Genomic DNA, 144,179 nt, shown 5'->3' on the forward strand with positions numbered 1-144,179 from the left:
ATTTTTCAGTTTTCTTACTAAATTCTAAGAATGGTCTTTTCGCATTTTCTTCTCCACTGAACATTCAAGTTTGTTCTAAGTAAGAAAGGTAGCAGTCACACGGAACCAATGACGGCACGGTTCCTGCGTCACGTCCCCCAACATTTACCCTACCCCTATTAGGTCATAGTGTCCGAACAGTGACATCATCAGTATGGAATGCTTGGAATCTCCCGGGGAACAGCTGACAGTAACGAAACGTTTCCGCTGTCACTTCCCCACCATTTACCCTACCCCTATTTGGTCACTATCGCCACCCCTACTAGTAATATTATGTTTTCTTAGTTATTCCTTTGCGCTGTATAACATCACGCGGCTCTTACTGTTTATATCTAAAAAAGAGTGATTCAGCGCCAGGTAGAATGTATATACCTCATTACTTATTCATCAATATTTATTGATACTCTCATTGAGATAAAACTGTCTGCTATTTTAGTTCTGTTTTTTCCACTAGAAAACAATTAACGATAACTTATGTGGATATAAACATGATGAACTTCATAAAATAGTTTTCAAATATTATTAAGCAATAGAAAATACATCAATCATTCCCTGGCCTCGTGTTTATCCCTGTTCACACCATCAGCTATACTGGGTGGATATGCAAGAGAACTGATCTCCTAATTGAATCACTTGACAGGATAATGATGCATGAAGCTTCTGATTATATTATTGCCTTTTTAATGTTAGCTTTCATTAAGATGATTTACTAATAATCAACTGTTGAATTAAGATGACGCCACTGTAATTGGCATTTTAACAAGGATGGGTTGCACTTTTTATCATATGTGCTAATGTCTCTCCTCGAAAACACAAGCTAATAAACACATTTCGATATTCTATCGGCAACATGATTTATTGCGGTTACCGGATTATATTAAATGCGGGAAGCATAATGTAATAATAGGCTCGAAGAAATTTGCAAATTACAGAAGTGTGTCCTTTACTTTTCTAGAAAAAAATACTCCATTGGATATTCTCAGTTAACTCACTGTTCTTTTATGAACAGAATTAATAACTTAAGTAATTTTGTATCATACCACTTGAATTGAGCCAATTTGTTATATATACTGAGTAATCTTAGAGATATTTACTGTTATCTGAGCGTTGTAACATGTAAGGGTATTATATATTATTTCTGAATTAAAGTTCACTAATAACTAACATATTTAGCTTTTGTGTCAAGACATACTTCGAAACGGAATATTGCGACAAAAATCAAGATGACAAAAGGAAGATGTACTTTCTAGTTAAAAAAAAAAAAAAAAAAAAAAAAAAAAAAAACACGTTTTAAATATATACCTATTTATCCATTCACTAGCTATGTAATCTTGTCTGAAACAAACTAATAAAACAGTTTCCGCCCTCATTCACCGAGCGGACAGAGTTGCTAATAACCAACAGAGATTCAAATCTCGTTGCGAGAATGGATGTTCTTAATCAAATAGTGTCTTTGCACCTCCCTGGAACCATGGCATTATAGTGCTACCGGTTTCAGAGAATCAAACATTCAAACTTCGTACGGAGTAATAAACCAGCTGGGTCAAATTGATTAAATTTCACATCAAATTAGAGAGAAACTGAATACCTCGAATTTCAGAATTTAGTGGTTATCGTCTATAAAAAGCTATTCGCCTGTGTGTTTATAACCTTATTCATTTATTTATAACGTGTTTTTTCTTACTACAGTAAAGAGAACGTTTGATATTCGTCTACTGTAGTAATTGGACAATATATATAATATACAATAATCATTACTTCATCCCAACCGGTGATCGTACCAAAAAACTTGGGGGTGGGGGAACGTTAATTTTTCCTTTACCAGTAGAAGAATACTAAACTTTGTTGAAAGGTCTGTCACATTTTCTAACATGGAATTCGGTCACATCTGTAAGTTTTAAGGAATACAATTTTATACTAGATTTTGTTAGTCAGATTAGTCTAGCAACGCATTATCAAAGAAATTCAAAGTATATTACAGTGTATTACAGGTGGCCATTTTGTCCACTTTGATTTTTAAAAACCGCACGCAAATAAGCTTTGTATATTTGAAAAATTTTCTTGCTAGGATGAGTGACTTTATTCGCCATTCCACTCAAAATCCACGATCCTCATACAATCCTTGGTTTTCGAACAAATGTTGAAAAGTAGTTCAAGTTAAACATGCATTCAATAACTAAGCTAAAGACCATCTTACGCTACAGCCCGTGACAACTGCAAAGAATAATTGAAAAAAATTCTGTGCCAGGTACATAATGTGTTCTGCCGCATACTTTGAAAACTTCTAAGTTAACTAAAATAAAAGAGCCAAAAAGCATCACTTCGGCGATGCGAAATTGTACAAATTAAGTGGATATAAAATCCAAAATCATTTCAACCAAATACAGAAACTATAAAAGTTTCGTGCAAAAATTGATCAGAGCTTTATTAGCCGCCATACTACAAGTTGCCCTAACCAATTTTCGCACGAAACTTTTATAGTTTCTGTATTTGGCTTTGAAAGAATGTTGAATTTAATATCCACTTAATTTATAAGATTTTGCATCGCCGAAGTGAAGCCTTTTGGCTCCTTTATTTTAGTAAATATTTTACGAGCCGACCGAGAGTTCGCTTACGGAAAATACACCTCTCCGACGCTTCGAGTTCCTTAGTACGAGAGTTTTTGCTCTCTTAGGTTTCTTCCGGAATTTCGCTCCCGGTGAGGGGGGCGGGCCTTAGATTTCGGGGGATTTGCCTTGAGAGAGCAATTTGAGTCTCCGGGGAATTTTCCGGCATGGCCCGTGTGGGGCCTTGTCGGTGAATGCTTTTCCCTGGAATATGAATGGTTCTGCTCAGAGGTAGGGTGATCCTGTCACTGAGTGGAACCAACGTTGAGTTGGACGATCTTTCGGTCACTCGTAGGGAGTGACCTAAAGATCTAAAAATTAGGCGACCGGGGATCTCTAATTTTTAGAGAGGCCTTTACTTATACTTGTATAGTCTCTCTGACGAAAACCAATGAGTTTGAAACATCTGTCAGACCAGTGAAACCTACCTTATCAAAATGGCTATAAGGTTCAGCTAGGGCAACTCGTAGTATGGCGGAGAGTGTATTCCTATTCCTGCAAGCTCCCTGGTCAATTTTCGTATGAAACTTTGAAATGGTGTTGGATTTAATATCCACTTACTTTATATAACTTCTAAGTTGATTTTTGATAGAGGAAGGCGTTAACACATATTTACTATAAGCAATATGATGCAAAATTACTTCATTATTTTCTTTTATTCATTATGAATACATTATGGCTACAGAAATTATTCATTTGTGATTGCTTAAGTAAGATACATAATTTCTCACACTAAACGGAACTGAACTCAGCATTAAGTAGTAGTTCTATTACGTTCGGCATTTATTTAAGTTTCTAATGTTATATCCAAGTTAAAGACAAGATGACTTCCACAAATGTGCACAATTCTTTTCCGACTTCAGAATGAATTCGATTGGTTATTGAAATCGCTAGCAAGAACAACTGGTCTCGTTGGCGAGACCAATTGTTCTTGCTGGCGATTGCTGTGCTTGCATCCACACTCTCTCTCTCTCATACAACTTCTCTCCCTAAAGTCAGTTCTCATTCATAAATTTGCTGTTGACAGAATACTATTCCTCTTCGTCATTCACAGAACTTTTAACGCTACCAAAACATAATCCTGCCTTATTTCTAGAAAGAAAGACCGTATTTTACTCTCCTTCACTTTTGATAACACTCCGCAAATCAACCAAGATCAGTTTTTTTGGGCTGACTTTCATATCTAGCCTGTCTTAAGATAAATAAATCACTTCCATAACCTTTTCATCGTCCACAGTTCGGTACTCGTTTTCATCCAAAACATTCTTCCCTTAGAATGGCAAAATGTATCTTAATAGATGACCCTTTCCTCGCTGATCCACAACCAATCGTTTACCCATAATTCAAAAATAGAGCATGTTTTTCATTTCTGTAGGTATTTTCCGCGAACGCAACTCCACTTCCCTCTAATCATGTACGAACACGACTAGTGTGCATTTATATCCTTCACTTCCAGACTTTTTCCCCTATTCCTTCGAAACAGTCATCTCCTCATACAGTTTTTCCCAATTACATAAAACGCCTAGTATCTATTCTGCGGCAAAAGCTCACTGAAAGCCGTTAAATTAATTGGATGTATGCATGAAGAGACAACAATAAATGGCTTGTGCTGAAACCAACATCCGTTGGTTTCAGCACAAGCCATTTATTAACCAACAAAAACTAAAAGAAAAAATTCTGGCTTTTCCACTTTGCGGTGAATTACAGAAACCAGACAGAAATAAATACCCCATAGTAATAACCAGACTAGATATTCATTTAAAACTTTCTGCATCTTTCCAATTGCGATACTTAATACGTGAAGCTAATCATACATGAGACAGTTTTAAGGAACACATTATCCTTTTTGCCATTAATATTACTCTAAACATATATGTGTTACTTGATATGAGAGATAGGGTCTAAATTAATACGAAGCTAAGTTTCTTAGTGATTAACAATGCTGCGCTGGTCGAAATAGCCATTCACCGTAAATGATGTTCTGATGGATTTATAATTAATCAAGAGAGAACAGTTTAATTAAAGCGCACACACACCGTTCGTAAAATAGTGGACAAGTAGCTGTTGTAAGCTTAATTAACTATCAAATATCTATTTTAAATGTGCTCTATTTGTTGATGTGAATAAAAATGTCCGATCGTAAAAAGAGAATCTTGTCGATATTATTAAGCGATGAGAAGATATACTGAATTACAATATTTATAAACACCAGAATATCATTTTTGAGTGTTGCTTCTTAATATGATCTATTCATTACCACTTGGTGACTTTTTTAGTGACTGTTATAATGTCGCTTATTCAATTATTATGTTTCTCATCTTGAACAGTAATAAGAAGCAGTGATATTTATATTATACTGTGGATAGTCCTCCATTTCCACATGTCATTACTGGAAGTAAACAGCTGTCGAATATTTTAAAGACAGTTTTTGTTTCAGATTATTTCACCGGATTTTCCAAGGGCAACCAAAGCCATGCTGAATCCTTCGTATAACTTCTTGTAATCTTTTGTCCTAGGTAAACGAAGGAAGTTATTATAACCATATCTACGATTTTTATTATTTTTGTTTTCTGTTTATATTTACTCCATTCTCTTCCACTTTCTTGCATTCAATTCATTGAGATTTCTGCTGAGTTTCTTAAAAGAACAATGTCATCAGCATCTTTTTCCATATTAGAGTAAGAATTAGTTTTTTCTTTATTCAAGCTGTAGTATACAAGTTAGATAGCATTCACTTCCCTCTACCCTGCATTTTTAAAAACTTTAGGCAAGCAATTATACTTTGTATAAGCTATTATGCTAATTGGATGAATCCATAAAGATATAATTCGTTTATTCAGTATTTTCATACTATAACTAGTGTCCATTGCATTGACACCATCCCTCTGTTATTACATAAGCGGTTATTATTAGTTCCATTCCATCAGAATCGACAGATTCTTGTAATTTCACGCTGATTTGTATTCGTCACTTAAAACCATTGGATATATTGCATTCATAATTAGTATTGAATGCAGTTTACCGCCGTATTCAATTCTCGACACCAACAGCTTGCGAGTACTGTATATTTTTACCATTCGAACTACAATACAAGCCATTTTTGAGTGTTACTTCTTAATATGATTAAGAAGTAACATTGTTATCAGTAAGAAGTGTTCATTGCCAATCGGATCTTTTAGTGACTGTTATTCTACTCATGCATTAATTTTAGGCCTAAAGGAACAGAGTATCTAGGAATTATCTTATTGGAACCCTTACTCAAAATATTTTGAGTGAGAGTTTCTAAATAGAATATATTTAACAACAGAAATTCTCTTTTTTAGAAAAATAATATTTTCTTAGTGTTTACATTTTTTGACAAAATATAACCATATTAGGAACTTTAATTACTTAATGCCAACAATGGGAAGCGAGTCATGCCTCGATACTTTGAATGATTTATTTTAATGTCAAAATGCAGCCACGCTTATTACGCCTCTAGAAAATACTTGAAGAATTAAGTAGGAAACGATGGCGTTGTTTCGAATTTATTATTTAATAACTTTCGTCCGAAATAATTTCATTAATTCACGTGGAACTGCATGACTGCGAGTGATAATCACTTTTGCCTTGTTAAAATACCAATTACACTGGCGTCTTCCTAATCCGACACCCTCTAATTAGTGCATCAGTTCATTCAAATGTAACTAGGAATAATATAATCAATGAGTACGTGTATCATCATAATGGCAAGGAATTGAATTAGGAGAATTTTACTGCGCAAGTGGACATGCAGGATCAAAATCATTGTCATTTTAAAAAAATTGCTATGTCTTTCTTTAGAACCATACTACAAGACAATTATTCACAGAGTAGGGAAAATATATTAATTTATAAATCTGGTGGAATTGCGAGGTAAGATTTATATTACGCAACATTCAATCAGAAGACAAGTGAAAACGAATCTTAAATCTTTTCAATTAGAAGTTTATCTTACAGAATCACTCGACTTTTGTAAGAAAATCAGAAACTTCATTAATTAATATTTGACACGTTATTATAAAGCCACGTATTCAAGACAAGTTACATTTTCCTTCCTAAACTTGTTAGTACCCCCGTTGCAAATAATCGGCGATTTTAAAACGAGCACATTTACGTTAGTAAAGGACACCACAGAAAGTTATTCGTTAGGTCATCTAATGGGGGTAACACTCCTACTTTAAAATATTTTTGGTTGAAATGAATGGTAAATGCATCAGAGTGACGATAAAAATAGTAAAGTGGGCGGGTGACTTCGTATTATAAAGTTTGGCGTGCAGTTAAATGAATCAGAAAAGCAAGTTCGCTGGAACGGACGCATTAAAAGTACGGTAATTGGGTTAACTGACTGTGTGATGCTGCTCACTGAACTGAACAAAAGGCGTTTTGATAGTTTTCCGACTCGTCTCATATGTATAGAGAAGTATTTACCATTTGATTTTCTGCAAATCTAAACTGGTGACTTCCTATATTTGAGTTTACTGTTATATATATATATATTTATTCTCAAGTTATAAAGTCTTAATGTCTCTCACAAAAAAAGTTTGTAAGGTTGTAACATGTGATACCTCAGTACTCTAAATTGTGGTAAGAATTTTTATTATTATTTAATTTATTTTTACATGGTCCAGCAACTCTCTCCTAAACAATCGCAACATGTAACTTTTCCTGGCCTCCAATAAGCGGGATGGTGGTCTCACAGTGAACAGTGAAATTAATCTCCAACTTAAAGACAATAGCAAACATCCATGGCAGCACTTGAGCAACCAGACCCGGAAAAACTTGAAAGAGAAAAAAAAATTACAAAACCATTCTTTTGAGTAGGAGTTGGAATATAAAATTTTTAACGGCAACCAAGAAATGGAATTATATAAGCTTTTAAGTAATCCCTTTATGACACATCCTTCGAGTGGTTTGGAAATACTAATGGATATATATAAGTTCGGAGTTTAGAAAGAGCCTTAACTATAGAGATGTTGACTTCTTTATCGCTGTCTGAATATAAGTTCGTCAGTCAATTTGAGTGCGCCCTTCGTAGAATAAATCGAAGATGATTAACAAGGCGATCAAATATCTTAAGAAAATAAAGGCTTATAGTAATAGAACATCTTCGCATATAGTTCTGATGATCTTGAATATAATCTTATAATAAGCAATATTTGAGATCAATAGTATCATTCACTTGACATATTTTCATTAATGAAATAGTTTAAAAGAAAGAAAAAAAAACTCTAGTAGCTCCTATTCAACATAATGATATTATGTAGAAAACGATGTACCGTTACATGATGGGGGTATACAGTTTAATGATTGCTTGATGCAGAATATAGTTTCTACCACCGAATAACGTTGTTATTTGGATATTCATGTTTTCAGAATAATTTTCTATAACGTTTTGTCAACCCTAATGTCATTTTCACGAGTATGTAGAAAGTTTTGTAAAGTGGTTAACTTTCGCCAACTGCTTCACAGAATTAACAGCGCAAGTGCTTGGATTGGATGAATTTCGATACGGAGTAGTAACCACTCCAGTTATACAGCAGTGTATTATGTACGTTAATTGAGCATGTTCTAATGGTCGGTTTGTCTGTTTTGCGGTGGAAAAACTCCTCCAAATTTCAGGGCTTTTCAATCAACGGTTAACTCACCTTTGATTGTAATACGCTGATAAAGGTTGGTAGCGTCCTAGATGGGTTTCCAACGCGTTTGGCTTCGAAGGCGTATGTAGTAAGCAACCAAATGTGTAAATAACACCGCAATAAGTTTAATGTATTATACGTTTTCAGAATATTTGATTTTCTTTTACTGATTAGCAATAACTTTATAAGTTATCACTGTCATTTTAAATACTTCGTAAATCCTAACCTTGAAGATAAATGCATCTATTTTGAGCTCTCCTTAGCGGGATGATAAGTATAAAGTATTCTCGCGTGAGTTCATGAGATTCTTAGGTGTTTGAGCACCTGCTTAGTAAGAAACTCCTGACTAAGCTGAGTATACAGTCTTCCATTAACCAAAGAGATTCGTCTGAAATTTTATGGACAATACGTATTAGAGTTGCTCAGCAAAGTAGAAATTAAAACCAAATCATGAGATTAAATTGAAAAAAAAAATCGCAAATGAGAACATTAAATTCTTGTCTTAAGCAGTAAAACTGAAGGCAGAACGAAAAGGTTTAACATGATTTGGAGACACCAGCAGCAACTGGAGTAAACCGTTGAATCAGAAAATTCAAAGAAAGAATCTTAAGTGCTAATGCCAAATCATTTTATTCGCTTAAGAAATTCCGTGTATGCAATTTCGTTATCCTAAAGAGACATTAAAGTAAGTGGTGTATTTGCCCTTCTCTCAACTATGAAGAAAACGTAGAACAAATTCGTGTTTCATGTACTCAGAACGGATATAGTTGTTCGCAAGATGTACATTATTATTTTCAAAAGGAAGAGATGAAAAAAAAAAAAACTAATTATCCTGTGACTAACCTCAGAGAATAATAATAAAAAACAGTATTTACAATGTATTTATTAAATTTTCCTTTAAAACAATGAATATCTAACCAGCATCATTGTCCTCTTTATTCTGAATAATATTACACATAATTTTTTAATTGGCAACAGACTACGTATGTAACATAACTATCATCTTTTGAAAGATCACTTTGCCAATGACTAAGAAGTGAAAGAAGTATACGAACACTGATGCTCTACAGCACTGAGATGCAATCCACAAAAGCAAGGTTGAAATTATGAGAACAGTACTGAGGACCCTGTAGAAAATCAGCTATAATTCGTCTAAAATTTCTGAAATCAGTATTTAAAAGAAAGATAATCAACCATGAGGAATTAACCCTCTGAAAATCAACACTTGCAGAATTTTCCACTGCAATCGCCAAGTACGCTGGTCTTAAAGATTGTATAAACACTCATTCTAGACCAGAGTACCTATGCAGTTATCAGCCGTTCTAAACTTATTTTGTTCAATAGATTGCTTATTATTCAAACTCACTGAGTGGCATTAATTCACTCAACAGATTACCGAGTCAAGCATGCTGATAACAATGCAGTTCAGTCAACAGAAAACTACGACGAAACTGTTTCAATAAGCATAGTAATTAGCTAAATATGCTTGTTTATAAATATTTTTTTTTTTGTAATATCTTTGCAGAGTAAACACATGATTAGTGCAATAATGTTCTTAAAAAGACGCGAATTATATATTTTTAAAAAATGCATTAAAAACTAATGGCATTGGTAGTTCGAATACCACTGGTGAGCATACAAAATTATTATATTGTCCTTTGAAGAAGATAATCATTATTTTTCATTTTTTAGTGTCTATAATCTTTTTCCCGCATATAGACGGGAGATGTCCTTCTACCTCCTTCAGTTTTAACTACTGAATTAAACTGAAGTGTGTTGACCACGTATTTCTCGATATAAAGTGTTCCGTTTTTATACTATACAATTGTTTGAACCAGTGGCGGCCGGTGAAAATTTTAAGTGTGTGTGTGTGGGGGGGGGGGGGGGTGCTGCATATACAAATTAAGAAAAATAATTAATTTTTTCCTAATCAGTAACCGATTTATCAATAAGTAAATTTTCATATTAAAAATTGCTTTATTAAAAATATTTCACCCTCACCATGAACACACACAAAATAAAAGTTTCATACACAATAACGCGCGCAAGCATACAATTTATCTGTGGCGACACTGGTCAAACGAGCAGTGTCGGTTTCGACATTGCGTAGATCGCAGTGCGTTTGTTTTGTGTAACGATAATTGAGGAAAAATAATTCTTCTCATATTTTCAACAGTGACACTGTTTCATAATTCAGCCTTGTATCTATAATAAATAAATGTTATTTTAACAGAATAAAATAAGATTTATTAAAAATATTTCATTCTCACTAAGAACACACACCAATAATAAAAGTTTCGTATTGCACAGAAATAACATGTGCATACACTCATACGGATTCACTTGTTACGTGTAGTGACAAGTGCAAACGAATATCGGTGAGTCTAGCTGCAACTGACCGAATGTGATAATTCCGACACTGCGTTAGATCCGTGCATTTGTTTCGTAATCTAAAGCGTTAATCGAACAATTCCAATTATTAACTATTCAATCACTGTCGAAACATAAGCTGTAACCTTTAACATGTATTGCATGTTGTAAGCATCGTTATTATTTATAAACACAAATTTTTAATTTAATTTTTTCGTTTTTTCCTTTGGGGTGTGCTGCAGTGTCGCAGTACTTATGTACAAGCCGCCACTGGTTTGAACAACCTTTTATTTCGGCTTTTTGTAATGCGCCTTTTTCAGATCTATAAAACCCAAACACAGAATTTTTTCTTAGCCTTAATTATATTTAAAAAAATCTGATGTAGGGAATTCTTCGATATTGCTCACAGTGCTGTATTACTCTTTTTATGAATGGTACTATGAGATCCACCCTCTAACCAGGCCTTCTGACTCATGCACTTCTGATCGAATGTCATCTATTTCATCTATCGTTCGTATTTCAGGAACAAAGCAATGCACTCATGATTGTGCATTCATTTTGAATATTTTCTATCACTTGTTCATTAGCAGTCTTTCAGAGTACCTACTTTAGACATCTAAAATGTCTATCTGCAGTTTTCATGTCACCTTTATCATTTCTAATCCCTTTTTTCGGTTCTCTTTCCTCCATTTCTAATCTTTTTCAACAGCCTCTGGAACATCTTTTCACCTTTCTGATATTTATTTTGTATATTCTTACCAAACGTTCCCCTTCACTTTTGTTTAGCTACATTTATGTCTTTTTTTTTCTATCATGGAGGTGAATATTTTATCCTTGCATACATGTTTATCCATGTTTTCTTCAGTGTATCTACTAACCATTCTCCAAGGTTTGTTTCTTGTTTTTAAACTTTCGTTTTTTTTCATCAATAATGTTTGTGTATTTAAGTCTATAATTTTCACCTCCATTTGCTAGATTGATTCTTTTTGAAACTTTCTTACACAATTTTCTTTTCAATAGAATACTGAATTTTTTTCCGATTCAGCACTAATGGTGTTCAATTTCTATTTGAAATTTCCTATATTCTTTTGAGTCCTGAATCATCGTGAAGATATCAATATTAACAATAACAGTCAATAAGAACTTTTTTGTCTTTTTTTCATGTGCAAAAATAAACATATTTATGATCACTTTTGATGTGGTCTAGTCATTACTAATATCATGTCCTGAACAGAAATCTAAAGGTATTCATCTTGCTCTTCTTTTCTCCAAATTTCCACAAAATATTCCTTTATGTTGTCTTCATTTCCTATTCTCTTATTACGATGAATGACCGAAGTTTTCTTTGTCATCAGCCTTCTCTAATGACTCGAAAAATGTATCTTCTTTTTCTTCATACTTTTTGTGTGACCAAAGGCACAAATAAGTCTCATTGTCCAACTTTTCGTTTTGATATTTGCCTGCATTACTCCACTTGATATTACCTGCCATTCATTCAAGAAGACTTCAATCTTCCATGAATGCGAAATTAAACTGGCAGGTGAATCCGCTGAAATACCATGTTGATGTAAACTACAAGAATATTCTTATTTCTCTGCCAGAAGTAATTATAGTCTCTGCACTACGCCAAATATCAGTAGACATGTACCGAAAGCGATTATTCTATTGTAAACTGTCTGTTGAAATTTAAACTGGTTCAAAAGAGTAAACCGAAAGCATTATTTCTTTCCAGAATTTAGAATTTCGTGAATCTTGCACGTTAGAGCTGATTGTTTTTGTCAAAAACCTGATATTGCAGGCGTTAAATTAAACAGGGGACGAGGGCGATATGTTGGGAATGATTTGGGCAGAAGAGAAATTACGATGTTTTAATATTCCCTTTCAGGTAGTCAGATTAAAAAGATTTCCGAGCGAAAATATCCAATTAATTATTTGTAATGAAAATGAACGCAGCAGTTAAGAAGCCTGATTTGAACGATGTACAACATCGACTTAAAACAAAAATGGCAAGAAAAGAAGAAAAAAAAATGGTTGAAGCTTGAGCTGATGAAATTCGTAATCTAACAAAAAGAAGAATAAATCTAATAAAAAACTTGATTGTGTTAGATTGTCATAGCAACCTATACTCTTCAACGCTGCATGTTATGAATTTACTAAAATGGAAGTTAAAAGTGCATCTAATTAAGCCTACAACAATTTCTCAAAGATTTTTTCCATTGCACTTATCGTAGGATGAATAAATTAAACACATACCAGCTCTGAGTCGAATGCAACACTATATTGGAATATCTCCCGCAAGAATTGAACAGCATTAAATAGGAGAGACGCAAAGAAAGCACCCGCATAATAATGAACAGGAAAAACTAGCAGCAAAAGAAAAAGTTAAAGAGATGGATCATTCATCAAAAATACTTTTTGAAAAGTTCTCTTATGATAAAATATCCATGCTTCTAATTAAGAAGTCTGTAACTGCAGCGTATTTTTCCATTACACTACTGATATAATATTAAAATAAAACCGCACATGTTCCTCTTTACGGAAGTAAAACGGAAGAAGACTTACTTAACAAAATCAGTAGATAGTGCTTATAACGGTATCAGTACGTCCGTAACAGATGCATTTATTGCATTGCTGAGCAGAATAGCAGTTGAGGGAAATGGACTACTGATAGATAGATATAAGAGAAAGAATAAGAAAGGGGAAAATATTAATTAGTAGATGCAATCCATATGAAAGTATCGCAAGGTAATCAAAGATAGACTATGATAAAACGCTTATCAGAAAGAAAAAATGGATTAACTACAAAACATTTATTTCGTAGTTTATATTCTTCAATAAAGTAATTAGCGAGGTAAGGAAAATTAAACAAGAATACTGGAGAATAATGCAAGCTCAAACGAAGGTATAAAACTAATAATTATAGGATTGGATAAATGGAAATATTGTGTTCTGTGTATAGATCTTGAAAATAAATATGATACAAAGTAATTATGTTTAGGAAGAGGATAACATACCTTTTGAAATAGCAGGAAACGATACTGAGAAACCCTGAAATAACTGAAAATATACAGAATTAAGTATTAAATTGTGAACGGGGAAAAACAAGTAGGAAAATCAAAGAATTAGGTGATATTCTAATACAAAATATTCAAAGAGCTAAAGAGGAATAAACTTGGATTTAGAAAAATAAACAGTAGATGCAATTATATTAAAGCAAATATAAGAGAAACCATTAGAATATAATTAACCTATTTGCATGAGTTTTAACTTAAGCGTTTGATGGAATAAAGTTAAAGGATATAACTGGATTAACAATAAAGTACCAAAAATAAATTACAGAAATAATTAAGAATATACACACACAAGTTCGCTAATGAATACAGAAAGATTGAAAAAGTTAAAATAAGCAAACATTCAATACAACAACAAAAAGAGAAAAATCTAAAATCATGACACTTGTTTCCAATCAAAGGAAAATTAAACCGAGTAAGTTAATAATTTGCAGGACTTAAAATTTGTTACTGATTAAATTGAATGTTTCTTTATTTATGGCTGCATTTATCACATAAATTTATGAAAGAGAAACTGGGGCAGACAATAAGTCCTGAAAACAATGATATTACAACAACTTAGCTAACTAGTGAAATGAGGAGAAGAAATAATTCGACACAGCAGTCTTAACTTATTTGTGACGTTCCCTAATTGAATGTTAGTGTGGTATTCATTTTGGAAATATTTCAGGGGAAAGTATCCTTTCCCTACATGTTTTTGAGCTTCTTGTCCTCTTCTTAGGTAGGAGGAGGTTAAATGTTGCTTGTTGGAAGACCACCGTTCAGACAACAAAACATAGTCCGAACATCTTTTGAAAATCCCAGGATTTTTCAAAGGGTAGAAATTCCCGTTTTTATTAAATGGGCGCTGCAGATACGATCATCCTAGTCATATAATCCCAAGGTTTAACCACCATGTATCGATTTATTTACAGAAATAAATCTTTGGAGACCAAATGAATAGATGAAATCTTAAGCAGACTACAGCAGATGTGCTCTTATAAATTTCCGGTTGTTTTATGCCTTTCCTACAGGCGAACGATTGGCATCTAAGAGCATAATACAGTATGAGCCCACTGAAGATATTGAATATTATTTTTTTATTTTCTTTCTTCGAGCAGATATTACTGCCACTGATTTACCTCACTTCCCAATTATAAAAAAAATTACATTAATGGAAGCTCTTCCTAAATGGAAACAGTAAGCATATGAATTATATCTAAGTGCATTCTAAATAAATCAATCGTAAATATATGTTTTTCCATTTAGTGCTTTGTTGATGGCTGTTGGAAAGTTCTCTAAATCGTTTGGTTGGAGCGGTTAGCACCTGCAGCTGAGTAGACTGAAGTTCAAGTACAACAGCTGTGACCTTTCGGTATGCGATGCCATTTCAGCTGAACAAATGTAGAAAAACTCCTTTCGGAACAGTTGATAGCTAAGAAACAACTAAAAGGTCTAAGCGCTTTATCGATTGGCACGTGCTAACGGTGCCAAATGACGTTTACTTTCTTCAGTGAGGAACTGGGTTATGGTAACGGAATAGCGCCATTAGTCCATTATCGTTTGCACTGCAGTTTCCAGCCGGGGAGCTCATTCCTTGTAATTTTAGTAAGGTCGAGCAAAGCTCCATAATTCGATATCATGAACATCCTTATAGGTTCGTGCATAGAAAAAGTATCAATTTACCAAAAAAATGTTCATAGATATATGAGGACAGTAATTTGTATTTCGAGTTGAAGTCTCAAAAAGAATGCACTCTATCCAATGGAAACAATCTCAGAAAAACCAGTAGTTTTTCTAAACGTACTGAAACTACGGTATACGGGGGTGCAGCAATAAGGTCTTCAATCCGAAGCCGTAACGAACTTGCTGAATATACAACTTCTGTTTTTCATATCATGAAGTTCGGATTGTTGACCCAAAACAAACCCATTTAACCCCATGATACTAGCAAGCTCTGAGGTTTTCGGTTATGAGAGCGTATACTTCAGCATCACACTAATAAAATATTCTAACCAAATAAATGCATTAAATCCTGATCTTCATTTATTTACTGGCCATATAATATAGAAATGTGTTAGAAGTTGACGCTAATGTCAGACGGTTATAGTTCTATATGTGAAATACTGAATGGTGTGTGAAGCAATTAATATATAAAACGGTTTTGCTTGAAATAAATATGAAATTTTCCATTATCATCTAATCTAATTTTACAAACGAAGGTTGTGTAGTGTATGCTAATTAATTAATATTAGTCAATATATAGATTTTTGGAACAAGAATTCATCTTTTATTAGTGTAATGCCGAAGGTTATAATTTCCCATTTAAAACTTGATAGCAAGTTCTTTGACAAACTAAATTTACCTAATTGATTTGGACAATAAAGATTTTATGTGCTGTTTTTATTTAAATAAATCAATAAAATAAATATATATAGACATTTCATAGCCGAGTTGACAAGTGTTATCATCATGCGTATCAAGGATTTAGGCCTAGCATGGCCTGTTCCTGCCTTAGAAGTCATCGTTGAATCGTTTAAGAGGACGTCCTGGTTTTCTTTTTCCTAATGGCTTGTACTTTAAGGCTTGTTTTGGTAATCTTTCTGTTTTCATTCTTTGAACGTGTTCCATCCATTTATGTTTATATTTTTTAATTTTTTCTATTACTGGTTCTTGGTTTAATTCTTTCATAATTTCTTCGTTTCTTTTGTGATCAAATAGGGTATACTTTGCAGTTTTTCTCATGAACTTCATTTCTGCTGTTGTTAATTTTTGTTTATCTCTTTTGTTTTATTGTCCAGATTTCGCTTCCATACATTAAGACTGGTAGGGTTAATGTATTGTATACTTTACAAATGACAAGTGTTATGATATTCATTATATTTAGCTATTGAAGTAATTAAAATACAATACCATTCATGCATAGTCCGTCTATATACTTATACATTAACTTAGCAGTTTATCCCCGAACGTTAGGTAGATAGATTTTATTAGTTTTATTATCTGAATTATGTGAAGTGATATGCTAAAATATTAACCCTATCTGATGACTTAGATGAGTTCAGCGTTTTCGGTTTTAATTGTAAGATCATAAATACGAAATCTAGTAAAAATCTATCCGGCCATTGCGGTACTATTATATGCTCACTTTAAACGGGAGGGTGCTCATATTGTTATAAATGCAACTAAAATCGATGTTAATCTGAAGATCTGAATATTTTATCTACTACGAATTAAGTTTACAAGATGCATAAGGTGTGAATCTATTACAAAAGCAAAAAGTTTGTCCGGGATAGTGATAAAGGCTCATTTCATTTTAATGATACAATTAGAACTGTTAATATATTATAGCGGTTTACCACATATATTTCTTTAAGACGTTTTATAACTTTAACTATAGGAAAGCGCTTGCTCAATTTGGTCAAACTCTTTATTATTAATTGAAATATATTCCCTTCTATTTAAATCCTTCAAATATTTTAAAATCAAAACATAATAAAAATTATCTGAAAATTCTTGACAGTTTGGAGAAAATACATTTACATTATGTTGCTGGACCCTTCATTTCTTTCTGTATAAAAGGAAAAACGGAAAAGAGAGTGAGCGAGAGAGAAATCATAAGTCACACTATCGAAGTCATTAAGCTCGTCCATCAAAGTGGGGAAAAAACTGCGCCGTGACATGTGTCATGGGAACTTACTGTTAACAGTTTCTGCAGTCGGTTCGGAAATACATGAAACCATTCATTGAAAAGGGTGGAGGAAGCTTGTTAAGGCGGGGTAGATTTCCCTTGTGTACAGTCCAAGACAATACGGAACACCACAAAGATGGAGTTCGTGTTTTACCGATTTCCCGTTTGTCATGTATTCATCACACTTTAAAAGATAAATGATACACATCCGCCCTCCCTCCCTTTTAAAACCGTATTCGCATTACAACGATTAAAGCAAAACAAAAGGGTGGAAAACAGTCGCATTTATTACTCTCTTGAAATGTGATTATAACACACAGACACACCCTCTGCGCGGTAACTGCTATCACACAGCCACACCTGGAATGTAGTAACGTGGGAGAATAAATCAGCTTGACTCAGGCAGAGGCCCGATAAGTAAATAAAAAGGAATGGCTTTTATTTATTAGCTAATTTATTTAAGGAGACAAAGCTCTCGTTATGAGTAACTTCACAATAATGATGTTCATAAGTGGTAGCAGTTGCTTTGTAATCGATAAAAGTAGAAAAAACAACTTTTTATTTTTGGTGTCCTCCTGCAGTCTTGATGTTTCCTTCCAGATCGTGTTGTTCAAGGAGATCACCAGTAACTATACGGTGTGCCAAATTTGGGAAAAGAACACTATACATTTACTGCACAATACAATTAAATATGATAAAATCTATATAATTAATTCAGTTTGTTCGAAATTCCGTGTGACGTCAAACGTGACGCTTATATTAATGCAAACGAGATGTTAAGAGACTATCATCCAGTTGCAATATGACGCGAGTCAAATCAAAATTTCTCTGCGACCAACTTGGGTGCAGTAACCGATGAGTATGACATAAGGAAATGGTTACTATATAAAAGCAGTGCCAAACAAGATCGAGTTGGAATTATAAATACAGCCGATGGATAACAGCTGTGACTTCTTTATAATGCCTTTTTAATTGCATATTTGCTTGTTTTATGGAAAGAAAAATCCAGCTTTCTCCTTATGATAAAAACCAATTCATCTCAGCTGAAAAGCCCTTATAAAATTTCCTGTCTCCTAGACATCAGCTCATCATAAGGCTCTCCCAAAGGAAAGGGGTTCGGCAAAATATCGTCCAATTTTGCGATAATTGTTTTAATTAAAGCAATTATCTGCATATCTGGTTTTCATTCTGCTTCATTTAAAAAGGTTAGTGATCTAGAAATTCTGAAAGCGTATCATAAATACTGCACGAGTTTAATGAATGTAAAGTAATTCAAATATAAAAACTCTTTGAATTTCCGAATTATAAATGATACTGCTTTTGAAAGGATGTTTTTTTACCACAAATCTCCTTAAATGGTGTCTTACCATTATGGCAGTTTAAAAAGAAGGTCCATCAGAAGGTTCGTCCCTGCAATGATCATTAACAATTCACAAGGAGAAATATGTTGGAAAACTTCAATATTCATCTTATTTTTCCTCCATGAGGGAAAATATAATGCTATGTAATCTGCTCGAAGATTCTATACAATCGTGTAAAAAATACATTGATGTTTCACTAGAGTACCGCTTCATTTTTTTTTTAAAACAGACTACTCAAAAGTTATATTTTAAATTTTGAAATCGAGTTAATTGTAAGCTAAACTCGGGAAAATTGTGCTCACTTCGTTATAACTAAGATATAGAACTGGAAGGAAAATAAACACAAGATACGGTAATTCTGCATTTTTCTCAAAATCAGAATTTAAAAAAATCTGATATATTTATAATACACTTCACGTGTTATGGTTGACACGTAATGGATAACAAAACCAATGAGAAATTATTTTTTTATTGTTGTTAGAAAACGGACCTGCCAATGATTTTGTGCCTATTATAAAACTGAGATAGTGTTACCTTCTATATTACAAATTCATACTTAACTGAATGGGGTCGTTTTTCTAGTCTGGGAACAGAAAATCCTAAACGGAAACTTTAGAAGGGCGGGAAAAGGCTGTGCAATTAAACCGGTTACTAAATAATTCGTTTTGTACTTAGCAACGGAGGAAATTGCAACCAAGTGCTCCTCTGTTAAATCATTATGAGAATCTTCTCCGCGAAACAATTAAGTAAACACTAAAGTTTGTTCAACAAATGCTGTTAAATCTCGTTGTAAATTGCAGTTGTAAATCTGAAGGAAAGTTAATTTGTCCCAACTGTAGCCCACTATTTAAACCATCTATCTTGGCTGACCTTATGCTGTCTGTTTCCGAGGAGAATAAGAGAAGATTCGCTTTGTGTACCGCTGGCTTGATTTATATGGGAATTAGCGAGGGTATCACCTTCCCTCCCACACAACGTTCACTCTTTCCGGTTTATGGTTTCTGTGAGATACTTTTGTGCATTGAAGTAATATGCGAGACATGTGATTCTCTCTCTTCTCCAGCATATTTGCACATGCAGAAAATATGTGCGGCGTTTCCATAGAGACAGTCTTATTGAGTCAAGGATAAATGTCCACAAGTGCAGAACTCGAGGAGGTGGTTTCTAAATAAAACATTGACTTGTATTGCGAACATTAGTGTATGAAGTATGGTTGCTACAAGGTCAATGAACTTCAGGAGAAACTCCTTGCTTATTTTTGAACAAAACTGACCGTGAGTAATACTATTAGCCGTTTAATAAAGATGGGTATTGATTAGAACCACCACAGAAGCAGCTAAGGGTCAGTATATCACGCCTCTTTATCTGCCAGTTTGTCTATTTCACAAGATGAAAATTTGAGGAAGAAAGATGAAAAAATGCAGTATAGTACAATGTTTCGTACGAACGGTTCAAAAAATTAGATATTTTAAATCAATATACGATAATTTTTTTAATCATCATTCTAAGATTCTATAGAGTCGGATTTAATATTATTATTCCAATAAGGATATGTTAAAGAGAAGTTACCGTGCAGTGTCATGTTTCGGCCTTTTAATATTTTTTTGGCAAAAAACCCATTTGGCGTCTAAAACGCAATCCGTTTAAATATATTTACATGTCGCATTTGATGTAATATAAACCAAAGCTTCTAGTCGCCTTATATCCATAGCTGCTTGTGTTTTTGTTTTTTTTTGCTAGTAACAGGTTTTCTAAAGAAAACAGCAAGCATACGAATGATGTCGCTACCAGATCACTGGTAGCGACATCATGCTGTAATATTATCTGCTAAAATTTTTTAGCAGATATTATTACAGAAGGATTAATAAAATCCTTCGAATGCTTAGTCATGTTTCAGCGCTAAGTCAATTTCTTGTTTGCTTACACACCGACATGAAACACGAAGCCTAAAAGTTTAAGTCTTTCCCAAATTCTGGAAAACTCTGCCGAACATGTTTCGAATTATTCGACTCGCATGTTCAGCGGCAACAACAACACTATTTCCATCGTAAATTTCATAGTCACATATCGTATGATTATATAAAAACAATGAAGACGTACTGAATCTATCTGCAAAATATCAATTGCATGCTGTGAAATACAACAATAAAGTGCAGTGGCTAATACATTGAGTAATCATTTTTTTATTTTATTCTTGTACCCCACAACCTTGAAATATACTGCACTGTGTAACGAGATCTAGGGTGGGGCTTGCGAGAAACTATTGTAAATTCTTGAATAAAAATATAGATATGTCTGCTCATTTTTACTGAAAAAAAATTCTCATAATATGTACTCTGTGTAAAGAGTGTAAAGGATACTACGATAGTTGAAGTTATCTGTCATCCAACGAAAAGGTCCCTCCTGGTTCAAATCCCTTCTTTCACATGAGTTTCTTGAGCGTCTTTAGGGGAAAGATGAATTTCATCGCCTTGCTTATTGAAAACGATCCATGTTTGGTCTCTACAGTCTGTAAAAAATAACTCAAGAAACTTTAGTCGATGTACCATGGATTCCTGTCCTTTCGTGTGCTAGTCGCATAAGAAGGCGTTTCTTTATCAGCCATTTTCTTCTAAATGAATACTGCAGTTCCTGTGGTCTAAGACCCTCCCCGAATTTTTTTCTGTCTCAAACTTTTCTAGCATTTTCTCTCCATTTACGTTACCGTGGCACCTTAGATTGCATGTGCTTATATTAATACCAATACACTTTATAATATGAATATGCTATTAGCATATTTTACTTCCCTAATTTTCATCTCATATATGTGATTGCTAGCCGTCGGCTTAATTGTTGTACCCAAATTTCAGGTTCATAACTGGTTTGAATACTGTTTATTAATTTTATCTTATTCCACGTATTGTATCTTATTCATGTAAATTTACTCATATGGCTGCCTACCATATCATATTTGCTGTCTATACGCCACGCATAAAATATAAGGGTTCCGTGAAAGATAAAATAAAATTTCTTTGCTGATGATGCATATTCCTTGCCCTAACCCCCTTTCCCAAATAGAAATTTTGGAGTCTCCAGAACACTCGCATCGAATTGATATATATAAAAAAACTTTTCTCATCTGCAGTAACATTAATTGTGCACCTTACATAATGGATAAAAAAACATAACCCGTATGATATGAAGATATTTTAGGAAATAAACAAACTTCCTTACCTTAACCGATTTCCCAAAGTTATAAAGTCTTCCAAATGGCTGTATATACATAGCATGTGCATACTTTCTTTTTGAGAAAGTAAATTGTAGCAAAGTGGCTTTTGTTTGAATTCATTAATGTAAAAGATGCACGAAACACTCTGTGCCGAGTTTAGTTTATAGAGCACTTTGTCTCCATAAGTGACCGTTAACATAATGGGCGACATTACATTATTTAGTTCTGTGCCCTACTTTACCCACTCGTTATGTCTGTTTTTACAACCTTAACTCTTAGAAATTATTTACAAGCTCGAGAATATACAGAATATGGTTTTCTACGAACCAGTTTTTTACATCAAATTTGTGTTTCCCGGAGAATGAGGTTAAAAGCCATTTTCCAGGAAACAGACAAGGAAAAGAAAATACAACAAACAAAGAGTTAAATTAGTTTACGGCGAAATATAAAGAAATGTTCATAATTTTACGAGTTTGAAACTGTTATCAAAGTAAAAGTAACTTCTGATAAGTTAGATTTCTCAATGTGATATGCAAGATATAATACCCTTGCATTTCCACAGCGCGAATACGGAGGTTCTTGTTTTCACAAATTCGGATTAAGAAAATGAGTTCAAGACATAAGTATTCGTTACTGAGGTAATACGAAGCAATTATAATAATCAATATACAGTGATTAACCTGTAATTAATTGTAATCAAATTGTAAAATTGTACAATATAGTACAATATCTCGCACAAATAAATGCAAGTCACTGAATAGTACCAAATTCATTAACCATGAGATTTAGTAATCTGTAACGAAACGCCCAAGCAAGGCGGGAGAACCTCATTTACAGGGCTACTACTACACCTGCTGCTTTAGACGTGAAGTGCGCAATGGTTATGGTAAACACATTCATGAAAGGTGGGAATTAGTATTCCTACAATATTATTCTATAGAATAAATAGTCCTTTGCTGAATCTAATAAGATTCAGCAAATTGCTTATTAGAGTGCGATGAAAAATCATTTATCTTTTTGTAAAAGTAATTGAAAAGCAATGCTCCATTCACAAATAGCCGTGCCACAGTGGGGTATGAATTCCTGTTTTAATCAATAGACAAGTAGAGACAGTTTATGAAACGATGTTTTATTTAGTTCGTTACTTAAAGCACACGTTTAAGCCTAAATTGACAGGAATCGAGCAGTGACATCAAAGATAGGAATGGAGCATTACTAACAGGAAATCAAAAACAGATGGAAAGAATGCTGTGAGGAACTGTACAGCAGAGTGGATAAAGAAAATGTGGAGCCCTCTCCCCAGGAAAAATTTTGATTTGGAACCTCCTCCACTTAGGCATGAAGTTGAAAGAGCACTCAAGCAGCTTAACAGCAATAAGGCACCAGGTGCAGATGAAATCCCAGCAGAGTTAATTAAGGTCACAGGGTCGGAGGGATAAGAGTGTTTCATAGATTGATTACAAGGATATGGGAGACAGGATCATGGCCTAGATGCTGGAGGAAGTCGGTTTTCATACCACTACATAAGAAAGGTGATATGAAGGCGTGCAAGAATTATAGAAAACTATTGGTTTAATATTTCATGCAAACAAAATTTTATTGAAGAACATGCTAAATAGAATTGAGGCCAAAGTTGAGGCAGAGATGCCAGAGGAACAAGCAGGTTTTAGGAAAGGTAAGGACATTAGAGATCAGATCCTTTGCTTTAGACAGATCATGGAAAAATATAAAAAATTCAGACTTCCTCTGGTAATGTGTTTCTTAGACTACTCTAAAGTTTTTGACTGTTGAGCATGTGAAACTGTGGGAAGTAATGACAAGAATGGATTTTCCTCAACACACTATCTGGTTGATAGCCAACTTGTATAGGAAACAAGAAGCCACGGTAAGAACATGTGTTCGCTTGACTGACTCGCTTCATGTTAGAAAAGGAGTAAGACAAGGTTGTTTACTTTCTCCTCACTTGTTTAGTATATAGCGGAGGACATCATGAGTGAAGCATTGGATGAGCTCAGGACAGAAATTAGGAGGTATATTAATCAGTAATCTGAGGTATGCTGATGACACTGTACTCCTTTGTAATGATATGGAAGAACTAGGACTAGTTCTTGACAAAGGTAACAAGATCAGTAATAACAGAGGACTTCAACTCAATCCTAGCAAGACAAAGATTATGGTTCTCAAAGGAAATACAAACAGAGAAGCTCTTGAGAAACAGTGTACCTTAACGGAGAAAGAATTGAGGAAGTCAGCAAGTTTGAGCACCTGGGATCCATTATTAATGTGAAGAATTGCTGTTCAGAAGATGTCAGAAAAAGGTTGGGAATGGCTAAAACAACAGTCAGAGACCTGTCTAAAATCTATCTGGAAGGATGGATCTATCTCCATGGGAACAAAGTTGAGGATTTTAGATGCAGTTGTTTTTCCAACAGCGACTTATGTATGTGAGACTAGGAACCTGAAGAAGTCAGATAAGATAATGATATCTGCTTTTGAGATGTTGTGCTACAGAAGGCTATTGAGGATATCATATACTGAAAGGCGTACAAATGAATGGATGTTAGAAAAGATCAGCAGAACTTTAAGGCTCTTGACAGAAGAAAGTTGACATATTTTGTACACATAAAAAGGATGGAAGGGGGACTTCTCAGAACAGTAATAGAAGGCAAAGTTCCTGGAAAAAGAGGAAGGGGTAGACCATCAATGAGATGAATGGATGGTGTGTGTGGAGTGACTGATCTTCAAAGAGTTGAGGCCACCAGAAAAGCAAACAGGACTACATGGCGAGGCCTGGTGTGGAACATCACCGAGCATCGGAGTGACCATACGGCATCTGTAGCTGCTGAATGAACATAGAGAGTTCCCCCCTTTCTAAAAAAAAAACTCTTCTGCCTAGAATATTTACTACCATTTGTCTTCAAAGTGATTCAAACATTAACAGTTGCCAGACTCGAATCATCCACTGGTATGGAGCAAAAGCGTTTATGCAATAGAGGGGGTTTCTTCTTCGGTGCAATACTGAGGCATTCTATCTCACTGAATAAGCATTCACAACAATGCATCAGCCATGAGATTTTACAATCGCTCCCCTTTGAGGATTCTTAAAATGTATCCTCAAAGGGGAGTACAGGATACAATGGTAGTGCTAGATGAAAAGTTTATATTATTACAAACTCCCTTAGGACAAATTTTCTCACAATTATTATTCTGTAATCTGCTTTGCTTTCGCTCCTAGTCTGTTAAAGTGATTACATAACATGAAATTAGCTGTGGTCAGATATTTCTGAATGCTAATCATGTCATCTCATCATTTTAATATGACTACCACCTGCCTGTTCCACTAATATTTCTCAGAACTTTCATATCTACAGCCTTTGTCTTTGGACCAACTGTTTTGTTACTAACCCAGCTCTCAGATTCCTAATTCAAAATTAGTTTGAACACAGTCTTGTATAAGTAAATTTCATGTTTTGACTAATTTCTCTCTTATTTCTTAAATTTATAAATACACTTATAAATAAATTTATTCAATACACTTATCAAAATATCAGCACTGCTTACTCTTTTGTCTCCTTCCATATGTAATTTCCCACTTTTACTAAAGTGTGCATGAATAGCTGAAATTTCACACTTCTTCAAGTATTATTATTCAAGAAGTGGCTGCCTATTTTCATGCCAAATTTGTTACACTAGTTATTCAAATTTAGTCAGGAAATTTTGAAGACCAGATTTCTAGATTTATTTACATAAATCTAGTAGTCTCCAATTTCTTTCATAATGTGATCTTAAGCCCTGCTTTACACCAAACCATCTTTCCTCTGCTTCCTTCGATTTTACTGCCGGCATACACCTTAAATATAGGCTATTGCTATATATTATGTTCCGTCAATAATTGTAGCTATTTGAACAGAAAAAAGTAAAACACAACCTGAATATATTTCCATTAACTCTTACTTATCTTAAAGTAAAACTATGATCTGAGTCCAGCTTGCCCTTCAAATTTCTTAGCCACTTCTCAAGAATGCTTGCATAAATCTTACCTGAAACAATCAGTAGTAGGAAAATTCCTCTCATTTTTGCATTCGTTTTATATCCTTTTTTTATAGAAAGGTACTTCAGTCGGCAGAAATTCTACCTTTTGAATTATGTAATGCAGGCACTGAAAATCCCTCCATATCTGAGCATTTCTTTATGGCTTTTTTTTAATACCTCAAGTATTGATATACATTCTTCTTGAATATTTTCTAGTACCCTTTTTGCCACTTATTTCACTTGATGTTTCAAAATAATTATTCCAGACATTGGGAATCTATTTTCACGTCCGCTTTATTATCTCAGATTCCTTTTACAGTACTCTTATCGTCTACATTTTTCTTCTTTTCCAGGACTGTCTCTAACTTCGTTCTCCTGGAGTTCCGATTTTTCTATATATTCAACTGAAACTATTTGCAAGGATAAAAAATAATGGAATAAATCAAGTTTTCTCCCAGAATTTGCTACTGAGTCTCCAAAGTTTTCATATAATTTATTTAATATTCGCATCTGAAGTTTGCCTCTGAAATCTGCTCGACAGATTGTTTTTAAAAATAATATGGAAATCATTTTGCTCAAAATTAAATATCGGTAATTTCTCATTCCAAATCCCTTTATATTCTTTTGTCTTGAACCAACACGTAAATGGAAAATATTAACCACACAGATAATCGGCTAAATACGAAGACAATCGTTCGCTGAATAAATAAACAGCTTAATTAAAATTAGTTAATATAGCTCAATTCAGTGTTGTTGATCGCATGCAAATTCAGATCAAAGAACCCTGGTACAGTCATTTGCTTTTGCCTTTTCAGTTTATTTGATAAAATAGCATTACTGAGTTTGCGTGCTGACAACATAAAAATAAACTGAACAGAAAGCTAGTTTGAAGGCGCAAGTGGAAAACAGCAGTCCGTGATCCTCACAGAAATAAACATCGAGTGAACGATTTGCATAATTGCTGTGCGTTCAAAAGGTAGGTTGATTATTTAATCTTAAATGGAATTTAACTTCTCAACTCTACTAACTGTATGAAAACTAAAAGTAGGTCCACTACTAACAAACAGCTCCAGGACAACGGGGTTTTTTCAAAGAAAATATGCCTTCCAATACTTGGTAGGGATCTACGCAGTTCACTACGAAGTTATGCAAATGTTAACAGTTTCTTTGAAGAAAAGAACTTACGTATTCCGTGCTGATCCTGAACACGCAAAAAAGTAGATTTATTATACATGCCATTACTAGCAAAGGACTTCCTCTATGCCTTCAGAGGGCAATTGAACGACACCATAAAGAAAGAAAAGCAAAAGGCGCTTCTCTAATGCACTATCTGCTCAGTACGTTATCTGCGAAAAGAAAGAGAAATATGACTTCGGCAGGTGAAATAATTTCACGAATCATCCTAGCATACTGAATAAAACAATACGCTTCTGTACTCAGCAATGCTACAATAATGTTCATAATTTTTCACTGTGCTTCAATAAGATATCAATAGACATGCATTTGAAAATATTTTGGTTTCAGAACCGGGAGTTTCCACGTTCTTCACTGATTACAATATTTAAAGTTTTCAAAATATTCAAATAAAATTCCATCTTCGCTCTTTAAGTATGTACCTACTTAATTCTACAACGCATAAACGCAACAACTGTACAATTTATGAAGGCAAACTCTTGCTCTACTAAATATTAGCTAACCACTTCGTAACAATATTACAAACGGTATGAATCAATAATTCATTTAGCTAAGCAGTTCTCAACATCTGTATGTAATTTCTCGTAGTTTTCCGTGAAATGAGCGAAAATTATCTCTGTAACTGGAATAAACAAATACGCATCGTTGTTGAAATCAGTTTTGAAAATATTCTCAATGGTATAAATCACTATTTCAACTAAGTACATATAACGATTCAATTGGATTCATTCCCGACTAGTAGCTAAAATGAATGATAATCTTTCTACACAAGAAAAATCTGAATCAGATAACTATAGACGAATCAGTCTTATTTTGCACAAGAACAATTTGTTTATTAGTTACACGATAAAGGGAATATCTGGCAAGCTAGAAGAAAACAGGATTTAGGGGTGGAAGACATTGCTGTTATCCACTATAATAAAGTATATTACACCACAGCTGATGCTGTTCTTCTAGATACACCTTTTGGAACAAGGTGCAATGCTAAATGAATCAAACTAATCCAACCTATTTACATAAAAAGAAAAGTTTATTTCCCAAAAAATTACATGGGGATGATCACCTAAAATTCGTTTCTTGACTAAATAAGAATTTTTTAAGATTAACTTGTCAGATAGCATCAACGTTGTGTAAGTTCCAGAATGTGTTTAACCTTCAATAATAGACGACACATGAACATCCGTTATTGAGTTAATAATGCATGGAATAATTACTGAAGATTGGGTTCAGATGACGATGAAGGCTTATTTTACTATCTCTCTTAAAACGGAAATTTTTGGATTCCATTATATTGTCTACATTGATACCATACGCAAAATTGCTCATTGACAAAGAAACTTAGTGTGCCAATAAACAATGAATAGAAATATTTTGGGAATTAAAATAGTACATAATATATTCATACAATTGAGGCTTGTGACAAAAATTGGAAATGTTATTAAAAAACAAACCACAACAACATAAAAACAGAGGAATATAGCAACCATATAACAAGGATGAATGACGGACAATCCTTAATACATATTGGGGTTTTCAGAGAGAGAGAGAATATTTTGTTTCCAATTCTGTTTTCAGCGCCTTTACCTGGAAATTATAGACAAATTTCGATGCATTTTTAGGAATTATTACAACTTACTCAAATGTAGGCGAAATGAATATTTTTAATTAACAATAAGCGAGTGCTGAGTATCTACAGATACGAAAAACAAGTACGACAGAGTAAAGGCCTTGCAAGCGGCTATGGATCGCAACTTTTATGCTGCTTTGTTCCAAAGGCTTAAAAATAATCTTAAGAACATATACCTACTTCCTAAGCGTGCCATATACGTTGGTAAGGTTTTACGACAGCATTTATCTAGAAGGATGTCAGTAATCCGATTAACACTGCGCCAAAGAAGATGGAGAGATCCTTGTTTTTTATTGTAGTTACGACTAACGGTGGATGACTCGAAGGAATCATCAAGGGTAACGGGCTAAAGAAAAGAAACACAGTTAAGATAAAAAAAAAAGATGCAGTCTTCTTTGGAAGTTATTCCCAAATGAATGCAATACCTCCTTTAATCTTGTCATATTTCGAAAATCTTACTCCGTAGTTTTACTATCTAAAGATAAGTCTAAAACACCAGTCAAGCTTAGTAAAAGGTTTATTTTTTATTTTTTTTTTTGTGCAATATGATATCGAGTTATACACTGCTACACTAATGAGAAACAAATCAATGGATCCTAAACTAATCAAAATTACAAACTATTTTCTCTGCGTGGCAATATTTTGAAAAACATCTGGCGAAAAGAAATGTAAATATGTGGATAAACTTCATAAAAACAACGTAATATATTACAATAAGAAGTTTATCCACATTTATACAAACATTCCAAATTAAAATATTTTTTTAAATTATAATTTTGAATGTGCAGAAGAGTTCGAGCTGCATTCTTCATTTCAGTAGTATACTGTAAGAATCTCAGAATTAGACTTTAAGATGACAAGTTTTGAAAGAGTTGCACTTTTATAGTTACCAGAAAGAGCGCACACAGTTTTTCTTAAAATGCTAAGAGAATGAAAAAAATTCATTATTACAATTTTGTAATCCATTAACAGATTTAGAGCACATTTGTGTATTCTTTTCATGTTTCCGCACCTCTAAAAGCATTTTGCAGAAAAAGATAAAAATAAATTACGAGTTTCAAAATGAAACAATATTTTAACGTACATTACCGATAATAAACACATGCACTGCTTCGGAAATCCTAATAAAGAGAAAAGAATGATTGAAAAATCTTTGTCTTCATTATCTCGCCATGACATTAAAACGCATGCATTAACAGTGGCACACAAATGTTCTCTTAACATCGATCGAATAAGAGTGAAATTAATTTTAGTAAGAAATCAACGTAGAACAAAAAAAAAAAAAAGAACAGTAATTACTTTTAAGGGTGGGAAGAGAACTATTCGTCTAGTGCGTGTATACACACCAGATGAATTATTAATTACTTCGAATCACGTTTACTAAAATATATTCAGATGATTATATTCCACAAAGACGACAATAATAAATAAAAAGCAGCGAATCTTCAACATATGTGAAATGACATTTCCAATCAAATGTATAAATGATCCCATTTATTTTCAAATGTTCATATATGTTGAGTACCTGAATTCCCCAAATTCCCATCTTCATATCAGAAGAATTAGCTGATCATCTCCACACAAAATTTTCAATGAAAAGAATAATACCGAATGCGAACCGTAAAACATTGACTATCATTATTCACAAATATGACTGAGGATAAGCGATACAATAAGTTATTTCTTGTTATCTTGATTGATATTCAATAACACCCTCGTTTAGAATAACTCAGTTGGCATAAAGATTGTTGATTTATCGCCTTCATTCCTGCATGCAGGTCGGCATACATCATTGAAGACATTTGGATTTACTTCATCTCTGCGTGCATATCAAAATCGCAGCCGATGTCTCAGAACGTATTTATTTGCTCATTTGTGTATCATAAGAGTACGTTGTCGCAAATTTATTTCTTTCCATATCAACTTTTCTTTTCTATCGATTTATGTACCACTAAACACAATGAGGTATTCTGATCTACAGCTGATTAGTTTCTTAAGTCAATACTAACAACTGTTTGCTTACGCTTGCAATTTTTATACTCTTATTCGAAAATCTAATTAGATAAGGGCATTAGGGATATACCTAAACAATAGAGGGCACCGAATTTCCGGTTTTGTTTCAGAAAAATATTAAACTATATGACATGACTTTCCAGTCCTTACCATGCCATTAGTTGCACCAAGAAGTGTTAAGAAATTAAGCCTTCCTGATAGACAACTCGCATTTCCCCGAAAGCTATAATTTCAAAGAGAAGCCATGGAGAGAGAAAAGCTATTATTACAAGCGATCACAATGCTTTAGTTTCCGTACACAAGAAATATTGCAGGCTTAGTTCTCTGTCCAGGCATAAGCCCCTCTCTGACAAATTACTCTGCAAAGAGCTGTTGGTAGCCTCGTACAGAAGCCACATCATATCTCGATAAATTGATTTCTCTTTTTATCGTTTTCCGTAAATGACGACAACAGCCAGGGATTTTATTGTAAATTAAAGTATCCTATTACGAAAGAGTGAACGAAATTGAGAATGTTTTTGATCATTCGGAGGGGGGAGGGATGATTTGAAAAATAGGATTTTACAAATATTCAAATAAAAAAACATTAAATGGGATCCCTGCACTGATCAATATAATTTAAGGTGAGCGTATCCGTTTGATTAATTCTTTGTCTGAGAGAGTTATTTGTCTTTACAGTAAATATGAATTTGATAGGCATTAAAACCCTCTTTCAAAAATAAAACCATTAAGTTCAGTATTCATTTCCCTACAGAAATACGCCCGAAAACATTAGATATATTTCTAAGAAACACATTTTATTACTACATTTCATCTGAAATTGGATGCAAACAGAATATGTACATAAAAACACTGTATACAAAGTGATGTGAACAAAGAAAATACCGAGTATAATTTATCATCTTATTTACTTCGAATGGATTCGTGTTAATTTAAGCTTGCGAGCATATTTTTTTCATTGGATGAAGAATGCTTCGCCAGGATATCTACACACATGTAGTCTTTAGCAAAACCGTGATAACATAACATTGTTCTTCTATACATAAAATATTTCTACCATTTTATGATAATGAAATAAACATCTCCTTGCACACTCGCTCTCGCTCTTTTTAACCGAAAATCCTGGATTAATCCAAAGGATTCTTTAAGCATCGATTCAATCCGTATCGCGTTTAGGGGAATATTAATATGTTTTTGTTGGGAAACGGGTTTTCCATCGTTATCCAGGCAACAGTCCATCCAGTATTGCACTGGCCCCCTCTAACAATCGAAAACTATAGTGACTCACTAAAACAGAAGGTATTCTTAGCCCTTGGCATGTAAAAATGACGGTGGTAATAATTTTAAACTATTTTGAAGTCTGTGAATGGTGTTACTGTGGTGGGGTAGTATTATTTGCGTACGATACTAATACTTTCTGGTAAATAAATTTCTCCTGCTATGGTGGCTGAATTCTTGAAAAAACGTCTAAGTTTGGGGCAAAATGGAAGGATTTAATTTGGGACTGAGTCTTCAGTTAAGAGGAAAATCCAGAATGGTCTTCCTTTTTCAAGAGGTGAGATGTGTTGTACGTTAGGTATTATACAAGCAGTGAATGCAGTTGTTTCAGTAGTAAGTCAAATGTTCTGAAACATTTTAGACTTATGTTTTAGGAAATACTATATTTAAATTTAATAGAACAAAAAATAAAGACAGCGGTGAGGCTTTAGACAGATAAGTACAAGTCACGTGTGTTGAAATGTCACTGTGTTTGGTGGTCTTAGAAAAACTGACATTACAAAATATTTGATTTGCACTTTCTAATTCCAGAAGACCCCAATAGTCTACCCTTTTATTTTTAGGAAAAAGCAGAGCATTCCAAAAAAAAAAAAAAAATAGATATTCTAAAATTTAGAAACAATACAAAATTGCACCAATTGGTGTAAGTCAGCGAAAACATTGCTTACTATTTGATGATGGCCACAGAAACTAAGAGACGGATTGCAGTTGCCAGTCCAGATGGTGTATTCCCTTTGCTGTCAACAAGCTAGAGGATTTGAGAATCCCGAAGCAGCATAGCTATTGCGAAGGTCATTTAGGCGGTAGATGATGTTCATCGGCTTATTTATGAAGACTTAAAATGACAGGAATAAAAGCCATAAGTGACCTCTAGATTACTGTTTCAATCAATATAGTGACAAGTCAAGTCTGTGCTGTAGGTTTTCAGCATTCCGTGGGTAACGTTCAGTTAATTATAGCTATTAAAATTCAATAGCTTATCGGAATCTTCAAATAGAGACTGTTGTTGTTTCATGCATAAAAAGAATCAGCTTCTGTGAATCCACCCTTAAATATGTACTTTACATGGGATTCTATTTAGTAAAGGGGCGCGAGTAATATTGTGGCCTGTTGTGGGTGTGTAACTAGAAATTCAAGCAATAGGTGAATAACAGCAAAAACATTTTCACATTTTAATTAATTTCAGTCATACATGAAAAAAGATTAGGTCATATTACGGAATACTTAACGGTCACAGAGATTTAGTAAGCATTAATAAAATACGTTTTGTCTCTGATAGCGACACCACAGTGTTAACTCAATTCCCAAATATCTAAGGCAGTTCAACTTTTTTTTTTTTTTTTTGAGGCTGGTAAACCCCTTGTAAAAAGTTTCATTACAAATTGTTGGAAAGGGATTGCGACAATGAACCTTCACCTGAAAAATATGTTATTTCTAAAACAGTCACTTTATTATTACAAATAATTAGATTTTTATTATATTGACTTAATTTCTCTATTTATTTCATTCAGTCAATAGAATTTATTATTTTGATTTATAAATTTAATTTTACAGTGCACTCCAAAGACTAGTTAAACCTTTCGCGAATCCAAATAAGAAATAAATTTTATTCTACAATGAAAAATAAAATGTGATTTTGTAACAGCGCAGATGGTTTTTATTTTATTCAATAATTCTCTAGAACAAGAATCAAAACACCTTGTATAGCAGTCCTTTGTCCAATAATTTAGTAATTTTCTAGTCTAAAAAAAAATGCATTTATTTTATACTTCAACGCATTGAGTGATTGCAACTTATGTTTGAATTATCACGCAATGGTATAGCTCTAAGTGTTAAATGTCTTCTAAACATTACTTTAATAAGTCCTCTTACCATAGAGTAACCTAAGAAATAGCTATTCAAACGTTATTTCCTTCCTTATATATATATATATATATATATATATATATATATATAAGGAAGGAATTATTGAATATATATATATATATATATTCAATAATTTTCTATCAGGAATATTTGACCTACATTAGTCGTTTAAGCAGAGATAGGATGAAAGTGATTTTGATGCGTTATTATTATTATTATTATTTGTCTATATGAAAATTTCCCATTTAAGCTGTTAAATTACCGGTTTGGTTCGCTGCAATGTATCTGGGTGCCAATAACAAGTTACGAATTCGAATCCACCATGTTTAGTTTGTAGGTCTGGGTATCCAGATTATGTAAACAATATTTAAAAAAATAAAAATGAATAGCCCATCCGCAGAATAAATGTGCTATGGGTTTAAAACCTATAGTCATAAAGAATTACTGGCTTTAGCCTGGTTCTTTTAGAGATAACGCACAGCTTCTCCAAAAATCAAACATGCACCGAAAGTAATCCATGAGGATTTATTTTTCGTTTTACACCTTTATATGGCTATCGTCATAGGATATACAATTTCATGCAGCACAATACACCAAATTAAATAAAGTTATATATCCGCTTTGCTTTCTGATATATTCCTAGTAAAATTTAAATTAATATATAGAAACAGATCGATTTTTTCCCCTCTCCTTATGAGATGACTTGAAACGTTATGAATTTTCATATTGTTCGTCTCTTATATAAATGTAATCTTCCTTTCTATAATAAGTATCTTTCAAACAATTTTCTGAATGAGGTAACTATGGCGGGGATGCTGAGTAGAATATAAGTATAATATTTTGGTTTTATATATAAGTATTATATTCTGGTTAATTAATTCTTAGAAAGCATCTAAGTTTAGGACTTGATATGTGTTTGTGTCTTGTCCTCTTATTAATTCCTGATGATGAAAACATCGCCTACAATTTTATGATGGACACAAACTAAGACGGATTATCGTATTATCGTTGCCAATATAGGTTACGTATTCTGTGTGATGTCAAGAGGATTCGAAAATCTCACAGTAGTCATTGGGTGCTGTGAAAGTCATTACTCCTTAATAACAGATAATACATAAGCCAATGAAAATTGAAGCCTAAAATGTTTCATATTTTAGACATATTCATTTCACTCGTGGACCTACCCGTGCTATAGATTTTCGACATTTGGTGGATGGGATTGTTACAAATATAATTCTGGAACTGATGGACATCGGTTCCAGAATTATACCTTTTTAACGATGAAGAACTATGAGAAGTAGATAAGACGTTATGGGCATGCAGGATCTGAATAGATGTGAATGGGCAAATGAGTCGAGCTATTTGATGTGCCAAAGTGCAAGGGTCTTGAAGTTTGGTAGCAAGGTTGGGATGAAAAACAATTAATGGAGAAATTTTGGAGGTTTAGGAGATGGGCGATCTGGGAGCGACGGTGGACATAAACCTGAAGTTTAGAGGTCACATGGCTAAAATTGTAAAAACATCCCAATGGATTATGACAATATTTAAGAGGATATTGACATGCAGAAGCGAAGAGCTTATGGTACCCCTGTATAATGCTTTGATCAAGCTACACATGGACTACTATGCACAGATTTGTTTGCCTGGGTTTCAGGGAGAATGTACTGGAGGTGCAGAGAAGGTTTACTAAATTAGTGTCAGTTCTATGGAATGCCAAATATGAGGATAAATTCAAGGAATGCAACTTATTGAGCATTGTGAATAAAAGGAGAAGGGCTATGATTGAGACATAAGAGTGAGAGGTTGTTACCAGACTAATGTGTAGGAGATATTTCACAGTAGAGAGAAAGAGGCAAGGGCAGAACTAGAGGTCATCCCTGGAGGGGAATGAGAAGCAGGTTCTTTGCATGGAGAGTGATTTGTGAGTGGAATGCATTATCTAAAAGTGTGGTGAGGGTAGAAACTGTGAAGGGTTTAAGATGTGGTTCGATGATATTTTTTGCAATAATAATAATAAACTGATATGGAATGACTAGTGGATATGTACGGTAAGGTTCATTCTAATTTGCATCCTTCGTATCCTCGATTTTCGCCCTGATTACCTTTACTATAAAAGCTGTCTTCATTCATATCGAAGTGAATAAAGGAAATATGGCCAAAACGTAGAGAACATCATTCATATGTTCCTTAGCATTCTATCTCGCCAAAAATATTACAATGGCGAAAAGATGCAAAACGCATGCCTTATGTGAGAAGACTATTCATATTTGTTTGGGTTAAAAAAAAGTGCCTCTAATGGACTGACGAGCTCTGAGCACTGATAAGAATTTGTGTTTCAAGGAATCATGCCAATAAGGATAACATCACTAGGAGAGCTCAAGAATCCTTCGTTCTGTCAGAAGTAGTGAAACCAGAATGATAGCAAAAACATATTCCTACTACATTTTCGCTCTGATAATTCCACTGAATAGGCATTGAGGGGGGGGGGGGACGTTTACCAATTTACTTCGGGTAGAAATTACCTTAGTATCTGATGGATTCTGTAATGATAAAAAATCGAGTAACTTAACATTGGTTCAAAAGACTGATAACACTAAATTAAAAAAAAAATAACGGTATTAGTTATTACTTATACGGAAGAGGAGCTGAAAAGGTCTTAAATCTTTAAATATCTTATATAGTTCTTAAACCTTTTAAATATTTAATACAATCTTAAACCATTTAACCCCTATGCTTCATCAAATTATAATAATTTGCTCTGTTTCTTTTAGGATATATAAGAAGACATGTCAGACAATATCAATTATGCTTGTATCTGACGGATAACTTTAAATATTTTAAGCAGCCCGATTTATTTGGATGTTTTTCAAATCTTCGCGACACAATAACAGAATGTTTTAGAAAATAAAGAAAAAAAACATTAATGTATTACAAATAATTGAAAAAGAATGTACTTGATTTCGTGAAAGTAACGAAATAATGAAAATTTTAATTTATAAATGTTGATCCCACTTCACAGTAACATGAATATTATATAAGCAAAAATTAACATATGGCAATGGGATTATGACTGCATTTCAAACAACTAATTAAATTAATGCTTTCGCGAAATATGAATAAGAATTTGAATATGTATTAGAAGTAAATTTGATTCAACACACAAATATCAGCTGCAGCTTAAAATACAATTTTTGTTCGAAGCAGACAATGATTCTTCTTCTAGAGAATTACTGATACAATAAAACAAACAATAGCTTTGATTCTTGTTCTAACAGCTTGCATAACAGTCCGTCACTCGTCAAATAATTTAGTTTCATGTCTACAGAATATTTTAGCGATTCTACTCCAAAGCATTTAGTGGTTGCTAACTTTTTTTTTTGTTGCTAGCAAGAAAGAACAGTAAAATTTAACTTTCAGAAGCTTAAAGAAATTGAAGTTAAAAGCTACTAACAGAATAAAATTAAAGAAAAAAAAACAGAGGGTGAAAATGTAGATAGAAAGAAGTTGGGCATACATTAAACAATGAATTCTGCATGGTGCAGAAGAAACTCTGAGATACGTAAATAAACAAAAGAAAAAAGGATCGGTTTAATAATGAATCTGCTCAAGCAGTAATAAAATGAACGCATACAAAGAATTTACTGCAAGACATTAAGATTAAACAAGGAAAATGAAAAAGAACCGAGACAAGAGGCAGATAAAATCTGTCGAAGGAAGAAAAGACAAGTCTTCAATGAAATGATATGCATAATGGAACAAGAAATGAAAAACAAATGCAATCCTAGATAAGCTTATAATAAAATTTACAATTAAACAAATTAAAGGAAGATAAGCTGGAATTAGATATTTGCACAGATGGACAAGAAAACATGTTAACAAACAAACAAACAAACAAAAAAGTGCAATAAATAAATCGAGAGAATATTTCCACAAGAATAGTACATCTGCAACTCAAAATATATACCAACTGCTATTAAAGAAATTGATTCTGTAAACCGACATTTAAGGCAAGAGTTAAAGAGATAATACATTCACACAGGAACAGATAAAATCTTGCAGAGTTACTGAAAGCAGGAAGGAAAGATAATGAAAGACAAAATATATTAACTGATTTTCTATGAGGAATAAAAAAGAAAATCCCAAAAGAACTGAGAAAGAGTCAGATCTACCGACTCTTTCTCTGTCGGGTAGATCAGACAGAGAAATATGTAGAAGATAATTGGTGTCTACCAAGGAGGTTTCAGGAAAGGCAAATTCACACAGTTGGTCAGACAGTTTTTAGGACTTTTATATGAATATTCATCAGACTGTTGTTGATTTCCAACAAACACATGACTTCATTAATCAAGAAATATTACATGACACTATGATGCACTTTGGAATACCAGATAAGCCAGTAAAGACTTACCACTTTATTCTAATGATAAATGCATGGTTAACAATGCAAAATTCAGAAGCACAGGTTAAAATACAAAATTACTCAACAGATCCCTTTCTAGTAAATAACTCAAGAATTAAAACAAGGTCATAGTGTAGGTTCAATATTTTTAAAATTAGCTTTGGAATACATTATTTGATCACTGTGAATATATACTAAAGACATTCTAATAAATTCTAGGGCTGAAATTACATATAAAAAAAATCATTGATATCAAGAAGAATCAAGTTAACTTATGAAAATTGGGTTGGGAACCTTGAAATAGAAAAAAAGTGGAACGATTTAAATATTTAGGAGTAACGAGATGGTAGAAGTGCAGATAAGAAGTTAATCCGGCTTCTGTTCGCTCTCATATCATATGTACTCAGTTCAAAAGATATTCATTGGAAGACTATAAATCGATAATTGTCCAGTTGTTACCTACAGATATGAAACCTGGATATTTAAGGCAAGGGTGGAGAATTAATTTCAGCTTTTGAAAGCAAAATCCTTAGAAAAATATTTAGCTCTGTGAATGAAATATTTTAAAATCTCAGATGATAATGAACTACGTAAATGAGAATTACATTTCTTAAATGTACAAAAGCGGATCTCATTATCGGGCTGGTGTCAAATAAGGCTCATTAAATTGGGTTTCTCGTTTAAGGTATCAGTCAAATTGTTAAACCATGTCTCTTGCTATTGTTATAAATGCATACAAAGAATACTTATGAATGTATCGAATCATGTATAACTGTTGTTGGAAATTAATCTCCCAGCTATCAATGTGACATTTTGTATATGACTTAACGGTTACTGATCAATATCACATCATTTGATACTTGCAAGAGTGCCTAAAAGAAAATCTTAATATCATTATCTGTTGAACTGAAATATTTACTATGCATGAAGACGGTACTTATTTCTTTACAGAAATTTCATTGCTGATTAAAGTGTATTTACAATGAGTGTAATTTACATTAATTCAATAAATGCAAGGATAAAAAAGTGTTGTGTTCCGAGTACTTTAAGAACTGTGCTATTCAAATGTTCTTTTTTTATTCTTTATATATTCAATAAGTTCCTAACAACAATATTCTACTTACGTTAGACGTTTAATATACAAGAGATATTAAACTGGTGAAATCAGCAGAATCAGTTTCAAGGGCACCGAAATTGTTACTTCTGACAACTTCAGGGCAAAAGTATGGTTTATTAACTGGGTCTTAGTTACGTGCCACACTCAAGCTACTGATGGTTTATAGCTATTCGTAGAGGACTCACATTAAACTTGTTGCAATTATCCGACGAAAACCGAATTCTAGTAAGAACACCACCACAAATGGTAATTATGATGATGATTTTGTGTCAAGTGATAATTGAACTGTGGACTAACTGGTTTCATCTCTCTCTGAGAAGGACACATAAGCGTTAAAAAAACATATTTTCTAGAAACCTGTAAAATGCAAAAATTTCTCCATTATTGACAGAAAATTTAGTTCAAAGCGTGTGCTAGTAAGTATTTTGTCTATGGTTTAATAAAATTTTATTTAGAACGAGGTTTGCGATTCAAAATTATTACTTCGCACCCCCCCCCAACTCACTTTTTTTTCTCCCTACGAATTGCAAAACGTACTTAATACCACAATAAGCAATAACAATAAACATTACATACTTTTATGGACCACTTTATTTTAATGAAGTTTTCGTTACTGTACTATAGTTTTAAACATTTCCTTACTCTTTACTTAATGTTTTATTTCATTAATTAAAAAATAAAGCCTCATTCCATGCGATACCATGGCAATCGTAATGTGTCTCATTATGTGTCTCAAAACATCTTTGTAACTGGTATAAATACGGACAAGGAAAAGTAAAGTAATTATGCATTATTTTCACATTTTGTGTCTTGTAACCCTGACCTTTCAACACTTAACTTTACTTACAGTGAAATGGCAGTTTGGAAAAGGCCAAAAAATCGAGTCATATTTCATAAACGATATAAATGCGTGTATTTTTAAATGCAAGCACTCAGAGTAAAAGCTAAGAATGCTTGTTATAATTCGCTACGGCTATTATACAAATATAATGTACATTCCTCCATATGGAAGGAACAAGAGAAGTTAAGCTAAGTTAATATCGGTTAAGGAATGACTGCTTGTGTAAGTATAACATATTTCATTGGTTATAAAAGTGTAACAAATAAACTCAGTTAATTAGGTGAATAAAACGGACTGGGTGGTGACAGAATAGTCTAACCGCCAGGAACTAGTAATAAGCAGCAGACTGTAGCAAACATTACAGAATAAAAGCAAATGGTGTTTTTAACATTATTTTTACAGTTGTTACCGAAATGCAAAGACGTTAACTTTCTAGTATATCAACCAATGCATATACTACAGCTATATTATTTTACAAAATGTATGTTTGATTATTAATTATGTTTATTGAAAAGATAATTATTTTGACGGGAGAACTATATTTCGAAAAGTGAGCTTCAGGAATGGGTTTGCCTGTCCAGAGAGAGAGAGAGGATCGCATTCCAATAGGCGCAACTGTGATCTCTGGTCAAAAACCAGTTTGGATACTCAGTTGCAATTTATAATTAGGGTAAAATAATTCTTACTGTATATCGCTAAGATATTCCAGTTATTACATTGCAACTATATGCTATGGCAGTTCTAATAGTGTGATTATTAAATCATACGAATAAATACGAACTCCAATAATTTAGCAACAGCAAAGCGGATTTCGCTTTTGTTTTTAAAAATAAATATGTATCAGTGCTCTAAACCTTAGCTGACGACTGTCTTAAAAGAATTCGCAAAGTTTCTTTATAGTACACCTAATCCTTACAAAGAGCAAAGAAATGTTGTCGTTGTGTATTAAGGACTCCAAACCCTTCCCATTATCGAATAGCAATTGAGAAAGGTCGCGCTTATCTCCGTCTATCTGAGCAGCAGCGGTACCAATCTAATACGGTCTAGTACACGACATAGAAACTTCTAAATTCCCATCCGTTTCAATTAGTGAGAAAGAAATTGCATTTGTCTTCCAGTGCTGACGCTCTGGCTATAGCCGTGTGTCCAATCTACGGAGTGAACTGTGTGAATGGACCACACACAAAAAAGATAAACATGACTCTCTAAACTGGTTTTGTACGAATGCATTGACTACACCTTTGCTGTTTTCTTTTTATTCGCCGTTCAGGAAACAAACGACGGACTCTATTAACCGAAGCAGAAAAAGGAATGATCTTGGAAAAAGTGAAAGGTGGAAAGATAGTATTTGGTAATAGCTACCCTTAGTAAATGATCAATCCTAAAAGATTTTAGAATGCTAAATCGGAAGATAATGAGCCATATGTTCAAAATAGTCTGCATTCACCCGAAATAGGTTGGAAATAACAAAAAGTCTAACATAAAATTATAACAAATATCTTAGTTCGTTACTTTGCAGCATTATAATGGCTATGCATAAAATAATTAGTTAATTATTAGAGCACGCACATCTGAAATCATTCAAATAAAATTGCGCGAGTATTTGGTAATATCTACTGTGAAATTACCCGCACGTGCTGCATACCTAATCACGCTTATGAAGCTTCTACGTCAACAATCAAAACTCATCGTCACTTTTTAACTGTCTGTTGTCACTTAAAAGCCATTATGTTATTAAGCTATCTTTCTCTGTTCTGCTTATAAATTTTGCATTTGACACAAACATCTCTCGTTTAATTAAACTCATGGCTGCAGAATACCTTCTCCAGTCAAGCATTTTGGTATGCGACTGGTGACATTATGATTTTTTTTTCTCATATTTGTAAATCATTTCGGTCATGTTACTTCAACTCCCGTTCTGCTTTTATAATTTTGTTGTCACATAAATGCTTAAAATTTGTTCCGATATGGGTATAAAGATCACGTTTTCATTAACTTGTACAGCTAATAATGAAGAATGACGACAATGAAATGCGAAAACGGAGGTTCGTTAATTAAACGGGGAGGTGCACGACCGAAAAACAAAATGCCAGCGAGGATTACTAATAATCTACCTGTCCCTTAAAGTGCGCTATAAAAGAGATTTGTTTAACTGAGAATATGCCAAAATGCCAGGCAAGTTTCTTTAAATATACCTTGAAATGAGCTTCCGGAATAGATAATGAATACCTAAGTCAGTGTGATAAGTTAGTGTAAAATTATATCGCTCACGTGATGAAGGAAATATAGTTGTGGAAATTCCATAAAGTATCTCCCCCATCCTCCCTCATAGCTGTCTTGGATTAAGCGGTTAATTTTAGAGGGATGCTAAAATCGTACAAGAGTGTATTTCCATTATGCCAGTCACCATACACTAAGAAACCAAAGATTTTTTTCTTAAGAGAGCAATCAGTGATCTTCTGTTATTATCGTTAAGTTTCATATTTCCTATTAAACCTTTCGATAACTTTTCTTCGCCTATTTTCAGTTGCTTGGAAATAATTATTCCTTAACTGCATGCAATAATTAAATTACATGCATATAGATTTACTCTTTGCATTTATTCATCCTGAATTATAAAATTATTTCGGTTACATCTGTGTTTGTTATAACAGAGTTGGGTCTAACTTCTCGTTTTTTATTCGCTAAACTTAACTAAATATCTCTGCACGCAATAATACGAAATATAAAATTCCAGTTCCTCTTTACATAGTACTCCGATAATGATGACTTTTCAAAATATTTACTGATGTTCGCGATATATCGTATATAAGAATTCTTTCTTTCAGCAAAAAATCGTGCATGTGATCCCAGTAGTATCGGGGTGAGATGGAAATGCACACACTGAAAATAAATAACTATTCAGCTTTCAAAGAAGCAGCAGTAGCTAGACATTCAAGAATGGATTGATCAATGGGAATGTCAACAGTAAAACAGGAAGGCCGTATGTCACTGTTGTCTGTCAACTCAGTTTTGCCACTGAATTCTCTATCCGAATAAAAACAATTTATTATACCATCCACAGATCACTAAAAAGAGGAAGAACTGACTCCTTCCAATTTTCTTTTATATACCATTCGAATAAAGTATCCGACGACCAATAATTTAGGAACACATAAACGTATTTGTCATGCGGGATCCAATTTAAAATCGCAGCACTGAATGCCTATCACTCCATATATCTTATTCATATAACTGTGACAACCTCCGGTGATATCCTCATAAAATATAGAGTAATATCTTTCTCGAAGACTTGAATTCCTTTGGTTATTTAAGAAGATGTAAATAGAAATGCCAAAGTTTGAATAATGATAAAAATATCGAAAAGACGTCTTCTTATTAAATAAAATAGACAATTTTTATTCACAGCTCAGCGACTATTTTTTTAATTTTATGATAAATCTGTAATAAAGCAAGAGATTTTTTAATTTCTTATATTAGCATATAGAGTACCTTTCACTTTCCATGAACAACAGAAAAGTCATAATTTAATGTTTTTGCTTTAAACTAGAAGGCTATCAATTCATAGCAGTTTGACAATTCTCATGAGGCGAGTTGTAGACTAAATTAATTAATTACCTAAATTAACAATCTACTCGTGGAAGCTTAGGCACGTTATTAATGTGTGTTTCATCTGGCAATACAAATCACCTAGAAAGGGATTCTAATCTATAATGATTTTCCAATAGAGAGAGACAAATGCGTTGTCCATGTTAAATAATGTTTTGTCAGAGTATTAACGATAGCATTATAACGTTTTTATATACAATAGAAGAGACCAAACTTGTAAACAATACAAAGTTACAACTTATTAAAATGCTTTATTATGTTTATTTATGCATAGAACCATTTAGGCTGGTTGTAGATAATATTATAAGCATTCATCGACATTTGTAAAATTGAAACGGCTCAACAAATTTCAATAAAGATGATTAGCAGAGCTAAAGGTGTCAGTCACTCCAAGAAAAAAAAAATCTTATATTGACTGGGGATTAGAGTGAATATTATCAAAAGTGTGTGTGTTGGATGGAATAAAGTAGGATCTTTCTTAGGAGAGATAAGACAGGACTAGGTCTTCTGACAGCACTGGATTTCATTAGCATATTCTCATTCAATGGAAAGGCGATCACTGTTTAAGATATTAGTTAGTGAAGATTTTGGAGATGAAATTACAAGGTCGCAAAGAGAATTCTGGCTTATCTCTGGCTAGCTCAACTTCATCCTTATAAATTATTCGCTCGTACCAGAGGGGATTTGATTCTGTCTTTCCAACCAAATGTTGGTGTCGTTACCACTCCTTTATCGAAGCTGTTGACGCGCCGTCAACAGCTTCGATAAAGGACTAGTGATAGTAGGTAATATGGTCCGATTGCTACTGTTCCATAATGAAAGTAAGACAATCGTGAAAATTTATATTTTCTGCATATATGGTAGAGAAAATATAAAAAATTGCATAAGGGTATTTCATAAATGCAGAAAGAATGCAATACATCGTTTGAAGAATTAGTGTTGAATATTTGAAGAGCGTCTTGTTTCTTGCCTGATCATGACATGATCAGGCAAGAAACACAAGACGCTCTTCAAGTATTCAACACTAATTCCTCAACCGAAGAAACACATACAGAACACTCACCGCACCTGTTCATGATGATATGCTGATGTACAAAGCAAACTCAATGTCAGCTGAACATTCCTCTTTTTGCAACCAGCGATTTCCATTTTTTCCTTTCCACCATCTGACCACGATACGCACCACCCTGTCAATTCTTAGTTAAAGATACGGCGATTTCTTCTACTCGTTGGTTCTACGATGGTTCCTGCATATACATTTATTTATTTATCGTATGGCTTGTATACATGGTTAAAAGACAATAAGATATAATACACATGAGTATAGATAAGATACACATATATGATTAAAAAAAAAAGTCTACATTCAGGCAAATACAAATATGAAATTTATGACAACCATAAGAAAGAAGATTAGTCATACTTTAACATTTAGGTTTCTGATCCAGTTGATCGCCTCTGGGGGATAGCTCAAAGATATCCTTAAAATCACCTGGATATGCTGTCAGCTCGCATTCCTGTACTATATGGTAAATGGTTTGGGTCTCGGCTCCACAGGGACAGTGGGGATTTGGTATCTTACCCCACTTTGAAAGTAAGTCTCCACATACACCATGGCCTGTACGAATCCTGTTAGCCGTCATCCATATATTCCTGGGTAGGTCAAATCCAGATAGTTTTTGGAAGATGTTTATGTGATTGCGAACCTCAGGTGATACTGCTTGGGACCACAATACATCCCACCTACTCACCATACTGTCATTCTGGCTAAGATTACGGTTTTTATGGCAGGTCTTCTGGATTTTAGTCTATTGGATAAAGCATCTGGAATAAATTCATGTATCAGGAAATTTTGGTTATTTAAAAATCTTTAATATTCATGAAGCAAGGCTTCCTGTCATCGCAGTTCCGGAGGAGCAATATGGCTCAAAGTGGGGAGCCATTGCAAGGGTGTACTCCTAATGCAACTTGTTATTAAACGCAGAGTAGAGTTCAGTTGAGTATCTAGTTTATTGACATGGTAACTGTTGAGCCAGACAGGAGCACCGTACTCTGCTGCACTGTACTGTCAAGTGCCACAACTCTGCACCATACTCTGTGCAGAGTTGTGGCACTTGAGTCCCATATAGTACCACAAAGCTTCTGAACTATATTATTTCTGGTGCGAATTTCAGCAGCGATATTAATCATATGCTGTTTATATGCCAGAGTTCTATCCAAAGTTATTCCCAGATATTTAGATATCGGATTGAACGAAATTAATATTCCATCAGCATATATCTCTGGTTTTTGATTTACAAGGCTATTGTTCAGGTGAAAGCAAGAACATTCGGTTTTTACCAGAATTTGGTGTTAATCTCCATTTTTTATAGAACTGCCATAAAGCCGACAGATCATTTGTCAATATTTCTTCAGTTGCATAGAAATATTTGGTAACCATACAATTGACCTGTGTTTCTTAAAAACATCTATAGCAGAACAAAGTGCAGGTTACAGTATTTCTTTGTTTTGAAACAAACGCTTAATAATGAAAGCAAATTACTGCGAAAAAGTGAGATTTGGAATCACAATCTACTCTTGGAAGCTGTTCGAAAGTGTAGGACTGAATTTCAGGATATGTTAGGAATCACAGATCTTAATGATATATAAAATTCTTTTTGCTTATGTGGTAACTCAATTGAAATTGAATCAGAAATGATCCCGAAGTGAAACTTTCCGAGTAGTTAACCGATGATTAAATTCATGTCAACGCTTTCAAGTTATGCGTTCAACTTGACGTTTTTTATATTAACAATTAAAAACTTTTTTATTATATTACTGCTTTATTCTATGCTTTCTGTACGTGATTGTTTTTTTTTTCCTCTGACGTTTACCATTTTATAATAGCATCCCAAGCGTATTAGTGTTGTATAGATTACCTTAAAGGACAAAGGAAGAGAAGATATCGTTTTAGGCTATACTCAACACTGCCAAATGTAATGGATCCATCAGAAAAGAAAGAGGTGTCTCTTGAGGCCATGCTTCCAAAATTTCTTCAAAAGGCACATTAGTTGGTGGAAAACTTCCATTAGGAATTATTCTTTTGATTCATTATGGTAGTGGCTTCTACGTTTTTAAAGAGACGCCCCTTTTTGTAAAAGAATTCTTGTGACCATATACTTTTCATAATACAATGTTGACCTAATTCCCTTTAGCAAGATGTTCTTACAGTATTTTGACAGCACACGATTATACTGCAAATCACACGAAATGTAAAACATCCCACATTTTAAAAAATTACGACTTTAAATTTCTATCCTATGATATTAAGGGCAAGTGCTTTAATATTGAAATAAGTGGATGGAAAATCGAGCAAGTGTGAAGGTTGTGATCGAAAATAGACAACATTAATCATTACTTTGTGCCCACAGTTCGAAATCAATTGCATTTAGGAAATGGTTCATTTCTGCACAATGAACAGCTAAGGAAATGATTGCAGATAATTCATAGGAAAGTAGGTTTTGTAGCACCGTTTGTCATCATTAGAATATAACATAACGCCCTTTTAGCGAATATATATATTGTAAATATAATTTTGCTGTTTGAAATGACAAATTTTAATATTGATTCTGAATATCAAGGAAGGGTGGAATAATTATTTTACATTTTATCATTTCCGATAGTTTCAAAAAAAAAAAAAAAAACTAACGGAATTATATAGGAAGGAAGTGTTCATCATTGAATCTTGACTTGTGACGATTTAAGGAATTCACTGTGTAGAATTCACTGTGTTTTTGCAGCCTCTTTTTTATCGTTTTCATAAACAGCGTGGAATTGTTTAGTATTTTTCTTTGTCTAAATTAAGTTGATTTCCTCAAGGACTATCAATGTTATAAGAAACAGCTGAACGACACTTGGAAAAAGAAGGTAGTAGCTGAAAGTCAGATTTCAAAGAAATAGTCCGGTTTTAGAAGCACCTACTTCAAAACACAACACTATTCTATTATTTATTTTCTCTAAAAAAATAAAATTAAGTAATAATTTAGAATTAACTCTATGAAAACTTTCAAACCCGTAGAAAATGAAGCAAATAGTAGTTATTTATTATTCAGTTCCTGAAGCAGGGAAGGAACGAAACTGAGAGTCTTCCAAATAAGCATCAATTTTCATTAAAAGCTCTAGAAATGTCTGTCACTTGAAAGTAACGACTTTGGGACTTATTAGAACTTATTAGAATTAACAGGACCTAATAAGAAGTTAAACGTCACTGGGACAGTCCTTTAAGAACTGTCCCAGTAACATTTAATCCCAACTCGTTTTTAACTAATAACAGAAGATAATATACGGGGTCTTAAATTAAGTGACCGAAAACAGCTCCATATTTGTTTTTGAGACAAAGCTTTTTCATAACATTTTCCATAATTCGGTCCAAATGCACCTCTACAAAGTTCCACATAGAGTTCGAGGTCCTGTTTTCAATTAGATAATATCCCTATTAAAAACATGAAGTTGGGTGCGGCTGTTAATTCGGCCACACAAGAGAACACTGCCTTTCTCTGATGTCGGAGGGGTGGTACCGCATTCCCTCCAGAACAAACAACTTTGAGAATCCTTATAGCTCGTTTGTTAGGTATTTAAGTCCTTACATGGCACCATTTTTGAGGATCTCTGCAGTGGTTTGTGCTTAACGGGATACAAACTACTGGTTTCCTTTCACAGAAACCTTGAATTAAGCCTCCTTTACAGAGTGCGTTTGGAAATGTTTTCATCTGTGGATGTAGCAATCTCAAAATACAGTTAACGACACGACATGGCAGAGTTCCCGCTTACTGTTAGAGCCATACAGTGGTCTGTTCTGGTGGACGTAGTCCTCGAGAGAGATATTGGCCAACTCTTCTTGTAAGGGTTCCTGAAACTGCATCTAAAATGATGACACTTCAAGACACATTAAGAAACGAGCCACCTTCGTCTGACAGCCTTGAAATTGTCCTTCAGCTCGCCATCTCAAGTTATCATCTAAATGGTGACTTGTTATCCTGAGGTTACTGAAGATGTGGCTGCTACACTTATTTTTATAGGTATGAGTGATTTGCAGACCTGTTAGGATACTCAGAATTTGCATGTTGCAATGCCTATTATAACAAAATTGCGGCGCCACTGTAAAAACCTCACCATTTGTTTGTTTACAGTTATTCCCATAATACGCACAGATGACTCTTTCTGCTCACCTTCAGGAAGAAAAGTATGTTTAACCTGTGTGCTTTACAATCAAAGAAACCTATGAAACAATTCTTTACACTCTGAAGAAGTGGAATTCCGGGGTTTTTTTTTCATTATTTTACCTATTTCGATATCAGGATGCCACTTTTTCTAGATTGTCGGCGAGTTACACTATCAGAAAACAAAAAATTTCAAAAAATTCGACCACTTGAATTTTTTCAGTAAAAAATGCTGTGTAGCATAGAATGAGTGCAACATTGGCGAATGAATTTAAGGAGAAGTACGATCGGCATTATTTGAGGGTAATGGATGATCCCTAAAGGTTAATCAAAAACAACAGGAAATGTGAATAAGCTGATGCTATGTCGAGTGGACTTCTCGCGATGACTTACTCTATAGAGGCGCTAACGTAAAAATAATTATCTCTTATTTAGTAAACCTGTTCTGGCTCCATGAACAATATATACCCATGCCATTAATAAAAGCATTCTTTCTTGATTGCATTATTGGATATATGATACATGCACATATAAAAGAAATCAAATTTTCAACAAAACGATCTGGAGGTCGGAAATTAAGTTTATCCTGAAAATGCCAGAAAGGGAAGTTTTAAATAACGAATTTTATTAAAAATTTCAAAGCGCCTTAAAAGGTGCTTAAATCCCAATGCATGAAAGTCTTAAGGTTGTAGATGATCCTAATTGCTCCTTGTAGAAGTAAATATTGACATTACAATAAGGAATAAAACTTTCCTGATCATTTTATTGTAAGTATTGATTTCGAAAAGTTTTCCAACTATCCGGATAAAGTGTTTTCAGAAATAAATTAGTACACCAAACTTGCAGCGCTGTTTTGTTTCAGTTCGCCAACTGAAAGTGTTTAATTACGTATCTCTGATATAAGTAACATAAAGGCACCACTTCCACTTATCAGAGAACGCAGTTAGGATTTCTTTTGATAAAAAGAATGCGCACGTCCTTGTCTAAGGTAAGTCCTTAAACTAATTAATTAAACTGTGTGTAACGGACATAAAACTTTCCAGGTACCTGCTTGTAATGAAAGCCCAGCCGAGATGGAACTGTTAATGAGGATAGATGTTTGGCGTCTATTGAGAAACTGATACAGCGTCATCATCGTAGATGTACCCTATTAGTGAGGTTCATGTTAGTCTCTATCGAGTTGTCAATGTCTCAGCTTAATGAAAAGTACACACTCTTCATGTTTTCGGGTAATTCTTTAAAAGTCTAACTCTTCCCATCAGCACAGATTCAAGACACGAAACTTCCCAGCAGTCATTCGTTTTCATTATGAAGATAAATACGATGCTGCCCTTGTTGTTGTCGAACTTTTTTCTCCGACAAGAACGATAATGTCAGAATCGAGTAGGTTTTATATCAGTTCTAGAGGCGATTACAGTCCGTTCGTTATCCTTTCCAATATATGTTTTAACCATTAAAGGTTATAGAATAGCTATACGGTGAGTTCATTAGGGCAAGTGTATCATAAGTTATAAATGGGTATGTTTGTAATACTTTAGTTTTCAAATCCATAATTTAATTTTGATTATAAATGAATTTTTCTAGTTATGATTACTGGCAAATCATTTTTTTAAAGAATTTTTAGTAACAAGCAACAAAAATGTATCATTAAACAGTCGCGGGTTATTTGTTGAAGAAAAGCAAGTAATTTTGGGAAGTTCTTCATTAAAGATGTTGTACCGGGAGTTCTTGGTGAAGGGGTTAATTTCAGAAGTACCTTCAGATGTGAAAAAAGAAAAACCGATAATGAGATGCATCCAATCCTCTCTAGTGCGTTCGTTTGGCTGGAAATATCTGTTGCAAATCCCTTTAGAATGAGAAACACAATTCACCACAATACCTAAGGGACATATCTACTCATTCTTCTCTTCTTTCTGTATCTCAGTTAGCGTAACCGCTGCAAATCATATGTACTGATTTGCTGAGAACACCGTGCACTCCTTATAAAGCACAAACGAATAAGACCCCCAAGAATATGTCTGAGAACTCCTTCAATACCTAATCAATTCCCGCCTCAACTTCATTGCTCACAAAAAAAGAATTCATGTCACTTGACCATACCTGAGAATTCAGACACTCTCTGAATTTCTTTTAACAACCTTTTAAAAACCCATCAGTATTCAAAAGGATGCTCTTGCGTTTTCACTTCTCAAAAACTCCTTAAAATACAGCCAATACTCATCAGAAATAAAGAAATTAGCTGGGATTATTCTAAGTTGTCTCACAAAAGGAAGTAAAACTAAAAAAATAAATAAAAAATACAAATGATCTCCTTAGACTTAATTGAAAAAGAATGGTTAAAGTCAGTTAATTTGCGACTGTTTAATCATTGCTTTCAGACCAACTGAAAACACAAGCTGTCACTGTTTTAAAAATACTTTAAAAAAAAGATTTAAGAGAATCATAGTGATAATATTGTTTCCACGTTGGCTACATTCCTTCTGTAATCATTTTCATCATTAAACCAGTTACTAAATTAAGATTTAAAAAAATAATAATTTTTATATTTTCTGAGCGTTTTTATTTTACTGGCTTTCTTTTATCAGCTTTACTAACACTTTTTCCCCATTAACTCTTCTTAAAAACATACCTACATTACGGACTCGTTGTCTAAATTCCAGTTCGTTATCTCGCTGTCGCCCGTCTAATATAAGCACATTTGCACGCACAATGGTTTTTATCCAATTGTTCACAGTTAATTAATTGGATCACTCTGAATAGTGTGAAGCGATTATTTTAATTGGCTTCCTGCATGACGACTATCATTAGGGAATTTACGGTATATAATATCGCTTTCAGAATTTTATTTCTTGCAGCTGACTTCATTAGCATCAAATGTTTAAACGGTTTCTATTTAGGTACAAAAGTTAAGGTAAGCCGGGAGGCCATTTAGCCCAACACGTAAGGGGAAATTAAGGTAATCATTTAACTTCTATCTTTTAAAATAAAATTAAAGATAACAGAATTGAAACTCCAGTCAGTATGTGCTGTGTGTACTTTATTTTCTAGGATTTTTAACATCAAATTATAATAATGTACGGCATCTGATTTGTTTGAATTTTTCATCACACAAACACACACATTATTTAAAATGAATGATGCAGCTTTGGCGTAAATGCAGCATTTCTCTCTTCCACGTTCCCCATCTCAACAATAACGATGGGAATTCTAATTGTAATTTACTAGTGGTAACTTACACCCAAATTTGTGTTTAATTCTATCCCTATCTACTCTCTGAAAATACTAAGATATCTTTAGATATTTATCTCAAATTGTTATGTTCGAACTCTTTCTCTACCGAACTGCCTGGTAAAGCAAGGGTTCGAATTTTCTTAAATTTCTCGTTCTCTTATGAACTGGCTATCTGCACAGACAAAAAACAAAACGGCTAATATCACACGAAATTAAGGCACATATTAGCACTCTTCTCTAGCTAGGTTTAATCCATGTTAATTCTAAATTACCACCTTTTTTATCTTAAGAGATGGTAGAACCTACGTTTGCATCTCTTTCAAATCAGCAGATTGACAACCGAATTCTAATTCGGTTGTCAATCTGCTGATATCTATTATATCTAATAATTTATTAGGACACCTCTCGGCAATACTCATAGAAGGGTTGTAAGTTCTGTTCGCTACAAACTTGATATTAACTTGGTCTACCTACTCACTGATGAGACCTCAATAAGGGTTGAAACCGGTCTGAGTAGTGACCTTCTCTCATAATGTAGAACAGTAATACAGCTCCTATGAGCTAAGTTCACATTACGTAAAAATATCAAGAATAGTGATCGGAGCTTGCTCCACCTTTGACATGAGTTGCCTCAGCTTGCACTACTACCTTAAGGATCAGTTGCTGCAGTATCCAGGTATTTGTTTACGCTGGAATCGCCGAACTTTATATAGTTTCTACTATATTCGGCATGAAACTCTGAGTTTCTTATTCGGCTAAGAAACGAATATGGGATGTAATATCCCTTAACTTAAACAAGTCATATGTCGCCGAATTGAAGCCTTTGGCTCTTCATATATCTAAGAATTCTAATTCTTTCCGATAAGTCTTATAGGAAGGTCATAGGGTTTTTAGCCCCGCAAAGTACATCGGAAGAGCACATGAAAATTCACAGACTTCGGCTGTAATTCCAAATAACCAATTAATCTCTCCGGTGGATGTCCTATGATTGGCATAGAGTTTTTAATGTATTGACATGCTGGTTAATTGTGAAAACAAGGAAAAAAATTATTTGTGAATATCCTGCTTTAAGTTATGTAAACGTATGTCAACCCACTATAATTTCCTTTACATCCCGTTTCTAAAACTCTTCAGGTCGAGAATTTCCGAGTTCAGTTTTGTCTTACTCTCATTCTCGGATTCTTTCTTTCTCCTTTCAGTTCTAGTTTGTAGTTTCTTCCAAATTTATTAGCTTTTGTATAGGATTTGCTCTTGTATTGTATCCAAATTCATTAGCATTTGCTCTTAGAAATTTGTACAAAGAATGATCCAGAATGCCTTACCCTTTGATACAGAAATGGATATCTAAAGAGTTCATAAAAATATTTATAAAAGGTAATCATCACTCTCTTATGTGATGGTTGTTTTGATGTCATGCACGTAATGGCGCACATGTTGACTGTGATACGCATTGCTTTTGCTATCAGAGTTATCTTTAATAAGAGAGAGCGAGCGTGCTACAAATCGTTTGTTAGCTAGGGCTTCTCCTACGATTCAAGGAATCAGCTTGGCGACACTCGTAAGTTACTTTGACACCCATTGCGAATTAAACCTTTTTAGCAATCACGACAGTCATTAACAATGCTGTGCATATTATCCAGTGAGATGTTAAGCTAGACAGTCACTCAGTTTAATGCGTTTGTCTTCTTTAATTAAGATGACACTGCGTACGACACAGTTGTCATCTCCGGTAGACGTGTTTAGGCACTCAAGTTGCTGCTCCTCTTGGATATCTGCTCTATTTTTAGCAAAGGATAATGTTTCAACCTGATTCAATGAAATAACGTTAGTTTCACACACTTCAGCCAACTGCCATTTCAATGTATGATCATATTTCCAACTCTCTACCATTCCATCTCATCTTGCAAATGAATCTCGATATGGTCATATGATATTTGCCCATCTCCCCAGTGTCTTAAGAAAGCTGACAGTGCAAACTCTGATTTCATTGCAAATATGATAACTTTTCATTTTATTTTCTGAAATTCCCTCATACAAACAAGTAAAAGGGAAGGATACAAATGGAACAGCTGAAGTTGACCTTAGAGATTATACATAATCTTTCTCAAGTGTCAGTCTATCGCAAACATGTACATTAATTTAGCATACAGCTTTATCTACTCTTAACTCTAATAAAATTAACGAACTTGAAATAAGGAATCTTCGCCGGGCTTAACAAACTAATGAATTATCCTAATACGTATATCAAAACTAGTCCTGCCAATTAAGGAATGATTTCGTTCATTTATATCAATCATTTTCTGTAATCAGCCTGCTTGGAGACAGGATAAAGGTTTATTGTCACTTCTGAGTGCCTTTCGTTTTGTTCTCATTGGTTTCAGTTGTTTGCAATTTATTCCAAATCCTGAAGCTTTATTAACCACACGCGGCTGTTTAGTGTCCGCTGAGCACAACTCAATCATCCTCTCTTTCGCTAATCCCCTTCATAATTAGAGAATTTGCATTTCATCGCTTCCCTCCTTACGTTCATTATGGTTACTTTAACTCCTATTAGCCAGCTTAAACATGAAACACTTGATAATCGAATTTCCGAGTTATTTCCAGTATAAGGCTTAATAAAACTAGATCTGATAGAAAGTATAGCGCCTAATTATCGCAGTTTACGTAATTAAGAACAAAGGCAACTTAAATACGCTTAATTGTGATAATAGGATAGTGAACAATCTATTCAACGGCAAATAACTTAAATGCTTTTATTAATCTGCAGTTTCACTTAAGAAAACGAAATAGGCAATTCAATCAGAATTCCTGTTAGTTTGTTATTATATCAATACTATATAAAATATATCGGGAGAGGGAAAGATCACAGAGGCATGACAACGATCAGACAGTGGACAACAAATAGACAAAGTACTGTTGAACAAACTTGCATGGCTGCATACAACGTAGCATAACCATCAGAATTAACGTTTCACTGGAATATAACAATATTAACTAGAGTTCTGGTAGAAAGACCACATACATGTAGGCTTTATAGAGGAACTTTATTTACTTCTCTACCAGCATACCTTTTGCACACTTCTTCGGAAAGTTGGTGACATATAAATTAAATTACAACAGACCTTTACTGTATTAAAGCTGAAATGGAATCAACGGTTGAAAAATGGTTTAACAACTGACCCGAAATGATGCCAGAACTGGAATTAGCACGTTTCAAAACACAATGCGTGTTTGATATCCAAGATCTGAAGGGCATGAGATTCTTGATGAACTATAACAATATTTGATACAAGATACCTTGGTTTATATTGCATTTCTGAATCTTCCTTGGATGTTCCAACAAAGCAGTCATAGTTCGTGTATGGTATTCTTGTTTTCTACCAATAACCTTAATTGGCTGCGTACTAAACGTGATAAACTAATCTGGATTTGTGTTTTCTCTTCATTTTTTACAAATTTAACATGTGGATCACCCGGTTTGTCCAACACAGCCCACGATATTTAGAGAAAAAAAGGACGGTTAATGCATGAATGATTTATTCCGTGGACAGAAATCTTACCCACACTGGTAGATACCTCATGCATACCACCTACCCAGCAAAATAATTAGCAATAATATAAACATTAACTGACGAGACATACATCCCCTAGCAACACCGAGATGAGGAAATAAACTTAAATACCTTAACTACAATCTATCCTCCCTCCGGACAAGGACAAATAAGCAAGAATACAAACGTGCGATAGTTCTTCCTTATTCCAAACATGTAAATATTGGAATAAGGAAGAGTTATCGCACGTTTGTGTAATGGACAAAACTTCTGAAATACTTCATACATAAAAGTAGCTTACATCCCGCCATGTAAGATCGATATTTTTACATCCTCCTAAATTATCTTGTCCATTCTGTTTGTTCTGCATAAGCTATTCAGCTTAATTCCAATATATATATATATATATTGGAAAATAGTGAAATTAATTGCGGTTTATTCCAGAAATCATCATTGCTGGGCTGATTAACTGCTTATTATTCTAGAATGTTTATTATAACTCTACACTTTGGTCAGACAACAGTACGGAAAAAACAAACAAACAAACTATGTACCTTACCTTATTTCTTCAGCAAACAGAATATTTTTATATACAACGTAATACGCAAACCTGCAACCCGAAATTTAGAGAAATTTTGTTCCCAAAAATTAGTTAATCGACTTTTGCTTTCCAATTCGCAATTGAGAAGCGTGCATATCTGCTGATAGTGCGCATGAGTTTTCTCAACTTTCTTGCATATCCAAGTAGTTTTTTTAAATTCTAATTCACTATGTGAATAAATTTATGCGCGCGTGCATCGCACTAATAATCGCTTCTAGTTTTTCGGTCTTATAGGGGAGGCATCTTTTACGTGCCGGTGGTCGTCCTATTTAGCTCCGAGATGTCAATTTCCTCTTGCACCTCACTATGTGATAGATATTTGATGGTTCGCTGCGTTCTGGTGACGTGTGCTATTGCTGAGCACCAACCGATAAATGCAGCATTAACACATCACGGAACAAGACGCCACTTTCCTTCCGACCTGCGTCCATAACTTCATCTCTCTTTTCTCAACTAAAACCACATAACGATGAAAACAGGGCAATGATCACCATGCTGTGCTATATGCTAGTAATTAGGAAACTTCATCTACAATCCCCTCTCTCACACACCGGAACCTGTTTACTTTTAATTGTGCATTCATTTACGTCCACAATAAAACCATGCGATATTTTATCGATCTTTTTGATAAACGTTCAGTTTTCATGGGCAAAAGGAACCTGATAGTGAATAAACAGTATTGCTACAACCTTACATTCTTCACTACGCAAGCCTTATGCACTGATATGGAACACAACGAGTTCTTGACTATCATTATCAGCTGCAGTACATAAAAGTAGATTTTGAACATGAAATCTGCATATTGCCCAATCTATATTAACGCTACTGCGAGAGGTATATTCATCAAGGTTCGTTTGACTTATGAGAAAAACCGGAATATCCTGATGAAATGCAATTTCCCAAACTCCAGCTTAATATTGGCTAGTTCTATGTTAGTAAAAACATCGGTAGGCAAACCATATTCTCAGTATTCTGTTTCCGATATATATACACACACACAACGTGAAATTCTTTCTAGATGCTACATAGTATATCTAGGTATTTCTTAGAAAATTAAAGCAATATCTTTTAAAGTGTTATCGAAACCAGTTTTATATTTAATCTTCATTTCTTTAATTTTCTCTCAAGGATACATATTACTGGGTTTCTTCAAATTTATCTGTTATATCTTATATTTGTTTTCAACAACAGCATACGACTTAATGCAGCAAATCGATCTTGGCCTTTATCCTGCCATTCACATGGTGCTATTCATGTTCCTGCCTATTTTCACAGTTACCAGGTGTTATAGTATTGTCGAGACAGACCGGAAGGTGTGTAGTGGATTTATTTTAGAATTATTTCCATAAAGTAAAAGTACGTTTTAATATCTTCGATTCTGATATCGGGGTTTAAAGCTGCTTACTTTCATAATGTGATCCATAAAGCAGTGAGGACAGTGTGTACTCTTCTTTCACATCCTTCATTTCTAACTGGTGAGTTAAAACTTTGTACAGTATAAATGATAAATAAAGGGACTATGTAGTGTGTTGAAACGGTTTATCTCATGCCATATGCCTTTTCTGGGTTTATAGGCTTTAAATACATGCACGTATTATTTCTGGGAGGGACACTCCTAAACAAAAGCAGGCAAAATAGTCGTAAAAAATAATAATTTAATACATACTTTTATAGAGGACGATTGCGTATCCTTGTAAAAAGAAGCACAGAAGTTCATCTGATATATACGTATTAAACAGCAATTTTAAAATCGAGTCCACTGTGGTGGACTAAATTGTACTTAAAAGGCACTTGACATTGTTCACTCTTATCTGACCAGCTGTTCATTTTCAGCACCAAAATTAATCCCCAAGGTCTTTTGTTTTGATAAATTTAGTTATTTCCACTAACTTCTTTAACTATATATATAGCTTTAACCTATTTAATAAGTTTAGTAGTAGGTAGCATTTCACGATAGAATCCATTAATTAACACAAAAATATTCCATAAACCAACTAATATAGGGAATTGCACATTATGAATCCTCTCATCCCTATTACCATTATATACAGTAATATTTTAATACTTTTTAAATGCTTAAGTTTTTCATAATCCAAAGATCTAAATCAAGATATAAAATACTTGAAAAAAATCTTTTTATCTCAAACATCAAATTGATTACATAAATACTTGAGTCAAAATATGACAGTCCAGCAAAAAATAAAAAAAAATAATAATAATAATAAATAATAAGTAAATAAAAACAAAGAAACCAATCCTTCAAAAAAAAACAACAACAACAACAAAAAAAACTGAAGTATCCCAATGTTTATAACATCTATAAAGCATTAAAATACATTTAAACTTACGAATTACAAAGTTATATTTACAACTAAACAAAAATTATCAAATATTTTCAGAATCCCTATATAGTTGATTTTCTTGGAAACCTGACTGCGATTCCGTGTATCACGTGTTTGCAATAATTTATAACGTAAGACTGAATATCTCATACCAATGTTTCCTGCAAGTAAGTCCTTTCTTCTGCCATTTTAGTCTAAAATATTTAACTGCATCCTTTGTGTTAATCATGTATATGGTAATACTCACAAAGAAGATTGTTTAGGGATGCTCTATTACTAGTTATATAACTCAAAAGGAGCAACATGAACCCCTGTGTTCAGAAACGTCTAGAATAGGCTTACGTAATAAGTTATATGTAATATAACTTATTACGTAATTTTTTTTCAAGTTTTTTTTTTTTAGCCAGCTTCCAAATACATATTTTTCCAATCCCATGCAACTATCCGTATCCCCTACTAAATGGTATCAGGGTTTATGAAAAGTAGTCAATTATTGCGTTTCGTTTTGCCCCAAAAGAAATCTCCTTGTACTGTGCTTGACATGAAATATTTTAGATGACATGCTTGTTTATTTAGGTAATGTTGCACTTGAAATATACTTCTGTTATCCTCTAAAAATACACTTTACCCAACTTCATAAACAAGACGAGAGTTTAATTCGGTTTACTCGATTTTCCATGGCATAGACTAGTTTTTTTAATAATATTTTAACTCTTAAGTTATTAGTCCGTTTGAAGCCATTCGAAAGACCTCAAAGGAATGCTGAAAATTGAAGAATTCTCGTTCGCTTACTCTGCGTGGGAAACTCTGATATGATTAAATTTCATATTTCTGTTTATATTGGATGAATATGTGTCTACCCGTAGATCTCTTAGTTTTCTATTACAAGTAAACATTCACTAACACATTTCTTCGAATCGCAATTGAATATTTCCAATTTCTGTTCCAAGAGCCAGAACAATAACGTACACACAACGATTGGTGATGAGTTAAAGCAAATAAATAAAATCGGCGAGCTATCAATGTATGTTTGCTGATGCAGAAGATACGACACAGTTTGAACTTACATTTTCCCATTGTTTATAAAATTTTAATTAGTAATAACCATGCAGGATAAATATTGAAGTTAGAAGAACCAGGAAGTTGAAAGTTCTGACAGTTCATCAGTTACTAAGCGTGGCGAACTGCAAAACAGCACACTACACATTGTTATGATGCATATCGTTGTCAGTTAAGCCCGTCACTATGTCAACCTTTTTTAGTGTTCTTAGTAGAGATTCCAGTTATTGATTTCCCTTCACAACATAGCAAAAACTACCTGATCACTCACTAATCACGATCAGAGAAAGTGGCCGAGTGAGCGCTACACAGCACGATAACTCCTGGATATTAATCATATATCTCGCAAACAACAACAACTATCTGTACAGTAAGATTGTCTGTGGCGAACCGCATTTCTCTTCATATCAGAAACAGAACATCTGCTATTGACAGAGTATAGAAAAGCACAACGTACGTAAGATGAAGGTAGTGTGTGCACAGATCTAAACTAACAGCAGCAAATTCGTGATGGCAATGCATTGAACAAAGATCTATTATTAATGTACTGTCTAATGATATTAGTAGACCTAAGAATAAACAAAAACAGTCAACATCAAATTTCGTGATTCTTCCCTCTAATAATGAAGAGTTTCTGATATTTTTAAAAGGGAATTTTGCTTTTAATTTTTTGGACTTCTATTTTGGTAATTATAGATATCCCCATTACATTACACTAGTTAATACGATCGTACAAACTGTGAACGAAAAAGTTTAAATTTACACAAATATATACAAAATATATATTTTTTACATTTAACATCTTAATAAGTTTTGTAATACATCGGTATTTAATTAAGTTTCTTCCATTTTTCATGTGGTTTTAGTATAATCAGATTTATTTTGTTTAATGACTTGATTGTGGTTACCTTTATCACCTCCTCCCAGCACCTTTCATTCACCTGTTTCTTCTTTTTATTATTCGTAAATTTTGATGTAGAACAGTAAATACGTTGAAAGTCTATTCTCTGCTTAAATTCACAAATTCAAATAAAAGGCAGCAGTATATAGTTTGGTTAAAAATTGCATTATGAGAATTATTTTGTTCTGCTTATGCGAATAAGATTTAATTTAAACTTCTATGATGTAATCAAACAATCAAATATTCCTGGAAGTTATGACTTATTGTTTAAATTATTTAACAATAAATGCAGAAATCACATAACTGCATTTTCGCTAATATACGCAGCAACACAAAATGCAATAATGCATGATTCAATAGATGGCGGCAATACTTTAAGTCTATCGAGTTAAATTTCTCCCCGCAGCTTTAGAAGTGGCGATCATTCGTTCTTTTATCAGACGTCACAAATTTTGCAGAAAACTGTGGAAGAGACCAAATTTCCATGTAATTTATATTCAGAATTTTCCTAAGACTTTCACAGCCATAGTGAGAAAAGATGAGAAAGAAATGTTTAGATATTCGGAATCTTTGAATACTGAACACACTGGGGAAAACCAATAATCTTAAGCATTCGAGAGGCTTTCGCATTTCTCTCTCTCATTATACATTATAACTAAAGCTTCACATTTTTTCTTGCAGCAGCATAATTTTCTGAATCTTTTGCACGCTGTTGTTCTGTTTCGCCATAAAAAGTATTCAAGGTGGCACAAAAAGCATCGTAATTATCAGTAACATGGTTTTCACCTCGTAAAATATAATTGCTCACAAGTAATTTGTATGAATCAAAACAGAACTTGTAAATTATAACAAAATACGCTTGCGAAATGCAATAAAGAAAAGTAAAATCACTAGAAATGATAATAAATCAATATTGCATTGGGTCATACTCTATTCTCTCACGATATTTGAAATAAATAATCCAGTGGTTGCTTTGAGTGCGATTGATTTCAGAACATTTCGGAGATTCAAGTGCAGGGGAAAAGAACTAATAAGAACTAAAGGTTCCTCATAATAAGATGCTCAGTCAATATCTGTAAATTAAAATATACGAGAATGAAAATTATCCGAAGTATACTGAGATCTTTATTGATCTCCACCTACACAGACCACTCAGTGTAGCTATTTTCATTATACAGTTCCTTCAACTGCAATAAACAATGTGTGTGTAACCACCATGCTCGAGTAAATAAAATAAACTGAATAAAATTCATTGAAACTATTAGCCGGCCAGAGCGAAAATTTCTGAAGTTTTTCCAGTGTTACTTATGCTACGTAGTTTAGCAATTTTATTTTTAAAAAAATTGCTACTGTTCCATCATTTTTGTTCACCCTATATGAAAAGACAAACAAACGAAATTTAAAACAGTGAGTAATTTACTGATGTTAAAGTATTTATAAAAACAGACCTCTTTATATCCATAAGAGGAGAAACTCGCAGCTGTTTGAAAAGTGCTCTGCCAGTAAGCAAAACACTGATTTAACTAATGTTTGTAAATTGAACTAGTTTCTATTATTGCAACAGTCAAATTTAGTTAATATACGAATACTGTGGTCTTAAGTATGCAATAAGTACAGAATTTCGCTTTAAATTGTCTCAGTATAGTACTGAAGATTTAGCATTTTAAGCTGTATATTTTTGAGATACTTGAAAAACTTAATACGATTACTAAACAGCGTGGTCCTTATCAAGTCAATCTGACTATCCTAAGCTTATTCAAAAGAATGCAGAGCATACAAGCGGAAATGCATGTTTTGCTTCTTATCCTGAAGAGGTCATCGATCGACCAACCAAGAAAAGGTCATCGATCCAGTTTTTCTCTGAAAAAAAAAAGTCAAACAGGGACGCATAAAAAGGCACTAAAAGAAGTCACTTCTAATATGATTTTTTGCGTGGGGTAGATCTCCGAATCATTACTAGACTGTCAAAATTACTTTATCCTACAAACGACCATACTTATTGCTGCTAAACTTCGATCCACGTGCTAATGCAATAACCAGCGGCAGAGTGAAGATTTTTGTGTTCTTGCTTTCTTTCAAATTTTCTTTCTTATACATTTTCAATTATGTTAATGAAGCAAATTAAAGACTCATTTCTCAACGCCAAAAAGCAGCTTTCCTTTATTCTCTCTCTCGCACATTCTTTCTATTAGAAAGCCCAACAGTCTCACTAATTTACGTATTTGTCGACTCCCGACAGGAGAATATATTAGAGTAATAAAAAAACAGACACGTGATTTTTTTTAACCTCAACACTTTGAGCACTAAGAGCTCTTAATGGGGGAAACCGAATCAGAACTTTTGTCTAACAGATTAAATGCATGCAACAATAGAAATAAATTAATGTTTATGTGCACACCCAACGAATCTAATTAAATAATACAACATTCTTTTATAATACGATGGAAGTGCAACTGAGAATGCTTTATGAACTTACAAATAGAGCGCCCATTGCGTTTTCTATGCAAATCAATATATGTATACACCCTTGTGCTTATTTAATTAACTAAGAAGTGTCCGTAAAGCTTATTAACTGATTGCTCGTTAGTGGTACGACATTAAGACAATGCATTAAAATTATAATAACTATAAATTACAATAAGGCGTACTTACCAGAGAATACGATAGTTAATCATAAGAGACGACCATTTCTGTAATGAAGAGCTTCGTGCTATTTTTTCAAGCGTAAATAGCTCAGTTGATATTGCGAAGAGAATTTGAGAAATGTTAAATCTTTTATTAGACCATCTTTCACCGTATATTCTCTCTATCCTCACTTTAGCAGTTAGGTAGATAAGAAACAAGTGACGTGTCCAGCTAAGTATCTGTCTAGATATGATTAATGGCGTTTTAACAACTCTCGCTATGCTCTGACAGAAAATGGTGTACTCGACGGCAAATTTCTAGCGAACAATGTCATTAATTTAGATAGAGCACTGCAGAGGAAACCGAATTACTGGTAGAGCGCACCCTTAAAACCACCCAAGGAACCTAATCCTACCCATAAATATGAAAGCGTAAACGTGCTGCATATGTCACAGAAAAGCCTCAAACGCTATTGAGAAATGCAAAAACTTAATGATAGGAAATCATGCATTCATTGAATTGTTAAAGGAAAAACAAAATATTAAAATTTAAGGTAAACGAAGGACGCATTGTTTAAAATGTAAATAGAGATCAACAACAATCTATATCACTTTGCACTTTTATAAACGCAGTCATCATCGATTGTCATGATATATATTTTAGTAGTTTTATAATAAACAGGCTACCAATTTAATAACTAAATATAATGTAATGACAGAACTTTGAGCTCAACATATTAAGGGAAAAGAATGTAAATAACACGTGGGCAGAGACTGAATAATATAACTAGAGATTAAATGAAACGCGGCTTTTGCATTGCACATTTAGCTTCTCGGATAGGAAGTAGTATTTATGATATATAGAAAGAAAAATTCTCACGTAATCCTTCCATATGCTGCCTTCCGCCTTATTACACTTTGCACTCCACCGCCACTTTACCCTTTGTTTTATTTAGACAAACCTCTGTTATATTCAGTCGTAAACTGCGGCACTGATAATGACAAAAGATTTTAAGAACCTCAAAAGGTGGTATTATCATAAGATATATCAGGCGTCTATGTTCGTGATATTAGTAAAATAATGCATCACACAAAATCAAATCTGTGCAATATTATTGGCGGATGTAAATACGAGGAGGCCATCTTAGCCAAAAAAAAAAAAAACTGCGCAATCTCAGTTTCTGAGGACGAACAGTTACATATAAACTATATAAATGATAATTCAATAGAGATTATTATATTAATGTAGAGAACATCGCTACCAGAAGAAATTAGAAGTTAATAATATACTGGGATAAATTTTGCTACACTTTTTTTTGCAATCGGTTAAACGAATAAAAGATACCGCTTTAAGTAATCTCAATTATGAAGTTGGTGGGAGAGACGTAATAGTCAGTTTTCTGTTTTTCCGCATAGTATGTGTACCAGTTCTGGATAAGGTCATACTTTCTGCATTACGCCGATGCTATCGGCAACATTCCGCTCTTCAACCTCCATGTCAGAGTGAGAGTTCGAATTCCACTATAGCACGGTAGACGGTTTTCGTCGCTTATACGAGCCTGTCACCCTTCTTGGAGTCATGAAATGACTTTGATAAGTATCATATTAGGTCAAAAACGGGGAGATCGAGTAATGCTCATGTTGTCGACGGTACTAAATATAGTGTTATATTTTCTTCTTTTGTATTCTCCTTTGTTGTTTTTGTTCTTATACTACGTGTGTTGTTGTTCGTGGCCCTTCGCTCTAATTCTTTTCTTAAACTTTGTCAATCAAATACTGTGTAGGACCCTTAGATTACCTACTCTCTAACTCTTGTGTGAGGCATCCCCTTTTTTCTCAGACGAATTTATATACTGTGCCTGCCTGAACTTAGGTACAGTATCTCAACCTAGGGAGGGTCACAGAAATTAGATGCCACTAATGTGGTTACAACTAAATCAGAGGCCGTAGGTGTTCTAATCTTGCAGTCGTAGCCATTCCTTCTTATCTTACTTTGGGTATCCCCGCGTGCATATACAGATTAACAGGGTCGTAATTTTTATGAGTGGTAAGAGTCAGTCTGCATGGTCAGATCACACACATATGAAACAATGAAACACATTTAATGAACTCGTAAGTAATACAAGACACAGACATTATGTAAGCAATACTAAGTTAAAATCATCTAAGGTATCACTCACTCTCTCATACCTTAAATATACAATTTCTCATTACACAGAATGTTTCCTTTAAATGGTTAAAATACTATATACAGTTCATCAGATGCTCGTTAGGCACAAACACATCTTTTTTCCTTTTCGTATGGGTTAAAACATTGGTTCTTAACAAATTCACGGTTCTCGGACAGTCGGTCTAATGAGATTTAAAATGTTCTATAATCTGCTTAATCTTTCAAGTTCAATTTTCATTCTGAAACACAAAATTTCTTCCGTTCACAGTCATCCTAATGTTTAAGGGACAAAGAATATGTAAAGTATTTATCTACATTGCACAGGTTTTCGGGGTTCCTTCCGTCCTTCCTTCGTAGTGGAAAACTTTGTTGTTCAAGGTTTGCTGCCACGTGGGAATCACGTGTATTCTTCGAGTCTGGTGCTCGCTTCTTCAAGAATTACATCGGTGCACTTTCCTTGCCGATGACCCGCAATTTTATCTCACGTAATCTGCTGCGATGCCTTGCCGGGACCTATGGTAGTCAACTCCGGGTACGTAGGAGTTGGACATCGTTGACCACTGAGGAGCACACGGAGAAAAAACCGGAACAAACAAATGGGGGGGGGGGGATCCAGACCTGTGTTACTGCATATATTCTCCCCTTCCAGAGTCATCTTTTCGAGTTAGATTTTGCATATTCTGCCCTTCGATTCGTCCTCGACTGGGTGACCTCATCGCACCGCAATACGGGGCTTTCCATTTTCGGGAACGCGTGCCTCTAGATATTTTCCACGAACTAGCACTCACGGGCGCTTACAATATTACGGTGGTATTTGAGCGACCTTTGTCCTTTCTTAGGCAGCGTACTGACACTCTTGCATGTGTAGTTATACATCGCTAGTAATTATCTTTACATATACTCTTTGATTATTTTACATCTGCAGTTCTAATTTAGATCTGTCAAAGCACATACTAAATATTTCGTTCATCTTATTGATCATGATATTAATTCTTTTTTGACATGAACTTAATTGCTGAAACGACAAGTATGCTCTCTTAGTGGGGCATATTCTGTTAGAATCTGGATGGGTGACTTCATTGTAAATGAGGTTGCCCATTTCAAATCTAACAGTATCCTGGTAACGTGTAGTGTGGAAAGTTCTGTTGTGAGTAGGGGGGAAAAAAGAACGTCATCATGTACTGTGTAACTCGACATATCCTTCAGATGTAAAGATGTGTTTGATCCTACCCTGTCTACCTTTTGCAAGAACTTTGAAAAGGAAGTTAGCCAGGCTCATACGAGTTTTACTTCGTAAGAACACTTGTAGGATAATGCACACACTTAACAGACATACTGACTTTCGTTGACTCGACCACATCCAAGACAAGCTAGAAGTGCATTCATCATTATGTGTGTGTGTTTATGTATATTAGAAAAGTACCGAGATAGCTGGCCCTTCCTCTCAACCTCCATTTCCTCGTAATCCACTGCACTCTTATTCTGCCGGATTGGCTCTCCGTCATATTACGAATTATATGCATTTATGCAGATTTTGCTTAAATAAAAGTGCATGGTTTACATGGATCATCCTATGATGGTAACCACACTCGAAACTACAACTGCAGGCAGTTCATGTATGCGTTGATATATATTCGTAAAATGAGACATACAGACCAACTCTAAGTGATACATCAGCAAACGAAATCAACTCCTACAACTCTGAACTTTTTTGTATGGAGCAAGTTTCTTGGTGAACTATCTATAAAATATTATTTGTTGAATTATAGCTGCCATTAGCTTCCGAAAGTTTGTTTCAAAGATAAAGAAACTGCAACATTTTGCGTTTCTCCTAATCGAGGACTGGCTTAAACAAATAAACATCATACACTTTCAAGCATATTTCCGACTGGAAATTCTCAAACCTTTTTTCAGTCTTTATACGGAGTTAGGAACCAGTTCGCTAAAGCTATGCAGTGAAAAATAAACCCTTTTTAAACAAATATTATCCAACAATCCATCAGGTGTTGTGGTTGACACAAGAACGATCGATGCCGTTATTAAAATACAATAATAACATGATATACAAAAAGAAAGAAGTCCTCAGGTTGAGAGATATGGCACGTGAAGGAATTTTATTAGGATGAAGACAGTAGACCAAATGCAGTTTATTTTAAACCCATCACTCAGAGAAATAATAAAGCAATCAGAAAAGCATAGAGCTTTTCTGATCGATTTTTTGATGTCTTCAACACTAAGTCTTTGGATCTTTGCCATGCTTGAAAGTATTTATCGAAGAAATGACATTAGTTTCTTGAAAAGCATGCAGATTCAAATTCTAGAAAAATCTTGATTAGTTAAGAGAAACTCAGAAGGATGGAATGCATAACAACTGCTAATAAATTAAATTGTGCAATTACATTAATATGATTTCAGAATGGAAAATTCAATGGCATCTGTAACTTATCAAATTGTATTCATAATTTCTGGCACGAGAGTTTAGTTACTTTAAGATTCAATCGATCATATTCTTAACTATTGGATTCTTAGATGTAACGCTTGAAAAGTATATTAACTCAAGTCGTGATATACTTCCTAATAAAGAGAGAACACCCCAGTTAATACAATCATTAGGTGATTTCTCTTCATAAGAAGACTGCATAGAAGCAATCAGGAAAAGCAAAGATGGAAGTCACGGTTTAATTAGTTGAGCTTCTAAACCTTTATGCACTGAGCATACAAACATTAGTGTAATTAGGGTGTCTACCTCAGATAGTTCAAATACGAAAAAATCAATTATCAAAACGCCGCCAAATTAATTGAAATCATGCACTCAGGTAATTTACTTGAAGACTAGAAAACAGTTCATTATGAAATGCAAATTATTACGCATTAGCAGGGAGTACAAAATGGATGGAATTATCATCTCTATAGAAAGTGTATGGAGTGTAATATCCACGTGTTTGGGACATATGACACATTGAATGCGTTTTAATTTTCATGTTTTTATTCTAAATAACTTCAAAACCTGTACAAATTAGAAAAACATGTTCAAGTTCACAGCACTGAACAAAATTCACATAAACTGTCTAGGTCACCAAGTTTTCTTTTAAATTGTGTACATTCTGTCAACATATAAGGCATTTTATATTAGTTCCACTTTCCCATTTTACAAACTATCACAAGCAATCAAATTTCAGATTTTCCACCAAACAAGCAACCTTCACCACATTAAAAACTACAAAATATTATTAAAATTCAGTTTTGTTTTATATTATAAATAAGATGAGACATTAAAAGTGTATTCAAATTTTATGTGTAGGAACAAATATTATGCATTATTAATGTCTAACTACTAAATACCTTATGTTTAAACTAACAATAGTCCGGAGGCCTAAATCCGAAAATATTACAAATTAAATAATAGTAAAGATTGTCAAGAATCAAGATCAAACCAGTTCAAAAAAGCAAACACATTTCCAAAGGAAGTTTAAATAAAAGGCGAGTTAATTGATTCTATTCTAAACTAGAAGTTTTCTCTATGAGGTTACAGGTATCTCCCAGCAAATCTTAGTTTCGTATACGGAATATTAAGAAAATGACATATAATAATGCATATTAAAAGGGATGATGTTATTAATCCATACATATTTTATCGACAAATTCAGAAAGACACAACTTGCGAAAGTTACTAGAGAGCATATGACAATATAACTTTCGCCATTGGAGTTGCCTTTGTATGCACTATTTAAAAGCAACGAGCTGTGCCCATGAGTTCGTATTTTTGCACTTTATTGCTATTTATATTAGATTTCCCCTTCCTGACAGCTGTTTTGAACTATTGGTTCTCATCAGAGAACAAGCAGTGACCTATAGCGTAAACTGTTCAGTACCATAGCAACCTATGTAAGAGAAAGTTATATTATTATAAGCATTCAGTCCCACAGCTGAAGTCGTGTACGGCGTGGTTGATCGTGCATGGAAAGGTGTCAGTCCTGATACTTAAAAGAGAATACAGTCTGTGTGATGAATAAAGGCGAAGGCAGCTAGCTTTTTCCTGATTAGTGATTTCAAATTAAGTGCATCAATTCCTGAAGATTTGAAATCTCTCTTATCAGCAAGAGCTGCATTCAGTTTGGTGGATGATTTAAAATAAGCGTTGTGACAGCTTTTTTTTAAAACGATGCGAAGAATACGGTACAATCATACATCGCATTCTAAACGTGCAATACCGAAATGGAACTAATTAAACACCGTGAAGCCGAGAGCAAATTATATATTATTCGGATTTTATAGTAAAAAAACTGGATTGACGCTGAAAAAACATTAAAGTAATATTTAATTATGAAAAAGAATCAATTAGATGGCTGTCCAGAAATGAAATCATTATGACCCTTGTCATGCTCTAACTGATTTTTATATTGTAATTATAGGCAAATAGCAGCTACTTTTGCTCTTATGGATAGCGCAATAGATCCTATTTCTGTGCAATATGATGAGAATTCTCTCAAGTTACCAAGTCTATTAAAGTTTTTTCTCCTTTCACAAGTAATTAATGGGGGACGTCTTGAAATATAGGAGTAATTAAAGTAGTGACAACCCTGATTAACGGCCTCCGTTCCACCGGTGCCCATTTTTGTTCAATCTGTAGTCCTAATTACCGTCGATAAACGATATGCTACTCTAACCCTCGAAACGTACTTCTGTGGACTTTACTGCCCACAACAGATAGAAGAAATCTTTAGCTCCTTACTTCAGCGTTTTCAGAATGCCATTACCCTCAGTGTGCCGTATAATTTTACGGACGAAGTAAACGGAATCCTCTGTCTCTGCAGCTAAGGTCTTTGTGTCCTTTCAGCACGTCACTAAAAGCCTTGGGCGGCACAACGGATCTACCATAATGACCCTGGTCTCGGTTTAATGGCGAGTCTTGTTTTCTTTTGTCCTATTCTGGAAGCAAGAGAAGGGCGTGAAACAGAAAGTATAAGAAATTAGGTAGCGTGGGACTCTGTCTTTGCTGGCCACATAAAACAGATGGTTAAAGGTGAGCTGTTTCGATATTGGCTACTTTCTCTCTTCCCCTACCCCCGAAAACTTGAATAAATAGAACCCATCGAGACTTGAACAAATAATGGAAATTTCTTTTTTCACACCATCCCAAGATGATGTAAAAAAAGGGGGTAAAAAAGAAGGCGTGGTTTTTTTTTCCTTAATAAAATTGCAAGCTTACTTGTGTATGCAGTTTTATTCTCTGAATTTAAATAACTTAGTTTTTGTTTTAAATAAATAATTAACAAGCAGGAAAAATGTCTATATATTAAAGTTTATTTCACTGTGTTGGTTCGTTATCTCAACTTGCAAATAGTTTTCCTATACGTTTTGCTTAACAATTTTGGCATTAGTGTAAGTGCCTCCCATTAGCTAATGTTCATTTTCAGCGCACAGAGGAGACTAATTATTTTAATTATTTTTCGTGAGCCTGTATTTAACTACTGCACGCTGACCAAAGGTTAGCTGACAACATAGAAATCAACTGACGCATCGCTGCATCGCAAAGTGCATCAAACTTAACAAGAGTTCGTAGTAGAAATTGCAATCACTAAATTTGGATAATTTTCTCAGAACAATTTAAGTATTTGTTAATTTTACAAGTAAATGTTCGCCATGCCGAGGGAATGAAGGGATATACACAAGTAAACTAATGTATAATCGATTCCCTAAGTCAGTGTTTCTCAAACTTCAGATATCCGCGTACCCCTTCTTAAATTTTCATTATTACCAAGTATCCCCTTATCAAATAATAAATAAATAAAATATATTTCATTGCAAATGTGTTTATTTGAATTTATATGTTCATGTAAACAAAAAATATGATTTATTTTTAATAGAACAAAATTTGGAATAGGTTCCTCTTCATTTCCCGTCCATGAAAATCCACATTTCAAGTAATTCATATCATAGTTCGTTCCTAGAGATGACAGATGACACACCCTTATCAATTTCATTTGATCCGGATGCAATATCAACGTTTTCTTGTTGCTTACAGCTACTTGCATTTGCTACATTGCTCTCTTTTCTGGGTTTTATAAATTCAATCTTTAACCAATGATCCATACTATAGAATTTGAAAGCTAAAAAAATTACCTTATTTATTCGAATATAACTCGCACTTTTTTTCGCAAAATTAAAGCTAAAAAATCGTAGTGCGAGATATATGCGAGGATTTTCGGAAACTAAAGTTTTCAGAAAAAAAAACTGCGAATGGTGTGACTTACTAAGAAGCTCTTACTCGCTATCGCTACTTTAGGCATCGAGAGCAGTTTCCTTGTGTGCATGGTCAAAGTCATCTACCCAAATAGCTTCATCTTCTTTCCCAATATTTCAAGCAAAAATTATCAGCAATTTACAAGACTTGGAATACGTAGAGCAGCTATGAAGAAGTGCATATGATTGGTGCGGTATTAACAAAAGATCGCGCGAACCAAAGACAAATTAGCATTTCAACAATTGAGTTGAAATGCTAATTCTCTTCAACCGAATTCCATAATATCTGAAACACATTCACTATATATTTCTTAGTTTTAACACGTTCACGACGGGGTGGTGTCAAGCAAAACCATATGTTGCACCGGCAACATATGGTTTTTCTTGAGTCTATACAGCAGTTTCTGTTGGAGGGGAGATGTGATTCATTAGTTAGTGCTGTTTTTATCCCAGTTGTCACTAATTGCATATAATATGTATAATGATTCCATGCGTTAATGATGCATAGCCAAAAATTTCAACGTATTCCCTGAAGACCTTTCGCGAACCCCCGGGGGTACGCGTACCATACTTTGAGAAACACTGACCTAAGTGATAAAATTTCTGTGAAGTTAGCAGCAAATGGAAAAAAAATTATAGAAAGAATAAATTTTGGAAGCTCTATTCAAATAGGATAGATTTTTATAAATGGAGTATCAAAATTTTGCAGTCATAAAATCTTATTAAATATCAACCCTCACATCAAAATACAGACTCAATTAATTTGGTCAAAACGAAAACGTATTTGTGTCACTGAGGAGTCCCGAGTTTTCTCCACACATACACAGCACGTGTCTTAGCCTGCTTCGCTGGCAAACGAAGGAAAATGCTGACTAACTAGAATCCCAGGTATGATACAGCGAGCACATATTAGCTGGTAATAGCATTAAGCATTTATCCTCAGTGAGCCTGAGGACTACAGAAAAGCAATTACGGAAATTGTAGTGTTTCCATTTTACCAAGAACTGATGATTATGGGGAAGCACTTATATTTAGCATCACACTCACAATAGTTGTAGAGTATACTTTATCGCACAAGGAGCGTACGATGTTTCTCCTTCAGAATTTATTAGAAAAACACTTAGCACTCGATTATTAGCTCGGCGAATTGCCTGCCATAGGATGAAGGAATTACCAGAGCTATAACCTCATTACACAAGAGTTCCACATCAATCTTTGAAGCCTCCAGGAAAATTGCATTAGTGAGCCAGTAGCCTAATTCAACATTTGTGCATCGTAACATCTTCGCTACTTTGTAATCCGCCGTTACAAATATTTCTGTTATATGATATGACAGGGAGAGTATACCGAAAATGATCATAAATATTAAATTAAAATCATTAATATTCAGTAGAAGTCACATGCGAGTTGGTCCCCTTGTTTACAAGACGTCTGGAAGAAAATATTTTCTTATTTTAGAAGAAAAGGAATATAAGTTTCGTTTACACCTTTTCAGTCCGTATAACAACACGATCCTACAGTGAAGCTCTCATCTGACGAACATATCAAAGGAAACCGATCACGCAGAAGATAAAGCTTATGATGCACACATGCAAAGGCTACTGGGCATGATCCGGATGAATGTGGAAGCGTGCAGAAAGCGAAAAGAAACCCGTAGGCTAAGTTCGAAGCACGCCGAGGGAATGTATTATACCGTCTTCGCAATGCATGTTTATGCCTCAAGAAGCTCCAAACACATTCGTCGTTTTCTTCTGTAGGAACCGTACACTAGCGAGTGATTGCCCATATGCAAGGATAGCGCCACTTCGATTCGGGATATATCAGGCAGATTGTCCTTCATAACTCCAAATTCTCTTTCGAATGGTCGCGATTTACACAGAATGCAAAATTCCGTTTCAGTCTCCCAAACATATACAGGAAATGATTCGGTCACAGTGTTCAGTTTTATGTACTTACACCATCTGGATTGGAACAGATATGTTATGAGAAACTGGAGCGAGCAAACAATAGTAATGAAATGTTTGCTGAATATTACAAATCCGTAGGAAACTAGAATGCATGTGTCAAATAATTAAATTAGAGTGAATCCGCAGAATACTGTCATATTCCCCTCCCCTCCTCAAAAAACTCTTCCAAAATAAAACAGAGCGAAAGCGTAAAATTCTAATCAATAAATATATGTTTGTTTCTTTCTATCAGCGATGTCTTTTATTCATAATTTCTGTAACGAGAGCGGTATTAAAACTCGTGTGCAGCATTTATATATCAGTTCCACACGCGAGGAGCATCAGAATCTATAACAACACCGGTGAGGGCGTGGCCAAGAGAAAGAAGGAACCTGATACATTTTTTTTTTTTTTTTTCAATAGCTAGATATAATTTTCCAGTTCTTTGGAAAAGATACAAGCGAAGTTGTTGAAAGAGAAGATGGAGAAATCTGTTAATATGAAATTGAAATATGTAGGGATGTTATGAGTAACTGCTCGTATAATTACTGTACATGCTTAGCGAAATCATAGAAGCGAAGGCGGCCGATTTGGTGGATCAGCACCCAGGGGGAAAAAAAAATGTTAAAGATACCAAGAAATTTCTTTATACTTGGTTTTAATCCTTTTCCCAAGTAAGCAAAACAAAGTTTTGCACGTGGAATATATTCACGTCTGAGCTACTTGTATACAGAGGCTTTCTCATCCAGGGATTTTTATTAATAAGGTCGAGCACCTTTTGTCTACTTGTATATGAGATATATATGACTTCTGCATTACTTCAACCTTGGTATCTCTCCAGGGTCTGGCTCCCACTGATGAGACCACAATAAATGTCGGAACTGGTCTACGTAGTGGTCCTTCCCATTATGCATTGCATTATACTCGACCGAAAGGGGGGGGAGTGCTTTGCTTTATGGGATACATACGAAGGCAAGTGACATGAAGCTATTAGCCTCGATATACAAGAAGCTCAGACTTGAATATATTTCACGCGCAAAACTTTGTTTTGCTTACTGGGGAAAAGGATTAAAACTAAGTATAAAATTTCTTGGTATCTTTAAGGTATAATACACCCAAGGTAAAAAAAAAAACTTTCCACACACACACTCACTCATATATATATATATATATATATATATATATATATATATATATATAACACGAAACGTAAGAGCCCATCAGAGAATGTTTTTGTGAACACTAATTATGTAATAATAAATAAAAATACAATAACAAATGGAGCATTTGTTATTGTATTAATAACAAGTGACATCCCAGTCTCGCTGTCTTGTCACTTTTCATGTAACCTGGCACGTTTACTTCATCACAGAAACCTTATAAAATATTTGACATGCCATCCAAAGAAAAAGCAAACCTTCAAATATCGCTACATCTAAAACATTATGTCGTATTCTGCTTGATAAGACAAAGAGCGGTGGGTGTATGCGAATAAAAGATGAAGCTAAATGCTAAAAATAAAGAACAATTTACAAGCAACACAACTTTCATGACAGTTCTCAGCAAGTGCGCCCATAAAAACTGCAGAACAATCAGCAATGCGAATAACAAATGTAATAAGATCAGTAACCCAGAAAAACTGTAGCGACAGAAACAATCACTATGAAAGGATATCCTCGATGTCATTGTCGGTGTCTTTCTTCTATCTGACACTTCCTGCCCGACTCTTGATGGGCGTACAAGAAATCTGCTTTGTTCAAATTCCAAGAGTGTAAAATTAGAAGCCCAGACTGACAAACCGTATAGCTAACAGGAGATCCTCTTTCTTCTCATCATTGTGCTTCCCTATGCTGATATCTTGTTTCTTATTCACTTGTGCTCAATGCTCTCTTTACAAGAGCGTAATGGCATTGGAATGAAGCTGCATTTCAAGTTCTTTCGGCTTTTACGATAATCCCGTAAGTGGGATGAAAAACAAAGCGTGTAAACCATATACGTACGGGAGAGAATTGTTGCAGCCAGAGGTTGAGTATTACGTTACTTAAACGTAACTTGGATGATAATTATTATGAATTGAGATTTTTGCATATGATTTTAGTGAAATAAAAAAGATTGAGGGCAGATATTTAACTTCCATTGAAATTTCAATTAAAGTCTTTTAGCATTGTTATTGCAAGAACTTTTTTTTCCCGTTTTCTTTTTTTTTCTCCCACCGCTTCTTACTTCTTTCGACGTTTGTTCACGCATCTACGGAGACAGCTGATCCAAGCCAACATTACTTGATTATGTCATAGAGTTTGGGTGTAATGGGTCATCTGTATCGATTTATTTACCCCCCCTCGTCCTTACTGGTTTCTCTTTCATGAGTCATTATTTCATCTAACTTCATAAATCCCTCTTTCTTTCACTCTGTCTTTACTAACTGCTATTTTTTTCCACCTCACTGTGATTGTCTTTCGTTTTGTACATTAGCGTTCATCCGTCCATTTCCCTTTCATTACAAGTTGACTGATTCAGTTATTGGTTATCTTTCAAGGTTTTCTTTTCTTTAGGACAGCAGCAATATTTCTTCCAACCAAACATTTATTTCTCAACGGTAACTTAAAAAAAAAAAAAAACTGGCATTAAAAAAAAAAAAAAGCCACTGGCCGCTATTGTTATTGAATTTAGTGATTTTTCTTTTTTGACTTTGAAAAAAAAAAAAAAAAGTAACTTGGACAATGGTATTACTGCCTTAAGAAATACCATCTATTAAGTGATCCCCAATAATTAAACAAAACTACTTTAACTGGAAGCTTTTCAATTCTGAAGATTTGAAAAACAAAGAATACTGGGTAATGTCTTACCGTGAATCTTTAACACAAATAATATAATGACATTTGGTTATCTCTGAAGCGAATTTCTAGTAAAGCTCGCATTACTAGAAACTAAACGAATGTGTTTGACCAGCAGTTGCAATTAACTGTACTAAGGGATAATTATTGATTCCCATGCGAGGAAATATAGCCATGAGAATTTTTATCTTCGATTTAGAATATCTGCAGAGCATGAGGTGGGGTCATATTTTTATTGTTGTGTGATACTTTAAAATATATAAAACAACCCTTCGAATACTTTTTTTATTCCCAAGAAAGTAACTGGTTACGAATATTGGTAGGCAACCAACCGTTACCCATGATTTTTAAAGGCATCGGGGAGAGAATACAGCATACCCTGCCTCCATCTCGCGATAACACGTTACTTCTAAAATTCTAAGATATCCATTTTTTGAGTCGAAGAGTTAAAGTACAATTTCATTGAAGAAACTTCCTGCCCTACATCGACACTTGAAAACAGATCTTTCAAATCTAGAATCGAACTTATAATAGTATTTCTTCTATCGGTCTAACGTGACGGAATAACTAACCTTCTCACAAAATTATCAGCCATTGTGTATTCTGCTGTTGAGAGCACTGATTTCGTGAATTAGCTATATATAGTGTCTACACACAACATAACATAAGATTATTAAATTCTTCGTTGCTTCCAGTCTCCTAAAAGCACAAAATGGAAAGAAGTAAGTCAATGAAACTTCAAAGTATTTGCAGAGAGATGAAAATGACAACTTCGTTTCCCTATTTCAGTTAAGTCATGCTCAGACAACATAAAGTTATTTGAAGAAAGCAAGACAGTCCGATTTACAATGTGAAGCAAGCGAACACTTATACAGTGAACATGTATTCTATCCGAAAGACCCTCCACTTAAACTTCTCTAACACACATAAATTTGACGATAAATTACTGCAGAGGAAAACAGTGAAGTGAGCCAGCTGGTGTCTATATATCTAGGAATCTCGGTAGCTTCTACTGCTGCTCTTTGCGCCCATCTTAGAGCTCAGGTGTGTGCTGCAATTCAACATCTATTTTATGACGTGGAAGCAAGTTACTGGTAGAATTATTGGCCGTAAACCAGCTTCTAGGATTGCGAAAAGTTACTCCTTCAGCTGTTTAGTCCTGTCCTCTCTAGAGGTTATTAGCAGACCCATGGAAGACTTTAGGAAGAAATGTAGCCACGAACTACGATATAGCGAAGAAAAACTCGTGTGGCTGTTATTTATGAGACAGAAAAGTATAAAGTTCTGTTATTAGAAAATAACGATAAGAATGTTTTATAATGCATTACATAATGCTTACATGTTATTTTGGGATTTAATATTTGTCAATTGCCTAGAGAAGTTGGACAAAAGCCATATACGAATATAATGAGTTTGTTTCACCCTTTTTTCTATCGGAACTGATAAATAATTTACTTGAGTAGTTTGGATAGATATTTAGGATTATGATCGAGAAAGCTGAGCCCATGAGAGGTTGTAAAGACATTGACGAGAGCTTATAATAAAAAAAAAAAACTGTTTTAAAAATAGAAATGCTTGACTGTTTTTGTGTGCCGACTTATTAATCTTTCATTACAGACATCACCTATAATGAACACAAGGCAGTAATGGAACAGTTACGAATTTCGATGTTGACAATAGATGGATGGTGTTAGAAGGAACATCGGAAGAAGCAATTTATTTCCTAATGATGTGTGCTGTTTATCTAATCTCGTGTTATCAATACTGTTGTTAATTTTATACTCTGACTACTTCTATAAAGGCAGCACTCATGGGAAGCACCGGATGTATTTATATCGAACTCTATCAGGTAATGATAATTAATTAGTCTTTTCAACTTTACGTTTACTTTGCTCCGACACTATACGAGATGTTGCAGCAACCCCTGCTGATGTATGGTATAGAATATACGCCATTAATTTTTAACTCGGCTATTCCTTTAAAGCAACAACAGTGCTGTGTGAAGGGTCGCATAATGGATAGCAGCACGATCGAGCTGGCATAATGTTCGCTAGGAGTGAGCGAACAGATGGAAGAAATTCATCTCGTGCAAGGACGTGAGAAAATAAGCATTCTGATACAGATGATGAACTGTGGAAGCGGTAATTAAAATAGCTCCGGGACGTAATTACCACATAAATAACGCGGGTCGCAGACCCGCGTTATATTCACTACTGAACGCCGAAATTATCAACTGCTTCCGAAGTGAAGAAAATGCAAAGTAAAGAAATGTTCTCACTTCATTCTTTTAAAAATTGTTTCATGAATATGCAAAAAGAAACACATGCAAAATCGATGAAAGAAATCTTTCTTTCTTTCCTCTCTCGTTAAACGTTTCGTGATAAGTTCAAAACGAATCTCAACTATTACCATACTGTCATTCAAGACTTTTTATTTTATTTATTTATTTTTTTTTACAAAATCCTAGTTTAGAAAGGCATAGACTTGCTCTCTTCGCAGGTGAAAATGATTTTTTTTTAAAATATTTATATTGTTAAGAGAGTAAAACACAGTCCGTTGAAGAAACGTAACCTGCCATGTTCAACCAGATGTCTTCCTACAGCTATGTTTTTACTACATTCAGTTTTGAACTTACGTTATTGAAAGCTGAGGTGCAGCCATTGTTAAGCAGTTCCCCAGAATAAATCATAACTAAGGCTAAACTTCAGCAACCAACTGTTCCTTTCATTTTAAAAATAAAATTTTACTAAATGCCAGAGAACGTATACAAAATGAAAAGCCTTCAGTATATTGTCATATTAACCTAATTATATTTTGGCTAGATAAAAATCCTTTGGTTCATCCATAATTTTGTATAAAAGTCAAAGTTGCAGTTCTTGATTTCTCGTACTATTGCAGATTAGATTTAGGAACCAAAAAATTCGTCCTCCAGTTCAATCTGGTTACTGAGAATCTTACCTGTAGATAAATTCTACCTCCATCTTATTTGTCTGTTCTGCATTCTTTTAATCATTTAAAGATCTTTAAAAATCTTTTAATCCTATCAACAACAAAGATAATTCTGATCAATGAAAAATGTTGGAGTCCATTTTCCAAATTCTTTCAGCTCTCCTCTTCGAAAGTATGTTGAATGTTTACAAACGAAAAACGGCTTAAGACTCATTAGTGAACTAAAATTCTTAAAATCAAAGTTTATTTCGAAAAATTGCATATTGTAGTAATTAATTTTCAAATGATACTAAATAACCTTAATTGGACGATATATTAAACTGACTATGTTTTTCTCATACTGCAGCGAGAGAGAGAGAAGCCTGTTCCAAGTCTAAGACGAGACCATCAAGATGGTGTTATAAGAAGAAAGGCAGTTGAGAAGGACCCAATCATAACAGAGAAACAGTCAGCCAATAACCGAACTTAATTATGTTTGGATGTTAGTCAATATTTTACTAATAATTTCCATTACGTATGGAATTTTATTTTAAAAATGGATTTGGAAATAACTGTAAACAATAATTAATCCAAAAAAAAAAAATAATATGTCTCTCTTGCCAATAGGAGGAAATATATAAAAACGTTCCAGCTATAATAGTAGCTGGGGTATTTAATATCCTTCTTTGATTCACAAAATTATACTCCAATAAAGACTGTTTTTACTATAACAGGAGTAAAAACAACTCAGCAACGATGTTCAAAGAAAAAACAAAGTCCTCACTTGAACACTGCAGCAAATCTCTAAGGCAAAATAGAATACATATCTGCGATTTGAAATTCAAAGCAATCTTCTTACAACTACGTTTCCCCAAACGTATTTGTTCAAATAGTTCTCCTAATGCATTCTCACCTGAAGTCACTGATTTGGTTTATTCGAGAGTCAGGCTGGATTTCACATTCTCAATTTCTTACCCAAGCTTTGCATAATAACCATAGGAAACGTTTGAAAAGCGCACAACAAGCTAAAAATATGTTCCGGAAACTTATCTAACATGTCTTACAGTGTTTCTAGTCCCTTGACTAGATATAAGTGAGAGAATTTGTAGTCTTGAATCGCATATTCGGAACCTGTTGTGTCTATATTTCGATATGAGCAGATCGAATCTTTCTCAGGCACAGTTAGAATGCAAATATTGCTGCAGGTTATTTCCTCGCATATGAGTATATAAGAATGCTTTAACTTTAAAACAACTTTGTGTGAAAGAAAATAATATTTTATGCAAGTCTAAAACAAAAATGATGATTCTAGAAAGTGGTGCAGTCATTTATATAGAACTAAGAAAATAGTTCAAATTTACAGAATGTCTCTCTTATTGCTAATCCCTAAATTAACAGCTAAGAACCAAAAGATAATGACGCGTATGATGACTATTATTCTCATTAACAGACACTATTTAAATTACTTACATTTTCAAACATTAAATTCGATGCAATTTTTGAATTAAGACCATTTGCTCTTTAGTTATTTATTTATAACTAACTTGCCTGTACAAGTGGTAAAGATACTTTTACAGATTGGAGCTGAGGAGTTTCAGAGAAGCGAGAGTCTGTTAAGAAGAGTTGCTGAAAAGCATAATTCGGGAATAAGATAAAAAAAAGGGCTTATCAGAGTGAAATTGGAAATGGATTATTGGTAATTAGAAACAAAAATGAAGGTAGCCAAGCATTCCGCACAGAGATTGTTATCAGTCAGGTTGTAAATTCAGCTGGGCTGCCCTACTGTTTTTAATGAGTACGTGATTAACATTGCTGTATCCAGTGTTAAAAGTTGACAATTACATTCCCAAAGATAGATTTGCATAATAACTGATCTTAATTTCTGTTGACTGTAATAGGTTTAACAGTCACAAGAATTACATCAATGTGGCATCCTGAGCAGTGCGAGTGTATCCCTCTCCAATTAACAGTTCGTGGACATGGGATGGTTTGTGAATGTCATCGCCCGGTGTGAAACGACTACGTTGCGTATTAGAGTGTGAAGTGGCTCAAAAAATCATGTTGGTCTCTGGAGTTAAGCTTATGGATTATCTAATCATTAGCCTGCGAATGATAATAGGGACAGCTTCTCGTAGAAGGAATTTACATAAAAGATATTGATTTGTTCACTAAGTCATTATTTATAATCAAATTATGCACGAAGCGGTGATGAAATGTCAAACAAAGATGGATCATTTTCCAAGCCATTTCAGGCTTCCAAATAAGCAGGCCAGTGGTCTTAAATAAGTTCAAAAAAATGTAACAAAACATGTTAGATAGAACGGGGGTACGTTAACCCATCAGTTAGAACTTGTTTTCAGTCATTCGTAAAAATCTATTTGGTCCATTTACCAATATAAACACAAAGACTGTGCGAGAGAGGGAACTACACATCAGTCGAAGAAGAGGATTAGAAAGTGGTAGTGAAGAGAGGATAAAAATAAGCCAATAATGGCTTATTTTTATTGTTAATTTTAAAAGCTGCAGAAGGATTATCTTGATCTTCTTGCTTCTAAGACTTTTGTCTTAGAAGCAAGAAGATTTTCAATTTTCCTTTAGTGAAATTACATAATGGAAATATAAATTCCATTTTGAAATTACGTATAAAAGTGTGCCACATCCAGATTTATTTGGAATCATCATCTGAAAATTACAATCATAACCGAGCATTTACGGGAGGTCTGAAGTTGCTTGACAAGTTCTGTGTTTATCAGTTTCCGGATTATCCAAGAAAATTGTTTTGTAATATTTATTTAATTTTAAAAAAATTCCTTAGTCTACCCCACAGCACTAATGTACCACAATTTACCACCCTTCCCCTTGAGTGGGGTCAAAAAAAAAAAAAAATCCTTTTCAGTGAAATGTTGAGAATTAGGTGTTTAGACCAAGTGAGTGCCAACACACTACTTGAGAACAAAATAGATGAAGAGAGAGAGGTGCTGTGCTCGAATAGGAGTAAAATGAGGAAGTATTACTTATTCAAATGCATTCAGATACTGTCTCAAAACACCTAGTTTAAAAAAAAAGTTCAGTGTGTAAAAAAGTAAGAAAATATTTACATGTTTAGTTTTTATATTACGTTTTTGCCTTCATAGAAAAATATCGCAAAAACAACGTGATATTTGAGAACGTAGTGAATTTCAAAATCACTGCAATGATTTTAAGGTTGGCCAAACTGCCCACTTTGACTATTATAGGGGAATAGTTTTATGCCTAATTATAATATTATTTATAGGTAATTTTTGAAGTATTATTTTCTCTACATTTTTGTTATTATTATACAACAATACGCGTACTGGAATTAAAAGAAAGGAGGACGTGAGTAACAAACAAACATTGGAATATAAAGTCTTACAACATTAAAAAAAGTAGTTTTTCAGCTGCTAAGATCTTTGACCTTATATACGGATATTTCATGCTTGAAAACACTATTGGTAAATATTTTCTTCAAGTTCTTTCATCCAGCTGTCAGCATTACTCAGAATGTCTTCAGATTGAAAATAAGATCCTTTCATTCAACGACTGCATTTTCAGTATTAGAACATGAAAGAGCGATATTGAGATGGTGGGTATTCTATACTAGTAAGATTTTTGATGTTGCCCAACATTTCCCTGATGGTTTTCTGAGAAGGTGCATGCTGCAAAATCAACATTCAGCCAACGACTGAATCTCTTTCAGACTGCATTGCCGCCATAAATGTTCCCAAACTTGAAGGCAGAATGCGCGCAATTGCCTGATGCAGTGAACAACAAAGTTTTAATATATTTTTTAATATATAGACCACAGATATATTTTTATGTATATCTGTGGTCTATCGCAAACTACGTAAGTTTATTCTTTACTGATAGCAATAAATAAAGGACTCACCTCGAATTCCTTTCAATTCTGGAACCTGAAAGGAAAAGAAATAGTCGGAAAGTTCAATAAGATTTTAAGTAGTTTAAGAACTAGATTTGTTTACAACTATATATGATGCGAAAGCATTAAAAGAGAAACGTTGTTATATTCCAGATATACAAAGACTACTGGAGCCAGACATGAGATGCGGAAATTTTTTTTTTTTAATTGCAAGAAAAAAAGTACTTGATTAGATTGGAATCAACCGCAGCTGAAAGGAAAAATCAAGCGCTTCTTTACTTCCAAGGAGTTAGCTGGGATATTTTGTTTGTACTTATAAATTCCTCTCATTGTGAAGAAAAGAGATTGTATGTATTAAGCGAGATGTGTTTCTGCTGTGTACTTTATGAGCTCTTTTAGATAAAGTTTTATTTATAAGGATGAGTTGCATATATCGCTTTCGAAACACACCCATTTTATACACATGCATAGCACTAATATTTATTTTGTAAATAAAGATATTAGTTTGAGTGAGAGAAATTCAAATTTCTTCCGTCATCTCATTAATATATTTTTTAAAATTTTTGTTCTTGATTACTATTAGGTACTCTGGATATGAATCTATGTTTTATTAATTGGATAAAACAGACAATTAGTTAATGAACTACTTTGATATATGTCTGTACCGAGTTCACTTCACTTAGCAATAAGAAAGTTATCACTGCATTGCAGAAACAATGCAGTGATAACTTTGTCGTATTTTGTTTTAACTATTATCCCTCATTTATGTCGATTAATCTTTGTGCTGGCGACTTAGTTAAGTGACACCAACGCCAAGAGGGATAGGAACTTTACCTGAACAAGTCTACTGTTTCGTACGGAGGCTGCAGGATGTTTGCTCCAGAAAAAGCAAACCGCCTAAATGAACACATGCAGTTTAAATGAAAATCCACTGGTCTCTCAGTCTTTGTTGCTTCAGCTATAATTCAAATCAACGCTTAGTACTGTCATTTTAAAATTATTAATAAGATAGGAGACATTAGTCTTTAATTTGATATGCGCACCGTATTGTAAATATTTAATTTCATGTTAATGATGTTCACTTAGATTATTGACGCATTCCACAAAAGCGAACTTGAAATATCCTAAGACCATCCCAATCACAGGATAAAAGGATAAACTTACTGTTAAATATTAAACCAGTCGTATAGCACTAATACGTCTCGTAACATGGAGTTTCGGAATATTCGAGAGGAAATTTTGGAAGGTGACGACAGTTGTTAGGAAGTCAACTCTAGCTGACTTTTTTTTTTTTTTTTTGGCATGCATCATATAAGATATTTTTTTTCGAATATACATCATATAGGATATTTTGTATATTTCGTACTGCCAGTTAATCTAATTATTGGCAGATTAGAGATCGAATATAAGCATATATTATTAGGAAGCCACAGTTGCGTTCGTTGGTGTACTGGCTACATAATAATAATCATTAACATTAAGAACAAATATAATAATTCAGAGCCAGCAAAGGTTGGTCGATTGGTAGAGTCTGCTTTGTTTTACGTGAATGAAAGATTATGAAATGAATACTATTTATATGTAAATATTTTCGGCACATTTGGAGATGAGAGAAGAGCTAATAATAAGGGTAAGAATTATCATTAAGAATCTAGTCATGATATTACATGGAAGAAAAAAAAAATATTGACTGAGCCGAGGCAGGTGTTGAAGTAGTTTGCAAAGACAAAACAATTGAGAGCACCCTGATATAGAGGAAAATATATCGAAAGTTCCCATTAAGTAAGTCAACGTGTGTAAAAATAGCTCAACAAAAGTCATGAGAAAACTGGAAAGAATATAGAAAATAAATATCAGGGAGGGTAAAATGTTCTGGAAGCTATTGAAATAGTTATTGTAAAAGGAATAGATGTCTTTAGTAATCACTTTAGACATCAAGATGTGAGAGAACGAAAGTATAAAATATTCAAGAGGAATGCAAAGTGAAAAAAAAAACACAATTTGGGAAATTAACTGGAGTAAATGATATTATACTTGACCAGAAATGTTCAAAAAGTGAGAAATAAAATTACATTGGCTACATGACATAATTCAGACGGCTCCTAGTCACAGGATTGAATTCCAGATCACTGGAGTAAAGCTCTCATTGTACCCATCTATAAAAAAGGAATTCATGTAAGAATTAAAAGGAACTTCGTTACTAAGTGTTCCCCGGAAAGATTTCCAAAGTACGCTCGTTTAAGAGGTTAAGAGAAACAAGAAATATAGCAAGGATCTGCATTTAAGCTTAATTTTATCTGGAAAGGGCATATGATAAAGTGCTCAGAGAAAATGTTTTCAAAAAGTTACAATTATATAGCATAAATAGAACTTTATACAAAGCAATATATATACACTGCTCAAAACAATTAGAGGATATTTTAGTTTGTCGGATAATTATAAATTTCTGCAAATAATTATAACTATTGGGTACTTTATTCATGAATAAATATTTCTTACTTATGGAGAGGGCGTAATTGATGAGATATTGTTTAAATAAGATATTCATTACAAATTTAACAAATCATACATTTTAGCGTGAAATAATTTTAACAAGAAAACAACAAGAATAGCCAAAAACGCTTTTATTAATTTTTAATAGGGCGTATGGTCTCTTTAACATTAACAGCGGTACATCTTGATTGCATGGACTGGATAAGCTGATCAAAGAGTTCTTGTGGGATATTTCCCCACTCTTCTGCGAGAGCAATTTCGAGCTCTTGAAGCGATCGTTTCGACAAGTCTGAACATGATTTTGTACGCAGTTGAGTGTTCTACAATGTTGTATATTAAGAATATTTTAAAATAAATGCGTTACATTTGTAAATTATTTTTACAGATACAAAAAGGTATCTCCTAATTGTTTTGACCAGTGTAGTATGTATATTCAAGTTGCAAACCAGCAGGCAGAATTGATGAAAGTACACGAAGATTGTGTAAAATCGGTGTAAGACAGTGTGCACTATTCATCATCTATATAGATCGCATTATGAAGGACAATATGATTAAACCTAATATCAAAATCGGACGTACCGCAGATGCTGTTCTACTACAAGTTTGTAGTGTATTTAACTAAAACGAATAGCTGTTTTAACTATTTTGGCATGAAAACCAGCAGTGAAAACTGATAGGAAAGTAAATTGTTTCTGCTATTTAGGTACACTTTTTGGTGAATATGGTCATTTATATATGAACCCTACGTTCAACAGAATATGGTCTAATATTGTGGGAAGAAACTGAATAAATTAATATGGAATAAGAAAGAAATTACTCAAAACACTAAATAGCTGTTTGTACACACATGGCTTTGTTCAAATCAATTTACCTTATGAACCTGAAGCTGGATCTCTTGTTGATAGGAAATTAGTAATAATTTACACTTTCCACGTAGTGCTCTATCACTGCATACTGTACACTCCTCGACAGTGCAAATCAAGAATATGATCAGTGGATGGCATCCGATATTATTATGAAAAGACCACTGAGAGTTCCAAAGAAGAGTTTTTTTTTTTTTTTTAATTGGGAGAAAGCAAAGAATCCGAAAAAGTAAACATTTTGTATTTATCTCAAACCTGACATGCAAGCAACATGCCAATGGCAGCACAATTTCTGCGATGATTCTAAATAATTTAATCCGATGAAGTTGATGGAAATTTATCTCCAGAAATGTGGATATATATATATATATATATATATATATATATATATATGTGGGAAAGACAGCTGCTGTGAAACCAATACAAAACACATTATTTTGAATTGCGCAGTGGAAAAAAATCCTATTATTCCGTATGAAACGAGCTAGCGTACCTCCTGCTGACACTATAAAAGGCTTCTCAGCCTAGACGGGATTTGAAAATATGGAAGCATAAAATTCGTGACTGTACTAATTCAATGAACATGTCAGTGTAATAATTGAAAATCTTCCCGCAGTGCGGTCTTTTTTAGCACATAACCTCTAGTTGCAAAATGCAGACTTGCACTAATAATAGTTATTTAATTTATTCCTATTTTTTTCAAGTAAATAAGGATTTCTACAGAGGTTCTTTGCAAACATACTGTTTCATGCTCAAGCTAAAACCTTTTTGCATTTAAAAAGAAGAGGTCTGCTGCTTGCGTCGTTATTGCCAATGGTAGACCTGTAAGTTGATTTCAATGGACATTAACTTCCATTCTTACATACGACCGTCTCGAGTTCTACAGGCTATGTTATCCTCCAGGGACGATTCCTCACACAACATTCAACTTCACCCTGAATAACTCAATCGGATTTAGATCCGTATTACCCCGAACGGTATTAAATGGAGATGACGCTGTGCTTCATCATTGTTTTGGAATTACGACCAAAGCAAGTAAGCCTATCATGTTAGCGTATTATGGCTGTAAACTTGCGCGAATTCTTCGGGCAGGTCTGCTTATTTTGTTGGAAGAAAGAATTGGATTTCCAGCAGAATTCCTGCTGGTGCGGTATTAACATACACAAACCGGACCACGCTACATATGATTATTTCAAATCGTCATGATGTCTTGAAAATGGTCTTTTGATCCCATAAGAAAATCAAAGGGGAAATAATTCCTAAGCATTGTCATCCAAAGACACTATTTCCACGAAGCGCGCTGCCTTCATTTTGTTTTTGAAACAACCCCATTGTTATTTACATTAACAGTAAGCCTAATTGTTTTATTGTAATTATTGATTCTGATTGATGTAATTCTAATTACATCAATCAGAGATCACTGCTGAATAATCTATTTCACTTACGCAAGACCAGTAGGTGAGTTTATCAGCAATAATTTACTTTACATCGGGTCTAAAATCATAATTAAACAGAATCTTGATCTTCCATTTTATTCTAAACATCTTTCTCTTACACGTTGTGTAAATGACAGTACTTCATCTATGCATTAGGTCCGAGTATTGTTTTTTCTGTTTAAAATTATGGAGCATGTAGGATGTCAACCTTGAGAAGTCAAATTCACAGCAGTAAATTAAAAGCAATTCACAATTGCATTTCAGTGCGGCTGACAATGAAAATATCTCCAAGTTCAAAAGGAAGGAAAAATCAGATGTACGTTTAGTTTTGTCGGTTTTCAAGTGACGGTATCGATCCACACCTGAAAAGAAAAGTCCCTGCGTCTCTATTTTCCTTTGAGATCGAAACGTATGAGACATTTATTCTTACCCATAAGATCACAGCATGGCGCAACATTATAAGGAGGCAGACGGGATTCATGAGAAATCTAACAGATCATCTTAAAGCTGACTCTGGCGAGTTCTCAACCTGGTATAGAGACGAAACTTCGATGCTCTTCGTCACCTTTATTTGAAGCATATCAAGCAGTGAAACGAACAGATGGCATTGAAAGAAAAACTTCACAGCAAATAAAGAAGCTAAGCATTCAACAAATAACATTTAAAACTACAAAAATTTTATGAGTCTTAGAAAATGTACACAGCTGATCTTTGTGTGTATTTGAAAGCATTCACATTATGATCTTCTAGTAATTAAATAAACAGGACCCGTAGAATTACAGGAAAATATGCTACAAAGATCTGAATATTTCTTCTACTTAATTGTGAACGAGTAAACTAATGCTGAAAATTTTGTTTTTGGCGTCAAGTTCGGTAATGTAGCTGATATTCATTCATGATATAATTAGGTTCAAAAGTCATTATTTTAACTTCCGTTTATTCCACACTTCCTACTATCTGTAAGCGATGCATTATTTGTTACATTTACGATAGCTCTGGAACGTTTTAACTGCCTATTCAGGCAGTAAATTTTAAATCACTGATTTAAGTTTCATACTTATCCTTAAGCTAGTAGTTGTCGTTTACTGTATTACAATATCGACCTTTAAGTGATTTATTTTTAATCCCTTCAGGCGTATTAGGCAAAACTGACGTTATAGTTATCATTTTACGAAGTTGCGAATAACATTTTACGAATAACACTGTTGTTATTCACTCTAAGCTGGAATTTTATGTAGTTACGTTTATAATTATACTGAACACAAATATGTATTAAGACACCACATAATATTCGGCACAAAATTGCAACACGTTGGAGTGTCAATATGGAAAGATTGAAGAATGCAAGATTATTGAAGTATTGTTTACCTTAATGATGCTGTTAGACTCCTGGATTTACTCTTTGATGCCATAGAAGGAAGTGTTCGATACGAAGGGTCCTTTCACGGTCAAAAATACAGTTTCAAGACCAGTAAAAAATTTTAATGCAATGTGATGATCCAGTAAATTTTTCCATATTTAATTCAAAATTATAACGGATATATTTGCTTATTTATTACTGTTCAGATTGTTTCTGATTCAAAGTGGTCACATGTATGGTAATTTTGGGAAGCGAAGATGGGATGTAGAGTAGTATAAAATTGGGATAGGAACCTGAATTTCGAGAATATTCTGCTTAGATTGTGAAGGCAGCATAAAGTATTTTGGCAGTGATGAGTAGGACACATGTAGAAGTATGATGTCATGATTCTATTATTCCAATACGACTTTGATCAGACCGCATATGGGTTATTGTATGAGGATTTGGTCACCAGGTTTTCAAAAAAAGGATGAAGATATGTTGGAAAGTGCTCGAGACTATCTTAGTAAGTCATCTATTCTCTGAAATGTTGTGTATGATGTCAGATTAAAGAATTCAAATTGTAGACTCTAGTGGATAGAAGGAAGGGGGGGGAATCTAGGCATAATGCGTAAGATGTAATGTGGATGGATTTTTCATAGAATGAGTGGAGACAGGAGGAGAACCAGAGGCTGTCAGATGTACAACCAGGGTGTGAGGAGTAGAAGTTTTGCATGGAAAGTGGTGGGTGATTGAAATGCATTGCCTGAAAGTGTGGATTGTGTAGAGACAGCGAATGTATTTATATCGCGGTATGGTGTGTGAGAGAAAGAATGGGACCTCTAGCGATGAGGCTTTTGACTACTCCATGGAAGTCTGATGATAACAACATTAACGTTAACTATTTTTCTTAGACAAATACGAGTAATCATCGATTATCTTTGCTTTTAAGAGTGATAACACCTGGACAGCTACTTTGACATTTATTATATTTTTAAAGTTTTAATTATGCACCAGGTACAGTGCCTTCAAACTTCTCATCTTTTTCGTGTGTCAGTCATTCAATGAGCTGCCGCCTTCGATTCTTGTTCTAACTTAGATTTTTCGCTCTCAAAGTGTTTCAAAATGTCCACTTTTTATGGTTTATTAATTTTTTTTAAATTTAATTAAATATAAAAAGTTATCTGAACTCAAGAGCAAAATGTTGAAAAATATTTTGATGATATTTGCTATGCTAATGAGAGAGAGAGAGGGGGGGGGTGCCACATTATCCTTAAGTCAGTTGTATTAGGATTCTGACAGGCCGGAAGCATAACATTGTTTTCGTACACAACAGTAAGTAGAAAATTAAATCTTGAGATCCTTTTGCTGCTTTAACTAAATTCTAGTATTAAAAGAAATATTCTGAAGAAAAGCAAAGTGAACCATATGAAAGAATTTTTTCTACCAGAACCTGATCTGCGGAATTCACTCCCCAAAGGGCAATACCTGTTCTTTATTTTCTTGAGATTTCTCACCAGCACCTAATAAAACCCCAAAAATTGAAACAAACTATATTTCCCGTAGTTTTTAGAAGTGTTGGTTATCATAAACAGGCATCGATGATCTAAAGAATGTTTCTTGAAAAACATCCAATTACCAGAGGTTGTCACCGAGATGTTGCCTTCCCTCCTCACGGATTCAAGTTAAGCGAAATGCAGTGTAATAATCTAATTAGGTGAGAACATAAGTCATTACATTTCTTCTAAAACAGCTTTGCTTTTTTTTTTCTTCCAGTAGAAAATGGAAATTCCTTTCTCCGATGATTACCATTATTGCTTCAGCTAATCACATGACCTTTCCTTTATTGTCCTTTTTTATTTCCTGTGCTTTGTTCTGATTGAAAATTCACGCTCCGGCTTTCGAGTTAATTACATAATTTATCTTTTCGTCTGAAATTCCGCGATATTATCGATAAAATGGTCAGTATGTGACAGCGGTGTATTTATTCTACGTACCAGCACGAAACGGATAATCCCCCTAATGACCTCTACGAATCAATAAAAGAAAATAACCTCACGAATAATCCAATACAAATATCTTTCATTTATAACTTTGCAAGCCGCTCAATCCCAGCGGCAATTATTCATACAGTCACCTATTTCATTTTATTAAAGTTCAACGCGTGCTTACAATGACTCGCCGCTGCAATGCGGTGCGGAGCATTGTCACTAAGCCACGGAATATAAACGGGAATAAAATTCATTAATCTTAGTATGAACCAAAATAAGAAACTTAATAATAGAGGAAACACTCAGCGTTCATTTAAATAAGACGACGAAAGTTTAGTGGTGAATTTGTCTTTTATAAGATTTTATACTTTTGTATAAAATCTTAGTAACTACTTGCGTCATTCAAAATGGATACTATGGTTATTTCAAAAGCAAAGGATTTTTTTTTAAAATCCTTCGCTTTTGAATCTATTATTTCATAATATCAAGCGATGACTGTGCTCAATAACTGTTTTTAAACTGTGCTTTCGATGTGTTAGAACTCTTCATGATACCTGATCTAATGATCAAAGAAATAGGAGGAAAGAATCCTGAGACGTTATTTTAGAGTAGCAAGTGATTTTAGCCCTTTCCTAATAACCGGTGTGAAATGTATTTATCATCCAACAATGCTTTGCCTTTCTGAGAAATGCAAGCACTTTCTCATATCCAATAAATTCACTCCTGGTTGGTTTACTCCAGACTGATAGTTTAGTGTTGGAGAATATATTATCCATTGCTAGAGCTATCAGAATTTTTAAAATACTATATTATTGTTAAATATATTTTCCATTGTATTTATTATGTTCTTTTTATGATTCTTCTACTTTGACTAGAGGGATTTCATATTATCTTCAACTACTGATATTCGCTTGGTTTTATAGAAAGTTTTCAATTAATGTTGAGAGGTAAAATTGCGCTATTACACGGAGAAGTAGAAATGTGACTGTTGATTGAAAAAGTTAAAGCCATGTAATCCAGTATCATCAACTGTTACTGTTTAACATAGTTGGGTTTAATCAGCCTGACCAGGGAAGACAGAATCCACTTCGATAACAATTTCATTACAGTGCATGCATGTGTTAATATATACTAAATATATCCATAATAAAAAGAACCCTACTTTTATTACAGATTATGTTGCAATACTGGATCAGTTGTAACGTATACTTAAAGTAGCTGTATTATATTCAGTAGTCGTATGTATTATATCCATATTAGTCCAGAACTTGCTCTTTCCATTAAGATGGGGTTACTTCTTTCCTTCATTTCATGAATAACTGTGGAAGTGACCTACATCGAAAGTAATCGCATTATAATTACAAACGGAAATTTTCATTACCTTTAATGTAGTTATCATTTAAGCTCTACGATTTTCATAGTTTCTTTATATATAAAATATCTCCTACGATTTGAAAGAATTTTTCTTTATCAGATTCTTCAGTATTTCGAGTATTCTTAAGGTCTTCAAATTAAAAGGAATCAGAATTGTTCACTTCAAGTTTCGAAGGATTTATTCGAGGATAAATGATCTAGATTCTTAGGAAAGAGGAGTCTCGTATATCAACGAGGTGCAGAATGACAATAAAGGTGACATCGAGACGAATTTTTTTCGGTTTTGCCCGACCATAAACTCTTTAATAATAAAAAATGTGGTTATTATTTAGCTAAACAATTATATACAAACATAACAATATTGATACACTTATAAAATAACAATTCATTTACTTAATTGATGTCACTTCCTTTTCTGTTTACCACCACTTTATTCGAAATCATATGCAGAAATAAGTAAACAACCACATCATTTTGGTCTCTCGACGTGCAATAAGAGGCCTAACTTTAATTGGACACATATATAGTGATCTACATTTCTTTCTTACAGCGAGTCAACAGGCTAAAATGTTGTAGTTACATATTTATTTCTGCTCACACATAGTTTATATTATAATAAATATTTATAATATACATTATATTATACGGCGTGAGTGCTTTCGCCGCACACTGCTCTGTTATGATACGGTAGAAGACATGCATTAAATCTAACTGGTTACTTTTCTTACTGTGCTGACCCACTGGTAACGATATGAAAGCATTTTTAATTAACTAAAGCAGCTCATTTACTCACCTAAATGAACAAGATAATCAATCTCGATTCTTCGTTATTTTTGGTTATTCGCCAAAATATACCGAGGAGGATGTTATGCTCGCCAAATACATTCTTCTCGGTATAACGGATTTTGAGTTCTGAACAGAAAAGTTTGAAGCTGCAGAAAGTTTTTCTGAAGCTTCTATTACTACAGTTTAACTTTGTCCTTTCCTTATTTTTTTTTTAAATAAATAAATTTGTTTAATTTATAAATAGCCTTCTTGAAATATGCAAGAAAAATTATGGATATACAATATACGAGTATGCTTGCATATCGTTTTGGGAAAAGTTATCAATAAATGTTAACTGCAAATCAAAGGCAGTTTTTGTATTCTGCATTTTATTTGATAAACAACCCAAAAGCCTCTAACTATTACACATTAAATGCCAATCTACAATTTACTTTCCCACTGGGGAGAGGCAGTATGTTAACTCCAAAGCTATTAAAATTTCAAGAATCATGTCTTGTTGAGGTTACAATGCGAATCACTTATTCTCTCTAAAAATATATTCTATTTGAGACTAATCAGCACTTTAGAAATCTGCAGACAGTTCGGCATCCAAAACACTTATTTGGCTTTCTTTACCACTATTATCTCTAGAAATCCAAATATATTGCTTTGCTAGAAAACTTTTTCCTCATCTGAAAGGGCATCCCTAAAACATTCTCATGGGCGCTGATTATTCCGTGAGAAGAATATGGGTTAATTTTTATAGGAATGGCACCCAGGAAAGGTTGGCAGATTTCCTGCGTTTCCTGGAGAAAATTTTCTCCTTCCCCTCGAAGATATTTCAATGGACATTGGTCAACTAAATTGCATCAAATATTTAACCCATCTGAAAACACTATATCTGAATTATAAACATTTTCTTCTATTTCCTATCTTCAAAAGTACTTTTATTCGTTACAGAGAACGCAAATAGCTTAAAATTCATATTTACTAACAATCTAAAAGAAAAGTGCTTCAAGATAATTTTTCTGCTTGAATTATTTCAACTTTACAGATAAAAATCACAACATTTTCTTCACATGTCAAGTATATCTGAAGTCTTTTTGGGGAATGTTCAACTTTGCCACGCTGAAATCAACGCTGATTTTTCACATTGGCAAAGCATGAATGCTGAATTCAAGTTTGGAAATACGTAAAAGATCGCAGAACGCAAAATCAGAAGGCAGCAGGAAATTTTTCAGAAGGATTTATTTTGTCAAAATTAAGGCTGGATGCTCTTCTACATTACGATAAGCACACATTTAACATCTGTAAATATCAAATTTTAAAATGCACTACTTGCAACAGATTCTTTCCGAATGTCTTTTGTTTATATTGAAAATCTACGTATGAAATAAGCGCACAGTTCACTTTTGCCTTGCTGTGTTTAACTTTTTTGACATGATATTTTTCCCTAGAATTCAAACGTTTTGTTGCTTATAGCTGTCCAGCACTTCTTCTTCTGGTTCCCATCTGCCATACGGCCGAGGGAGGGTAGCTATATGCTACCATTCTAGGGAGAGATGATTATGAGCAAGGTGGTTTCCCGTTGCCTTCCTTGCCGTGTCCAGCACTACCATGGCTATAAAAATTATTTCAAATGTATATTGCTGAGTTTCTTTGCTCACCTTCGAAATCTGCAGACATATTTACCGAACATATTCCAACTGATTTACTGACTGAATCAATAAACTAAATAGACTGTTATTGCATGAAATGTAAAGACAGTCATTTCACGAAAACCATGAGAACTAATTAAAAAATATGCCGTTGCATCTCTAAGTTCGCTAATATGCATATAAGCAAAACAGTGTATAATAATATGCTGAAAAATAAAATAAAAAGCCTCGCGTATTATACACAAAACAGTGTTCTCATTTCGGTGGTGGTGCCATCTAGTGCAATTAGCAGGAATTGATCTACCATATTATTCCGAGTCCAGCGAACTATCATGTAAGAAAACTGGCAAATGATTTATATATTTTATCCTTTAGAAAATCTATTATCTAATCACATTAGATAATTTAAACTCGCTTGAATTTTGAATATAAAGCTTTGCATTATATATTTTTTCACAATTTGTGTTATTCATTTTCTCTCTCCATAAAATATAACAAATTTCATAAGTCCAACGAATTATATCTAATTAGTAGTTAGCTAAGATTTTTGCTAATATAATCCAAAGTATATTAAAAAAGCTAGCTAATATAATTTGGAGAAATTCATGATTCGACTAGACCATAGATGCATATAGATACTGGCATGTAGGATAAAATCCTATATGCCATTAACTATCCGATTCACAGAAGCCTAAAATATATTAATTCGTGTTATAAGTTTTTTTTCATTTCCCTCACTATCTATTAAATTTTCCGTTATTTTTACAGCAAGGGGAGTTAAATTTTTTTATTTTTTTAATGCAGAAATACTTGAAGTACTTTTAACTTATTGTTGAACTATTTTAAAGCAAATAAGGCGAAATATGCACTTAATTACTAAATCCAGTAATATCTAGAGAGAGAAAATGGAGGTCATACTTAAGTTCGAAGAAAGAAGTAATCCTAATGGGAAAATAAATTGTCATCTGGAGTTTACAGTCGCAGATAACGATTCAGTAGCTACACACTGGTATTTGCAATCGAGAAGAATTAAGAAAAAAAAGGATGAAGTATTTTTTTCTTCCACGGATATATTTGAATAGCCATTCAAAGAAATAAAATGGAAAGCTTTCTCTAATTTTGGCGAAGAGGATGAGGATTAAAGAAAAAATGTCATTGTATCTCTTCATTTCTTGTAATGAAAACTAAATACTTCATATGAAACTTGTATTATTCAAAATTGTTTGCGATTTCTATCGTATGCATTTCAAATATTTCGGAGTGCATCACGCACGACTAATTAAAAAGTAAAAGAATGTTCAAGGTTACAAATAGGTTTAGCATTCAAGTATAATTAAACTATAAAATTGCTTGCATCGATATCCATAATTACTTGAAAAAGCTGTCAGATTCTTGAATTCCTGATTATTGCGAGGAATAAATGAGAAACTTTAATTGAAAAATAATGCTAATTAACTCGAAAGTTTGCAAAAAAAAGTTTACAGAAAACAAATACGGAAAAAAATGAGGCTGCTTTGTGAAAAGGAAAAAAAATTCCATAATTAGCATGACTATGCGAATCTGATGAAATCTATTAACGATTCATGCCAGATAAGAGTTAACACTGAGGCATCTCGCGCCTTGAGTATACATTTATCCGATAATGACGAATGCTTTCAGGTAAGTGCATCTATTTTGAGGAAGTAAAAACCTGAGTTGTCTTCTGCTCATAGAATAAGTTAAATCGTCAGGAAGTGTGAAAGATGAATTTATCGAAATAAACTGTTTATAAAGAAAAAGGGGAACGATAAGATAGTATCAAAAGGAAACCAGTGACAATGGGTTAACGTTGAAATTTTGATTGGTCGGACCGATGCAACAAAAAACAAAACACGGTAGTTGCGAAAAAGATGACTTCTCGGATCCCCAAGGACTGGAGTTGAATAGCACAGGATATTGTTGTGGCTCTTCTGGTTCTACGGGGGGGGGGACCATATGTAACACTGTTTCAATGCGAAGTCAGGAAATATATTAAAGCGTACTCAAAGCACAAATTTGTATCCATTTCATGGATAGAAGTTTGTGTTTAAATGATCAACCATTTTACTGTTAGAAATAACTTTACAAAATGCATCATTTTTTGTTGGATATATAAAGGATCGAAATATTAACTAAATACATAATTCACTGTGGAATCCTTTTAAGCCATTTCTTTACTAATTAATAATGGGCTATATAAATTTGCGCTATAAGCTAATAACCATTTCATTATGACAGTTATTTATGGGAAGAAATAATTATAATGCTTAATGAATTTTTGTTCGTAATAAATATTTCGAGTCAATAGACAACCAAGTTTTAGATATGCTTTTCGGCGCGTACTAATTGCAATACTGATGTGCGTGTTTGGTGACATATTTTGCGCTTGGCATTTCACCTATCGTTATATATTTTTTATACTGAATATTTACATTCTACTCCTGATATATAGACTATTATTATTCGCAGTATTAAAAACATTTAATAAAAATCGTTGACAGGAGACGAAACAGTGTCCTGGTATGAGACTACCCTACTTATTGCAGGTCTGAAGGGTCATGAAAATTTACATGCTTGATTCATATAGATTAAGATTCTTATTATCTAGTTCCTAAGCATAAAAAATACTACGGGTGTGTGAGTGGGTCGGTTTGACATAAAAAATCCTTGCCTTAAAACAGCTGTAGATGTTCTTGAATGCTATTTAAAAGGATTGCATCCTCTGCTTAGGGTGGCTACAGGAATTTTCAATACAGCCGGTTTGTCATTCCTCAGTTGCATCCCCTAAAGGCAGGTGGATTGCATGTTTCCGAGACGTATTCGCCTGCCTGTGGAACGGAAAATCCTGCAACTCGCCTTCAGTTGAAAAATAGAAATCCTTGTTTTCTCTCGTTCTATACTGGATTCGAAATCAAGTCTTGCTGATCAAAGGACATCGCTCTTACCCAGTGAGATATTAAGACTGTCTATATTTCTTACTCTTCGAATACATATACGAAAAAAGCAATATACGGAATCATCATGAAGTTGATTAATTCAATTTCGTCTAAAAGTCGTATAGAAATATTCCTTGCATTCTTGAGGATCCCAAAATGTGCTGGTTATTGAAGTAATCCACAGCAATTATACTGAACAGCGCATCTTCATTTATACACAAAATGTACTGTAGGAGGACACCATTACTATGTTTTGCAAGCCCACTAATTTATAAACACGATTCGAGGAGCAATGGCGAAGTAGATTCTATTTTAAATAACTCTGCAGTCATTTGTTGCTTCATTATCGCAGCGACTTTCAAATATAATACAACTTTATTAATCACGTGAAAAGGGGAAGGCTTGTAATTAATTATTCTTAATTAAAACGTGATTTCTATCAGTACCGCTGTAACCTTTCGGTTCCCTCTCGAAATTAGTCATTTCAGTTATTTACGTTCCCAAACTGTTTCATTAGGAATTACAACAAGAGAGTTACTGAGGGGACTTCTGTTCACTGTGGAGTACACCTGTTCGGTTCCCAGCAAATGTTCCAAGAAAAAAGAAAAAAAAAAAAAACCACTCCAGTAATGGAGATTTCACAGCAGCCACAACTTTCTCCCGACGTCACTCTTCAGAAACGATTCATTGGATCTTCCCCTTTCTTTCTTCCCTCCCCCGGAGCTAACAAATGCATACAACGAACTTTAACTCGCTGCTCTAATGACATTTTTAAAACTTTATTCTTTCCAAACTTCTTTCAAATTGAATTGAATTTCCAGAAACCTAGTTTGGACACGTGAAGCGTGAACTCCCTCTAGTATCTTTACAGGCCAGTGGAGCTCACTAAGCGCTAGAAACAGATAAAACGCATCACGTGATTTCAGTAAATTACAGCCTTTGGCCCGCCTAAAATATATCTACAGCATTTAGGTGTCTCTTAGGGAGAAGCGTTGGAAAAAAAAAAAAAAAAAAAAGAACAACCGAAGTGCCAGTGCGGCTCCAAAAGTTTTGAAATCAAACTTTCCTACAGGATGTCGACTTCAGTAAACCGATACACCATTCAATAAAACAAAACAAATAAAAGAGGTGAAAATACTCAAATATTCACAGTGATATTTGTAAAAAAAAGAATTGAAATTAGCAAACTGTTGCTCATTTCATTTTCATTTTATACTTGCTGTTTAAACAAGTATAAAATATATTTGTTGAAAAAAAGAGCTGCATAAAAGCAATGAAACTAGCACAGATATCCACTTACGTGAATTTCGAATTAAATGCAGGGTCTTATAAGCATATATAAAACAGTAGATGTGCTTGGCTTTAACTTTCCTCCTGTTAGAGAAATCAAAAGAAGATTTAAAAATTAAACTCTTCTTCATGAGCAGCGTGATTGGGCTAAAAGTTAGATGATTCCGAAATCCAAAGAACTTTTTTCAAGTCACTTCTCAACTCTAATAAGCACAGTGATGGTCGCACTGGAAAACAAAAGCCATCTTTCCTCTCCATACACATTATCAAGCATCAACTTCACAGCGTTTAAGGATGGAAAGCAGAGGTACCATCCATTACGCTAAATCATTGTCTAACCGACTAGAGTTCGAAAAATGATTTTCTATTTTACACTTGAAGTTTTTTGAATACTTCGCGGTAACTAAGGTTCCGTGTCTTGTAAGTGCGTATCGCCACATCGATTTAAATGTTCTGAGAATAAAATCAAGTTTCTTCGAGATAAGCCCATCTTCTGACGCGAAACTATCTAATTAAAATTTTCTTAAAAAGTAAAACCAACTAAAATGCCAATAAGAATGTAATTTTTTATTAAATGGGTTAGCTATTTTAACTTCTAGATAAAATGAAAAAGCAAAAAATTTCCCATCCCATAAATAATTACTTCGCAATGTACAAAGCGCTGTTGTCTAATTTATCGCCTTTCGTGTCATTAAGTTAACAAAAAGAAAGCAGTTTAGAGGACCGTATTCTTATGTACCACTTACGACCGATGGTGTTCTTTCGCTCAGTATGAAAATTCCTATTGTCTTTGCTATTGATTTTTAATTCGTACTTGTCAGGATCGTTACGGAAATCCTATCCCGCTGTAATGATCTAACCTTCTGAATGGCAGGGCGAAGAGGGGTATTCATCACTTTCGTCTTGCTGGCCAGATGATTTCCAGTGAGACTTACAATTCAACACCTTTCCCCCCCCCCCCCCGTTTCCTAGCAAGCTATCTGCAGGAGTTTGATTGTTCATTACGACCGGAGATGAGTTCCTTTTATTTCTTTCTTTCTTGCCTATCTCAGCGAGAAGTTCTATATCAGTGGAATTCTCCTATAGTTTAACGCATGTCGGAACCTTGTCACTCTCACTTAGTGTCAAGAACTAAGCCCTGAATCCAAAAACTAATAAGGTCTTTCATCATAACATTCCTCCTATCGAGTTAAGATGCTGCTAGGAATGTACCCTTGAATAGCCTCTATTTATATTTAAATTTGTTAATAAAATAGAAAAAAAAAAAAAAACGCCCGAGCGTGAATGATTTTACTATGCAATTCACTCAAGAGAGAGAGGGTCTGTAAATTATCATGATTATTTACAATATTATTAAAGTCTGTATTAAATAGTCTGCAAATTGTATTGTGGGGAATGCGAAAGTAAAGGAATTACTTTATTGCAAAGATGCGAAATAGAGATGCGAAAATATATTTGTTAACAATCATAGAGAAAATATCATTAGCATTTTATAACAAAGAAGAAATGTTGGACGTGAATGCTAACATATTTAGTGCCTTAGATAGGTAATAGGTAAAACCGTGATATAGAGCATGCATGATTCTTTATCCAGCTGCTTCAGGCTTTGCCGAATCGCAGTTTGGAAAGCGTAGCAGTTATCCACTAGACGACCAGCCAGGCCGTTCATTAATATTCTGAGTATTATATTACGCGATGTTATGAGATGGGGGACAACTTAATATGGAGAGAAAAGAAAGAAAATATCAAATAGAGGTTAATCAGGTTGTTTTATCTTCCTGTAATAGTTGGAATGTGCAGATTTACGCCTGTTGTTTTTGAGGACCTTCCTCATAGGTGCATCCGATGGTCCTTGGCTCCCAGGGGCCTTTCCAATAGATAGTATAAAAATTCAAAATTGAAAACCTAAATGTTAATTTTTGAATGAAGAGTAAAAAATCATTAAATATACGTTTAAACGCATTATGCAATAACATGAAAATGATAATATCAACAATTATTTAACGATAAGAGTGGGAAGTATTAAGGCCTCCGAAGTGCTTGAAAGTTGGTAGAGGGGCATGTGAGGGATGCAGCATAACGTGATAATATCATTGACATTGTAATAACATTGCACACAAATGTTTCTCTTAGCTTGGTTAAAAATATTTCAACAAAAAAAAAAAAAAAAAAAAAAAAATCGACATCATTGGCAGTACTTTCAAAAGGTAGAAATCTCTCTCTTTTGATAGAGTTCTCACGTATTAAAAAATCAAATCACATAATTACTTTGCGCTAGTTATGTAATTATGTGATAACATAATTACATAATTACTAATCCCTGAGACAAAATACAAATCAAAAATGCTCATTTTAATACCTGTGCACTACTTTGTAGCGTCATATATTCAACTGGCATGTATAAAAAGATTTAGATTTACGGTGCAAAGACGTTAAACAGAGTTAATTCCGGGAAGATTTGAGATTACCTTAATTTTGACAATTCCAAATTGCCAGCAAAGGTTGGTCGGTTGGTAGAGCCTCTGCTACTAATCGCTCACGCAAAAAAGTTAAGCAAGTTTCAGCGCGGTTAGTAGTTGGAAGGGATTTATTGTTCGATGCTGTTGGCACACTCTCCGTCGATGAGTCTTTGGACTCTCTGGAGGTGTCACATAATAATAATAATGAAATATTCACCGATTCTATTAACCCTTTGATGAAGGCTGTTCCATATATTTTTTATCCGAACGGTAAAAAATGACATTCATATATTTATTCAGACACTTCTTCAACTAAGTTTTTATTATGCCTTGTATTAGTTCAGCCAAATGCAGGCAACTTCTGGTGTCATATATATACTGAACTAACTACATACAACCTCTCTGCTATTATATAAATTCAGATTGCAACTAGCTAACCGATTCTGATAATTACCATAATATATGCAATTCATTGACTTATCTCTCTTTGGTACAGCACCACTGATTTTAAAGTAGTTTCTTCAAAGCAATCGAAATATGAAAAAAAAATGAAAAAAAAAGGTAGAGCCTAATTAGAATTCGTTACTTGGGACTACTGTGGGCTTCCGGAAACAAAAATTGTAACTATATTCTCTGCATATATTCTCTGGCCGGTTTTGTCTGTTTTTTTCAAGAAGAGGAGTCCCATTTCCGTAAGGAACCGGTTACCTCAAAGGAATGAAACAACTTTAATTTCCAAAATATGAAGATATTATTATAATTACGGCTATTGTAGCCTGTTTTTGTTTAGGAGTGTCCCTTATTTTAAATACATTGGCTATTACTACTCAAAAAAGGGATATATATATATATTTTAGGGCATTATGGGTGAGTATAGAAGGCAATTATAGCAGAATAAAAGAGGTGGAAAAATTTTGTACATACCTTGTTTGAATACTAGGATGTCTTCCAATTTCATGATCCTGCTGAAGGTTGCTTTTAATGAGGGGGGGAGGAGGAAGGGAGCATGGGGGGTGTTTTTGACGCGGGAAAAATAAATTTGGAAACCCGGGTTTAGTGTTAATAATATATATATATATATATATATATATATATATATACACATACATACTATTGTGTTTAGGGGCGCATATTGGGGAGGGGGAGGAGAGAAGGAGAAGTGTTTACTTATGGAGAAACTGGGGCAGGGGGGAGCGTTCAAGAAGAAGATATGAAATTAATATCTTCAAAAGAAACAAATATACAAAATGTACATACAGAATACAGGAATCAAAACGTTATACTTGTAGACGAGTACAGTAATAAATTTCAGGGACGGAAGTTTGTATATGGTTGTTTCAACAAAAACTGAATTCCTGTATTGCAGTCTTTAAATTGGCGTGGTTCATTTCTCCTATAATCTGTTTTTTTTTTTTTTTCACCTCGCAATACATACAGAGAACAACAATTCATTGGTGTGCTAAGCACGTTATTGCTTTCAAGCAATCTAAACAGCCATCATTAAAGAATGAATGTTATGTAAATAGCGCGTGAATATCATTATTTGGGAACTCTAGTCTGATATTCTTCTTTTATATACCAAATATGCAAATTTCTCTAACAGGGAGGTGACGACTTTTACAGAAAAAGCATGAGGTCACCAGGTCAGTTGATAAAAGGGCGATGCACTGGAAGTATTGGTTTTTACCGACTATTGATGTTTGAACTCAGTCAGTATTCACCTCAACAAATGCTGTTTTAACTAAATCATACTGATAATACTTGAATTTCGGAATTGTAGTAACTCGCAAGACGGTACTGCCAAAAAATAATGGTAACATCTTTAACTGGGCATGTTGGTTCCATAAGTAAAGAATGGATCGTGTTGAAACAAATCTCAACAGAAATTGAGAATTGGTGCAGAATCAGTATGTTGATTTCTGAATTGAAAGACATCTGTTAGTCGAGTTTCAAAACATGTAACTACCTATTTGCTTCGTACATTCATACACAAGTGTCTTGTGCTCTGTATGAGTGGCTTTTAGTGTACACTTGATATATGGAACCAAATAAAAATTTGGGATTTAGGACGTACAGAAGAATTTATCCATGAGGTTCAATTTTGTCTTCAAACATGTTCACATATCTCACTGGAATTGATGAGATTTCTTATTAGCAAACCTATTAAAATTTGTCAAGTAGGTTCAAATTTTAATCAGACGCAATAGCGTACATCTAGACTACATATGCTAAATACGTTGTGGAATAATGTATTATTTTTACATTGTGATGGAACAATCAATGTCTCTCGCGCAAACAATGGAAATACCTACAATCGAAAACTCATCATCATCACGACCAACGGACTCACTGCCCGTTGGTGTCCGATTCCTCCTTGGCTATCTTCATCCAGTGCAGTGTTGCAGTTTCTGTACGCCCATTTCACCTTTATGTCGTCTATCCATTCTCTGTATGGTCTACTTCTTGTGTTTACACCATCCATAATACCAAACATGAATGTCTTTATCTTCGCGTCCTCACTCATTCTGCAGATGTGTCCAAATAATTGCAGCTTCCATTTTATAATCTTCTGCATTAGATTCTCCTTTGGTTGTATCTTCCGATAAAGCTCTTCATTTGTGATTTTCTGTAGCCATCCTAGTCTTAGAATCTTTCTGTAACAAGTTCTTTCAAATGCCAAAATATTTTTTCTTGATTTCCTTATTTATCACCCACGTTTCAAATCCATAGAGTACACCTCTAAAGATGCATGTTTCCAGCACTCTCAGTTTTGTTTGAAGGCTGATCACTTTATTTTTACAGATATTATCCATGGCCTTAAGATTTGTTCTTCTCTTTGCAATCATGATCTTTATTTCTTTTTTTACAGCCCAAATCATGTCATTTTACTTCCCAAATATGTGAATTGTTCTACATTTTCTATATCAATTCCATCCACTTGTATCTTTTGTTTCATGTTCTTCTCACCAAATACCATTGTCTTTGTCATTCAAAGAGTCCTAGATTGAAGAGTCATTAAAAGATTCCCTTTTTGTTATACATTTAATTGTCAAAACGATTTGCAATGATAATTTCCTTTTCATGTATTGCTCATTTTCGAGGCTAATTCAACTCCACAGCTTCGTGTCATTATGGTTGTGTTCTCAATTTCTTCAATAAATCTAACCGTAGGAACCTTATAAAAATTATTTCTTCGATAGTTGCAAAACACCAAAATAATTATGTGAATGTCTATTCGTTAATCTAGCACGACTGTCTAAATGAGTCAACGAATTCGAATTAAATTTGGTAAGCGAAACATTCACTAAAAGAATGTCTTCAGAAAATGAGATAAGCTGCACAGATCACTTACTCGTAAAATGGCTACTTTGTTGGAAATTCCACTGAAATACCCGTACCTAACAAACGTTACTGGAAATACTGACGTTACACTTTCATTGTAGCTGGTTACATTCAAAATTTCTTAACGAAAGCCAAATAAAGTTTCTAATGCGATTGTTTGGAAGTACAGCCGAAGAAACCTTAATTTAATGTGAGCTAACCATTCTTCGTACTCTCATGTGATACAGTTAAGGATGAAGTTTCTATAATCACATATTCCATAACTCAACAATGCTATGATTAATATTCCACTGTGGGAATATTCTGAAACTACTTTCTCGACTTCATCTTAACAAGAAACAAAACATACTTAAGTCGAAACATTCAGGCGATCAATTGCTTGCAGAAAAATAACATCACCAATCAGATCTGGAAATTTACAAAAAGATTTTCACCCTTTTTCCACTACGAGACTTATTGACTTAAGACATAGTCTGTGAAATATGCATTCTCCAGCATATTTTACAGACAGAAATGTCGTTCTTAATATAACTATTTAATACATGTAAATGTTTACCATCAAGTAGACACACACACGCTAATAAAATAATTGGATATAAAACAATAATAAAAACTGATAGAACTGTGATAAGGATTTTGGATTTATCAGTCTCCAGTTAGGTAATCGTTTAGAAGAGGATGTCGCTGTGATTACAGTTCTCTAACAGGTGGATTGTTTCTACTCCGTGACAGATGGGATTTTCGTACAAGACTGGCAGCGTGTGTGTTAGTTATGTTAAGTAACTGTGCGAGATTTGAACTAAATTGTATACAGACGCAATCTAAGATCAAGCGTCATAGTACTGACTAAAGTAGCGTATCCAAGTAACTCATAATAATAAAAAATATTAAAAGTAATAATCATGCAGCGATGACTTATCAGGCTTTAAATGCTCTTTAAAGTCCGCGGACAATTTCGCACTAATTATATCAAACATGGAGGGAGTGGGGGAACTGTAAGGGGAAGAAGAAAGTGAAACGTTGCAATATCTCCCCCTTATATATGTATACAAATATACCCCCACCATATATCGTAGCATCGTTCACAATCGATGTGGATGATTTATTCCGCAACTATTATCTACTTCATGTAGAAGTATATATAAGATATCCAGTACGTCAACTGTGAACCAAGTTGCAATTTATGCGCAGATGCTGTTTTTTTTTGGGGGGGGGGGTGGAATCTCGCTCAGGTGATTAATCTTTTGTTGGACGGGATTCATATAAGAAGTAGCCGGATTATATACGGATTAAATATCAGGTACACCCCTGCTCTATAGACTAAACATGAAATCTTCCAACCTCCAAAAAAGCGGGGTTGGTGGTCTTGCACTGAGCGATCGAATTAACCAACCACCCAATGACATTTTCTAGTCAATAGTTGTGCAGGGATTCGAATCCATAGTCTAATTGGTTGGAGAGCGGAAACACTATCTACCGACGGTTAAAATTGATTAAAACTCTTGTAATTGCTTGTAATGTAAATTTCTTTGGAAACTATGAGCACCAACAGGAATGCTACTAAAATGAATTCGACTGATTTCAGAAAATTAGCTGTTGCTAAATTTAGCCAGTCTTCAACAACCTCAGTATTTGGCTTACTTTCTTTTACACATTGGGAATTATTGCTTTTATTCCTAACATTTTTTTCATCAGAAATTAAAGTGTGTGTGTGGGGGGGGGGGCTTTAAGTGGAATTTATTATTTTGAACATTTTCTTCAGTACAATTCTGAAACTTACACTCTGAAAAAAGAAACGATTTTTTAAAATAAATACTTCATAAATCAGAACTTCATTCAAACTTTCCTCAAACCTCAGACAGAACAGTCATCCTTTGGTCACTTTTATAAAAAAGTAAATCAAATGTTAGAACTGAAGAATGCAATAAAGAAGATGAAAAATAGAAGACAATATAAATATATAACTATACAAAAATGCAGGTGAGAAATTTAATGCAAGACTTCTGAAATTTTTTAATTTGGTTTGGATGTCTGGAAAAACTTATCTCTTGGAAAAAAGCACTGGTTATCCCAATCTATAAAAAAGGAAATAAAGACGATTGCAATAGCTATAGGGGAATTAGTCTGATAAATACAGGATATAAAATATATGCAGGAATATTAAAAGAGAAGCTAAACAGTATTTTAGAGGGCAAACTACTAGAACAAAACGGTTTCCGAAAAGCCGATCCTGCTAGATACAATTTTTACTCTAAAATAATTAATAGAAAAGAGACGAGAATTTCAAAAAGAAACACACATGGCTTTTATTGATTATAAAAAAGCCTTTGACAAAATTAGTAGACAAAAATTGTTTAAAATATTAACCGATTTAAATATACCAAACCAACAACTTTTACAATCCATTCAAGAAATATATACAGGAAATAAAATAGCAGTTAAATTAGAATACATCTCATAATGGTAAGATATATCAAGAGGAGTACGACAAGGATGTACCTCTCACCTCTGCTTTTCTATATATATATATATAGAAAAGCAATCTGGAATCTGGAAACAGTATAACCTATTTGGTATACAAATAACCCCACAAATGCTATTTGCAGATGATCAAACAGTATTAGCTACATCAGAAGATGATTTACAAAGATCATTAAAATCATTAAATGATATCTCAAAACAATATACTATGACAATATCTAAAGAAAAAACAAAAATAATGGCATTTAAAGGAGAAAACCCAATAAGAAGTAAAATAGTGATAGTTAATGAAATACCAGAACAAGTAAACACTTTCAGATACTTGGAATGTGATGTATCATACAAAGAAGAAAAAGACTTAGACACTAAAATATCAAACTTTGTCAAAGTAAATGGCATAATAAATAATATATTTAAGTCATCCCTAGTACAAAAACACATTAGAATCAGACTATATAATGTCTTGTCAAACCCAACTCTACTATACGGAAGCGAAACATGGACTATAAAAAGGAAAGATGAAAAACACAAACCTGGGACCATAAAATAAAAGAAGTTTTACAATCTCTGAATATAAAACCAATTAATTACTAAATAAGAGTACAAACTAAAATGAATAGAACATTTAAATCGAATGGACAAAAGCAGACTACTGAAAATATTATACAAATATAAAATAAGCGGAAAAAGAAGAATCGGAAGCCCACGAATGAGATGGCATGAGACCGAAACAGGCCACCTGACCTAAATCCATGTTAGGAAGAAAAATACTTCATAAATCAGAACTTCAAACTATTCGTAAACCTCAGATACAGCAATCATCCTTTGGTCATCTTTATCAAGTAAATCAAAGTTGCCAAATATGTGAGAAAGGAATGAATGTTTTCGAGTAGAATAAAAACAAGGTGCTTTAACACTATTCATATTATACAAACAAAAATGAATGTAATTCCCTGTTTCATTTTTACGTTTGGCGTTTCTGATGACAAGTCAACACATATCACAAGATGGTTCCTTCTGCTACCTTGGCTTAGCCAAGACAGATTCAAATGGTTATCTCAATCTTTTATTTTGGGATAACAGCTTGGTACTGGGATTTCTGAGACGCACGAATGTTATTTAAAATAAATTACACCGGGTTTACGTATTTTCTTCATCCATAACACTTTGTCAAGTAAACTGAAAAGGTATTTCGTAAATTTATGACGTTTTTTTTTTTTTTTTTTTTTTTTTTGTTCTTCATCTATCTCTGCAGAATAAAACATCCAGACTAACTTATAAGTTTTTCTCCACTTAAGATGTGCTAACGTTTATCACAAAGCGAAATATTTCACTAACACCATCAACCTAGAAAAAGTTTTGAAAAAAAAAAAAATCTCTGACAAAGGTTCTTTTGTCACTGCACTTCGTGGCGGAAAAATTGTTGCTAGCATTCTGTCTCATGAATTTAAGTGGGTGTATATTTTCTGGCCACAGACCTGCTCCAGAATGTTCCTCATACATTCCTAACGATAAAAGTTACTCAAATAGTTCTTACGAACGCAGCTTTTGTTTCTGTTTACTTAACATACCTGAAATAACTGCTACCAGTATCTGTTTCCGAGTTTTTCACTCTTTATAATTTACTCGCCTACTAATCATATAATCATACATAATCTAATATATGCATTCATAAGTTCGTTTAGACAATTATTAGATCCAATTCTCAATAAAAATATAATTCTCTGCTTTTTTAGTGCATTTTTTCTTTGTACCATGCTGGACTTGTCTTACTGTTAAGATGCCTTGAAAATTGGCAAATCCACCTTTTTTTTTTAAGCAATGTACATCTTCAGAAGTTTATTGTTAGTTGGTATTTTACATACAATGATGTTATATGAAAATTTTTAAGATATTTTCAGAGTTCAGGTGAGAGTAAAAAATATCAGTAAAAAAATGTGTATTCTTGTAACAAATGTATTTAAAAGTAATATAGCCGAAAAAATCCCTTATAAATATTTCGAAAATAACTAGTAAATTAAAAGAGAAAACAAAACATGCAGCTTTCGTTATCTGTTAGGCTATTTAAATAATCTTTCTCATGAACACATCGTAACCATCAAACCGGCTGCATTTGTAAGTAGCTAATTATTATTACTACTATTGCTCATATTTGAGAAGGAATTTGCATTCTTAGCAATTAAAATCATGTTATCAGCCATAATAGCTTTGATGTTTGGTAAATGCGTCAAGTTCTTTTGCAACCCCACCTTCATCCCGGGAGAAAAATGTTCCAGCAAATGCCAGCTACATTTCAAATTTACTTGCAAGTAGTTCAAAAGTATGTGGCATTGTATAAGTGTCTACACTCCCCTCCAACAATCCCTTCATTTCAGCTCGTTTGGGCTGATATAGGAGATGACTTTACTTAGCGTACTGAACCACATTCTAAATTTGATCGAAATCTGATGAAGGTGCGACTTATAAAATATTTGGCGAAGATTAATTCAACGGGCTAATTTTTTCTTAGGACCTTAAGGAGCATTAGAAACAAATATTTCAAAATGGATCGGCGGGTAAACATTGAGACGAGGAGAAGAAAAATGATATTTCCGGGAAGTTTTTTTTTTAATATTTTCAAAGTGGTTAATCAATTTTTTTTTATTGATTGCATTTGACGCTTTGAAATTTAGTAGGCCCTATCTTAGCGCCTCTTGAAGAAATGTTGTTGGCAGATACACTTAGAACGTCTACAGGAGGTCAAATATTGATCCTAATGATTCTTTGTAACAAGGATAGTCAATGACATACTACAGTACTTGATAAGAGCTACTGCTTCTACTCTTGATGAGCATTATGTAAAAGGAGAGCATAAAATTTTCTGAGTACAGTATTTGAGCTCACTAGTGGCACTTTCAATATATTCCTTGGTTGTTAAGAATCGAATGAACTTTTCCACAGGTGGTAAGCGATGTCTAAGCATCAGCTGCATTAATAATAATCTTCAGAATTTCATGTTTGAAGAAGCTTCTTTCTCTCAAACTTTGAGTGACAACTCTGTCTTATTTAAGCTCCGTAACTCTTTTTCAATTACTTATTACGTAAATGAAATTTATAAATATTTAAAAAAAATGAAAATGATTACGAAAGTTATTCAAACATTAAAAATATTAATTACTAAATATTTAGGAATAGAAATAAACATTTAGGGCATTACACAAAATGAGGTACAAGATTATGCAATAAAAGCTAGCAGAATATCTGGATGTCTCAACAGCTTCATCTCGAAGAATAAGAACATAAGCAAAGAAACAAAAATAAGAATCGATTAAGGAAAAAGAGCATCAGACTAGTATTGACATATGCAGCAGAACTTGCAAAAATTAAACAAATCAATGAAACTGCTGATGTAAAAACATTAAAAAAAATGAAAATGCAACAATATTAAAACAAAATTCGGAACTCGGAGAAAAATACAGCCAATAAATGATTGGATCCCAAAACGGAAAGAAAGGAATAACCATATAGACAGAATACAGGATAACGGATTTTTTTTTTTAAAGAAGTAAACTGGATACCAAAGAAAAAAGAAATAGAGGAAGACCAAGAAAAGGATGGTGAAATGGTCTTTGAAAACGGAGGCACTACAAACATTTGCTGTTAACTGTAAAAGAAGAATTGTTAAAACTCAGAATAAGTATGCTATTGATGCAAAAGCAGATATATGAACGAATTCGATGCACCAGCAGTATCATTTCTCTCTTCAGCAACTCTAAAATGTCACTGCTCAGCATCTGAGTTCAAGTATTTCCTTCCTGTATTAATGAACCTAACTTTTAAATCAAATGATTAGTCTCTCATGCTATTCGAGCATAAGGTAAGGTAGTCAATGGCCAAGCTAGAGTGCAACTATATTTTTTTGCGGTATTTATAATAATTAAACTGTCAATAAAGGGAAAATAAATAGTGATTATATATGCTGAAAAAAGTAAGTATCATACTATGAATCTTATTTTATAGTTTTTTTGTGTTTCGAATACAAGAGAACTATAAAATAAGAGAACTATTATAGTTCTCTTGTGTTTCGAATATCTGCGAGTCACCGTTATTACTTAATGTTTAAATTAAACATGTAATATAATTGCCAATCGAACACCGGGTTATTTAATTCACTATAACAATATTTTCCTACAAAACAATCAGTTTAATTTATAATAAACATTGATTACAGTTTCATAGGATAACATTAAAATTCTTCGCTACTTATTGAAAAAAAAATTTTCATTTATAGTGTTCTACTTAGAAAACAATTCAGAAAACTGTAGCTCTTCAAGATATACTCTGAATAAATAATCAGCTACATATCAACGCAATCAACGACATTACTATTTCAATTTGTCAACAATTCAGGTTAACATGAAGAGTGATTTGCAAATGGAGTGTTATTTGTTTTCACTGAGACGAGGGCATATACTTGTCGATACAGTAACATGTGAGTTTGTGAGAATTGTTTTCATTTACCGATCACTGTCTTCAGTTCTGATGTGGTTCTCCCTGTACGGAGTTTGTGTTCTTTCAGGGATGAGTTATATCCGATTATGAAGCCTTGTTAGTTATTTTTATAGTTATTTTATTTTAGTAAATGAGCTAGAAATGATTCAGTATTATTCCGATTCCAACGTGGGCGTATGAATGAGCATTCTATCAAGCAGTTTAGTTGGTTCGCTTGGTCCAATTGGATATCGTCTCCTCTCTGCGACCAACACGCCGAGGAAGAGGAGAATTCGAATCCAACCATGGGCATCTATCTTTGTTAATGTCTTTTGTAGGTGATTTTCATTTCGCTTTGCTTATTGGAAACCTAACGTGGCTTGACAAAAATTCTGTTTAGCCTCTACCGCACTGTTTTCGGATTATCTAGCTCAGTATTGCCTAAATTTAATATAAAGATTTTTTTTTCTTGTATATTTTTTTTGTCTTGATCACGTACATGTGTTCATGTATGTATATGTAATATCAGGTCAGTAAACGTGAATAAGCAGTTATGTTTCTGTCATATAGTTTTTATTTTTAATCGCTTGATTTTCTCTATCGACATCTCATATGCCATATTTAAAATGTTTATATTCTGGAAATGATAATCAACTTCAAATCGTTTGTCTACAGCAAATCCAAATTACTCAGCAAATCTTCTGTTGAATAGGGGAAAATATTTCATATTTTAGCGCGCTTTAGTTTTTGTAATACCTCTGTATTTTAAAATCTTTATATTATGAATGATTTCATGTCTTACTTCAAATTACTTTAATTCGTAGTAGCAGTCTATGTGCAATTACATTTTCTTGACTTTATGGAACAAAAACAAAAAAATTACACATGCAGTGCTGAATCTTTTCCGTTACATTCAATGTAACAGAAAAAGTTCAGCTAAAAATATAATAAAACATTGCTTGTTAAACCTCTTCTTGCCAACTCTTCGCTGAATGGCGTATAATACGCTACTCTCTCCATATCTGAAGTACTGAATACTTGAAATCTGGCGACCTCTTCAAAGAAGTCATTCTCTTTACAGTTATCTTCGATAAATAGCTCTCAAATGGCCGTGTCCCCACCCCTCGATTTTATGCTTTCATTATATGATAGAAAAAGAGACTGCAAACAAGGAAATGAGTCCGTGCATTGACCTTAGGATGATTTTAATGAAAAAGTTAAAATATAACTGGATGTTTGGTTATCGAACTCTGGGAAATTGTAAGTTAAGCAGGATGATCAAGTTACTTAGACAATTATGAAAATTCTGAACTGTTAACTATTGAGAAATTAAATCTTTCTTACTGGAGAGGACAAAGGCGGTGTTGTAATAACTGAAGTTCCGTTTCGCTCTAGTTTATGACCACACCGCTCCATAAAAACACCAGTTCAAGCGTGTTATAAACGTTGGTGTGCGATATTGGGAGTCGTGTAATTGAACCTTCAAGGACAGGAGTGTCAGCATACCGCCTGCTGTCTTGCACACTGTTTTGCAAAACGAAAAAAAAAAATTTTTTTTTTTCACTAAGCAGTAACTTAATATCTTAAGCACATTGACTGCTGAGGAAAGCTTATTAAGTAGTAAATTTCTGCATCTTTTTCTACTCAGCCATCTTATTGTTCCGATTATTCACAAAACGTTTTCTTATATTTTCCTGCATCGTTTCATTTTCACATCTCTCATTCTGTTTTATCGTTACTTAACATTCCTGGGTATGTCTTCATGATTTCCTTACTCCAAATACTCTATATTAAGCTAACATCTAACTCTTAGTGTTAGTAGCTCATATTAAGATAACACCTAAGAGTTACGTTGCGAGGCATGCAATTGAATATGTTTATTCCTATAGCGATATGGGCAGAGTTTATTTCATTTTTTCTACCCATTACTTCTTCCCTTTTATATCGTTCGAAATACTAATCTGATTTTTATTTCCAAAAAAACACCGCGGTTTAGCACTATTTTTTTTTTTTTTTTTTTGAGCAGGTGAACTTACAGAAAAGCTATAGTATAACTTTTCTGTTATACTATAGCTTTATATAATTAGACTTTGGAATTTATAATGTCATTTCTTTTATGAATAAATTAAAATTTAGTTAAAACCAAATTTATTTCAATAATATAAAGATGGACACCCACAAATACAGCTTGTTAATACACACACACACTGCTTGGAAAGAAATCAACTGACACCATAGTGTTAGGAACAAATAGCCGTACGATAGCGATCAATGGGAATTTTGGACATTCTTCCTGTGGACATGTAAAGAGGTAATGGGCTGTTGTGGGGTGAACGTCCTTTGACCTCATCGCATCACCCAGGGCTTCAGTTCATCCCACAGATGTTCAATAGGGTTGAAATCAGGGCTTTCAACCCTATTGAACGTCATGAGAACGTCACCACACTTGACTGAAGGCCAGTCAAGTGTGGTGACGTTCATGTCCACGAACTACGCACTTACAGCAGTCTTGTGACACAGTGCATTGTCTGGTTGAAAGAAACAATGGTCAGTTCCGCAGAAACACCACAAAGTACTTAGTATTGCATTGTTCAACCTTACGAAGTTCAATGTTTGTGGCACCACAAACAGAGACCTGAAGCCAAACCTAGAGAAACAGGACCATACAGTACCATTACACCACCTCCGAATTTTTCAGTTCAAGTTATTCATGCCGGTATATTTCACCGGGCATCCGCCACACCGTCCATCTGCTCGGTAGAGGATATAGTGTGATTTATCGCTCTATAACATAGCTTTCCAAGCTTCCGTATCCCACGGTACACGCTCTTTTCACCACTGAAGACTACGCTGCATGTTGGTTTGGGTAATGTAGGGCTTGCATATTGCAGTACTACCATAGAAAACCATGTTGCGAGCCTCGGTTCTGAATGTTTTTTGTGCATATTTGCGTTCCAGTCAATGCCCAGAACTAAGCATTTAACCCGTCGACCACGAATGGTGGTTTTTGCGTATCATCGTTCGTAGCACCCTACAGTCACGTTCGGTGAGTGTGGTGGATCCATTGCGAGTAGCACTTGACTCCCTGAGCTTCTTTCTCAGTATGGTATCATTAATTGTTGACCTAAGACGGCCCAATTTGTCAACAATTTGCCGAACAGATAAGCGTGCAACATGGCATCCTATTACAACGCCTCTTTCAAACTCCGTCAGTTCCCTTCTCGCGGCCATTTCCATGGACTTAGTTGCACTGACTTGGGAGCATCATTTTCCTCGAATTTATACCGACTACAAACACGTGACTCGTTCCATGGCATGATACACCTTGCCCACGGGGTGTCATTTGAATTCTTTTCAAGCAGTGTGTGTGTAGTAAATCATACTATGGGAGATATTGCCATGTCACAGAGATAAGTTCTTTAATAATGTCGTGGATATATTTCATCATGTAGCATATCGCTGAATTATGAAATGCTGTTGAGTTTAAACAGAACGTAACCTGGCCCTTGGGATACAATGTGCATAGAGACACAAAATTAATATTTAATTCTAGTAGTAACTACAAGGCTTATAAGAAAGAAATGCTGGATGAAATATATAATGTAGCCGAATATGTAAGAAAATGAAATGAAAAACGAAGTAATCTAAGAAAATAACAATAAAAAGGGAAATGTGAAGTACAGACGATAGATCATTAATCTTTATAAGACGGTTTCAAAGCTTGAAGACTTAATCTAAACAACACTCATCGTTTGTCAGGAAAACTAGATCATTTTGTTCAGATACACAATATGTTTGTTTTTATTAAATAGTTTCCTTAAATCTGCCTGATAGATAACATCTCCAACAACAGGGCTGTGGGTTTCACTTCTACTGTGGCATAGATGTTTCGCAAGTCTTTAGATGGTCTTATATTTGGTGAGAAATATCATACTATGTTCCCTCACTGTCTTAAAAATGTTTGTATCTTTATAGGATTCGCATATTATGCAACCATTCGTTCACTGACAGTATTAAAAGTACTATACGTTTCGTGGATGGAAATTAACATGTTATATGTGCAGATTGTGAATCTCAGTAAACATTAAGTCCAGTTTGAACTGAAGTGGCACGCATAGGAGTTTAACCTCGAGCAATCTTCAATGACTCTTGTGGCAGTGCAGAAATCGAAAAAACTGGATTCTCGAGAACTAAATTTGGATACTTCAGAGCAACTTATGTGGCTACACTTCTGTTTTCATGCGATGAAAGAATCTGACGATAAGTCATTACTTCTTGTGTAATGACTGATTTAAGAGAATGCTTTCCCCCCCCGCTCTCTAAATGGGCTATCATTGTCTACGTGTATTCCAATAGCTGGATGTTACAGACATTCGTTTTTTTGCTTTTAATCAATCCCGCAAGTATATTTTTTGATATTTGGAGTTACTCATAACAATTTTTAAACATTTCGAATTAATAATTTTATCATTGATCCACTTAAATATTGGCATAATTATTAAGCCCTAATTTAAAAACGCGAGTGCTGTGCTAAAAGGAAGTGTTGAGGTTAGCAAATTTTGATTTAGTGTTATTTATTTTCCTTTGATGGTTACCGCTGCGAATGGAAACAGAACATCGATGTGTTGATGTTGCTTTTAGAACAGGAAGAAAAATAATTTAAGAAACATGCGGCATCGTTTGTAAGAAAATGATAACTGGAATAAAGTTTATTTATTCATTTATTTATTGCTGACTATACCCAATGCTTAAACACTTAAATTTCCCACACCTCCTTTATTCACGAAAACTCAGAAATACTTCGAAATAAGGCAGATGTGAATTCCTTTTTAATGTGATACAGAAACAAAACCTGCTTAAAGCGTTCTTCAAGTATAAAAATAAGGCAGGTACAAAATAAGGATAGTAGAAAGGTCCAAAATAAGGATAAAATATATAAATGTCGCCTTAACCTGAAATTATAATTTACCTTAACGTAGAGAGTTGATACATTTATAAGAGAGCATAATCAGTGATGGATGGAGAGAGATTTATTTCGTATATCTATTCACGAAACACTCAACTATATATTTTTCGCGTTGTAGACTGCTAAACAAATATACAAGGGGAGGAGATAAGCTTGGTTAATAATGCCTCTCCGATGCACTGATAGTATCGAATTGTATACATGCAAACAGAAGTTCGTGTTTCCTGATTTTTTAAAACTTTTCTTGGTTCGTATGTCTCATAGATAGTTGTTAATTTTCATCGTTGTAGCGACAATATTCTCCGAATGCATAGTAATAGTAAAAGCGTGACGCAGCTACTTCTTACGAGATTTAATATGGTAAGAAGTATCTGCTTTGTTTTTTCATCCGTACATAATACTTAACATAAGATGTATTATTGCAATGCAGATACCTGAATTATGTGTGCAAGTATCTTTAGTCATCAGAATAATGATACAAAACACTCAAGATGGACTTAAAAGAAATTGTTTATGCCAATTGTGTAACGAAAGTCTGTGGCATGTTGTGGATCGAAGAAATTCGAATTCATCAGTAAGGGTGATGTAGTTCTCTGCACAGTGGGTTAATGGCTGTGTTCTTGCAGTAGGAAAAGGTTTTAGGCTACAAAAGTATTCCTTGTGATGTTTGGAAATGTTTGTCCTATCAACGATGTACGCTACGCTAAAAAAAAAAAAAGGCCATGCCAGTTTATAAAGTAACACAGGCCCGAGTCAAATTCCATTATTTTGCTACTGCATTTGTAATTTACTACTGTCTTTATTATCTATTGTTTTCCTGATTTTTTTATGCCACCAGGCTGCAAAGCTTAAGTAAATGAATAATTAATCTGTTGTGAGGGTTCCACTTACCTTTAAAAGTCAGTTTCTTCAGCTAATATTTTAACTCCGTGAAAACACAAGACGGTTTCATATCACCCCTATCTTTACAACTGCGGGAAAAAACGTAGCGATCAATAAATGATATATTTACGGGGAAATGCACAATTTTATTTAAACAGGCAAAAAGTCTCCTCGTAATCAGAAAAGATACATCTTACCCATAATGCATCAACAAAAATCGACACAGAAGGTAAGCAATAACAGAATATTAACCGCTACATTAGATGTGAAAATATTCAGTGGGCAATATTATTCTACACTAAGGAGGGAACATTTTATATGTTCCACAAATGAATATGCATTGAGTATTATGTAAAAAAAAATCTAAAATTCGGCATTTTGATTAGACACAATTCGTCACGTTGATGCTAACAGTTTAGCAAATAAACAGTTTCATTTTATTTTTAAGCACGGTGTCCCATTTACTAACTTTAATATCTCAACAATATTGGATATCAACATGAACGTCATACATATTAAAAAAAAAAAAAAAGAATCAAATTATGCATAGTTTGTGTCCAGAACGTTTTCAAAAGCAGTCCTTTGAAATTACTGTAACGATTACGCTTAAATTCGGATTTACTTGCTGAAAAAACATTTTCAAAATTAATTAAAGCCGTTCGACTTAAATAGTGCTGCTATAAAATGTAGCTTTATCGAATCCACTGGAGTCATAATTCTCACAGAGCATTTCGGCTTCTTTAATTACCAGTTTCTTCGTGTTGAAAAAATAAACCTAAAACTGAATACATTATCTAACACATAAACATTAAAATCTTACCAGAATATTAAAATAGGCTTAAATGAAATGCTCAGGTAACAACGATACCCACTGTTAATTACTTCTCAGTACACTATTCCGAAATTAGCACACACCCGCAACACTACTAACGTCAGATATGATCTTCTTTGTTTCACAGAAACGACGGTTGAGGGATAAACCTATTTAACTCTAGGGGTGACCTGATAATACATCAGGTAGTGTATTTGCATTTTCGCGATATGGAATGAGCTTTCTTTGGCATCAAACTCTCGTTCAGGAGTGCGTGATATACTTCCAGCACAATGCTTATCATAAGTAGTATAATGTTTGTTTAGCCGTTATATACTATGTAATGAATAGTGTTATACCAAATTAAGCGAAATTATTTTTTTCTACTTCATTTAAAAGCTAATTAACGTTTATTTGGCGCTCAGAATTAGACTATTTATATACAAAAATATAATTTTTACTCAACTCTTGGTGCTTTAAATTCTATAGTAAAACTTCTATTCTTTTCAATGCAACTATTATCTTTAATTCATCTTCCATATTTTGAAAGTAAAATGAAATTTTAGCACAGCACTATTCGTGAATTATCATCGGATATTAAACACTACGGGGGGGGGGGGGGTTCACACCATATATTCTCAATTACAAATGCTGAAATGATTCTTCTGCGATCCTTCTACACTAAATTAAGTCCATGTGAAATGAAAGATGCGAATGAAATGAATCTCGTAGGAATTTCGTTAACATTTCTGTTTTCTTGAATTTAATTATTCGTCAGTGTATGAAAACAAATTACATGAGACGAAACACACGCACACAAAGAAATCATTTTTCACTACACTAATATGAAGGTGTCTTGATGTACGGAGTTTGACAAGAAATCCATGGATAAAAACTCGACAGGAAAAAATATTCCTGCTTATAAATAATAGTGCGATATGCCTGTAAGGAAAAGAACGAACTCTGCCAGCTTCGAATCGAGTAATCACGAAAGTTATGAAGGTGAACGGTGACGCCCCCTACCCACTGTAGGAGGCGTCAACGTTCATCTATATTACGCCCTCTTCCCATCAAAACCAGGAAGGAATGTTTAGCGAAAACAAGGGTCATAAATATGACCTAAAATAAAAGCCAGACATTTTTTAAAGAACATGAATGCTTATTACGTCGACTGTCTTTCATAGTGTTATTGTCTCAACAAGGGGGGTGGGGGGGAAAGCCAAGAATTGAGCGGATATAATGACTAAGATTAATGTGGAAATTGGCAAATCTTTAGAGATTGTTTACTGGCATTAAACAGTTAATCACTGCAGCTGTTTCGATTCCTGAAAACGGACAAAAAAAAAAAAATACAGCATTTTAACTATACATATTTTAATTCACCATTAAATGATATCAAACAACAATTACAAATAATTAAATTAATAATTATCAATTATAAAAATTTGTGTCATAATAACTTCAAAAAAAAGTTAAAAACGTAAAATTATTGTAAAATCTTTCATCGTTCACAAGTAGAGGCATAAATACCACAAATTCACTTTTTCAGCCCGTTTTTGAAGAAAATTTACTGGATCACAATGTGCTGTTTTTACCTAAACTTTGTGAATTACCCTGATCTCAGATATCTCTCAACGGCACTTTTCTAATTATTTAATAAAAAATAATTATATATTAACAAGAATTCTAATAATTTAAAGAAAAGCCTCCGTAGCTCAGTTGGTTTCGACGAAGCACTTAGGTGGGAAAGACCAAACTTGGGTTCGAATGCTGTCTAGGATCCAAACACCCTTCAACAGGGTTTTTCACTTGAAGGTTTCATACAGTGATGGAATGGTTTTCTTCCGAAAATTTAGATTTTCGCCTCTCCGACTGGACAAACTTTCCCCTAGAAAGTTTGCTTCCCAAACTCATGGATGTAAAGGCCCCTTTGGAAAAATTAAAATATTTCAAGGCCCCATCGGAAAAAAAAATCGTAATACAGACGTAATAAATTTGTGAACCAACACGAATGTGCGATTTTTTCCATTAAAATATAAAAAATAACAAAAAAGAAATAATAAATAATAAAAATTAAATACGTTTCTTTTAAGATAAAAATATATCTACTTAGTTTTAAAATATTTTAAATTTGTTTTCATTATTTCACGGCTCCCTCGACCTACAGTTTTGGTCGCAGCCTACAGTTTGGGAAGAGCTGCTCTAGAGGATTCCCTAGGGAAAACAGTAGTTTGGCAAGTTTAACAAGGAGGGAAAAAATGATACCACTGTTAATATATACACAACTGCTAAGAGTAATGGACACCAGTGTTAATAGATACACCTTATGTAAAATAGCAAACATAAAATTCTAAATATAAACTCCAACTTCTAGGCACCACTGTAGCCCTGTGTGAAATGGCTGTTTGCATCAATAGCGCTAGAAAGATTCTAGTTTTTAGACTACCATCTTTCTAGCATACATCTTTATAGTCGTTCCCTAGAGGAAATGTTTTCTAAGTTCTTCTTTTTTCGGTTAGTCTATCTCTTGCATGTGCAAAAAAGGTTTTTCCCCTCTACCAGATGCTTCTACTTTTAACTCGGTTAATATATATAAATCTCTCTCTCTCTCTCTCTCTCTTTTCCTCTGGAAATGTTTTAATTCACTGATAACCTTGGGCTCGCTATCAGTGAAGAATTGATGGGTTATCTCTCTTCAAAAAGGTTAGGCCTAAAGGAGCTCCATCTACTTACTCTCTTTGGGAATAGAGGATTTATTTTTATTTATAAATTCTAAATGTATTTGAATGAAAATTTAAAATAATTTACAGTAATTAATTTTTACTGTCTAAAGTGCTCCTTTACAGAAGAAGAATTATTTTAATGTTTCAACTCAATTTGATGAATTTCAACTTGTTCACGTCTGTATACGATGACATTTCGTTATTTATATTAAACTGAGAGAAGTCGAGTAATAATGTTGGAAAAAACACCCGAATAAAGAGAAAAATTTATACATTACAATAATAAAACATAAGGCGACAGAAACGCTTTTTTTTTGCAATAAACGGTTAGATCAGCTATAATTACAGGGTGTTCGGGATAAATTTGACATATTTATAATTAATTATATTTTTCCGTAAGTTACATGTATTAATACACACTTCTCTTCATTTAAAAGTTTGGACCCTTCTTCATTCATATACAAGATGTCAGAAAGGATGGATAGCTGGAACCCACCTGAATCATGGAAGAGAATAACTTGTATCATGATGATTCGTGCCCGCCATCAAAATAAGGATATTACGACTGCTGCCCAATGCTCCCTGAATACAGTAAAAACAATCAGGCATGAACTAGAGACTTGCAATGGTGACTACGAGGATGTAGCAAGAAGAAAGATCCCTAGCAGACGATCTGATTGCGTTCGTACAGCAGAATTCCTCGCAAATCTGCAGGAACAGGTGTTGAAGAACCCTGGCATTGGAATTCGGGCTTTGTTCGTGGAGTTGCTAACTGTAGTCAAGCCCTGGATAACAAGGGTAGGCAATGGTAGGCCGTATGTATGGCAGCAGGATTCGGCCCCTTGCCACACCTCTGGGAAAAGTCAAAAATGGTTGTCTGAAAATTTCTACGACTTCACCAGTCCAAATGTTTGGCCTCCAAACTCCCCAGACCTTAACCCCATGGATTATTTTGTATGGGACGCAGTTGAAAAAGACACCAATCGCACTTCCAGTAATACAAAAGCCCAGTTAATGGATAAAATTAAAACAGTTTTTGCGGCCCTTCCCAGGGAGACTGTAGCATCAGCTTGTTCGAGGTTCCGAAGCAGAATTGAAGCTGTGATCGATGCTAATGGTGGTTATTTTGAGTAAATCTTGTTGATAGTATTGTAATTAACTCTGCCTGTAATGTTTTTTTGTCAATTCATTAAATTTAATAGATACAAAGAAGATTTTCTTTTTCCTTACGAAACTGTCAAATTTATCCCGAACACCCTGTATATGCTCTACAAACAAGACCGGCTACAGTCGAATGCTTTTAAAAATGTCTTTACAAAGCAGTATTTGTTTTGTAAAGACCTTTCTAATTTTTTTTTAAATATTTCAAGTTTTAAATCAGTGGACTGACTTTCTTTTAAATAAATTTATCTTTTCAAGGGACGTTTGTGTTACCATAAATAAAATAGAAAATTATGAATGCTGAATTATATGCTCGCCTAGTTACTCAATCCAATATTTATACTTCTTTCGTATAAGTATAAATATCCTGAACCAATGAGTTACCTTAAAGATTTTAATGAAGCATAGCAGGCGCCATCTATTAACAAGAAACGGAAAGAATTTCAAATTCGAGTTTAAAGGCTGCAGATATGATTCACAATACGGTCAAAATCTTAATAACAGTATTTCGGTATTTTTAATTTATGAATCCGGATACTACTATTCAAAAGACAAATTTTCTTTAACTTTGATGGCAATTAGGTGCAATAAAGTAAAGAAAAAAAAAGTCATTTCTTGAATTCTAGTATTAAATCAAACTTTTGTTACGATAATAATATTTTGAAAAAAAAGTTATTAAAATGCAGTTATTCTATAAATAAACAAATATAACTATTGATGCAGCAAAAGTTTGTTATGATTAATCATCCATACCGCTTGTCTGAATAAAGTGAACTTCTAAAAAACATAAATAGCTTAAACTGGATCCAAATTTGGTACATATTTGATTAGTTTCAGAAACGCCCTTTCTGTTTTTTTTTTTTTTTGATGATTTCGTTATTCTTTCTGCTAATATCATAAGTATTTTCCCCAGATGACTCTTAAAAGCATTATTTTGTAATTTTTGCAGTCCATTTTGCTTCATTTTTTGTGAATAAATCCCAAAATTCTAGTTAGTGTGAAAGATCTGTGTACTATAGTCGGAGAAGAGTTGAAGGTGTTCCCCCTTTATTTCATCATCTTCAAAATTCTTGTTTCCTTTTTAACCATATTTTCTAAGCTTTTTCGCGAAAGTGCATCTACTGTACTGCTAGCTGTATAAGCATTAGTGCAAATATAGCCGCACAGAAATTAAGATTTGAATCTAAATCGGTTAAATTACAAGTTCAAGTTAAAGCACATAATATCTCAACTCAAAAAAACCTTTCAAGCGTGGACAGTAAACTGTTCCAACGAATCTAGAAATCTAATTGCAAGACAGTTTCTTTATCGAATTCTGCTACCATATAATTAAATATTTGTCTTTTTGGTTGGCGAGCTTCTAAAAATGCTAACTACCTTTCTTAGTTTTGTTACAAGAGGAGATAAACATTGATTCAAATCATAAGAACAATACCTATAAGAATTTTTCTATAATTACAAAACCTCATTATCATCATCATTATCTTCATGTTCAGATTCTACAAAATTACGACAATTTTATAACCTTCATGTGAATAAATCAAACAATTATTCGTTAAATTAGTACAGGAAACCGATATTTTTGTATCGATGCCGGTATTTAAATACTGGGGAAAAAATGACGGGCATCTTCTTATTCCACCCAGAGTCAGCAACTCAAGGAAGCAACATATACAAAATGTGTAAAATCATAACAATGATTTTAGACATTTTGTATATGTTGTTTCGAATAATGATGGTGATGATGATAGAATCATAATAGTACGAAAAATATGAATATTTTACGGAAAGGATTACGGAACTGCATTCATATTGGCGAAAGCTAGAGAGAGAGAGAGAGAGAGAGAGAGAGAGAGAGAGAGAGAGAGAGAGAGAGTAATGTGTTTTAAATCGAATGTGAAGGAGCCCATATTGCAGATCGATTAGGTGGGTGTTGATGAACTTCTCAGTGATTGTTGGGAGGACTGAAGAGAAAGCAATAAGATGAGAGACTGATGGCTGATTTGTATCACTTTTTAAAAAATAGCAGAATATGAGCTTGCTACCATATTGCATGGCAGTGCTAAACATACGCAAGATTGAAAAGACGACATAGAATGGTTGTTAATTTAGAAGCTTTGAGTACCACTAAAAGGGTTCTTCTGATATCTCTCTTTCTGACGAAAAAAGGAGGCATACAGTCATTTGTTCTGATTATTGCTGCTGTTGTTCCATATGATGGAGTTGGGGAGAGAAGACTGTAGCCAGAAGAAAGTCTGCTCTACCTTTTGGATAATGTTATGATGGAATTATCTGGATGTGTGAAGTGGAAGGATAAAGAGTAAAAGTTGCATCTAATGGCCTAAAAAGAAGAAGAGGGCATTTAGATCACAGGTTTGGATTTTTTTTTTTTGCAGATGTTGCACTGCGGTGCGGGTTGAGTTCGATCGGAGTTCTGGTCTTATTTTATACATTATTTTTTGATTGTTTTTGCACATTTTGTTGCAGAACAAAAATAAAATAGTGATAGCGATTTTGAATAGAATGTGGAATGAAAGCCTTCGTTCGAGTTATAATTATTTTTGTTATTTGACTCACTATCAGAAATACTATTCAGATCTTGGAAAAGAGGAGTAGAATGACGGATGTCATCCCTCATATTTGGAACTGATAAGCAAAGATTATAACCAATATTCGGATAATTCTTTGTTAAGTCACTGCTAGCAATATAGACCTTTGCATCTCTTCCAACTTACTACGTGGAATTGGACTGTGCTTCTGGCTGTTTGGAATTGCAGCATGAATCTAGTAGGTATTATAATCCATACTCACAATCATTTAATTTCAAGTTTTAAGTAGTGACATTCCAGCCACTTCGATAATTTGTCCCAGAAATTCGACTTTCTGATGTTCACATAGTAAGGCCACCTTCCCGGGGATTGTCATGGCCAATTTGAGTTTACAACTCAAGATGGTTTCCCATTTCTAATTCCGCTCAGTCAGTAATATTTCATTTTAGCTGAGACCTGTTTCGAATCCCGTACAGGATGTGAAGCAAAGGCTTTTCCGATGATCTCACTATCTGGACTTCAGAAGGTAAAATTTCTGGTATAATTTATCAAAGTAGCTGGAACGTTTATCCTGCTTGGAGAGCGATAAAAACAGCAAATGATTACTGCAAAACGCAACATGGAAATTTTAACCAGAGTATGACAAAGAGAGAGAGAGAGAGGGTTCTAGGTTTATCCCTCTCTGGCATAGGATGCCAGTAGTATGGGTGACGGTTCTGACCAAATACTCCCGGTGGGCGTGGCTTTTCCCTGAGAGTATATGTGTCAATGGCTTCAGCTCATAGTAGGGGTGACGGTTCTGACCAAATGCTTCCGGTGTGGGTGTCTTCATGAGTCATGAAATTCACTGAGGGTATATGTGTGAATGGCTTCAGTTCTTGTGTTTTGGTTCGCGCATGGAATTATGGGTGATTTTTTTGTTCGCGTATGGAATTATGGGTGATTTTTTTGGTTCGCGTATGGAATTATGGGTGATGGTAGAGATAAGGATTCGTGTTGTGGGTGTGTGTTGTTTTCAGATGTAGATAAGTGACGTCATTTGTTATTTGTAAATAAATGTCGTCATTTGTTATTTGTAAATAAGTGACGTTGTTGTTTTGAATGGAAAGGATGATATTAGTGGATAAGAAATCGTGTCGTGATTGGTGGGAGACTTTTAAACAAGATCAAGATCAAGATAAGATAAGGAATCGTGACGCGAATGTTTGTTATGAGATGTAGATAAGCGACGTCATTTGTTAGTTGTAAATAAGTGACGTTATTGTTTTGAATGGAAAGGGAAATATATTAGTGTATAAGTAATCGTGTTGTCATTGGTGGATACTTCTGAAAAGATCAAGATCAAGATAAGATAAAAATCGTGACGTTATGTCTTTGTGCGGTATTTTGGTTTGGCTATGGAATTGTGGGCTATGTTTTGAGATAAGATATCTTTGAATTTTCCCAGGGTGACACACATCCGTCATTGTTGTCTGTGGGAATTCTTAGAGTATGTCGTGATGGCGGGTGTGATTAGATTTTTCTGAATAATTAATTATATACTGGTGTCACTCAAACATACGGTTTTTTTTTTATTATTATTTTATTTTATATAGATGTTTGTACTAATTTTCCAATACATTTGGGGTATTTGTTTCCTGTTAAAGGGTGGGAATTCTTAGAGTAAGTCGTGATGGCGGCAGTTAGTAGTTAAGTAATCGTGTCGTGATTGGTGGAACACTTTTGACAAGATCAAGATAACATTAGGATTCGTGACGTGAATATTTGTTGTTATTAAGTTTGGAATGATAATTTAATTTAACTATATTCTATGTCACACAAACATACATTTTTTTTTTCCTTCTATAGATGGTTGTACTAATTTTCCAATACATTTTGGGTATTTCTTTCCTGTTAAAGTGTGGGAATTCTTAGAGAAAGTCGTGATGGCTCTCGCGTTTCGAGTTTTTCTGAATAATTAATTATATACTTAAAGTACCTGTCCTTAAACACACACACACACACACACACACTAGACATAAAAAATCGCTAATGTGTCCATGTTGATACTCTAATATATACCCTATGATTATTCTTATGGAAAAAAAAAACTATTCAGTATTAGAATTACGCTTACCAAACAACATGCGATCAGTTATGTTTAAGTTAAAAAAGTACTTACAGCTTTCCAGATGACTCTTCTAAATACGAATATTCCAAAATAATTCAATTTTATATCCATAACACAACACAAACACAAAAACCACAAAGAATGAAATTTCTGTAAATACTGTAACCTGAACTAGTTACTTCGTCCTTTAGATTACAGACAGTAGATGCTGGGGTTTCGTCATTTGCAATATCCCCGAGCGAGCGGTTTTCTTCAAACGGGATGACATGAGTCACATCCGTAAATTGGGGTATTGTTCAAAAGGTAGCATTTCCTCGAGTTTGGATATTTCTCAAATAATTACATATAACTAAGGACTTAGTATCAAGATGTTTGAATAACACATATCCTAAAATTATTCATTCTTCGTTACCGTCGGAATTCATTGGTGTTGTTAATTAATGCTTACATTTAATTTTTAATTTAGAGTACTATCCGATTGGTTGTCTGTATTAATTCTTTCCTACTGTTGTCCAATTTGGTGGGAAAGTCTATGCGCCGTTTTGTTTAGGGTAAGTGTTATTTCCGTTTTCGAATTCCGATTGCTGTTAGAGTATGGAATTCAGAGAAGTGAAATTTTTTTTTTCAATTGATTCGTTATTTTCTGTATTTTACTTTTACAGGTCATATTCTAACAGAATAACTCAGCAGAATTAATAAATATATAAAGTATATGAGAAATTATTTTATAACACTGTATATTTCTCATTAAGTCTTACCTTTAAGGTATCTATCTTATCCGGTCGCCTTTTGTTGTACGTAGGTGAGGAAAAAAGTGTTGAAAACGAAAATCCATGTATTGATTATTTTAGAAATTGTCTAATGCTACCTATTAATATTATTTGAGTTATCTGAAAACAAATCGTTCACATAATCGAAAATCCGAACTGTTAGAATTTGGTTATTTTACAGAGAGAGAGAGAGAGAGAGAAAAAGAGAGAAGCACCCAATTAAACCAACAAAACGTGACTTTAACACTTCTTTAAAGTTTGGCATAGAGAAAATGTTTGTACTCTACAGATAACACATATACAAATTTTACCTTTCCCTACACAAAGTAAGATAAAAACACACCAACAGTATATCCAACAGCATGTGAAAACATGTTGTTGAGTCATCTGCACAAAAGGTTCATTTTTGAAGGAACGGTCAGGGTAGGGGATGGTAAGTGTAAACAGTACTATAAGAAAATACCATAGAGTCGAGTGACTTTGGACTTAAGGTAATCGTTCATCCACTGCAGCTGCTGTTTTGTGATTTGTGTTTGGTAATGCAAAAATAATGGGTGAGCCACAAATTCTTTGAAAGTTTCTTTGTGAAAAGTTCTAATTGTTTAGAATTTTGTAAACGAAAGTTACCATAAAGTATACGATCAGAGCTAATAAATAACTATTTATTTGTGGTGCCATATAAAGTAATCTAAGAAGAAGAAGAAGAAGAAGAATGAAGGAAAACGATTATGAAAAATCGACAGTGGGTGAAAAATATGAATTTTCAGTTATCATTGGGATAATTGATGTACAATTTTTGTTAAATAAGAGTTCAAATTTATTTCCTAAAGAAATTTGTATTTCTGATGGAATTACTGAAAGATAGGCAGTGACAAAATCACCTTGTAGTTGGAAAGAATTACCTGAAAGAGTTAAAAAACAGAATTCTTAGTTAATAAAATATAACCATCAGCTGAAGTGGGAAATTGGTTCACTAGCTTTGGACAAACTAAGAGATTGGATGATAGAATCAACATGCAAATATCATATATTACTTGCCAAAGGAAGAGAAAAATCAAAAACATTAACGATGTTAATAGGGAGGCCTGTTCTTGATTTAAATGAAATTGGATGCCCAAAACGTGAAAACATACCGTGTACTTTTAAATGCTTTTGGAAACATAACGAAAGATTCTGGGCTTTTCATAATTCTCTGAAGTATACATATTGGATTCAAAGAAATAAATACACAACCCTTAATTTTACTACAGTAATAAATTCCCGACGAACGCCAAACGAAAAATTAACTTTCAGATGAGAGTCACATTGTCAAAACCATAGAATGGCAATTCCACAACCATGGAAGAACCTTTGATGTATTTTTCAATTTATTTATTTTCTGTATTGTTAGATTCAGTAAATATAATTTGTAAATAATATTTCGTTCAATAAAATATGTAAATTAAATGAACAAATTGGGTGTCGTAGATGTGTTATACAAATTTAAGAAGGAAGATAACATTTTTTCCCTTGTGAAATTTCATGCCACAAAGTAACCAGAGTAACCAGAGATTCATTGAATTAAAAGTCTTATTTGTTCGTTATCTACAAACAAGGTTAATGAATGAAAATTAACAGTGTGGGAAAATAATTCACAAATAAATTCTACTTACAGAAATAGGTTAAGAGCACAAGGAATCGAAGGTAAAATTAATAGTTATATTGGTAATTTCCCAACGGAAACCAAGAGTTCGAAACAAAACACACGATTTCTCACCTACGTACAACAAAAGGCGACCGGATAAGATAGATACCTTAAAGGTAAGACTTAATGAGAAATATACAGTGTTGGAAAATAATTTCTCATATACTTTATATATTTATTAATTCTGCTGAGTTATTCTGTTAGAATATGACCTGTAAAAGTAAAATACAGAAAATAACGAATCAATTGAAAAAAAAAATTTCACTTGTCTGAATTCCATACTCTAACAGCAATCGGAATTCGAAAACGGAAATAACACTTACCCTAAACAAAACGGCGCATAGACTTTCCCACCAAATTGGACAACAGTGGGAAAGAATTAATACAGACAACCAATCGGATAGTACTCTAAATTAAAATAAAATGTAAGCATTAATTAACAACACCAATGAATTCCGACGGTAACGAAGAATGAATAATTTTAGGATATGTGTTATTCAAACATCTTGATACTAAGTCCTTAGTTATATGTAATTATTTGAGAAATATCCAAACTTGAGGAAATACTACCTTTTGAACAATACCCCAATTTACGGATGTGACTCATGTCATCCCCTTTGAAGAAAACCGCTCGCTCGGGGATATTGCAAATGACGAAACCCCAGCATCTACTGTCTGTAATCTAAAGGACGAAGTAACTAGTTCAGGTTACAGTATTTACAGTTATTTCATTCTTTGTGGTTTTTGTGTTTGTGTTGTGTTGTGGATATAAAATTGAACTATTTTGGAATATTCGTATTTAGAAGAGTCATCTGGAAAGCTGTAAGTACTTTTTTAACTTAAACATAACTGATCGCATGTTGTTTGGTAAGCGTAATTCTAATACTGAATAGTTTTTTTTTTCCATAAGAATAATCATAGGGTATATGTTAGAGTATCAACATGGACACATTAGCGATTTTTTATGTCTAGTGTGTGTGTGTGTGTGTGTGTGTGTTTAAGGACAGGTACTTTAAGTATATAATTAATTATTCAGAAAAACTCGAAACACGAGAGCCATCACGACTTTCTCTAAGAATTCCCACACTTTAACAGGAAAGAAATACCCAAAATGTATTGGAAAATTAGTACAACCATCTATAGAAGGAAAAAAAAATGTATGTTTATGTAACATAGAATATAGTTAAATTAAATTATCATTCCAAACTCAATAACAACAAATATTCACGTCACGAATCCTAATGTTATCTTGATCTTGATCTTGTCAGAAGTGTTCCACCAATCACGACACAATTACTTAACCACTAACTGCCGCCATCACGACTTACTCTAAGAATTCCCACCCTTTAACAGAAAGAAATACCCCAAATGTATTGGAAAATTAGTACAAACATCTATATAAAATAAAATAACAATAAAAAAAAAAACCGTATGTTTGAGTGACACAGTATATAATTAATTATTCAGAAAAATCTAATCACACCCGCCATCACTACATACTCTAAGAATTCCCACAGACGACAATGACGGATGTGTGTCACCCTGGGAAAATTCAAAGATATCTTATCTCAAAACATAGCCCACAATTCCATAGCCAAACCAAAATACCGCACAAAGACATAACGTCACGATTCTTATCTTATCTTGATCTTTTCAGAAGTATCCACCAATGACAACACGATTACTTATACACTAATATATTTCCCTTTCCATTCAAAACAATAACGTCACTTATTTACAACTAACAAATGACGTCGCTTATCTACATCTCATAACAAACATTCGCGTCACGATTCCTTATCTTATCTTGATCTTGATCTTGTTTAAAGTGTCCCACCAATCACGACACGATTTCTTATCCACTAATATCATCCTTTCCATTCAAAACAACAACGTCACTTATTTACAAATAACAAATGACGTCACTTATCTACATCTGAAAACAACACACACCCACAACACGAATCCTTATCTCTACCATCACCCATAATTCCATATGTGAACCAAAACACAAGAACTGAAGCCAGTGACACATATGTCCACAGGGAAATTCCAAACATTCCACACCCATGAAGCCACGCACACCGGAAGCATTTGGTTTAAAGTGTCCCACCAATCACAACACGAATCCTTATCTCTACCATCACCCATAATTCCATACGTGAACCAAAACACAAGAACTGAAGCCATTCACACATATACCCTCGGTGAATTTCATGACTCATGAAGCCACCCACACCAGAAGCATTTGGTCAGAACCGTCACTCCTACTATGAGCTGAAGCCATTGACATATATACCCTCAGGGAAAATCCACGCCCACCGGAAGCATTTGGTCAGAACCGTCACCCATACTACTGATGCCAGATATAAACGAATGAAATCACACGTATTCTCTTTTCCTCTTGTGACGGACCATATCGTGTAAAGTGCAATTTAGATAATTAATGTGATAAATAGTAGTTGTTCTGAAAGACGGGATAAAACATAACTAATGCTTTCTCACATTGTCTTTTACATTTAATGGGAAGAAGACATAAATAAAGAGTAAAGACATATTTACTTTTCAAATCACCCCATCCCACCTTACACACAGAGAACTTGGTCTTCTGTCCGTGGGTCCTCGCCAATCCTCTTTAGTGTACTTTAGCTGGTCTTGTGGGCCAGCTAAAGTATGAGGTGAGGTTGTTGCAAGTCTGCAGTCACTGTGTCTATGCACAGTATAAATAAAAGTGGTGATAGGGCAGATACTTGGTGGGCGCCTACCTGAATGTTAAATGGCTTGGTGATACCAGCAGGACAGCGAATGGAGTTGGTGGTGTTAGTGTAGAGGAACTGCGCCCAGTGTTTATAGGCTTTAGGGACGCCATGTGTGAGTCCCTGAAGATCCATGAACTGATTTGGAGAGTACCTAATCAGTTCATGTGGGACCCGATCTACGCCTTCTCCAAGTCCAGAAAGGCCACGCGGACCGTCTTTCATTTCTCCCGTGTGTCTTTCCATTAGTAGGCGGACGGCATGGATTGCATTTGTCGCCCCACAACCTTTTACAAAAGCAACATTGATTTGATGTTACATGAACAATATCTCTTAGACGGCATCGATTATACGTTCAAAAATATTCATGATGTGGCAAAGGAGGCGAATGAGGTGGTAGTTTGTGTAGTGAGTTAATTAAAATAAATTAAAATATTAAAATATAACTCACAAATTAATATTCACATTATTGACAAAATCGATTCGAAAATTCACATTATTCACAAAAATTACAATGTATAGCTTCAAATTTGTATTTTTGTTCAGTATTTCCAAAATAAAATATAGTAATATAATATGAAAAACTTGCGGTAAATTCTATAATGAAATACAAGAGCATTTAGTGGCAGATGATTTTTGTAGAATGTATTTGAGTAATATCATTAATAGATGATATTTCAAAACTTTAAGTTACAGCGACCATTTTTGCCTTAAAAATACATCTTACTTTCAGGTGGTAAATAAAGTATGAAAAGCCTTAGTAGCTTGAACACCTCCATGTTTTATCGCAGCTGATGATGATTTATGGTTTTAATGGCTCAAGGACAGCAAAGTTCATACTGTACCATATTAAAGGTAATAGGAATACATAAGGTAAGACAATCACAAACATCCATGCTCGCAGCGAGATTTAAACCATAACCTGCTGGTTGAAGAGTGGGTACGCTAACTACCCGACCAACCGGCAGACATGATCACAGCAAGGTTTCTCGATTTTCGAATCGTAGCCTACTCATGGGCTTATACGTTTACAACCCTTTGTTGGGGGGGGGGGGGGTACATAAAAAGAGCTAAATAAAAACCAAACGTTTTAAATACATTTTCAGTTAAAAACTTATCGATGAAGTACATAAACAGTTATGCACAGAATATATCACTAACAGAAAACTCCTGTAAAAAGGATTTACAGATTAATAACATTAACAAAAATCATGAGTACTATACACTGTTTATAAGGAAAAAGACTTACAAAATTACAAGAGGATCGAAATTTATACTGCATGCAAAAACAAGCACTCTTATTCTGTATTTATTATATTAGAAAACATATCTTAGGTAGATTAGGAAATAAGAAGGTTTCAAGGGGATTTGTTTCACGTTTCTAATCCCATTTTGCATTGGTGTAGTTGAACCCATCAGTGCTCAGGATTTTCGTACATTCTACTTTTTATTTACAATATATATTGTAAATAAATATGATAATATAATAAAATAAAAATCTTTGACGGTTAAAAAAAAGGAATCTTATTTATTTAAAGATAATTATAGTATATTATTGTCAAAGGCTAATTCAGACTTTCTAACAATGAGTAATGTTAGCACATGAATTATGCGAAGTTCGAATGTCTTTCTTTGTTCATTCATATAATTAAAAACTCGAATTTTCTATGAAGGATATAGAAAGTGGTTCTCAATTTGCGAGTGAAACAGCAGAAGTAGTACAAGACTACATTAGGTTTCCGACTTAGTTTAGAAACAACTGTTCCATGTTGTTTCAATAGCAGTTCCATGTCAAATGAAATATTCCATTACATTGTTATATTCCAACCATCTTTCAAAACAATTAGAGATTCTATATTTCGAAAAAAAAAAAAAAACGGGACCTGATAGATTTTTTTCTTTTTCAAATAGAGAGCCAAAGCTTGTTTAAGAAAACTCCCCTCTCTCCCTCCGGCACCTTTATAGGTCTTATCTTTCTAAATTAATTTAGACTAAATTTGTATTATAATTATTTCATACGATGTTTACACTTCACTGAACATTTCTTTCCATTTTGGACAAAATGAAGGACAGTGTAAGGCAAGTGCTTCCTTCACTTCCGTATGTCTAATTATTCCACAAATTCCCACCGAATACGGAATATAGTTATTTCTAACATTGCCGAAACTCTCTGAAATATTCATTCGAATAGGCTAAAATAAAGATAGGGAAAATTGCAGACGGTCGCATCCTCCGCAGAGAGCTCTACATGCTGCATGGTTCAACCGATTTGGAATATGATTGTGGCTTACTTCACTAAAGGTCTCCTGAGAAATTCTCCCTGATTGAACTAAAATGAAAGAATCCTTTTTCACCTCCAAGTCGCATTCAATCGCTTTCGAGACCAAATTTCAATCGATTCTCGCACTATTAAGGTTCTCTCTGGGAAATTCAGCTGAATTGAGCTAAAATGAAGCTAGGGGTTATGCGGGTCGCTTCCCTTCACTCACTTGTACCGACCATAGTTCAGCTGTTTCCGACTAAATTGAAATATATTTGTTTCGCATGTTAAAGTCCTCTGAACAATATCTGCAGAAAGTGAACTAAAATGAAAGGTGGGGGATTGTGTAAAAGAGAAAAGTGTAAAATACTGCGGACACTGCTACAAGTCGCATTGTTCACTGTTTTCTCTGCTTAACTTGCAAAAACAAGACATCTCGCAAATGAAAACAGTTCCTATAGGATAAAAAAGCAGGTACTGAGGAAGCAGGAGGGACAGTAAAATACTGCAGTTTGACAATGTCTATTTGGGTGACATTGTTGGTTTAATTGTTGAGAGTATAACTTCCTCTCTAAAATTCGAGCAATATCATAACAGTAACAGAAATACCAGTAAAATAATACTCCTAATAAAGTAGATCGAAAAGATTTATTTTAGAGTATCAACAAATGAAAATTTCGTAGAGGAGATCTCCGTAGGTTCTGTGAACTGAACCCACTACAACGTCAAAAATAAAAAAAAATAAAAAAATATTATTAAATAAATAGAAATTGTAGTCCGCGAGGTTAGCCGAGTGGCTATGCGCTTCGCAACCATATGCGTGGGAAAGGAGTGTCTTGCGTTCGATTCCCGTCGCTAGCATGAGGAACTTAGGATCTTTCTCAAACATAGCCAAGTTAGCCAGGATTTCTCATCCCGAAAGCAGACAAACCAGCCTTGAGAACTCAACATCTCTACAGACATAGGATACACCGGGAGGCATAGGGCCACCCTATCCTCGTAAAGCCGTCAAATGAATAGAAAACCCTCGACACCCCAAGGTAAAAGAGGGGAAGAAGAAGAAGGGAAAAAAAGTGTAAACAATCATCATATCTCTAAACATATTTCAGTAAATACTAATAATTGGCATTCTATATTTCTCTTACTTATGTTGACCACGAAAAAAATTTTCTTTCAATATATAGTTGACCGTTGAATATTAAAGCAACAAATTGAAGGATAGGGTCCAGGCCCGGTGCGAGGCAGGGTGGAATGGGCGAATGCCACAGGCAGAAAAGCAAAAGGGCGGAAAACTTACAGAGTTTATGTTACAATTATACTGGAAGCTGAAAAAATTAAAAATTAAAAAAATTAAATTGGATATATCATATACTTAAAAAGTATTAAATTTATATCTACATATTTATAAAGATAATTATATTTTATTCTAATTATATAAGCTCCAAATAATTATTTTTATTTTGATAATCCCCGGGACCAGTACCGTCGACGGGGTGTAGCATAAAGGCAGCCTGCCTCACTGTGCTGCTTAATACGCCCTCCACAACAGCAACTATACTGCAGAAACACGAAAAACAAATAGTTTTATCATGTCACTGAATAAGGTTCACAGACATTTGCAGACTGTGTAATATATTTCTCAACAAATAGTGCAATTAGAGACAACTGGGAATATAAACACTGACTAATGAATCACATCTCTCCTCCAACAGAAACTGCTGTATAGACTCAAGCAAAACCACATGTTGCTGGTGCAACATATGGTTTTGCTTGACTACCCCGTCAAGCAAAACCGTTAAAACTAAGAAATATATAATGAATGTATTTCAGATATTATAGAAATCGGTTTAAGAGAATTAACATTCCCATTCAGTTGTCAGCTTGCTTTTTGTTTGGATCGCGCGATCTTTTGTTAATATCGCACCAATCATATGCACTTCTTAATAGCTGCTCTTTCTCTACTGGCCTACAATCGCGCACATCTTTCACATTAGTAATTTGTCAAGGATTGGTCATTAGGTATCTGAAGTCTTAGATTACTGGTAATTTTTGCTTGATATAATGGGAAAGAAGATGACTTTATTTGGATTACACTCTCGAGGACAGAAGAAGTGATGGAGAATAGAAGCTTCTTGGTAAGTCATACCCATTTTCAGTTTTTTTTTTTTTTTTGTAATTGTAATTATTTGTAAGATAAGTTTCTATAAAAGAAAAAAATGAAGAAACTCAAGATATTATACAAACATAGGAAAACAGGAAGTATGGCTGAAGTAATTTTAAAATTATTAAAAGAAAAAAAACTTAAATATTCAAAATATCCGAGGTCAAGGATATGACAACGGGTCAAATATGAAGGGGAAGAATGCAGGGGTACAAGCACTTTTAAGGAACAAAAATCCTAGAGCATTTTTTTTTCCGTGTTGTGCGCATTCGTTGAACTTGGTATTGAGCGATGCAGCAAGCTGCAATGTAGATACGGTTTTATTTTTTGACATTATTCAATCAATCTATAATTTCTTTTCTTCATCGAGTCGTCGATGGGAGGTTCTTCTAAACCAGTGCTTCCCAAACTTCTGGATATCAGGCCCCCTTTGAAAAAATTAAAATATTTCACGGCTCCCCGCGAAAAAAAATCGTAATATAGACATATATTATTATAATATTTATTGTATTTATATTCGATGCAAAACATACACAGCGAATAAATATTGCAAATATCAAATGCAAATATTACACTTTTAGCATCTTACATACACATTTGATGGCACATTATCTCATATTTTTATGTAGATAGATATATTGTTATTGTACATTTACAGTATAAGCACATGAAACGTAAAATGATTAGTAATAAAGAAAGAATGAAAAACAGAAAAGAAGTTTAATAACAATTTAATGTGATGGATGTGCTTCAATACTGCCAAACAAATATCAGGTGAAATATTTGAAACTGCAATCTTAGATTTCTGCTTTGAAATGAAACTTATACGAATAAGCATATATTTACTAATATTCATTAAGCGCCGAAATACGCAGGAAGCAAAATTTGTGAACCTGCACCAATGTGTGACTGTTTTCCATTAAAATATAAAAAATAACAAAAAAGAAATAATAAATAATAAATACGTTTCTTTTAAGATAAAAAAATCTACTTAGTCTTAAAACATTTTCAATTTGTTTTCATTATTTCACGGCGGCCTTAACAAACCTACAGCCCACAGGTTGGGAAGCGCTGTTCTAAACCACATCCAAAATTTTACTTTAAAACCTTTATGTACGACGAGATGGGATAGTCGCGTTGAAGCTGTAAAAGCAATACGAAATCAAGTAAAAGAAATACATGAAGCTTTAATTTTTATCACAGAAGATGACAGCTTAATTGGGCAACAAGGCATTAAAACAAAATTGAAAGCTAGTTCGTTAGCAAAAAAAAATAATTCTTTCAAGTTTATATTTGGCACATTTGTTTGGTATGACATTCTAAGTGAGGTCAATGCATCTATCATCAATTGCAAAATATTTCTTGCAATATTATGAAATCCTTAAAATCATTAGATGTCCCGAAAAATTCTTGACGTCATACAGAAGCGAAAATAATTTTTTTGAAAGTTAAGCACCAAGTCCATAACTTTGCTCTAAATATTGGGTTAAATGCTGATTTCCTAACGGCAGCACACGAACTCGACATATAAAAACTCAGTTCAATTATGAATGTCCTGACGAATCAATTACTAATTTTGAGCGACAGTTTCAAATTAATTTTTTTAATATAATTCTTGATTCAGCAATAACATCAATTACTGAGAGATTTGAATAGCTAAATAATATGAATCAGTTTTTGAGTTTCTCTTTAACATTGGTAACTTAAAATTTGATAATGATACAGTAAAAAAAGCTTTTTTCGACTTTGAAATTGTTCTGTCTGATGGTGATTAAAAAGATATTTCAGCAATAGATTTATTAGATGAATTAAAAATATTGTCTCGGAGGATATCAAATAATTATTCTCCCAAAGAAGTATTAAATCATATTTGTGCAAATAACTGCATGTCTTTTTCCTAATGTGTACACATCACTACGAATTCTTTTAACAATCCCAACTACAGTTGCAAGTGCAGAGCGCAATTTTTCTAAATTAAGACTTATCAAAAATTATTTGAAGTCCACAATGTCCCAAGAGAGACATATTGAAAGTGACATAGCCGAGACATTAAATCTAGAAGAAGCAGTTAGGTCTTTTGCCGAAATTAAGGCTAGAAAGGGTCTTTTTTTTAAAATAACTAAAATTGTTAATTCTTAATTTAGATTTTTTTCATATTTGTTTTGTCATATTTAATGTGATTTATGTAATATTTATAAATTGTGTTAAAATTATGTACTCATTAAATAATATACACAAAATATTTTATTTATTTATTATTATTATTTATTTATTCACTATATATATATATATATTTATATATATTTTTTATATATACATTGTGTACAATTTCGACCGAAGGGCGGGAAAAAAAATCTTGCGCACTCTCAAAATTTGCTCGGGCCGGTACTGATAGGGTCACACGCTTGTTACTCTTTCTTTACCATTCATGTATGCGCTTTTATTCAAACACGATAGAGGAATTTCCCATGGATCGGGGAGTGATAAAAGAAACCGAAATATAGAACAACAATCATTGTGACGGATGAAGAATTAAAAAAAAAAAAAAAAGATACAGAGTAATATGACGTTGGCGATTATTAATATTCCGTTCTTGTGAAGGTTTTTTTTTAATGCATCAGAACTGCTAGAGAACATGTCGATCTCTTCACCTTCTTATGTTTATAAAATTATCTATACAAAAGCATTTAAAATAGGACAGAAATTATAATCATTCTTCTTCAAATATTTTATCTTAATTCGTGACCATTATATAGCAAGTAAAAGTAATAAGAAATGGCTCTTTAACCTATTCGAACAACATAAGCAGATGCATCTGTTTTGTGCTGACATCTAGTGGAAAGCAATTGAACGAAGTTGATAAATTTGAAAATGTAATAACAAATAAATCCTTTATTTCGAATGTGGATTTTATATAATAGGCATTTCACTTAAAACTTCGTGGGATGGTAATTTAATAAACATAAATGATATATTTGATTATTTCATCGAAGTTCTTAGTAGCAGTTATAAAATGTAGTTATTATTATCATTATACAAAATCTCCCGTCGTACTTTGTGTTAAACTGTATCAATGTGTGTACATTCACTACTTCGTGTAATAACGCATTCCATTTTACCAACTACTTTCTATGCAGCTAAAAAAAAAAAAAAAGTATCACTCTCTTATGCATCACACATTCATACAATTTGATGACAGTTTCAGAGATGCCACAATTTCAGAGATGGCTCCTTGTTCCTATCCCTTTAAGCTCCTCAACCTGAAAAAATCCAAGGTCTATCTGGCAAGTTCCTCTTAAGAATTTACAAATATCAATTATATTGTCCTTACTCCGTCTAGTGACCAAGGTCTTCACTCTATTATCATAGTCTGCATATTCCATAAACCTGTTACTATCTTTATTAATCTGCCTCTGAACCTTTTTAGACCTGTCGACTCTCGTACAAATCCTGGCGACCAAATCTACGCACAGTACCAGATGTTTTCTAATCAAAGCTTTGTTACTGTGGGATGACTATTCCACAGTAACATATATCTCAAGCACTTTACGGTATTTATACTTTTAATTATTAAATAATAGTTAATTATTTAATAATTATTAAATATTAAATAATTAAATATTAAGCATCAAATAAATAAATATTAAATAATTATAGCTTTTAATAATAGTTATTATTAAAAGCTATAATTTTAATTATAGCTTTTAATAATAATACCGCTAACCTGATACAGCAACACATTTCTGAATTTGAAAGTATAACCTTACATCTGTGTGTTCACAGGGGCTGGTTTGCCTGTTCTGAAAGGACTAAACCCTCCACCCAGTATGAGACTGGCTAACTCAACTTTAGTCGAAAGAGACCAGATAAAGGTTCCTCATGTCATGGGCGGGAATCGAACCCAGGTCTTTCCTACCAAAGGGTCTATAGAAAGTCTATAGTCTATAGTCTAAATCTAAAGTCTAAATCAATAGTCTATAATCTAAAGTCTATAGAAACTGAGCTACGGAGATTGGATAGACGCATTACAACTATGGTCTCTTTTTTTGATAAGAAGAAAAAGGTTGCACAGAGTGATGAATTCAGAGTCCTGTTATTTGGGAAATGCAAGGGACAGAATACAAAGTTATGGCAAGAATGGAAGGTCACGGATTCGTCATGCTTAGACACAAAACTGGAGTGTGTTGCTTGTAAAGCGATAGTTAGATTTCGTACTCCTTCGACAACTTCTTACCAGTAGAATATAGTGTAGCTCATCCGAATATTGCTGCCGATCAAGCACATCCATTGATGTTGGCCATTTTATGTGACTGATACTTCAAAAGAGGATAATGCTTCGCTTTTTTATTATTATTATTTTTCAGTATTAACTCTAAACACGATAGTTCCGGGTATAAGCAAGTCAAGTGACACACAGAAGAGAAGGCGTCTTATGTTCTTGAAGAATAGAAAGTAGTACGCGTTCAGGAAAATGGTGTGGGGAAGACTGTTTTGATGGACCCTTCATGCCCATATTCCATATACACATACCGGCCACTAAATTAGAAACCTTTATGCAGATGTACGAAAACGCACTTACGCAACGTATATGTAAAAACTTGGTCATATGGGTCACCATGTGTTATAGACAACTATTTCAGAAGACTGCTACTCAGTAATCGTCAATAGTATTGATCACAATGGGATAACCAAAGGATCTTTCGGAGTTCGATAAAGGGCTTATTGTGGGTGCCCATCTGGCTGGAGCCACGATTTTGAAAACAGCAGAGCTGACTGGTTTCTCAAAAGGTGAGATATTCCGGAATGTTTAATCAGTGGGAAAATAATCCACATTGCTTGTCTAACAGGCGTAACTGTGGTCCAAAGACAGTCTGTAAGGAACGAGATTGCTGCCGTTTGAGAAGGCTTGTACGGACAGACAGAACTTTCTGTGTGCAGCAATTAACCGAAGCATGTAATGCTTCGGTCAACTGCTGTCATTATGAATTGTTAATTGCGGTTAATGAAGGCTGTTCCAGATCTCTATCTCACCGAACTATGCGCAGGGAATTAAAGAGGATTGGTACTAGCAGTCGTATGCCTATAAAGAAAGTTCGTCTACAGTGGTGTCAGGAAAACACAGTGACTGGACACTGGTAGACTAGAAAAAAGTCATATGGTGCAAGGGTTTGGCGGGAGCCCTATGAAGCAATGAAACCAGTTTACCTTGTTCAGCGAGCATGACAGCAACTTCCACCATCTTCCCTGGCCTACACAAAACGCGGACTGAACCTCGTTGAGAATGTATAGGACATATTAGAAAAGAAGGTCCAGGAGCAAAGGCTTTTTCCGTCAAATCTGAGCCAGTTAAATGACTGTCTGGTGAGCCCCTGATATGTTGTAAGCGTAAATGCAATCCAACACCTTCTGAGATCAATTCCAAACGGCACGTGTGCTGTAATTCTGGCTAAAGGAGGTCCATCCAACACGATATTAAATAAACGTTTCTAATTCAGTAGGTGGTATGTGTACTTCTGTATATTGAATGTAAAAAAAAAAAAGGAGTTGGGGTAAGAAACTGGTTCGCAAAGGAAAGTGGCCGCTAGTTCATTGCAGCAGAGTCAATGAAAATAACTACAGAAAACAGAGAGTTTAATAGAAAAGCGAGTGGAAGGAGCCAGTAAGAGAAAGGTCATTTATTAAGCGAATAATTCTCCTCTGGATTCAATCAAGCATTCTGAGAGAGCTTTTCATCGCCATTCCAGAAATGAAATTTTAATGTTGGGAGAATTTAGGATTTATAAAGTGTTAGGAGTTAAGCAGAAGAGTAGTAATATTTAATGCAAAAAAGAATGCCAAGTTTTTTGGAGGCCGAAGAGATCATCGACGTGAGCACAAGAAAAAACCGATCTCAGCTGGCGAGAAGAATGTTATTGTGAGAGTAAGGCATCGTCTTTTTCTATGAAATAAGAGAGGATTGTATTCTGTTAGCATTAAAATTTACTAAATTATTTTCATCGCACTTGTATTCTGTTATACTTGTCTTTCTGTTATTACTTATTATTCTTATATATATGTATTTACTTATATATTCTGTTATTACTTGTATTCTGTTAGCATTAAAATTTACTAAATTATTTTCATCCCACTTGAGAAGGGATAGAAGATCGGTATTTAAGGGATTAGTCATAGAATATCTTGAAGCTTGAGTCAATTATTACAAGGGTTTGTCAATGACGAAAGGGAATAAAATTAGTTTCAAGGTAGAGATATATCGTGTATCTGCTAAGATAATGATTTTACTTTAGTGAATTCCACTCTCTTCTCAGTCACTGATATGTATCATTGTGATTTGCTGGAACGGGATAGTCGTGCTATTTTTGCAGGAATTTATAATGTCCGCCCTTGGTAGGATATATGTGAAGTATTTTTGGAACCTTTCGAAGTCGATCTAACGTTGCATCAAGATATTTTATAAAGCTCATGATGGTCCAGCCAATACATTGGCCACTTACCTCAATGTACATTATAGTCAAGATATGAGGATTGGATGCATCTCATCTAATTGCACTCTCTTCTTGATCTGGTCTGAGTTCTCGAGCTTTTTATGTCATTCCCACTCACGAAAGTAAACATTAAATAACGTAAGTGGACTGAGGGATTGTTCCAAGAATCTTGCTCGTAAGCCACTTCACTTCAGGACTCCAAAAAAAGGCAGAGTGGTGAAAATTTCACACAACAAAGGCGTAACACACACACACACACACACACACACACACACACACACACACACACACACACACACACACACACACACACACACACACACACAGATTTTTTACATTTATAACATATTTGAATTTCATCTTTCCAACAACTCTTGATTTCATATTCACAGTAGAATAATATAATTTTTCATTATTTATTTATTTTTATTTTTGTATAAATGTAATTTGTCTGCATTTATG

At 33.9% G+C, this 144,179-nt stretch overlaps 1 long non-coding RNA gene across 1 annotated transcript; it reads right to left on the bottom strand.

Annotated features, from left to right (window-relative positions):
• Nucleotides 1-7,304: 7,304 nt before the first annotated feature.
• On the bottom strand, nt 7,305-118,314 carry LOC150099028 (uncharacterized). The gene is made up of 4 exons (XR_016549545.1): nt 118,257-118,314; nt 45,027-45,205; nt 13,687-13,729; nt 7,305-7,444 (listed from the first exon to the last, which is right to left on the bottom strand). It is a non-coding gene; the product is annotated as an uncharacterized LOC150099028 (long non-coding RNA).
• Between the last annotated feature and the right edge of the window lie 25,865 nt (nt 118,315-144,179).

The sequence above is a fragment of the Typopeltis vanoorti genome, chromosome 15, assembly GCF_054136105.1.
Source record: "Typopeltis vanoorti isolate ZY-2024b chromosome 15, IOZ_Tvanoo_1.0, whole genome shotgun sequence".
NCBI lineage: Eukaryota > Metazoa > Arthropoda > Arachnida > Uropygi > Thelyphonidae > Typopeltis > Typopeltis vanoorti.